Source organism: Coptis chinensis, chromosome 8, assembly GCF_015680905.1.
Source record: "Coptis chinensis isolate HL-2020 chromosome 8, ASM1568090v1, whole genome shotgun sequence".
In the NCBI taxonomy this organism is placed as follows: domain Eukaryota; kingdom Viridiplantae; phylum Streptophyta; class Magnoliopsida; order Ranunculales; family Ranunculaceae; genus Coptis; species Coptis chinensis.
Genome location: NC_141463.1, coordinates 16,492,643 through 16,636,821, shown reverse-complemented (window position 1 = coordinate 16,636,821; position 144,179 = coordinate 16,492,643). Strand labels below are relative to the sequence as shown.

At 37.4% G+C, this 144,179-nt stretch overlaps 8 protein-coding genes, 4 long non-coding RNA genes and 1 pseudogene across 25 annotated transcripts; 7 read left to right on the top strand and 6 right to left on the bottom strand.

Moving 5' to 3' along the window:
• Positions 1 to 13,948: 13,948 nt before the first annotated feature.
• LOC147480240 (ultraviolet-B receptor UVR8-like) lies at positions 13,949 to 18,118 on the top strand. 8 transcript variants are annotated; one of them, XM_086580892.1, is made up of 8 exons: positions 13,949 to 14,175; positions 15,158 to 15,386; positions 15,477 to 15,535; positions 16,119 to 16,292; positions 16,458 to 16,821; positions 16,948 to 17,066; positions 17,640 to 17,725; positions 17,833 to 18,118. In XM_086580892.1, exons 5-8 carry the CDS (start codon positions 16,672 to 16,674, stop codon positions 17,877 to 17,879), a joined length of 402 nt encoding a protein of 133 aa, XP_086437018.1. In that variant the 5' UTR covers positions 13,949 to 14,175; positions 15,158 to 15,386; positions 15,477 to 15,535; positions 16,119 to 16,292; positions 16,458 to 16,671; the 3' UTR covers positions 17,880 to 18,118. The 8 variants fall into 8 exon arrangements, 5 of the variants coding, with proteins under 5 accessions (XP_086437018.1, XP_086437019.1, XP_086437016.1 ...); XR_015206354.1 differs by lacking the exon at positions 13,949 to 14,175 and having other exon boundaries at positions 14,775 to 15,386; positions 16,458 to 16,529; positions 16,751 to 16,821; XR_015206353.1 differs by lacking the exon at positions 13,949 to 14,175 and having other exon boundaries at positions 14,775 to 15,386; positions 16,458 to 16,529; positions 16,751 to 16,821; positions 17,640 to 18,118.
• A 7,027-nt stretch (positions 18,119 to 25,145) lies between these two features.
• Positions 25,146 to 25,598, top strand: LOC147480239 (uncharacterized). The gene has a single exon (XM_086578594.1). It carries the CDS (start codon positions 25,146 to 25,148, stop codon positions 25,596 to 25,598), a length of 453 nt encoding a protein of 150 aa, XP_086434720.1.
• A 4,068-nt stretch (positions 25,599 to 29,666) lies between these two features.
• Positions 29,667 to 30,818, bottom strand: LOC147480238 (uncharacterized). Its single transcript, XR_015204232.1, has 2 exons — positions 30,532 to 30,818; positions 29,667 to 30,460 (listed from the first exon to the last, which is right to left on the bottom strand). It is a non-coding gene; the product is annotated as an uncharacterized LOC147480238 (long non-coding RNA).
• A 3,370-nt stretch (positions 30,819 to 34,188) lies between these two features.
• On the bottom strand, positions 34,189 to 35,335 carry LOC147480237 (uncharacterized). The gene is made up of 2 exons (XR_015204231.1): positions 34,989 to 35,335; positions 34,189 to 34,576 (listed from the first exon to the last, which is right to left on the bottom strand). It is a non-coding gene; the product is annotated as an uncharacterized LOC147480237 (long non-coding RNA).
• Positions 35,336 to 37,831: 2,496 nt separating this feature from the next.
• Positions 37,832 to 39,531, top strand: LOC147480236 (patatin-like protein 1). Its single transcript, XM_086576817.1, has 4 exons — positions 37,832 to 38,086; positions 38,210 to 38,374; positions 38,667 to 38,969; positions 39,073 to 39,531. The coding sequence occupies exons 1-4, from the start codon at positions 37,979 to 37,981 to the stop codon at positions 39,307 to 39,309; spliced, it is 813 nt and encodes a 270-aa protein (XP_086432943.1). The 5' UTR covers positions 37,832 to 37,978; the 3' UTR covers positions 39,310 to 39,531.
• A 4,116-nt stretch (positions 39,532 to 43,647) lies between these two features.
• LOC147480235 (secreted RxLR effector protein 161 pseudogene) lies at positions 43,648 to 44,373 on the bottom strand (annotated as a pseudogene).
• Positions 44,374 to 49,868: 5,495 nt separating this feature from the next.
• LOC147480234 (FACT complex subunit SPT16-like) lies at positions 49,869 to 53,775 on the bottom strand. 2 transcript variants are annotated; one of them, XM_086576724.1, is made up of 3 exons: positions 53,635 to 53,775; positions 52,853 to 53,402; positions 49,869 to 52,774 (listed from the first exon to the last, which is right to left on the bottom strand). In XM_086576724.1, exons 2-3 carry the CDS (start codon positions 53,346 to 53,348, stop codon positions 50,142 to 50,144), a joined length of 3,129 nt encoding a protein of 1,042 aa, XP_086432850.1. In that variant the 5' UTR covers positions 53,349 to 53,402; positions 53,635 to 53,775; the 3' UTR covers positions 49,869 to 50,141. The 2 variants fall into 2 exon arrangements, with proteins under 2 accessions (XP_086432850.1, XP_086432849.1); XM_086576723.1 differs by having other exon boundaries at positions 49,869 to 53,402.
• A 10,477-nt stretch (positions 53,776 to 64,252) lies between these two features.
• On the top strand, positions 64,253 to 65,937 carry LOC147480233 (histone acetyltransferase of the MYST family 2-like). Its single transcript, XM_086578592.1, has 5 exons — positions 64,253 to 64,584; positions 64,673 to 64,761; positions 64,835 to 64,900; positions 65,563 to 65,772; positions 65,875 to 65,937. The coding sequence occupies exons 1-5, from the start codon at positions 64,296 to 64,298 to the stop codon at positions 65,935 to 65,937; spliced, it is 717 nt and encodes a 238-aa protein (XP_086434718.1). The 5' UTR covers positions 64,253 to 64,295.
• Positions 65,938 to 73,485: 7,548 nt separating this feature from the next.
• On the top strand, positions 73,486 to 74,688 carry LOC147480232 (uncharacterized). Its single transcript, XM_086578591.1, has one exon. It carries the CDS (start codon positions 73,486 to 73,488, stop codon positions 74,686 to 74,688), a length of 1,203 nt encoding a protein of 400 aa, XP_086434717.1.
• Positions 74,689 to 84,424: 9,736 nt separating this feature from the next.
• LOC147480231 (uncharacterized) lies at positions 84,425 to 89,329 on the bottom strand. The gene is made up of 2 exons (XR_015206656.1): positions 88,217 to 89,329; positions 84,425 to 84,783 (listed from the first exon to the last, which is right to left on the bottom strand). It is a non-coding gene; the product is annotated as an uncharacterized LOC147480231 (long non-coding RNA).
• A 13,877-nt stretch (positions 89,330 to 103,206) lies between these two features.
• On the top strand, positions 103,207 to 122,105 carry LOC147480229 (uncharacterized). 6 transcript variants are annotated; one of them, XR_015204228.1, is made up of 18 exons: positions 103,207 to 103,346; positions 103,644 to 104,031; positions 104,127 to 104,262; positions 104,362 to 104,402; positions 105,502 to 105,595; positions 107,482 to 109,253; positions 109,726 to 109,857; positions 110,045 to 110,117; positions 110,438 to 110,477; positions 110,688 to 110,760; positions 112,220 to 112,288; positions 118,888 to 118,965; positions 119,055 to 119,227; positions 120,597 to 120,651; positions 120,783 to 120,824; positions 121,025 to 121,253; positions 121,345 to 121,485; positions 121,607 to 122,105. XR_015204228.1 is itself a non-coding variant. In XM_086576805.1 (17 exons), exons 3-17 carry the CDS (start codon positions 104,189 to 104,191, stop codon positions 121,900 to 121,902), a joined length of 3,327 nt encoding a protein of 1,108 aa, XP_086432931.1. In that variant the 5' UTR covers positions 103,207 to 103,346; positions 103,644 to 104,031; positions 104,127 to 104,188; the 3' UTR covers positions 121,903 to 122,105. The 6 variants fall into 6 exon arrangements, 3 of the variants coding, with proteins under 3 accessions (XP_086432931.1, XP_086432929.1, XP_086432930.1); XR_015204227.1 differs by having other exon boundaries at positions 120,778 to 120,824; XR_015204226.1 differs by lacking the exon at positions 120,597 to 120,651.
• LOC147480230 (uncharacterized) lies at positions 114,763 to 117,868 on the bottom strand. The gene is made up of 3 exons (XM_086576806.1): positions 115,570 to 117,868; positions 115,295 to 115,426; positions 114,763 to 115,199 (listed from the first exon to the last, which is right to left on the bottom strand). The coding sequence occupies exons 1-3, from the start codon at positions 117,444 to 117,446 to the stop codon at positions 114,791 to 114,793; spliced, it is 2,418 nt and encodes an 805-aa protein (XP_086432932.1). The 5' UTR covers positions 117,447 to 117,868; the 3' UTR covers positions 114,763 to 114,790.
• Positions 122,106 to 122,332: 227 nt separating the features above from the next.
• On the top strand, positions 122,333 to 122,603 carry LOC147480228 (uncharacterized). The gene is made up of 2 exons (XR_015204229.1): positions 122,333 to 122,466; positions 122,567 to 122,603. It is a non-coding gene; the product is annotated as an uncharacterized LOC147480228 (long non-coding RNA).
• Positions 122,604 to 144,179: the final 21,576 nt, after the last annotated feature.

Genomic DNA, 144,179 nt, shown 5'->3' with positions numbered 1-144,179 from the left:
AGACTTACTTGAATCAACTAATGTGCCAATAGTATCATACGAAATAAGATTCTTTCAATGGGGACTCTCCTTAGGCGAACGGGAGTCACTTAAGATTCTTCTATTTCACGATCCTGTGCTCCGTATTCTTTCCTTTAGTAGCAAGTTTCTGGGTAGGATAGATACCCTTATCTGCTCTTCCCATGCTTTCCCCCCCTTTTTTTAGTAGCTTTCTTCTCTGCAACACTCACAATCTACTATATCTCGTTTTATCATGGCTGATCAATCAACCATCCCCCCCACCCCTGTAGAACCCTCTCTTGGTTCTCACAGACATCACAACCCCTCTTGGAGTTCTCTTTTCCCAAATGAAGCGAGCTCTTCATCTAATCCTGATATGCTGTTGCGTAGATTTTCTTATGAACTGGTGGAGGGAGTTGCTGAGATCCCTAACAACATAGTGCATCAAGGTGTCGACTTTTGGAGCGAATATGTGGTGGGTTTCTTCATTGGAAAAAGACTGCCATTTCTATTTGTAAAGAACACACTGAGCAAAATTTGGAAGCTTAAAGGGGATTTCTCTATTTCCACTGACAAAGAACTATATTACTTCAAGTTCAACGTGGAAGAAGATAGGAGAAAGGTTCTAGATGCAGAGCCAATATTTCTCGCAGGTAAATTGTTTGTTATAGCACAGTGGACCCAGGAAGTTGAAGCTCAAAAGAATGAAATAAAATCCCTTCCTATTTGGGTAAAACTAATGGATCTACCAAAAGAGTTGTGGACTGATGATAGTCTGGGGTTTGTGGCAAGCCTGGTGGGTGAGCCTAAGAGAATGGATGAGCAAACTAAACGGAAACAAAGGCTTAACTATGCAAAGGTTTGCGTGGTAGTTCCCATAGACTTTGATTTTAGAACTGAAGTTAAAGTTAAAATGCTGGGAAAAGAGGTAACTATAAAGCTGGAATATCGGTGGGTTCCTATTTCATGTGCTCTATGTAAAAAATATGGTCACAATGAGAACAAATGTCCGAAGAAACCCACCCAAGTTTGGGTAAGAAAGAGTACACCACAAGAAGTAAATAGAGGTTTGAATGTAGGTTTTACATCTAAGGAAATACCAAGTCTAGTGGAGGAAACACAAGTAGATCTGGAGGTTGAAGAGGGACAGGGGATTTTTCAGGAACAAGATAGAGCTACAGAGAATAGTCAGGCTATAGTGGTATGGAATAACAATGCCGTAAGGGAGAATCTTGAAGGTACTTGTAAAGTACGCATAACAACAAGCCCTGGTGAATGCACAGTGAATCACAGTCTTGAATGGACAGTAGTAAATAGCTCACCAAAGGTACAGAGAAAGGTAAGGGAAGAAGAAAAAGGGAATAGGATTACTTCTCTTCCCCAACTACCCAATAGCCGAAAGAAATATGTCACGAAGGGTTAGTTGTTGAAAATGAGGAGGTAGATGATATGGATGACCTATCGATTATAAGGAAGAAATGTTTAATGACCACTTGCCTAAAAACAGTCGAGGCATGAAACGTCTTTAGAGGATTGGTCAACTCAAAAAGCAAAAAGAAGCAAAATAATCCAAGAACGTTCTTCGAGAGAAATTGAGCCTACTGTCGCAATGATGAAAAAGGTAAAGTCACTAACCAAAAACAAAAAGAGGTATCTTGAAGATTATACAAAAGAGTTTTGGGACGACACTATGGGACTCATATATGTGTGTTGTGCTTGTGGGTGTTTTTTCTGTGACTATGAGAAAACGCAACTTCATCTTAGGAAAGATCATCCTAAGATAGTAAAGCAATTGAAGGCTAAAAAGTAGGAGATCAAATGAGATGATTTCTATGAATACTTGCTTGTAGTATGTGTAATGTCATTTGTGTGAGGGCTTCATGCCTGTTGTAGTCTTTGTATGCTCCCTTTGTCTTTGATTGGGGTTTGTGGATTGAAGGCAGATGGTCCCTCAGGCTATGGTTGATGGGGTTGCTGGTTGTGGTTTTATGCCAGTGTAGGGAGAAATCCCAAGTGTTTTAGGTTTGATGCCTTAGGTTATGTGTACCTCCTTCTAATGACCATACTCTTAGGAAGGGTATGTAATGCTTCTCTATGTGCAATAAACAGGTGGGGGTCTGCCTTAACCCCAGCAAACTCTTCAAAAAAAAAAATGTGCCAATACACATACATTTCTCATGATTCGTGACCAAAAGTTGAGCAACCCAAACATGACAAAATTTGCACAACAAACTAATAACTAGCTTTCGAACCTGTCCTACGAACTGGGTGCTTTTATATTAATTTATTCTAAAAAAATATTAGCAACTATGTATAGCTATGAGATATGAAAATTATATTAATCACTCATTCATATTTCTTGCACTACTCTCTATAAAAAGGAAGCACCAAATCTTGATAAAACCCATTGATTTCTTTTTGTTGTTAGGTTTAATAATATAAGTTTGATTGAAGTTTTGTGAGAATGCCAAATATGACGAAAATAATATTGAAACTACTTTAATAGTAAGACATTCCCAATCATAATAAAAGAATTATGATAAACACAACTTAAAATACAAAACTATATTTGTCGAGACATTTATTCCCCCTACATATAATACAAACATGTTTTAGGGTTATTAGTTCAATGCATTTGCATCAAGTTTCTAATTTTTTATTAATTATTCTTTAAGGTTAGTTCAATGTAGTATGTTGCACTACTCTCTATAAAAAGGAAGCACCAAATCTTGATAAAACCCATTGATTTCTTTTTGTTGTTAGGTTTAATAATATAAGTTTGATTGAAGTTTTGTGAGAATGCCAAATATGACGAAAATAATATTGAAACTACTTTAATAGTAAGACATTCCCAATCATAATAAAAGAATTATGATAAACACAACTTAAAATACAAAACTATATTTGTCGAGACATTTATTCCCCCTACATATAATACAAACATGTTTTAGGGTTATTAGTTCAATGCATTTGCATCAAGTTTCTAATTTTTTTTATTAATTATTCTTTAAGGTTAGTTCAATGTAGTATGTTCCATCCAGCTTCCAATTTCTCATTAATTATTCTTTGAGGTTCGTTCAATGCAATAATTACATCAAGTTTCCGATTTCCCGTTAATTATTATTTGAGGTTAGTTCAGTGTAATTGCATCCACCTTATGATTTCCCATTTGTTATTCATTAAGGTTAATTCAGTATAGTTGCATCCAGTTTTCGATGTTTTGTTAATTAGTCTTTGAGATTAGTTCATTGCATTTGCATCCAGGTTCCAATCTCCTATTAATTACTCTTTGAGGTTAGTTCAATATATTTGCATCGAGTTTTTTATTTCCTGTTAATTATTTTTCTAGATTAGTTCGATAGTTTACAATTTCTAGTTATTTATACTTTGAGGTCAGTGTGATACAATTACATCCGGCTTCCGTTTTTATGTTAATTGTTCTCTAAGGTTAGTTCAATATTTTTTTGCATAAAGTTTCTGATTTTCTGTTAATTATTTTTTGAGATTAGTTCAATACAGTTACTTCAAATTTATAATTTTCCGTTAATTATTCATTTATGTTAGCTCAGTGCAGTTTCATCTATTTTTCAATATTTTGTTAGTTAGTCTTTGAGATTAGTTCATTACATTTGCATCCAGTTTCCAATTTCTCGTTAATAACTCTTTAAGGTTAGTTCAATACATCTGTATCTAGTTTCTGATTATTTATGTTTTGAGGTTAGTTTGCTGCAATTACATCCGGTTTCTAATTTCGTGTTAATTATTCTTTGAGGTTATTTCAATGCATTTGCATTTAGTTTTTGATTTCCCACCAATTATTCTATGAGGTTAGTTCAATGCAGTTGCATTCGGTTTTTTATTTTTTGTTAATTATTTTTTGAGTTTAGTTCAATGCATTTGCATCCAGTTTCTAGTTTCCCATTAGTTATTATTTGAGGTTTGTTTGATGTATTTGCATACTATTTCCAATTTTCCGTTAAATATTTTTTAAGGATTTGCATCCAATTTCTAATTTTCCGTTAATTATTCTCTGACGTTAGTTTAATGCAATTGCATCCAATTTCCGATTTCTAGTTAATTACTTTTTGAGTTTAGTTTATTGCATTTGCATAAAGTTTCCAATTTCCCGTTAATTACTCTTTAAGCTCAGTTATGTATTTGAATCCAGTTTTTGATTTTCTTTTAATTATCTAATATGGTGTGTATAGTAATACCAACTTCTACTGATCCATCTGTAGTGTCCTTGCAAACATGACATAAAAAATAAATTATGCTTGATTTATTATGTGGGATCATCGAAGATTATCTCGTTCCCGATTTTCCATTAATTATTCATTAAATTATGCATGACTCACTATGTGGAATCTTCAAAGATTATCTACGAATGGGTGTTGTTATATTAATTATTCTGAAAATTATTTGCAAATATGCAGAACTATTATATATTAATATTATATTGATCACTCATCCAAATTTTTTATAATGTGAAAATCTCACTCTCCATTAAAAAAAAAACTCACATTTGATAAAACCCTTTAGTTTAACTTCATTTTGTTGTTTAATAATAGAAATTTGATTGAAGTTTTGTGAGATTGGCTAATAAGGCGAAATTCATATATATTGAAACTACTTGAATAATAAAGAATTTTCAATCATACGGAAAAAGATAAGATAAACACCATTTTAAATGTAAAACTGTACTTATAGAGACATTCCCACAACATATAACCCAACTATATTTTGAGGTTAGTTTAATGTATTTGCATCCAGTTTCTGATTTTCCATTATTTATATTTTGAGGTTAGTTCAATGCAGTTACATCCGATTTTCGATTTCCGTTATTTATTTTTTGAAGTTAGTTTAATGCAGTTGCATCCAGTTTCCGATTCCTCGTTAATTATTATTTGCGGTTAGTTCAATATATTTGCATCCAATTTCCAATTTTATATTAATTATTTCTTTGAGGTCAGTTCAATGCATTTGCATCCAGTTTCTGATTTTCCGTTAATTATTATGTGATATTAGTTTAATGCATTTGCATCCAGTTTTTGATTTTCCGTTAATTATTATGTGAGATTAGTTTAATGTATTTGTATCCAGTTTCTGATTTTCAATTTCTCTCGTTAATTATTTGATAAGGTTGCATTTGCATCTAGTTCCCGATTCCCCGTTAACTATTGTTTGAGGTTAGTTCAATGAATTTACATTCACTTTCCGATTTCCCGTTAATTATTTTTTGAGATTAGTTCAATGTATTTCCATCCAGTTTATTTTTTGAGATTAGTTCAGTGCAGTTGCATCCGGTTTTTGATTTTCCGTTAATTATTCTTTAAGATTAGTTCCACGCATTTGCATTATGTTTCCAATTTACAATTAATTTTTCTTTGAGGTTAATTCAATGGAGTTGCATCCAATTTCTGTTTTCCCATTAATTAAATCTTTGATAGTTAGTTCAATGCATTTGTATCTAATTTCCGATTTCCAGACAATTATTTTTTTATGTTAGTTTGATGTATTTGCATCCAAGTTTTGATTTTCCATTAATTATTCTTTGAGGTTAGTTTAATACAGTTGTATCCATATTCCGATTTTCTATTAATTATTTTTTAAGATTAGTTTAATGCTTGCATTTGCATCCAATTTTTGATTTCCGTTAAATATTATTTAAGGTTAGTTCGATGCATTTGAATCCAGTTTTTAGTTCCCCATTAATTGTTCTTTGACGTTAGTTTCATTCAGTATTATATATATTTTAAAATATTTGTCATTATTGTTTTGCCGTTATTATTATTATTTATTTTATATTATATATTTTGTGATGTTATTTTTTGTATAATTTAATTTTCCACATGTAATTTGTTTTGGTTTGGTATATAATTTATTTAAGTCAAATGTCCACTTTAACTGAATCTCGTTATTCCACCGAATATATAGCATTATAGAGTTGAAAATTTATATTATAGTGTTAAAAAATTATAAATTCATAAATTTAATTGGAATATGTCATAATTATTGTGGCTAGAATTGTGATTTTTGGAATTCTTAACTATGAATAAATGTTTAAATCCCACAGTGGATGACACATCAAATCAAAAGGGTTTTAGGAAAATCGTTTTCGGTATAAACTATTGTTTTTAGCAATTTAGTTTTTTGTCTCATATTTTTTTTTTGTAATTAGCTATATTGTTTAGGAAAAGTTGGAGACTCTGTGAAACTCTAGATAAGATTGTTTTTCCGTATTTAGCTATAGTGTTTAGGAAAAGTTGGAGACTCTGTAAAACTCTAAATGGATTGTTTTCTTATTTATATCATATTTTTCTTTTTATAATTAGTAATAGAGTTTAGAAAAAACTGGAGTCTCTCCGAGTGCTCCAAAAAATAGATTGGTGAGGGTATAACTATAATATATACTAGTGTGTAGGTCCGTGCATACACACCGGTTCTTTTGAAAACATTTAGATTTTTTTTTAGAAAATTTGAACTACCATTTTGGTGTGCTAACCCATTTTAATTTTCTAACAAATTGTTTTAAATTAAGTTTTAATTAAGTTTTAAAAACCCATTTTTTCAATTGGGAGAGAGAATTTGTTTTAATAGGAGAATGATTCCCGTTTTAATTAGATACGCAAGATTTTCCTTAATTTTCAATAGGGGAGGAATTCTCATTTTAATAGGAGAAGGATTCTCGCTTTAATTAGAAGTGTTATAATTTGTTTTAATAGGAAAATAATTCCCATTACAATAGGAGAGAAATTTCTGTTTTAGTAGGAGATAATGTGGAATTTTAATAGAGTTTGAAAAATACCCCTTGTAGGAGCTTTAATATTAAGATATAGATTTAAGAAATTGGAATATTCATAATTATTGTGGTAAGAATTATGATTTTTGGAATCCTTAACTATGAATAAATGTCTAAATCCCACAGTGGATGACGCATCAAATCGAAAGGGTTTTAGGAAAATTGTATTCGATGGAAACTATTGTTTTTAGCAATTTAGTTTTTTTTCTCCTATTTTTTTCAGTAATTAGCTATATTGTTTAGGAAAAGTTGGAGACTCTACGAAACTTTAGATGAGGTTGTATTTTTGTAATTAGCTATAATGTTTAGGAAAAGTTAGAGACTCTGTGAAACTCTAGATGGGATTGTTTCTATAGCTATAATATATATCTAAGGATAAAAATAAATATTTGTTTCCTATTTTATCTCATACTTTTTCTTAATTAGCCATGACACGTGGACACCCTATAAATGCTTCTTCAATTGAAGAGAGTAGAGCTATAATATATACTAGATTTTGAACCCAGGCATACACTCGGGATCTTTTAGGTATCTTTCGTTATGTAAAAGAAATACTTTATTATGATAGTTTTTATATTAAAAAAATGTATGGTCTAATTCAAGCACAAAATGTATATGATTCTTTCGCATAATACTCCTAAGAGTATAAGCAACTAACCCAACCAATGAGGGGCAGTGACCCACTACTAATTTTACTATCATCACTTGATGTTTCCAAGTTGAAGTAGAGTTTACAAAAAAAACTTTCAAAACCATTATGCTTATTCTTGTGACTTGCATTGCTTGGAAAGATAGTCTGCAACCAAATATGTCATCCCTCCAAACCCGAAAAACATTGCATGTATATATTGTTCCAATTGCAGTTTTGTAGTACTGCCAACTTGTTTCATATGTTTGAATTGAGACTATTAAGAGTTATATCATATTCAACTTACATATAAACCGACTTTAATAGCTGGCACTTTAATGGGTTTTGGGATTGGCTATTGTAATTGGTCCAAACTTAGTTGTTATTAGAGTGAAGAGTACATGTCTCTTGAGTTAGAGCATGCATGTGTCCTGGTGTCTCCTATTTCAACTTTTTTTTCGTGAAACTCGTTTCTAATTTTTTAGTTGAAACTTGAAACTGAGAATGAAGTTATTACTTCATTTCTCTTTGGATTAATTTGAAGTTATTATATTCTTTTTGGATTTTTAAATTCCTTTTATGTTCATCATCAGTTGCATTCGTCTCCTTCAATGGTTCTTCTTCGTTCTTGACAGTGTTATTGCAGGTATTTATTTGATATATTTGTTTTTAAATACATTTTTTAGTGCAATGAGTAAATCCATTCTAGAGAATTGGTAATTGATTAAATATGTAGTAATGTATAGTATATTGTTGAATTGTTTATTGTTGAATTGGAAATATACTACTTCGTTGACCATCCCACCTCAGCACCTATTTAACATGTCCAGTATTTTAGTCCATAGTAATATGATATAGGTAACGGTTCGGTTGTTGAATTGTTTAAGTAACACTGATGCTATGGGATGTTCTGAGAAGCCCATTCTTTTTTTGTTGAGATTTTTAAACTAATAGGCCAGATAATTTGTTTCTGTTCCTGTGTGGGCCTATTATATCAGGGGCGGATCTATTGTTGGACCAGGTAGGGCCTAGGCCCCCCTTCAATTCTGGATTAAAAAAATAGTAGTGTACAAAAGAAAAAGTAAAATGGCATAACTGCTAGTGTCCAACTTTAATGCCCAACGCAGCGCACCATCCCATGTTGTTAATTTAGTAACCCACAACTCACAAATACCTCTCTGGCTCTCTCGGTCTCTCCTCTCTCTCTCTCTCCTTTCGTCCTTGGTGCTGAGTTGTGGGGTGTACTGACTGGTAGATGAAGGTGAGTAACTCTGGTTTTGTAAATTTTGGGCTTTTGCAATGTGGGGTTTCTTATCACAAAATGCAATTGATTTTTGTGTCGATATGGACAAATTCCTCATAAGAAAGCCTATTCTTGATCAGTTACCCGTGGCTATGGTAGTAGAAGATACTCTTCCTAATCAAGTGCAACCTACGTTAAAGCGAAACCGTGTGGAGAATGATCATACAAATCTTCCTGCTGATCCGGGGTTACGCCCTCGAATTTCAGATTATCCTCCTAATGAGCAAGAGTTTGTTGGTCGATCATATCTACTAAAGGGTCCTTTTCAGCCTCGTGAGCACAAGTTTCCATTACAATAAACTACGAAGATTCAATGCTTCATGGTTCAATCCTTCAACGCTTCCAAAAGATGGGTCGTTCAGTTTCAGGGCATCCTTTCAACTCGCCGATGGCAATTGTGAAAGTTATTATGTTATTAGAGTTATATGAACTAATAATTTTTCTACCAAGTTATGTTTCCCTTTTTTATGACCGATTGGTTTTTTTTGTTAATGTTGTATTTATTATATATTTTGTTCGTTTTCATATTAAAAAAGCTATTACGATGTACTTATCGTCAGTAGTCACATTCTGCGGTGCCCTACCTGGATGAATTTTCTGGCTCCGCCACTGTATTATATTAGATAAGGAAAATTTTGTTCTCCAATCTTTATTGTACTTGGTCATGTGTAATTGTGTATCACTGTATTAGTGTATATCATTGCATATTTACATATATGTTGCTTTGAGTACTCAGTAAATAAGCTCTAGTTTCTACATCCAAAATAAGGTCAAATCATTAATGAGGTCTTATTCTCACATTTTTATGATTCAACTACATTATGTACATAATTTAGATATATATCTCAATCCCTGTCTAGATGTTGTTCTTAAAACCGCCACATACAATTAATTGCCCATGTGTGAAAACTATAATAGATTCATATGAATTTCCAACCTGAATTTCCTAGTACCTTGGAAATCATGGTGGCGGGACTTTATGATTTTGGCAAGTCTCGTGCCATTATTGGTATTAGATTTTTTTTTTTTTCAAAAAGTTGGGAGAGCTTTTGGAAGTTTCAAGTGTCCTTGCTGTTGTCAATCAGGTGGAATGCCACCCAGCTTGGCAACAATCTCAGTTGCGTGCCTTTTGCCAATTTAATGGAGTACACCTATCCGTGAGTTATAAGTTTTAAGGAACTTAAGCTTCTAACTTTAATATTATACCCCTCTTTGCAAAGCTTTTTTCCATATCTCATGGCCTTCACTTTGCAGGGATATTAACAATTAGGTTCCCCTAATTCAGCATGGCTAAAGAGTATTGTGCGTAAGCATCTAAGATTAAGTATGGTGTCAGAGAAAATGTTGAAGACTCCTGCACAAATTGATCTTAGTTGGGGACTCCAAATGGGTAACAGTGTGCTGCCTAAGAGGCATGGATGATGATGAATCTTTACTGTTTTGATTGGTCGATTCCTGAGGACTCTTTTGTGAAGTTATATGAAATTGAACAGGCAATAATTTATCTATTGTAATACTTTTCTGGAATTGTAGGTAGATTTTGTTCTTTGCTTGCTCTGACTACACTTAATCAATCGTTGCATGTTGTCCACTTATGCATCTAAAGCCATTTATTATTTCTTATTATTCAGAAAATAGGATCCCAATATGTTAATTATTAACTTGTGCTTATTGACTCGTCTTCTACTTGTTTGGTTGTGTTTTTGGTGGTGTTGTTCATAAAATTAATCTATAATTTTTAGACATCAAAATTACGTATGTCGTAGTAAGTAGTACTATTTATGTCTTGATGTGGTGGTCAAACACTATATATTAACTTTTTTTTTTGTTTCGAAGTAACTATAAACTTACCAAATGGTTGCATGACAATATTTTGATGTATTGAGTGAGAAGGTGTTGCAAAAGATTGGTTTGGGAATTGATACGCAAAGTAATATCCATATGGAGTCCAATTCAACAACCGACTTTATAACTTAGTTATCATTAAAAATGATTAAAAATTTGGCTTTTCGTGAACGATCTACCACGATCCTCGGTTGACTCTTCTTTAGTTTCCAGTTCTTCAAAATCATCAACCAATTTGTATAACTACCAAGTCAGGTTTTCTCCTACCCATATTGAATAGAACATGCTGAGCAAAATCTTCTTCATTTCATATAAAATGAGTAAAATCCGTAGTCATCTGTCTCCCTTGTTTGATTTCTTTTCTATTTTATTGCATTTCATATATTAGAGAACCTATATTTGTATTTAGTCCACTCAAAAATGTCTCTATCATTGATGTATCCGCAATTCAATATGGATGGATATATACCATATATATATATGCCTTTCTTACTTTTATTTTTCCTTATAATTTAATTTTTTATTACTTGAACGGTTTTTTTTTTTTTTTTTTCTTTGAAGTGGAAATTTTATTAATAATGATAACGAGTTTTACAAATAATTAGGACAAGCATGTAACAAGCTGCGCCGCAAGTCCTTTCTGAATGACAAATTCTATCATCCTAAAAACTAACTCGTTAAAACCAACTGTCATTACGTTGCAGCCTATAACTTTATGCAATCTTTTAAGGAGCTCAACAGACTGTTGTGCCAAGAAACCAAAAGTGTCAAAACTTAAAGGAATGAAACAATGCTGGTTAGCTCTACAAGCCTCCTCGTGTTTCTCAATTTTCCCTGCCGCTGCTCTATTAGTTGCTTCTCCCACCTCAAAAAGACTCCATTCCCAAGCCCTACCAATGGAGAGGCTCCAGTTACATCAACACACGCATGCCTCCCCTCAGACCAATTGTAGATCAATACATCCGCAGGTCGAAGTGTCAATCTCCCCTCATTCGGATCAGTGAGAAAATTCACAGGAGACTCTTTCTTCATTTGTACCCTAGCCCTCCAAAATGCATCACATAAAATATCTCTGACATGATCATGTCGGTATTTGAAACCTGGGAAATATCTACAATGTGCTGCATGGTCCCCAAAAGCATCTAGTCTACTCTTTTTGCAAACAGGGCATAGACCACCATCAGAGTACAAAGGGATCATGAGATGGTGCGGAGAATATAGAACGATACTCTATCGGGCGACATACTGGCCCAAGTCCCTCCATCAGAATAACAAGTAGGAAATCATTTGCATGTTCTGACTGCAAGCATCCAATGACTGCTTTCTGATGAGCAGATAACACAAACTCCCTCTCAAGACCAGCAACAATCTTACCATAGAACGCTTCCGCCAAAACTTTTTGTGGTTTTGAGGGGAAGGTAGCATTCACAGCCATAGAACTAAGGTCAAAATTAGGTAGACAGAGCCTCAATGCACTGCTAGCAACATTAAGAATCTCATCCAAAGGTACTGGGCCACAACTCCTAAGAATGTGGTTTTGAAGCTCAGAAGTTTGACAGCGGGAGACCACAAAAGCAAAAGTAGAGACATCAGTGGCATAATAAACACCTAACCCACCAAGACGTAATAGGAGTATCGATAAACGTCACTGCAAATCATCGAAGTCAGGACCATCAGAAACTATAATACCTTGGAGAACACTGCGGAGATGCTGATCAAAAGTCTTAGCTGCCTCTCTAAACAGGGATGGTGGACAAGTATGAATCGTAAAGACCAACTTAGAGAACCCTGCACAAGCACGTAAGAGCGCTAACTCACACTGTGGATCATCCAATACAGCTAAATGGTCCATCAAAGTCATAACCTTTTGAACACGCTTGCGAGCAAGGCCCATGACAAAAGATGAATCAGTGCTGATCGCACCTCCAAGCAACCTGACCCCCTACTGAGGATGTGACAAAGCTGAAGGAAAGAGATCGGGAGTGGAGTGACGTGGATCCAGTGATGGCCAAAATATCTTAGTTGTTCTTTTTTTTTTTTTTTTTTTCTTTTTCCCTAAGGCTAATAAGATTTAAACTTTCCCTATAAATCGAGAGTTTCCTAATAGAAAATGTTTCATTTTGATAGATTTTAGAGGTAATAAAGGTTTTAGAGGCTCCTTATCCCTCTTTATAACGAAAAGTATATGCCACAAAACTATTTTAGTTAATGTGCTATATATATATATATATATATAATCGATATATATAAAACTTGAGAAGAAGATAAAACGAAGTTTTCTCATTCTTCCTTGTGGAAATAAGTGATCACGAATTGTTATACAGTACTGTTGTGAACTATTTATGCGCCTTCGTATATACCCAATGCTTACCTAAAATTTAAATAAAGCCAAGTTTTTCCATAATCCAATCATCTTAATTTATTTAAGTCTGATTTATTAAATATATAAATTGCAATGTGACTCATCAGAATTTTTTGCCAAGTACCACTGCTTTTAAGCTTATTATAGTGCATAAGATTGTAATTAACCAATAATTGCTCCTACAAAATACATAGGATGCTCTCTCAATTAGGATGTTCTGATCTTTTAGAGGTCCTATATGTTAAGGGTCAATTTCGATGAGGGCCGCAAATGTATGCACTACTTTGCCAAGTTTCACTAAAGAGCAGATGCCAGCTTGTGCAATTTTTCGTTTTCCTTTTTAAACTACTTTAGCTAAACAACAGTAAAAAAGAAGCATTGCAAATTTTTTGCTGCATTCCGTATTGCTTCATATTAATTGGTTTTAAAGTATTAACAAAAAAACCAATGCTGTAATGATGAATATAGAGTTTTTCTATTTTATTTTATTTCCTAAAGGGTAACTGATTGGTGATTGCGAAACAGATAGAAATAGCACATCTTGTGATAGCCTTGAGTAAACTTTTCCTCGATATATAGGAAGTAAACTTTTTGCTAATCCTATCTACCTAATCTACTTTAATACAAAAGTCAATGTTACATGCTTACGGCCCAGTAGGGTTAATACAAAAGTCAATGTTACACCCAATTTTTTCGAATTCGGATCCATGTGTTTCCGAATTTAGGCTGTGTTTGATAGCCCCATTTGTCATACAAAATGCAAATAAATGACTATTCACTTGTTTGCCACCACCAAACAGATGTGTTTTTGAGTCATGACAAATTTTTTTTGCTTAAGTTGTCGTTTGCCATGATTTTGGTGGCAAAAAATTTATTATTTGGGGGATATCGATTTTTAAAAATTTTACCACGACAAATTTGTACACAAATTTGCCACCGAAATAAGTGGATTTGCCACAAAAAAAAAGAGCCCGACCCAAAAAAAAAAAAAAGCAGCTCTTTTTTACTGGAGCCTGGTTTTGTTTGTGGAAACTGTGGTGATGCAAGGTTTGTTCCATGTTCGAGTTGTAGTGGAAGTCGAAAGGTGTTTCTCGAGGAAGACGGGCAGTTGACGAGATGCTTGGATTGCAATGAAAACGGATTGCTTCGTTGCCCGAGTTGCTGTTCTTGAGTGCTAGGCTACTTAGAAGTTGGCAAATGCAAGCAACCTTCGTAGTGTGAATGGAGTATTGCTACTAGTATGTGGTTCTTTATCTCTGTTTAGACGTTTTGTTTGTAGAACTCTTGTTAATCGTTAATCCCTTAATTGTGTAAATTGTTTTAAGAATTGGTTATTCTTGTTCATCAACTCTCTGAATTCAGAAAGAAATAAAAGAAATAATTTTATTGATTCTAGTCATTGTACAATTGATTGATACTTCATGTCTAGGTGGTTGTTTTCTTATCCTTATTAATATGCAATGTTTTGTGAGTTGCTAGTCAATCAGTAATCAGACCATTCATCTGGATTGAGTGGATTGTACTACAAATCTTCAATACATGGAAAACTGAAGCTGGAGATATTTTACAACCAGTACTTGTATAATGTGCTGAAATCTAGAGATGAGAAACTATATAAGGCTGAATTCTTTCGCTTGAAAGTTGAAACCAATCTAGTTCGGAACTTTGGCATCGCTGACAAACATAAGGTGCTCACTGCCATTGAATGGCCATAGGCCTTCAACTCATGTGAGATTTGACCGGTTGTTGTCACTTTATTTCATCTTCAACAGATTGATAAAAACATTATTAGGGCGACGAATCAACGATTATGAAGTTTCAATTTAGTGCAAAGGATTCGTTTAAGAAGTTTTAAGTTCTTTACATTAAAGGACAAATGTCCCTTACACAGCCAACTTTTGGACCCAAACACTAAAACTCGATCTTTAGAGTACAAGGTATATCAGAGAATGCTAGGCAATGGTTTAGTATGATCTCGAGAATACAACAGGTAGGGAGGGTAAAGTAAGTTTTCATTGTCACTAAGAAAAGAGGCAAAAAGGTGATGTGTGGAGGCATCTTCGCTGTGTGCTGGTGGTGTGGTGAGTGTGTGCTGGTGGTGGTAGTGTGGTGAGTGTAAATTTATGGTGTTGTGTGTGTGAGTGTGTGGTGGTAATGTGGTGAGTGCGTGCTGGTGGTGGCAGGTGGTGTAATGACTAGTGTGTGTGGACTGGTGTGCAGTGGTGTGACTGGTAGGCAGTGGACTGGTGGTGTGTATGGTGTGACTGGTAGTGCAGTGGATTGTTGTTGTTGCTGCTGCTGCTGCTGGTGATGATGGTTCCAGGTGCTTCTGCTGCTGCTGCTACGGCTGATCCAGATTTCTTGCAAGTACCCAGGAGGGGTATATCAGCTTCTTCCTCTGGCTCCAGCATAAACTGAGTGCAAGATAGCCCTGAAGAAGTTTAAGTTGGTTAGTCTGTTAGTCATATTTTGAACCTTATATTAATTTGCTTGACTACTTCATTTCCCTGTTTCCTATTCTAATATGCTGGGTTCGCAGGCCTCAAGACTGCTACTGATGCCATGAAGGATTCACGGGTTCTTGATTACGTTGAAAGGGTACTGACTGTAATGGCTGTTTGTCTATCCTTTTGGCTTATGGAAATGTCACACTGTAGAGCCCAAAGAAATGAGTAGCTGAATGCAAATTAAGGGGAAACTATTCCTGCTTAATTTAAAGAATCGCCTGAGCCAAGAAAATCCAACTTGTAGATTGGCAAATAATTTGACCAGTGATGGTTTATTGTTCTGTGCCAAGATGGAGAATAAGCCATGTATCAGACATTGACATGTGAATCATGTTTATCTAATTAATGTTTTAAGTTCACTACTATTCACAATGAAGTCGTAAGTTATTGTACAGATGAGGCTATTATGTTGAAATTTGAATTGGAAAACCTGCATTGTCTGAGTCCATCTCCTTACTTATTTGAAAATTAATTTCTTCACAATTTATTTTTTTTAGAAGCAATCCAGCTTACTTGATATTTGCCTCAAATATCCTTACTTATCATAATACATGGCTTATTCTCCATCTTGCAATATTTGAGCAGTGTATCTACATTCACTATTGTGCATGTGGATCCCTACATCTTGCTTGTTCTATTGCTAACTGTACCATTTTTTTTTTTTTCAATATCAGGGACAGAAGATGGTTCTTGTTGCATGTGGATGGAGACATACAATATGTGTTTCCTCTTCAGTGGTTATATACACTTACGGATGGAGCAAATATGGGCAGTTAGGACATGGGGACTTTGAAGACCACCTCATTCCTCATCAGTTGGATGCCCTGCGCCATTATTTCATATCTGAGGTCAACTCTTCTACTCTTCCTCTATTCTTTGAAGTTTTAACTTATCATTTTTGCTCAAACCTTTTTCACTTCCAAGAATATTATAGATTCACAGGATCAAAATGATGACGTGGACACTAGAAATAAAAAAGAGTTTTAACCAACTCGCTTAGCCACATGTTTCAGGTGTCAGGTGGTTGGAGACATACTATGGCAGTCACATCTGATGGGAAACTATATGGATGGGGTTGGAACAAGGATAGTTTCACTTAATTCTTTTATATTCCTTCCTTGTACTGCTATAACCAAAAAATTTGTCAAAAGTCAGCTGATACATGAACTGCTTATCAAAGGTTTTAGTTTTTAGTATAATCAAATTGGAACTAGATTTGATTTCTTTATGTTACACCAGCTTGCTCAAATTAAATCTAGCTCTGGCCATTTCATGCTTGTAATTTTTATCCCTTTTTTCATAACAGTTTGGAAGGTTGGTACTGGTCATAATGTTGATCACTGCTCTCCAGTGCAGGTTAAATTTCCACATGAGCAGGCATGCCCTTTACCCTGGATTTTCTAGGACAGTTTCAATTGCATAATTGAGAGAAGAATCTTTCTATTCTTAGTTACTCTTTTGCATAAAGATGTGTTTTGTCAATAATATTTGGTCCACTTGCAGAGAATAGTGCAGATCTCTTGTGGATGGAGACACACACTTGCTGCTACAGAAAGGAAGAACATATTTTCTTGGGGTAGGGGTACAAATGGCCAGCTTGGTGACGGAAGTTCCATCGACCAGTAATTTCATTTTCAACCCAGCCTATTTTAAAATAGACTCTGATTATTTTGGAAGTGTAGAGGCACATGTACTTTGATGTGTGTTGTACCAGTTATCATTGTACCTTTGGAACAGCTGCTCTGTGAATAGATTTCTAACTATTTTCTCAACTCCCTTGTTGCGAAAAACAGTGTCTAGAAAGCATGGACTGAAATGCGATAGTAATTTAGTGCATTATGCAAGTGGTCATGTTTTTCCGAGTTCTCTTTCAAACTTCTTTCGTTTACAGTGGAGAAGTTCCACACTATGCTTCTTTTGCTTTCATGCATTGCTACCATGAAATTCCAATAACCTACTCACATCAAGTAATTACAAGAGATTGATATTAGAAGGCTTAATTCTTGCAATCATATGAATTGGACAGCATTCCTAAGTTTTGTTCAGCTCTTATCGTTGTAACACGCGACCAGTCTACCTGACTGATACTGAGATCCTTTATAGCCGTTTATTGAGTCTGAAGTTCTGTTTAACCTAAGAACAGTAAGAAGCTCAAACCAATACTATATAATTTTATTTTACTTTTGGAACTGTAGAAACATTCCGGGAATGATAGACGCATTGAGCGTGGATGGATCTGGTTGCCAACAGATAGAATCATCGAAAGTCCAATCTTTATCAGGTGGGCTGTGATTAGTGATAACAAAACCTGGTTTGGATTTAGCTTTTGGCCGCGAGCTTATGCAAACTGAACAAAGGAAACAATATGAACTCGAATTCTGTGTGCAGCTCGAAGGGCAGACACCTGTTCCTGGGCAAGCAAGTGTTCCAGTTAAAGGTAAGGGCAATGATTTAAGTGTCCCAGAGAATGATGTCAAGCGGATTCGCGTCTAGATGCCTAGAGTTCTTGAAGATATCAGCTCCCTTTTGACACCTCCACTCTTCTCTTAGTTGTGGATGAAATGCAGCACTACCAAGTTGAGAGTTTGCATTATATCTGCCATTGTAAATCCATGTAACCTTTTGGACATGTATGCTTACTGTTATGCCTCTAAATGGATTCAATTTTCAAACATATGCTTTTTTATAAAAAAAAAAAAGGTTCTATGGCAAAGGTTGGAATTTCTGATTCTGGTCCGAGCTGCGTATTTTATTGTCCAATTCATCTCGATCTTATGAATGGATGTGATAGGCAGAAGCTAACCAGGATTTGTTCCTTCTCTGGTTAATTTTTTATGGATGAACTCTTTTTTCCTGAAAAAACTTCAAAGCAAACACAGTAATATATTCGGTTTCGCTCAAAACACCTATCCTTCCACCGTTTCATGAGCTATTTCAACTTGCATTTACTGAATACTAAGAAATAGCCGCGCCATTCCCGTCGAACAGAAACAGACTAGTCATTTATCACCAACTTAGGTATGCCTGTGGCCTTGGTTAGTAAGTCCTATGATGTAGGAGTAATGCAGCGTTAGCTCTCAAACACTCTAAAATAATCGATCTCTAACTGAGAATTGATAAAAGTTGATCTTTAACCAAGAGCTTATTGATTAATGAAAATTTGTTTAGAGAAGTGTTTTCTCTTGTTTATTTTTCATATCTTGGTATTATATTAGTATAATCATCAAGTCTTGGATGCCTTTCGATTTTCAAGCAAGTTCTTTGTGAATTTCAATTGATTCGAAGGAAGTTCATCGAGTTCCAGGTAACGTTAATTGTGACGTTCAATTGATTCGATTGAAAAGTTTAAGTTTCTCCACCACGCCCTGCATCAGTTGGTATCAGATTCAGCTTCGAACTGGATATGTATGACCGTGCACGAATGGCCGAACTTTCTAGGCAAGTAGCATCACTAACCCGCCGGGTCGCCGCCTTTACTCGGCAGTTTGACCAATCTTACGAGCGTCAGACACCAGCAGTGGAAGATGCATTGAAGGTAAAAAGTTCTAAAACTTCGAACTTTGTTGATGTGGTTGAAAAAAATTCAATTTTTATTTTTGAAGTTGAGAAAAAATTAAGTTTTGTTGATTGGGATTTAACCCCTATGTTTGATGAGGAGTCTGTTGACGAGGAGATGTATTATCCAGTTAGTGATCAAAAGGAGTTTATCGATTGGGATTTACCACCAGTTTATGATGTTTATCTTGACGATGAAGAAATATCTATTTTGTGTTTTATGGATCCGAGTTTGTCTAATTTGGAGGAAAGATCTGGTTGTGTTGGTTTGGTGCGTTTGTTTGAAAGTTTCGCAGATCCGCTCTTTGGCATCTTTGCAGATTTATTAATGGCGAAAAATCTATGCTTTCTTTTCAGAAGATATTTGTATGTGCACATTGTGACAACGAGTTGTTTTCATAAAGTTATGCAAATTAGTTAATATCGTGGCAAAGTTCGAGGACGACTTCAGTCTGTTTTGCTGTTCATCTTCTGTCGAGGACGCGAATGTCCTCCAAGACGGGGAGAATGATAGGGAATAAAGGGGTGCACACCCTTGGTTCAAACCTATCAGAGGGGGCGCATGCCTTTGGACTATTTTTAGTTAGGTCTTTTATTTTCGAAGGGTTTTAATCGGTGGACTTTAAGAGTCTTTTAGTCATTGTTTGTTTAAGTGTTTGGACGCCTATTTAAGGCTATGTTAGGGTTTGTAAAAGACATTTCTTGTTTATATTCAATTTATTTGATCGATTTTTGGTTAAAGATCAATTTTTATCAATTCTCAGTTAGAAATCGATTATTTTAGAGTGTTCGAGAGATAACTCTGTATTACTCCTACATCATCCTACCTGATGTAAATATAAGATCAGTCATAGCACAGCTTGACTTTGAAAGTATTTGAGGGTTTAAGTCGGCCACTGAGACATCTGATAAAACGCCTACAATAGGGTTGGAAAATCGTATCCTTTTGAAGAAGACTTGACACTGCAAGTCTGCAACCAAAAAACGTACAAACGTGCATAATAAAGAAAGAACGTGGAAAATGGGAAGGGCAAGGTTGTTGAATATATATTGAATAATATGCACAACTTTTAGTATTTGTCATCCTTCTCGTGATCAAACACCTAGATGAATGGCTCAAATAATATAACATGCAATGATGCCCACACTTGAATCCTCAACCTTTGCTTAGGGCATCTCTAATGGGGGTGTAATTTTACACTTCCACATAGGCTCATCCCTCTTCCCCCCCCCCACCCCCACCCCCACCCCCACTCTTATATGATATATTGAAGCAAAATATACACCCTAGGTAGTTTCCAATGGGGCAAAATGAGTGAAGTGTATTTTAAAGGACGGACGTTTGTCGGACTAACATTTGAGAGATTAATAGATTAAAACGTTACTTTAAGTAACGTCTCACTTTTGTTATGTTTCTTCAAGAAACGTCCCGCTTCTATTTTGATACCCCGGGATCTATTAAATATTTTGTGTGCTGAAAAGGCTTTACAAAATGTTTCACACAAATTTTCGAATCAGAATATATTTTTATTGAAAATAAACCGAAATACGTTAATGATCGAGCAACGATTATGATTCATAAGTACTTGGGAACTAGGGCTGTCAATGGGCCGGGACAAGCCCGAAACCCGATTGAATCCGAACCGATAAGATAAGGACTTAGACTTTAAATTTATCCCGATAAGATTATTGGGCTAGGTCTGGACATACCTATGTCCGATCCGATAATGGCCCGGCCCGAAATCTATAATAGTTTATGTATTTTATATTTAATATTATTAATATATCTATTATATTTATTGAAAGTTGACATAGAAAATTGGAAGCCATTTTGGTTAGTATTGTGTTTGCCACACAAGAGCTGTGGATATTAATCCATAATATTCGGTCTAGCTTGTATAATAATTTTATTAGATTTATGGTGATTTAGCGGCAAATTTTTGAATCAAAATATATTTTTATTGAAAATAAACCGAAATACGTTAATGAGCAGTGATTATGATACATAAGTACTTGGAAACTAAGATATCAAATTGAGATAGCCTTTTCACTTTGTGGTTTAGGATATTAATCCGTAATTTTCAAATAGAATTATCTTAAACTCAATCTAGCTTATATAACAATTTTCTTAAATTTATGGTGATTTAGCGGCAAATTTTCGATTAATTATTGTTTTAAACTTCAATCAAACTTCTTTTATTAAACAACAAAATGAAGTTGAAGGGTTTTATCAAAGGCGAGTTTTTTTTTAATGGAGAGTGAGGTTTTCACGTTATAAGAAATTTGGTTGAGTTATCAATATAATATTAATTAATATATAATAGATATGTATATTTGCAAATATTTTTCAGAATAATTAATATAACAAAACCTGTTCGTAGATAATCTTTGAAGATTCCACATAGTGAGTCATGCATAATTTAATGAATAATTAATGGAAAATCGGGAACGAGATAATCTTTGATGATCCCACATAATAAATCAAGCATAATTTACTTTTTATGTCATGTTTGCAGGGACACTACAGATGGATCAGTAGAAGTTGGTATTACACACCACATTGGATAATTAAAAAGAAATCGGAAACTGGATTCAAATACATAACTGAGCTCAAATAGTAATTAACGGGAAATCGAAAACTTTATGCAAATGCAATAAACTAAACTAAAAGAGTAATTAACTAGAAATCATAAACTAGATGCAATTGCATTAAACTAACGTCAGAGAATAACTGACGGGAAATTAGAAATTGGATGCAAATCCTTGAAAAATATTTAACGGAAAATCGGAAACGGTATGCAAATACATCAAACAAACCTCAAATAATAATTAATGGAAAACCGGAAACTTGATGCTAAACTCAAAAATTAATTAACAGAAAATAAAAAACCGAATGCAACTGCATTGAACTAACCTCATAGAATAATTGGTGGGAAATCGGAAACTAAATGCAAATGCATTGAAAAAACCTCAAAGAATAGTTAACGGGAAATCAGAAACCGGATATAATTGCATCAAACTAACCTCAAAGCATAAATAATAAAAAAACTAGATGCATATGTATTGAACTAACCTTAAAGAGTTATTAACGGAAAATCGGAAACTGGATCCAAATGCAATGAACCAATCTCAAAGACTAATTAACGAAACATTGAAAAATGGATGAAACTGCACTGAACTAACCTAAATGAATAATTAACGGGAAATTATAAATTTGATGTAACTGCATTGAACTAACCTCAAAAAATAATTAACGGGAAATTGAAAACTTGATGAAAATGCATTGAACTAACCTCAAAGAACAATTAACATAAAATCGGAAATTGGATACAACTGCATTGAACTAACCTAAAAAAATAATTAACGTAAAACCAAAAACTGGATGCAACTGCATTAAACTAAAATCAGAGATTAACTAACGGAAAATTAGAAATTGGATGCAAATGCATTGAAATAACCTCAAAAAATAATAGTTAACTAGAAATCGAAAGTCTAATGTAACTGTAGCGCACTGACCTCAAAGCATAAATGTCTACTGTTTTAGCCTTCTCACATGGTAATTACAAGTAATTAGGAACCCAAAATGAAAGCGAGTTTATAAAAACAAACTCTTACATGTATGCAAACTGTATAGAAATTGTAAACTATCGAACTAACCTAGAAAAACAATTAACGGGAAATCAAAAACTGGATGCAGATGTATTGAACTAACCTCAAAGAGTAATTAACGGAAAATTGGAATCTGGATGCAAATACAATGAATTAATCTCAAAGACTAATTAACAAAACATCGAAAACTGGATGCAACTGTACATAATTAACATTAATGAATAACTAACGGGAAATCATAAAGTGAATGCAATTGCACTGAACTAACCTCAAATAATAATTAACAGGAAATCAGAAACTTGATGGAACTACATTGAATTAATCTCAAAGAATAATTAATGAGAAATTGGAAATTGGATGTAATGTACTACATTAAACTAATCTCAAAGAATAATTAATGGGAAATCAGAAACTTAATGCAAATGCATTAAACTAATAACCCTAAAACATATGTGTATTACATGTAGGGGGAATAAATGTCTCGACAAATATAGTTTTGCATTTTAAGTAGTATTTATCATAATTCTTTTATTGTGATTGGGAATACCTTATGTAGCTGTGGTTACTAGTAGGGAAGGGGGGCCAGGGGTAGAGCGACCCGATCCACGCTATGAAGAGACTACCGCGGAATATGGGATAACTAACCTTCTGGCCCGAGGCAAGATATGCGGAAAACTCATGTGTACAGTATCAGACCGCGGTCGGGTAGGGCAAGGAATAAACCCTACACATGGAAGAAGGGAGAGCGGGAGATGAAGGAACAGGTGGACGGATGAGATAAGGGGAGGGGGAATATAAAAGGAACAGTGAAAGAGAAAAGAAGGGAGGCGAACACAAAGAGAGAGGCTATAGGAGGATCTAGAGAAAAGAGGAAAGAGTGAGGGTTAGAGTGACACACAACATTTGGTGCCATCTGTGGGGACGAGAGCTTGGATACTGAAGAAATGGTCACAAAAGTAAAGAGAGGAGTAGGGAGGCCGAGGAAGGTGGCGGTTGCAGAGGAGGATGGGGAATCGGTGAGGAACGATAGGGAAGAGCAAGGCGGAGAGGACACCACCGCGTCGGTGTTAGAAGGAACAAGACTGTTGCATGAAGAGATAGCAAGGTTGAGGGAGGAGAATGATGGACTGCGAAGGGGGAAAGAGACCCTAGAAGAGTTAGAGAGAGGGGCACCTGAGTCAGAGGGAGAGGAAGAGAGGAGGCCCAACTTCACGGACGACGTGGTACCTGGGCTCACAAGGGAGCAGGTGAGGGAAATGATAGCAAGTGACTTGAAAGCAAATCTAGAGCAAGCTAAGAGCATTGGTGGGGCGGCGAACCAGGTGGTGGCGGGGTTGAACCGCAATCCACTTGCTGATGCGATCTGGAAGGCTGAGGTGCCGAAATGGTTCAACCAGTCCCGATTTGAGAAGTATGATGGTACAGGAGATCCGGCGGACCATATCCACCACTTCTGACAACAGATGTCGTTATGGCAAGAACCTAGGTATGATGGACTGCGATGCATGATGTTTCCAGCAAGTTTGAAGGGGGGAGCTTCGGACTGGTATTACAGACTGCCGTCCAAGAGCATAAACAACTTTCAAGAGTTGGAGCAAGCGTTCGTGGACCACTTCATACACCAGAAAAAGCGGGTAGTGGATATCGCGGCCCCGTTCAATGTAAGACAGAGGACCGCGAAGTTAGTAAGGGAATTCTTATGCAGATTCAAGGCGGAAACACTAAAAGTGGAAAACTTGGATGAAAGAACTGCAGTGATTGCATTTGAGAGGGGATTGCGACCCGGGACCAGGGTACACGAGTTCGTGGCCAAAAATGAGATCGCGACGTTACAAGAGCTGTACCCAAGGGTGGAGAAATATATTAGATATGAAGACACTATGCAGAAAGAGACGAAAAGGCCAAGCAAAGCCGTGTTGTCATTAGAGAGGAGCGAAGACCGCGGAAGGTCTGAGGCATCAAACAAAGGAAGCGGTGGGAATCGGGGATACTATTTGCAGCTTGAAAGGGAGAGAAGCGAGGGCAAAAAAGAATATAGAGAAAGGAAACCATATCAGGAAACAGAGCAGACACCAGTGAATCGACCGTTGAGTGAAATATTGCCGCTGATTTGGAATGTGCCGGGATATGAGGGTCCACGAAACAAACCGGACGAGATACCATGAAAGCCTTATTGTGCCTACCATCAGGTACAGAACCATAAGACGAATGAATGCTACGCGCTTAAGTGGCTGGTACAGCGAATGATAGGGAAGGGTTTGCTTAAGGAGTTTACAACGGGGAAAGGGAAAAAGGAGCAAGAGCCCAACCAAGGGAGGATACTGGGGACTATCAACGTCATCTTTAGCGGGGAGACTTTGAGTCATAATGCTCACCGAGATAGAATCAGGCGAACTGCGAGCATACAACAAGTTAATGAAACATCAGGACAGTCGCGACCCGCCCCCACGATCAACAACTGAATGGGGAAGCATTAGGTTTACTAACACAGACTTAAAGCGGTTGACTCCCCGCATGAAGATACACTGGTAATCACCATGGCAATGGGCAATTACATAGTGAAAAGAGTGTTGGTTGATTGTGGCAGCGCAGTGGACTTGTTGTTCCGAAGGACAATGGAGGAGATGAAGATTGACAGGAAACAGTTGAGACCATCACAGACAAATTTGTACGAGTTCAGTGGGAGCATGACTGAGCCTTTGGGAGAACTCTTGCTCCCCGTAACAACTGGTCCGTTGACAGTGTTCTCTCGATTCAAAGTGGTGGACGCCGGGTCGCAGTATAATGCCATTCTGGGAAGGCGGTGGATTCACGAGATAAAGGCAGTGCCTTCCACCTACTACCAGGTGATCCAATTCCCTACTCCAGCAGGAATGTACGAGGTTCGCGGAGATCAGGTGATGGCCAGGAATAGTCATCAAGGGACGGTGAAGAGGATGATCCGAGGCAAGGAAGAAGAGACCCCGAACCCAAGGAAGAGGCAGACATAGCAATTACAGTGTGCCGTTGCCGAGGGGGAAAGGGAGCCGACGGCGGTACCAAAGACTCTGGATGAGATCGAGATAGTGAATGTGGGGATAGGAGAGGAAGAGAAGTTTACATCAAAAGGGTCTAGTTTGCCGGAAGAGTGGAAAAATAAGCTGATAATGTTTCTATCTGAAAATAAAGATGTCTTTGCGTGGACAATCGAAGACATCACCGGACTAGACCCAGATTTCGCATGCCATCGCTTACACATTAAAGAGGACGTAAAACCGGTGAGGCAAAAGATGAGAGGCGTTAGGCTGAAGTATGTAGAAGGAATTCGCAGGAGGTTGCAAGGTTGAGGGAAGTTGGGATAATACAGGAAGTTGAGTTCGCGGAGTGGTTATCAAATATTGTCGAGGTACCAAAAGAGAATGGTAAAGTCCGCATGTGCGTCGACTTCACAGATGTCAATGTGGTGTGCCCTAAAGATAATTATCCTATGCCGCGGGTGGACGAGCTAGTGGACAAGACGGCGGGGTTCAAGGTATTCTCCTTCATGGATGCGTCCATGGGGTACAACCAGGTCGCAATGTATGGACCCGATCAGGAGAAAACGGCATTCATAGTGGAAGAAGGTACCTATTGTTATACAATGATGCCATTTGGTTTGAAAAATGCTGAGGCCACTTTCTAGAGAGGAAAAAAAATCGAGAGAAAAAAGGAATGTTACATAGATGACAAGATTATGTCGGAGGAAGAGCAAAAGGAATTGAGATATACATATCCGATGACATGGTAGAGAAAATTATATATCCACCGAGGAAGAGCAATTTCATATAGGGATAATCGAGGGAGATAATTTATATCGGTTGAGTTTTAGCAAATCCCGCCGGATACAACCTAAATATCCGGTGATATATCGCAAGATATCCTTTGGGTGACCAGATATCCCGATATATATCTCGAAATTCTTGGTATACATTATCGAAATTTTGGGCCTTGCGCATCCTGGAATAAAAAGCCAACCCGCACCTCCTTTGGGGTGACCACAAATTCTTGGTATACATTGTGACTCATCGGGAATGGAGATGCCTTCACCTTAGAATGTTAAGGAAGTGCAGTGGCTGGCTGGGAGAGTCGCGACATTGAATGGATTCATTTTGAAATCCTCAGATAAATGTAGACCGCTTTATAGGCTGCTATGGAAGACTCCGGATTTCGTTTGGACGACCGAATGCGAAGAGGCCTTCCAAGAATTGAAAGGGTATTTGGGCAAAGCGCCCTTGCTGTCTCGACCAAAACTAGGAGAGAAGTTATACTTCTACTTGGGGGTTACTGAGTACGCGGTCAGCTCGGTCCTCGTCCGTGTGGTTGACAAAGTAGAAAAACCAGTGTACTTCCAGAGTAAAACCTTGTTGAATGCAGAAACAAGGTACAGTAGAGTGGATAAATACGCTTTGGCATTGATATTTTTGACACTGAAGTTGAAACCTTACTTTAAGACACATTCGGTGGTGGTAGTGACAAATCTGCCTCTAAAGCAAGCACTGAAAACAGAAAAATTTGGAAGGATGTTGAAATGGGCCGTGATGCTAAGTGCTTATGAAGTACAATATCAAATAAAGACTGCGGAAAAGGCACAGGCCGGGCCTAGTTTTTGGCAGAGTTCCCAGCAGAGGATCCTACGTGGGGAGAGGAGATGGTTATGGAACCTGAATGCGAGAGTGAGCCAGATTTGCTAGATCTATGGGATAAGAGGAATGGGTGGAGAGTGTTCGTGGACGGATCGGCCACTGATACATGCAGCGGGGTTGGCGCTGTAGTGGTTACGCCGGATAACGACATGATCGAGTTGTCTATGAAATTAGGGTTCGCGGCAACCAATAATGAGTCAGAATACGAAGCAGTGTTAGCAGGGTTAGGGATGGCAGAAGATCTGGGGGTGAGCGAGTTGACGGTGTACTCAGACTCAAATTTGGTGGTGTGTCAGGCAAATGGGGGGGGGGGGGGTTCATGGCTAGGTGCGACCGAATGTCGAGGTATTTGGAGGTAGTACACGAGAAAGCGGCAAAGTTTAAAAGGATCAGGTTCATACATCTAGGTCGCGGTGAGAACAGGCATGCCAACGCCCTAGCTTACGTCGCGGCTGCGATACCCGGGTCAGAAGAAAGAACCATAAGAGTAAGGAGGCTGGAGAAACCAAGTATTGAAAAGGGGGACGAGGTGCACCAGACTGCGGAGGATATTGAAGGATGGATGAACCCCATCAAGCACTTTCTACCAGGAGGGGAGGTGAATGATCCCAAAGAAAGGAGAAGATGGGAGCAGACTTCACGGAGGTACACGTTGATAGAGGGGGAGATGTACAAAAAGAATTTCGACGGACCGCTGTTGAGATGTCTGGGGCCAGCCCGGGTGCAGGAGGTGTAGGTAGAGTTGCATGTCGGGGACTGTGGAAGTCACTCCGCGGGAAGGACAACAGCTCATCGGTTGCTGACACAAGGGTATTTCTAGCCTCATATGAAAAGGGATGCAGTAGAGTTTGCGAAGAGGTGCGGAAAATGTCAGAGGTTCTCCCAGTTAATATTTGCTCCAGCGGAGCCACTGCACAACGTGTCTAGTCCGTGGCCATTTTCTATGTAGGCTATGGACATCGTGGGTCCATTGCCTATGGCCAGTGGGAAAAGAAGGTTCATGCTCGCCGCCACAGATTATTTTACCAAATGGATAGAGGCGGTGGCACTGCAGCAGGTTGAGGAGGAGCAGGTGGTTAAGTTTCTATGGGAAAACATCATATGCCGGTTCGGGTTACCTCACTCCATCATAGCAGATAATGGAACACAATTCACGGGATCGAAAGTGAAAGAGTTCTTGCAGATGTACCATGTGAAACAGGGGTTCTCTGCTCCTTACAACCCCGAGGGGAATGGACAGGCTAAATCATCTAATAAGACCATAATGAACAATTTCAAGAGAAAGTTAGAGGATAGAAAAGGGGCGTGGGCCGACGAGTTGAGCAAGGTACTTTGGGCCTATTGAACTACACCGCGGACTTCAACCAGAGAGACCCCGTTCTCATTGGCATACGGCATAGAGGCCGTGATTCCATTAGAGATGGTGGCATCCACGACCCGCACCATGGCCGTGGAAAAGGGTTTGAACTGGGGTATACTGGCTAGAGACTTGAACTTGGCAGAGGAGAGGAGGGACACTGCGCGCATCAGACTAGAGGAATATCCTCGACGCCTACAAAGACAGTACAACAAGCGATTGAAGTCGCAGAAATTTCAAGTGGGAGATTGGGTGCTTCAAAGGGTGACTCCAAGCACTAAGAAAGCAAATGACGGAAAGCTGGGGCATAATTGGGAAGGGCCCTATATTGTAGTGGAAGTCGGAGGGGCTGACACGTATAAACTGCAGACCATGGAAGGAAAGCTGATAGAGAGACCTTGGAATGTAAGAATATTGAAAAAAAAAATTATGTTTGAATGTACTACCAGTCCGGGGCAAAAGACTTGGGCTATTTGCACATATATAATAAAAATGACACTTTTGGGAAATGAATATGATGAATTAACAAAGACCAGTCAAACTTAGGGGCAAGGTGGTGCCCCTACAGGCTCATCAGCCTCAGAGAGACAGCGGGGGGGAGGAGCCCTTCGTGGACATCACGTCCGAATCAAACTTAGGGGCAAGGCGGCACCCCTACAGGCTCATCAGTCTCAGAGAGACAGCGGGGGGGAGGAGCCCTTCGCGGACATCACGTCTGAATCAAACTTAGGGGCAATGTGGCGCCCCTACAAGCTCATCAACCTTATAGAGACAGCGGGGGAGGAGGGGAGGGGGGAAGGAGCCCTTCGCGGACGCCACGACCGAATCAAACTTAGGGGCAAGGTGATGCCCCAGTAGGCTCCCCACCTCAGAGAGACAGTCGGGGCAGTACTCAAGAGAAAGAGTTAGTCTAAGGGGCATGCCAGGAAAGAAAAAGCATATCAAATTACGAAATAAAGCATTGCAGGAAGTCAATATTCGGAGAGTGAAAGAGTAAACAGATTCCAAAATGGAGCCACAGGTAGTTGCACAAGACCAGAGACAACAAAGAGCACATTTAAACATAGCATAGGGAAAGAAAACGCCCACAATATCAGTTATACATCAATAGCAATGTCACATAAAACATCAGAACTCCTGCTGAGAGGAGGAAAACTAGAATTACAAGAGACACTCAACACTCAAACTGAGAGCACACATAGTCGGGGGGAAAAGTTCACAATGACTAGTTCAGAGGGTGTCCAAGGGGGTCTCCAGAGAGGTATTAGTAGGGTCCTCGGCATCAATGTCTTCCGCAGGAGTGTCAGCGGCCTCAGGGACGATGTCTTCCGCAGCCTCTCTAGCAGGCTCCTCCACTTTGGTCGGTCCCGTAGACCGAGAAGTATCTTCAGTATGCATCTCTGCGGGGTCCTCAACAATGGTTAGCGGCTCCTCCGAAAGGAGACGACCCTCCTTGAGAAGCCGAGCGTACTCTTCCTGAATCTTTTTGGCCACCCTCTTATCAGCTAATGACCTAAAATGGGTCTGAAGGGCGGCCATGTCCGCCTTATGTTGATCTAAAAGGGCGCAGTTTGTCCGATGTCGCCGGGCGGAGGGAGGTAAGTTGCTAGCCTGCCGCGTTAGCTGATCAATCCATGTATACCGGTGGTTGTTCTCCGCGGTCCTCAGTTCATCTTGGGCCTGGGTTTTCGCTAGGTCTGCGGTTTCGAGTTCTTGCTGGAGTCGGGAGCAAGTAGCTCTTAAGCTGTCAGGACCGCTTACCTCTTTATCCAGGGAGTCCACTGGACCGAGCACTGAGTAGACTGCGGATCATGAATGATATGTCAAGACTCACCTAAGTACAAAAAGAACAACTAAGTCAGAAATGAAAAATGAGATAACAGAAGCAGAGTTAAGAGAGGGTACCTTCTCCCAATTGGTATACAGGGAGGTGCAATTATGTTTAAAGGCGCCCCCTTCGGCATAGGCTAGGTCCTTTGGCAGATGTGAGCCGTAGAAGATGGAGGAGGCCACCGCGGGATTCTCTAGAGCCGAGTCAGCGATGTTGACTTTGTGGTGGCACACCTTGAAAGTAGGGGCAAACTCAGCGGGGGTGTTATCTGGGCCGGTGGTGAGAGCAGTCTCTTTGCCCGGACGATGGACATGGGCAGAAGAGGCTTCATCTTCCACTGTCCGAGTGATGGGAGCTGTTTCCTCAGACACCACGGTCCTATGTCGCTTACTGGGCGGCCCATCAGCAAGAGCGATCACCGCAGAGGGAGAAACTTCCATCACTTCATCATCATCACTATCAAACAACTTCATCTTTGAAAGGTCCATATCTACGGAGGGAGAGAGTGGAGGGGAGTATTGGTCTTTCCATGTGGAGATAGATCTAAAGGAAGGCAAAGGTTCTGGAGCCGAAGGGGGAAGAGGGATACTGGGGCATCAGAGGAGGGTGAATAATCTCGGTTGGGTTGGCGGCGGTGAGAGTGTGGACGGGAACGTTTCTTGAGAGGAGGAGAAGCTCGGGGTCTTCGTTCCTTAAGAGGCGGTGGACGGTAAAAAGGAGCATAGAGGCCTCGGATGTGTTGGAGTAGGGGAGTTTCAAGCAAAGGAGTGCCGGTGGTGGGGTGGGTGGATGTTTAAAAGTTCTGCTTGAGCGGGGCCTAGGCTGCGAAGCCTTGCAAAAATGGGACAGATGGTTCCTGAGTATATACGCAATTTGGAGTCAGATCGCCAACTTGCAAAAAAGTACAAACAGAAGAACATTAGTAGCGCGGATCGGAGGCAAGAAAAGACATAGGCCGTTGGGAAACTCACCACTGGACAGGAAGGCGAGGTGGTTAAGTGTCAGCCCGGAGGGTAGGTCCGCAGGCAAGAAATTCCCGGATACGTACAGTGGATAGTGATGCCACTGTTTATCAGAGCTGGTGACGCGGATTACAAAAGATTGCTTTTGAGGGCAGACACAAAAGGATTGATAGTCCACACTTACGTCTTCGGTACTGGTTTTGAGGAAGTATTGGGAGACTATATCACGGTAGGTCAATTTGGGGTCACCGGATCTATTGTAATAGTTTGCGGCGTACATCAGCTGCCAGAAGTTGCCGATACCTTGGCAGGGAGGGATGTTGAAGTGATTACACACCTCAACGTCCAACAAGGTAAGAGGAAGCCACAGCCCAACAACTATCTGACCAACAATGACTACAAGAGACCCCGGTCTCCGGGGTACCAGGTGCGGATAGTGAGTGATAGAGGACACGTGATTTATGGTGATGTCAATAGGGATTCCATAGGCAGCCCTAATCGCAGTCAGATTAGGTCTGTGACTGCGAGGAAGGGGTGGCAGGGGGAGAAGCACCCTTCCAGAGGTGGATGGGACTGCTACCGATATCACCGGAGGTGGGGAGGCCACCTCCATGGATCGGGAAGATGAGGAGGCCCCAGATGCAGACACCGACATCGAAAGAATAAGAGGAACAGTTTTGAAAAAGGGGAAAATATGAATAGTTGTTCAAAAGAGAAGAGAATGTAGAAATAAACTCTAAATCAACAAAAAAGAGGAGAGGACAAACCTGAATCTGCCTCCTAGTATAGGAAGGAGAGGCCGGAGCAACCACCGGAGAGGCAAGGAAAATCGGAGAGCAAAGAAAGAGGGGGAGACACTGGAGCAAGAAAAAAGAGAGAGGAAAGAAAACAAAGTGGGATGAAGGGAGAAGAAAGAATGAACGCGGGGCTTTAAATAGAAGAGGGGCAAAAGGGTAAAATCCTTAGGGGGAGAAATCGAGGAGTCGGCGAGCAGACCAGCAGATGAGTGACACGTGGGGGCTCGGAATACGAAGGGGCAGCGAAAAGACGCGCGTGATGGGTGATCACTACAACGCACGCTGATCGATGGTGAGTTAGAAAAAGGGGCGGCTAGGTACTGTGAAGGTGTGGAGGACAGTATTCTCGACCTCGAGCCAACGAGTGGCTGCGGTGTCGAGTAGGGGCATCTGTAGCAGTGGTTACTAGTAGGGAAAGGGGCCAGGGGTAAAGCGACCCGATGCACACTATGAAGGGACTACAGCGGAATATGGGATAACTAACCTTCTGGGCCCGAGGCAAAATATGCGGAAAACTCATGTGTACAGTATCAGACCGCGGTTGGGTAGGGCAAGGAATAAACCCTACACGTGGAAGAAGGGAGAGCGAGAGATGAAGGAACAGGTGGACGAATGAGATGGGGGGAGGGGGAGTATAAAAGGAACAGTACGTGAAAGAGAAAAGAAGAGAGGCGAACACAAAGAGAGAGGCTAGAGGAGGATCTAGAGAAAATAGGAAAGAGTGAAGGTTAGAGTGACACACAACACCTTGCTATTCAAGTAGCTTCAATATGTAGGGGGAATAAATGTCTTGACAAATATAGTTTTACATTTTAAGTAGTGTTTATCATAATTCTTTTATTGTGATTGGGAATACCTTGTTATTCAAGTAATTTCAATATTATCTTCGTCACATTAAGCATTCTCACAAAACTTCAATCAAACTTCTATTATTAAACTTAATAATAAAAAGAAGTCGATGAGTTTTATCAAGGTTTGATGTTTTCTTTTTATAGAGAGTGGTGCAAGAAATTTAAATGAGTAATTAATATAATTTTTATATCTCATAACTATGCATAGTTGCTAATATTTTTTAGAATAATTTAATATAACAACACCCGTTCGTAGGACACGTTCATGTGATAAATCTTTTCAAGTAGGAGTAGTGTATTCTTTGAGTATATAGAAACAATCAATCTATTTTAGTGATTTATACACATTAATACGTAAGCCAAACGGTGATGATTTACCGCTAAATTACCATAAATCTAATAAAACTATTATATAAGCTAGATCGAGTTTAAGATAATTCTATTTGAAAATTACGGATTAATATTCAAAACCACAAAGTGAAGAGGCTATCTCAATTTGATCCCTTAACCTTAGTTTCCAAATACTTATGCACCATAATTGCTGCTCATTAATATATTTCGGTTTATTTTCAATAAAAATATATTATGATTTGAAAATTTGCTGCTAAATCACCATAAATCTAAGAAAACTATTATAACTCTAGATCGAGTTTAAGATAATTCTATTTGAAAATTACAGATTAATATCCTAAACCACAAAGTGAATAGGCTATCTCAATTTGATCCCTTAGTTTCCAAGTACTTATGCACCATAATCGCTGCTCATTAACGTATTTCGGTTTATTTTCGATAAAAATATATTCTGATTTGAAAATTTGTGTGAGACATTTTGTAAAGTCTTTTCAGTACACAAAATATTTAATAGATCCGGGCATATGCCCGGGTCCAAAATCTAGTAGGAAACTATGATTGGAGTGTGGTTCCAAGCTTGCTTTGCATTGTCTCATATAGAAATGCACAGTTTGACACTATCTATTTAATGGCGATTGAAAATGAGAGGATATGTCTCACTTATGTAGTGTCATCAGCTGTGTGTGTCCCCTATGTTTTTATATTTTGTAACAACCATGAACTCTTACATATAATACATTAGCAAAAAAACATGCATATTTTACATATAATTTTATGTCCTTCGATTCAACACTGAAATTTATATATTTCGGGAAGTATTTACAACCGTAAAAGCAAAACCAACATATTTTCAATGCAACTGCTATTATTCGAGTACAAACACGGCGTATATACACTACACCATGAGTTTATTTATATAAAACTAGGGATGCATACATTAGTGTTTCTAGGGGTTTGGTTTCGGATACAACGTAATTGCAACAACGGCAACAACCATAACGGCACCCACCACGCACGGCCTCCTCCACCGTTGTAACCAACCCCCTCCACTGTTTTATCAACCATGTCGACCGCGGTGTCCACCGCCTCCACCGTGGTGTTTACCACCTCCACCGTGGTGTCGACCATACTTAGCATCCTCAAAACTCTCCTTGTTCTCTGCCAACAAAATAGCATAGGACTTGTTAATGAGAATGATTAATGCATTACTTAATTAATATAAAATATTAAAGAGATAATGTATGTACTGTAATGAAATTACGAGAATGAACATATAACTTAATTAGGCATTACCACATATACTACTAGAAGGTGGCATTTCAGGTATGCTAAGATCTAGGCAATGCTAATAGGCCTCAAGCACTGTCCTTCAGTGTGGTATGGTATGTACTGTGTTACTGTGTCACAACTCGAGTCACTACTGTTTTGCAAACATATGTATCTCACAACTAGATTATTGCTAGCATTCCTCGTAGACATATTTTAACATCATAGAAATTTCAAAAACTAGGTACAAGAAAGAAGGTAATTAGGTTTATTAATACATCACATATATAATAATTAGACTCACTAGCTTCAGCAGTTTGACTCTCGGCTGCTACTACTTCAGAAGAAGTAACCAGAAGAACAGCAGTTAGGAGGAATCCCATAACAAAAAAGGCTTTTAAATGAGACATTTTTCTTGAAATGTTGAAGAGAACAGACACTTCAGAGGATGAGAAGTTTATGTGTACTGTGCTCCTAATTTATAGAGGATTGAATATGGGATGAATGACACACCATGTGATGATGTGGGGATGTTGGAATTAATCTATCATCAATATAATTTATATCTTGTGGGTCTCCCTTGCCAATAACTACATGCAAAGCCAATCCGTACTAAGTACTCAAGACCATACGGCCAAGTCCAATGGTGTGTTATCCCACCAAATATGACGAAATTTGTGATCTAATAGTGCATCAAAACACCAACCCGTCAACATTATTGCTATTAATTTACTTACATATAGAGCGAGTTTTAGGTATGCTCTATACGCACTGACAATGGCGGGCAGAAAATAAGGCCCCACATAATTGATTTTCAATAATCTAATTTTGTCAAATTTACTTTTCTATCCATGAGGATGAGAGAGAGTGAGGTAAGAGAGAGGGGCAAAATGGAGAGTTGGGAATTTAATTTAGTCAAAAAATATCATGCTGATGGTGGCTAGGAAGTTGTCAAATATAAAGTTTTTTTGATAGCATATGGAGAAAAACCATTGGGTTGAAAAATGCAAACCCGCTAATTGCATCCACTATTCTATTGTGATTTGGTGCACCAAACCATGGTGTGTGTGATAATCTTGACATGCATAATTAGGTAGGGAAGTTGGATCAGATAGATTGAAAATAGATTCTTATTGAATACTTGTCAGTAGACGCCTTGGGTTGACCTCAGCCCTCCAGCATGAATGCATTATTATCCAAAACAAAGACGTGGTCCTCAACTCCACTTCATGGCTTGTGTATGTGAGAAAATGGGATACTTATCTAACATGTGAGAATTCCAACTTCTCTCTCTGTGAGAAAAGAAACACTGCTCACCCAAAATTCCAATTTATTTTTTTTGTTAGGCTATCCAATCTCAAATTATCAAAATTTATAAATTGAATTACCAAAATTTATAAAGAGAAAAAGAGTTTCTTCTTCATCGGTTTATAAATAATTGTCAATGTTTTCAACAATATATTTAAGGTGTATAATATGTTTTAGAGAGTAGTTTGGTAGGTAGCGTGAATTAGGCTAAGTCCAATGGTTTGGTGCGTCATCCCGCCAAACCACAATAGCATAGTGTATATAGTTAGCGGGTTAGCGTTCCCAAGCCAATGATTTTTTTTCACAACCGCCAGTATCTAAGGTGTATAGGATTTTTTTTTTGGGGACTCTCCCGCCGCCATTCTCATAGGCGTGTGGGAAAAAAAAAAAAAAAAAAAAAAAACTCTTCAGCCGCCATTGTCACAGGCGTGTGGGGGGAAAAAAATTCTAGCCGCCACATAGTGTGGCGTGTGGTTTAGATTTCTTCTACTCACTACTCATATTGGCGTGTAGACTTGACGCTATCTCGTTAAAACTGACGCTATATATAGGTAAATTTATGTCGATAGCGTTGTGGGTTGGCGGGTTAGCGTTTTGACGCACCATTGGATCAAAATTTCCGTAATATTTGGTATTTTGCCGCACTATTGGATTTAGCCTTAGAAATGAACCCAACTGCTCCTATAATCTAATCCAGAAAAGCCGTAGCAGGCATGTTTTTTTCTACTTCATTAGTTTTGTCTATTTGTGAATTGTTTTTTAGCCGAGATCTAGTAGTGAGTCTATAACCAAATTACATAGCTTACTTTTTTTTTAGGGTAATCAATTACATAGCTCACATGAGAGTGGCAGTTTCTTTATTTCTATTTATATATGGCTATTATTTTTTTTGGTAACATTTTAATATCATATCTGTCCTATTTAGTCCTTCTTAAGATGTAGATTGTAGACCATACATTGAAAATTAGAGTACTAATTGTTAGTGAAATTGATTTTCTAAATTATTATACGTGTTTTAATAATTATTTAGTGGGGATGGTTATATGCATAGTACAAAATATCAAGATATGGGTGTTTATCGATATTTAATTTCTTTGATATGTATTATGGATATATTCCCTTTTTTGAGGACATTTTACATTATTTGATATGCAAATATCGTGGATATATCTAAAATATTGACAAATATTGTGGATATTTCTTGATATATCACGATATATAATTTATATTTATTTGAAATATAATGATAAATATTAAATTAAATTGTTATCTAAACAAAATATCGCCAAATATCCCCAAATATCGCAATATATCCTAAAATATTGAAAATATCATAAATATCGTTAAAATATCACCGACATTTGTAGTTGTATATATCTCTAAACTTATCGCAATATTTATGTATTTTTTGCTGAAATCTCGATATTTATCGCGATATTTTGTAGTATGGTTATATGAACTCTACTTAAAGTGACTCCAAAAAAACTCCACTCCTAAAATAGAAGACGGTTTTTGGTGGAGATGTTACTTACGCAATAAATATCATCCTCGAAAAAAATTATCACATTTGAAGATGTATAACCTCTTCAAAAATTGTTTAGAATGTTATGGATTTATCCAACGGCCCAATTTTTTTCAATTCCGAAACAACTTTTATTTGACAACGCTAAATTGATTCAATTGTGCTGATTTTTTTTGTCGGGTCTTCTCTGTTAGGAAAAAGAACATCTCTACAAAAAAAAATCATCCCCCAATTTATCTTGTAAGTCCAATATTTAATGGTGGACTTTATTGGAGTCACTATAAGGTGGAGTTGAGCTCATATATTCCCATTGAAGGCTGGGTATAATTATGATTCTGAAATTTGACTCGATTTAATATTTCTATGGTAAAAAATACAGCAAGGCCTGGATTTTCGGCACGATAACAAGGGTGCTTGGAGCAATAGCTGGACCTAAATATAATGGTAAGTATTTGCGCTCAAAAATGCAAGAGATTCTTGGTGAAACAAGGCTCAACCAGACCCTAACAAACGTTCTAATTCCTGCATTTGATATCAAGCTTCTTCAGCCTCATATGTTCACTACCCATGAGGTATGTCCAAGTCTTGTATATATATTTAAGGTATCGACATTCTTTGAACTGATCGTACTGGTTACTTAATGTATGTATGTATATATGAGTACTGCATTTGAATTTTCAATTGTTCACATGCAGGCTAGAGTGGACGTGTTGAGAAACCTTTTGCTATCGGACGTCTGCATCAGCACTTCGGCTGCTCCCACTTATCTCCCAGCTCATTACTTCGAAACAAAAAACAACTCTGATGGAAAATCTCGACGATTTGATCTAATTGATGGAGGTGTTGCTGCAAATAATCCTGTAAGTCGTCAACATATCACTGAACATATTTCCGGCCATCTCTTGATCCTTTCTTAACATTGGTTTCATATATGAAGAATGGTCTAAAGCTACATTTTCAATATAGTACAACCTCATCACAAGACTAGAAAAAAAAATTTAAAATCACCAAAATGTCTATCACAACCGACTCCAAGGTAGTATTAATTACCAAATTGGTGGACTTGTAGCTTGTAAGCAGCTAGCTATTCCTATGTATTCTGTTTTCGTGACTTAGTGACTTACTATAGTGTCATGTACATTATGTATGCAGACACACTTGGCCATGACCCATATCTCAAAGGAAATTAAACTGACGAACCCAGAATTTTACCCAATCAAGCCAATGGATTGTAGCAAGTTCTTGGTAATTTCTTTAGGCACAGGAACACCTAAGTTGGAAGAGAAATTCACTGCAACAGCAGCAGCCAAGTGGGGTGTGATTCAATGGTTGTACTATAGTGGCTCAAACCCATTGATTTATAGTTTCACCCATGCTAGCTCTGATATTGTGGACATTGTTACGTCCATTATCTTCCAGTCTCTGGATGGTGACAAAAACTATCTCCGGATTCAGGTCTGTTTCTCTATATAAAAGATTCATTTATATATGCATATGATTCACAATTACATTACATTATTATTTGTTGGCTCGTTACAATTTTGGGAAACTAAAACAGGACGACACATTGACGGGGGATGCCTCATCAGTTGATGTTACAACAAAAGAAAATTTGCAAAACTTGGTTCGGATTGGAAATGATCTATTGAAGAAACCAGTTTCAAGGTTGAATTTGGAGACAGGAAAGCAAGAAGAGGTTGAGGGGGAAGGTACCAATGAGGAAGAACTCTCTCGATTTGCTAAGAAGCTTTGTAATGAACGTAGGCAACGACAAGGAAAACCACTTGTGTCTTGATGGCCTGCCAGAATGAATAAAACATTGATTTCAAGTTGCTGCTGTTGCTCCAGGTGCCTAAAGATCAGCTTTGTTGCCTTTTGAAGGCTTTTTTGCAGCACTTGTTTTCGTTCTTTTCCACCATGGTCTTATCTTCCCGGAAAACTCGTGTACACGTTTCAATATGAGTCCTATTATTGACGGGGATTGGGCATACTCCAAAAAAAAAAAAAAAAAAAACAATTATTATTACAAGTGTGCTATTAGTCCTACAAAGTCAAAAAAAAAAACAAATATTACAAATGTGTTATTGGTCTCAAAAAATTGAATTCGAAAACCCCCGAGCCTTAAACGCCCAATTTGGGTTGTTCATTGTCTGAAACCCAACGATGTGGCACACCGTTTGGACAAAGTCCCAAATGACTTGGCATCGTTTAAGACTTTAATCCAAAACGGTTGTGGCACACCGTCGAGTTGAAAAAAAAAGAACTTTATGTTTTTTCAAGTTCAATCCTCCCAAGCGGTGTGGCGCGCGTTTTGAATAAGTCTAAAAGCGATATGGCTACACCGTTTTGGACTAAGTCTCAAACGGTGTGGCCATTATCGTTGACTTCGTCCAAATGGTGTAGTCATATCGTTGGAGACTTAATCCAAACGGTATGGCCACACCGCCGTTTTTGAACTTTGAAAAATATAAAGTTTCTTTTTTCGCCTTCTTGACCGGCCACACCGCTTGACTAAGTCTCAAACGCCAAAAACAGAATTTTATATTTTTTCAAAGTTCAAATCTCACACCGTTTGGACTAAGTCTCAAACAATGTGGCCAAGTCGTTGGGGACTCAGTCCAAACGGTGTGGCCACATCGTTGGGTTTGCACAATAAACGGCTTAGCCAGGTCGTTTAAGCTTGGGGTTTTCGAATTCAATTTTTTGGGACCAATAGCACACTTGTAATATTTGTTTTTTTTTTGGATTTTTTAGAACCAATGACACACTTGTAATAATTGTTTTTTTTTGTTGGAGTCTGCCCAACACAATATGGGGTCTGTCAATAACAAATACCTTCTTTAATGTTGTTCCTGTATTTGTGACCTGTTTCACAATTTTCTGTTGCCAATTTCCTTTTTCAGTTTCCTTTTCTTTTAAGACTTTCCCCTGCAAGGCGAGAAAACGGATATTTTCTTTTACAATAAGTTTCTGCTCTGGAATTGTTTTAAGAAGTAACAGTGGCGTGGGAATTTTCTTATAAGAAATTATTAACAATATTGTCATACCAACTTCGAAGAGAACTCATCTTCATCATCATCTTCATCATCTTCGGCATCATTTTCCCCTAAATTTTGCATGTTCAACAAATCATCCTTCGAGTACATTTTCATTCCAGGAGCTCCCGGCATTCTGTACGTGTTATTTATAGAGATTATTGGTTACAAATGTATTATAAATTGACATTAATGAATCCTCTCAACTCACTTTGAGTTAGAGTTCTCAAAACACTGTTAATAGACTCCTGCTCACGCTACCTCATCCGACTTTGTTGTTGCTATCGTTTCAGAGTGTTGACTGAACCGATTAGTCGGACACTCTCGGACATTTAGGTAACGCACTTTCCCCTGTCACATTTTCTCGCAGTCATTAGGGATCAGTTAGCTATATGGTTTAGTTAATGTGATGTTTTAGTTAAACCCTTCAATATACAAAAGGTTTTAACCACACATTTGGTAGCAACTCCTAACACCACATGTGAACACCCGAACTAATACATCACAATTAATCTATGTAGGTATAAACTGTAGCAAACACTTATAGTAGTAAGAACTTTTAAGTTATAAATTATAAGTACAAAATATTCAAGTCTTTTATCTCTCCCAGTCCCCTTAATATTAAACTTGATAGCTTAATTTGGTATTTTTTTGCCATCTCAACAATTAAGAGTCTCCTTGTGTATTTGCCATACTCAATTTATCTTCTTCTTTATTTCATTCTTATAGATTTTGAATAAATTATGGTATTTTTTCAAGTTACAGTTGGTCGATCTCATCTCTAGCGGTATTCTGGCCACCTGTAAATATTTCAAAATAGGTATTTATTTGGACCAAGTGTGTTCTATGCTCCAATGCGTCTATCATCAGTCTACCCCATATGTCCCATTCCCCAACCCCCTTTGAAGTCCAAGCAAAAGTCTCATTTCCGGTCAAAGTTTTTATGATGTTATGTCAAATGGATTCTATGTTAAAATGGAATCTAGACACGTACAGAACATAGTTTCTAGATTTTTTTCATGATTTTTTGACAAACACACAATTTCTCTAAGTCAATTAGAGAAATTATATAATAGGAAAACACAAAACGGGACTCAATTATACACTAGGCAACAGAACTTTGTTTGCTTAATTTTTGGTTCCGATCAAAATGTTACTTAACTGGCAATGAGGTTACTTGGCCACAACATTAATGATCTTCTTTTCTTTAATTCCAACATGAAAGATCAAAATTTATTCACAGGGGCAGATGGAGATGTTTTGGTGCCAAGTCTTGCTTAATTCAATGCAATGGTCATTCTTTTACAACTTTGAATTTAATGAGTGTGTTTCATTTCAAGTCCCATTATGCACATTTATTTTGGTTGTGTCAATGCCTACAATTTTATGATGACATCCTCTTTGCTTGTTAAACATAATTATTTTTGCGGAATTTGTGGGGTAATTTCTTTTCTATTTTTGAGAAAATAATAGCTAGTTAAAAATAATTATGTTTTAGAAAATAATTGTACATACTAATTTGAATTGCACTTAAGTTGAGAGAGTTGTACTAAAATAGTACGTCTTGTTAAATGGCTGATGTTGATATTTAATTCCAACATTGTACATAATTTGGGGGGTAATAAGATTATGTTTCCTATTTTTTAGGAAATAATTTATATATTCTTTATACGTGCGGAATTTGTGTGGTAATTTCTTTCCTATTTTTGAGGAAATAATTGTTAGTTAAACATAATTATGTTTGCGGAATTTGTGGGGACTAATTTGAATTGCATTTAAGTTGGAAGAGTTGTACTAAAATTAAACATAATTATGTTTTGGAAATTTGTAGGGACTAATTTGAATTGCACTTAAGTTGGGAGAGTTATACTAAAATAGGAAATCATGTGGCAGAGCTATATTAATCGTAAGACACTCTTTTGGAAAGTGGAAATTGAATCAAACTCTCTTAAGAGTCCACGTGGCATGGTAGAAAACATTGTAAAAAACCACGTAGGAGAGAGAAAAATGTATTTCTCTCATATTAGAGTGACACCTAGGAGAGAGAAAAATCTTTTTTAGAAATCTCTGCTTTAGTATATAGATAGTAGATAGTAGATAGTAGATATATAAGGGCTAGTTTGGACTTTGGATACCCACATTTATACGCAATACAAAATGCAAATAAAATATTTTTTTGCATATAATAAAACAAACAACATCCAAAAGTTTACCAGAAAGTACCTACCATATAATGTCTGAAAGCAGGAACCGATACTCCAATTGAAGCATAAGCAAATAAAGCCTACCCAACTCTCACAACCAATCCACTATCCATTCACTATTCCTCGTATGTGGGGATTTGTTGAAGATTCCAAAAGGAATACCTATTTGAGTAATGAAGAATCTCCGTGTATATGGGGATTGTTAGTCGGCAATTAAATTGATAGCAAAGATAACAAACCGAGAGATCATATTGAGGGATGCCAATATGTTCCATCATTTCAAGGATGGTTTGTGCTCATGCAACGACTATTGCTTAGGGGTCTAATGAAGGTACCAACAATAGTTCGTTACAGCTAGCTAGTACTCAACTACTCATCAAGGTGTTGGGTAATAGCAAAGTTATGAAAAAGCTTTCCCAAGGAATTTAGGAGGATGAAAATGCAAGCTTCTTTTAGAGGGTACGAGGCTTCTTTTCTTGTTAAATGCGTTGGTTAAATTTCCTGTTTACTGTACGTATATGCTACTTATTCCAGTTTATCAATGCCAAGAGATCGGATAGAACAAAAGGAAAGATACTTTGTGGGGATCGTCCAAGGAGAAAAGAAGATATTATCTTGTTAAGTTGCTGAGAAAATGGTGAGATGAAGGTCTTCTGGCCATTGGTGGTTGTTAGAATATGGAATGGTTACATATATGATGATGTATTCTTCTTCTCCAAGATGGAGGCAATACATAAAGGGATTACATCCTATACAGGAGGAAACAATCTTATAAAGAATGAAACTAAATCTAATATTATGAAACAGGAAACTAAATCATCCTATATTCTAGGATCACTAATAAGATCAATCTACTATTTACATCCCATATACAGCTCATGCTAACACTCCCCCTCAAGTTGAGGCATAGATGTCTATCATGCCCAACTTGTCGATTATAACATGGAACACCTTTCCTGAAACTGCTTTCGTAAGCACATCAGCTAACTGGTTCTCGGACTTGACAAATGGAAATTGTATAACATTTTGATCAAGGTTTTCCTTGATGAAATGACGATCAACTTCAACATGTTTGGTGCGGTCATGTTGTACATGATTCTGGGCAATCTCAATGGCTGCCTTATTACCACAATGAAGATTCATAGGTTTTTCATATGCAATACCTAAATCTTTTAGGACACTCCTAATCAATAACAATTCGCATACACCCTGAGCCATACCTCTGAATTCGGCTTCTGCACTTGATCTCGCCACGACCTTCTGCTTCTTGCTTCTCCAAGTGACAATATTGCCTTCCACGAAAGTAAAATAACCAGATGTGGACCTTCTGGTTGTTGGATCACCTACCCAATCAGAGTCCGTGTATCCTTCAATGTTCGAGGTACCATTTTTTGAGAACAACAACCCTTTGCCCCAAGCATTCTTCAAGTATCTCAAGATATGATATACCGCATTCATATGTAGTTCACTTGGTGCATGCATAAACTGACTGACGACACTCACTGCATAAGATATATCCGGCCTCATGTGTGACAGATATATTAATCTCCCAACTAACCGCTGATAACGACCCTTGTCTGTTGGAGCTTGATCTGGAAAAAGTCCTAGCTGATGATTCATTTCCATGGGCGTTTCTGCTAGTTTGCAAGCAAGCATTCCAGTTTCGGTTAAAAGATTTATCACATATTTCCATTGTGAAAGAGAAATCCCATGTTTTGATCTTGCAACCTCGATCCCCAAGAAATAGTTAAGCTACCCCAGATCCTTCATTTCGAATTTATTAGTAGCCAATGAGTTCATAACATTGCTGTTTCGAATGACATGTTTCCCCACAGTGAGCACATACTAGGTTGCCATACTTTCCAGTTGATTGAGTGTTTCGGTTTTTAGACGAAGGTCCAAATCGAGTTTGGTCAGCCAACATAGCTGAGCTCTCAGAGATTAGAGGAGAGCCTCCCATTGTCTGTCTCTGTTGATATTCTCTTCTGACATATGCATACGTATGTTCCAAATCGAGTTTTGGATCTATTCGTAAGATTTCTCCACGAACCTGAGCAAATTCGGAGTCGAGTCCACTTAGAAAAATATGAACTCAAAACCTAGCCATTGCATAATGCAACTGGACCACCCCTGCAACTATTCCTTCCTGAGAGATAGTCCTGTGATCGATTTCCTGAAAAATATCAACCAGTTCATTATAGTATGTGGAGAATGGTTGACTATTTTGCTAGGTAGAAAAAGATATCTGATTCAATTCAAAAGTACAGGTTTCGTCTGATCCATCATAGAAGGTGTTCGATACAGGTCCCATATATCCTTGGCTGTGGGGAGACAGATAAATCTCTGCATCAGGGATTGACTCATTGAATCAATAAGCCAACTTTTGACTTTGTCATCTCTATAATCCATGTCCCAAGATTGGAGTCTTCGAGGTCAGGTTTTCTTGCTTCTCCGGTGAGATATCCAGCCTTGTTGTAAGCGCCAATACGCATCTCCATGAGTTGAGACCATAATGAATAATTGGTCTCATCTAAAGTGATACCAGTGGGAAATGCAGAATTGTCTTAGTGGATAATAATCTGCAGGTTTGGGGTACGTTCGGTTGATTCAACTGTAGTGATGGCCATGAGTTATGGTGGTTGATTCGATTGATTCGAAAAAAAAAAAAAAAAAGGTTATATGATTCGGCTGGTGGTGGATGGTGGTTGATTCGGCTGGTTTACTGATACCATGTTATAATATGATACCAATAGTTACATATATGATGATGTATTCTTCTCCAAGATGGAGGCAATATATAGAGGGATTATAGGCAATATATAGAGGGATTACATCCTATGTATGAGGAAACAATCTTATAAAGAAGGAAACTAAATGTCGGGGCAAAAACTGATCTACCCAGACACTCTTAAAATAAAAACTAACCTTCTGAATATCACCACCTTCTACAAAACAATTTCAGAACTCGCGCACCTTGTTGAACTTGTTGCATAAGAAAATATGTTTTAGTTGTTGAGACTGAACCACTTTTTAGTTTAGTGGCTGCCTACATTGCTGACCTCCTTGAGCAACACCCTGAGTTTTCTGACAAGGTCTCGAATGCTTTCTCCTTTCTCCATGTGGAGGTTGAAAAGAGTTCCAGAACCTTTTATGGTCTCCCGGTTGTAGCGATAATGTTTTGAGAACTTGTCGGCGAGGTGGAAATGTATGGATTGAACGCGGATGGAGCTCGTTAAATTAACTATGTCAAAGCTTCTCCGCTAAGGGTAGCTTAGAACATTATGCACATCAACGCATCATTGTTATTAAAAAGAGCCATAGACGATCTGTACTTCATCAAGTGCTCATCTGGACAACCATCTACATCATCGTAGGTTGGGACTGAAGGTTGTTTGAAAGAACCAGGGGAAATGTAATCTCTGATTTCATCTATAAAAGGAGATTCTTTAGGTCCTTTTCCCGAGTAGCTTTGGAATCCATGGCAATTCTAATGAGCTCTTGGACTCGCTGCTTATTCAAGTTGTCACTATTTTCCTATAGAGTGACATTGTTCGTGTCAACTCTATCGGTACAGTTTCTCCTTTCAGGGCTCCAGCCTGGCTCAACAGAGTCTTGCCTATGTTGCCTGAAATTTGCTTCAGCCCTACGTGGGCTTAGCTCTCTGGTTCGAGCGTAACCACCCACAGAATTGTGGAGGGCTCCGGTTTTGTGGTTTCTGGCCCACTGTTGGCTACTGCTTCTATCTCCAACCATCTGATAACCTCCATTAGTCCTCCAGCGAGTGTTCCTCGAACCATTGTATCCGGATTCTGAGGAATCTGAACCTCCAGGGATACGATCAAATCTTATGTTACCTCAAGCTGGTCTGTATTGTCCTCTTTGTAGTACCAGACTGCGAGAGCGTTGCATGTCATGCTCCAGATCGATTTGAGCCGCAGAGGAATATCCGGGAACTGACAGTGATTGTTCCTTGGGGTACTGGGAATGTCTTGACACTGATCTGCTTCGGTGACGTTGTGGGCTACGAACCCATCCTAGTACAACGTCAGCACCACCTAAACGCTCCACAATTGGAGTTTTGTGGTTTTGGGTGCTGTTGGAGGCGTGGCTCCTTGGATGATGCCTCCTCTTTTGAGACCTGCTCTCCCTTGGTACGGAAGATTCTTGTTGAGAGTTTTCTTCCCTAGGCCTTTTGTCGTCAGTTCTCCTAAGCTGATTGTTTTCTCTGGTCAGCTTAAGCAACATAGACATTAAAGTTTCTTCATCAAATGGGTGAGCATTGTGGCTTAGATCCTGAGGGCCCGATCCAGGCCCAAGGCGGCCTTGCAAACGCCTAGGCAATATGGATGGTACAGATTGGGTGGAAATAGCACCCGACCTAGGCCCAAGGCGTTGCTGCAGACGCTGAGGCAGCATTGATGGTCTTGCCCCAACAGATGCAAATCCGTCTCTGTGTGTGACGACTCGAGTATCCCTAGTTGCATCTTGTTCCCCTGCTAGAACAGTAATTCGCAAGGTTTCCACCAAATCTTCTTCTTCATGCTGGGCGTCCAGATTTTGTGAGGGAATTTGACGCGCATACTTCTTCTTCTGAGCATGAACCTCGTCAGCAACTATGTGTTGTGCTGTCTCAGCATTAGGAGGCAGATTTTGTGCAATTTCTGTAGCTTGACTAGTGTCAGCCACCTTTTGATTTCTTTTGGGTCTACCAGCAGCCATTGATCGTGATATTCAATATAATAAAAGAGAAGAACGTAGTCGTGGGTTGATTCCCCACAGACGGCGCCAAAAGATGTCGGGGCAAAAACTGATCTACCCAGACACTTTTAAAATAAAAACTAACCTTCTGAATATCACCACCTTCTGCAAAACAATTTCAGAACTCGCGCACCTTGTTGAACTTGTTGCATAAGAAAAAAATGTTTTAGTTGTTGAGACTGAACCACTTTTTAGTTCAGTGGCTGCCTACATACCCCAGAGGGATCAAGTCTCTGAAAAAATCTTCGGAGTGTGGAGTTTTTCAATGTAGTTCTGTTGGTGAAAACTCCTCATTATGTAACAGTCGGAAAACTAGAGAATCCCTGGATATGGATCCTTATCCTAGTTTTCAGTTAAATTGGATAGAGAATCTCTAGATATAGATTCTTATCCTTAATTTTCAGTTACATTGGATAGAGTCCAATCTCCAGATTCTGCCAGGTCTGGCTGGGACTTGTTTTCATCTGATTACGGGCTTATAGTGAGGCTTGGCCCACATGCTATGTTGGGCCCTGGCTACGAACCAGGGCTAGGCCTGTAAATATGTAGGGTCCAGTCTGGGTGTCATGTCCAGAGATCATGCCCAACTGGTCCCTAGCGGCATTGTGTTGCTGAGCATTCCGTCGAGTTGGATGTCTCATTGCACAAGTCGATCCAACGAGGCCACAAAAGAAGAGGATCGGGTAATGCCTTGTGGACCATTTATGAGGGTCCACACACTAAATCTAATCTTATGAAATAGGAAACTAAATCTAATCTTATGAAACAAGAAACTAAATCATCCTATATTCTAGGATCACTAATAAGATCAATCTACTATTTACATCCCATATACGGCTCATGCTGACAGTGGTGAAGCTAATTATATGGAGGAGGATGAGTGTTTCAAATGGTGCGGCTCGTCCTACTTATTTATGGCCTGCCAATCACCAATGTCACACAATATCGTGGTTGCAGTATTAGGAAAGTGTGTTAGCTTCGGTTGTTCTCGCCATTTTCAGATATGATACCATTGATGCAGCGGCCAATGGTGCCGACATTTGTTTTTTGGTAGGAATCATGGAGTATTGATCGCAAAAGAGCGATTAATGACTGCGAGCTATAACAATATTACAATCTCTGATGATCCGGGAAGGGTATTTTTTCAGTGCTCTTTTTATGATGTACGAACACTGGGTGAACAAACATTAGGGAGGACATAGGCAACCTGTCAGATTTTCCCTGCTAAACTGTCAATGAAGGTCCCTATTCCAACTCAAGGTTCATTTCTTATATGTCTGCATTGCTTGGACGCACTCTTATAGCTCATGCTCATCCATCCATATAGGCAATCTTATGTCCCACCTATCTGTCCTTTGTTTGATGTGCTTAAAAAATCGACCATAACCATAAACTTACACCTTGCTCTTGCGGTGTGATTGTGGTGTATGAGTGTATCTTCATGCTACCTGCTTAAAGCTTCTTTTTCCATGTGTTGCAAGAGTAGATTCGCTGGAGAAATGGTTAATGGCCAGAATTAGAGGCAGGGATTTTGTGCTAAGATGTGGTCTTTGACTTCGTAAGCATAGAGTTGAAAGCTTGTTTCTTTGGTATTAGCTAATCTACTTCAGCTGAAAGGAGTTATCGGTTTCTTGACTTGGTTCTCAATTGGCAAGACTTGCTTTTGGTCGGGATAATTGACTTCAGCTCTCCTAAGGGCCCACCGTTACTGCTTCTGTGTGACAGTGGTAGTTGAGGACCTCCCTCAATACATTGTCCTCTCTTGTAACTCCCTCGTGTACATTTGCCCACCACAATGAAGCTCAAATATTTATTTTTTTAAGAAGGACCTGTAGTTTCTTCTTCTTCTTCTTCTTTTTTTTTTTTTTTTTTTTTTTGAGAACCTTGGGAAATGCTTCTGTAGGTCTTGATTACATGTTGAAAATGCTGGAAATCGCTGGGTTTCGGCGCCTGACAGACACAGTACGTCCAAGTGTACTGGGAAAAATAATGACTTAAAATGCCCACTGTTGGTTACTGTTTTCATGCAAAATGTCTTGGTACATTGAAAATGGACCATATCATCACTAGTCTCGACTTGGATCATAAAAAACATGACATGCTACAGATACATTTAAGCATTCATTTCAAACCACTCTGTACAAAGAACATCATGCTCGAAATAGAAAATCAAGACCACATTCCCCGCCAATTACAGTGAAAATACCAACAGAAATAGAGATGAATAGTAGAAGCTTGTACACTATATGTGCACTGAGCTTCTCTACCCACGTAAATGTAACTTTTAAAGTAATACAAATTCCATCATATCTAGCGAAAAAAAAAAAAAAAAAAAAAAACACAGAAACATGTAGAGGTTGACAAGAGCAAGACAAATACTTTTCCATTATCCAACAAAAATTAATGCCCAAATTACATGGTAGAAAGCGTCATCCATATTTCTATTTAGTGTTCAAACTCAACATCCCCAGAACAACAACAAAAAAGAGAGTAAAACATGAAATCTGCCACACGTTTTCTTTACAGATATATATATCACAATCGAGGAAGATTAATCTACTTAATTATCGCCTTACTGATCATATTTACCTACAAATCACTGGACGTGAGGATGACGTACCCATCACACTTTACCTCAGCTTAGCCCTCTTGGGAGGGCCACCCCTGGGATCCCTCTTATCAGGGACGCGTGACTTTCCAAATGCTTTCATTTTTCTTCTTTGTCTCTCCTCCTCACTGTCTGACTCGGCACCTTTCTCCCTGTCTGCATTAGTAGCCTCCCTCTCCAACTCATCCCACGTCTTCCCCTCCTCTTCTTCTGACATTTCGTCGCTCTCTTCTTCATCTTCCTCAGATTCCACCAGTGACTCACTGTCATCATTCTCTTCATCTGAGACTGAATCAGACTGAACATCTGACGGCTCATAACCTTGGTCAGATTCCTCTGTGTTATCAGACTCACTGTCACTTGCTTCCATGTTAAGAAACTCCCACCCTCCGTCCTCTATGAACTTCTCTGGGTCATCCGTGATTGTCTTCAGTATGAGCCTCCAGTTTAGATTCAGTCTGCTCTCATAGTACTTGAGGTCGGTTGTGTTAAGCCACTCCTTGATACCATCAAGTGCTGTGGACGGAATGGAATCAATGCGAAGTACATCCCTTTTAAAATCCTTGAACACAATTGTCATATCAAAATTCTTCTGCCCAAGCCCCACCCTCTCCAGGTTCACTATCTCAATCTCGCTCAAAGTGATGACTAGGAAGGGTGTCTCTACAAGCTCGACCAGGCAACTCGAAGTAGGGACAATGAAGGCTGACGCCTTGTAAGGCACTCCATGGAAGCCAAGCTCTCTCAGAGGTTGATCAAACTCTAGGTCCAGCGCTCTGAACTGAGGTTGCCCCCAAAGATCATTGACCTTGTTTACGAAGACCTGGAAGTCCATGTTTATTCTATTCTTCCTGTCTCTCTCCCGTTGTTCTTCCTCAATTTCGTCAGGATCATTTGTCGATCTTCTTGCACCTCCCAAAGTTTGGACCACGTCCATCACCTCCACATAGAACTGGACATCCTTTGTCTTCTTGTTCCCCACCATGATGTGATTGTGCAAGTGGAAGTGCAAGAGAGTAATCATCTCCTTTTCTGCTGGCTGGAAGAATGCGTGCTTTACATTAGCATACATTACATCCACACGCTCGTCTGGCCTAGACGTAGAATACCTGAACCCATTCACATGGGCTTCAAGAGTACCAGTCAGCTTCCTCCCTCTCCCGCCAAATACAGGACGGATCCACAGATCAGGCAGCCGTATTGACTTAAATTTGGTCCCTGCAAACTGCAGCTTTTCCTGAGAGACTAAGGTGGCCCTTTCCGCTCTCTCCGATTCCCGTGATGCAACCTGTCGGCGAAGGGTCTTGATATGCTGCACAATTTCACTGATATGTCTCGGATCCTTAGAGCGAAAGGAAACCTCTTTCAGATAAATAGACCCTTGGAACTTCAAGGAGTTCGTATCATGGGTGTTAAAGGCTGCCCCAGGTACATTAAAGATAATTCGAATGTAACACGTTCGACTACTATCCTGCTGACTGCTCACACTCTTGACAGTAGCAACATGGAAAGGTACCATGCTCCCATAAATGGGCAGAAGGATGGCCTCATTCTTCTGATCAATTTGAATCATTAAATCCCTTGGAGTAGGGATGTCATTGACATTCTTATATGCAAGTAAATCACTTGAAGACCTTGCAGCACCACGACCATCTCCTGAACTAGAACCACCCCCTGCCAACCTCCTAGCTGTTTCCTCATTTTTCTGGCGAGCAAGTTCAGCCTGATGTTGCCTACGCAGCTCCTCTTTCGACATCTCCTGGTTGTCTGACCTGAGTGTTGCCTTCGACAAAAAGGCATCAGTGGCATTGGACTCAGCTTTCACTTTGGGCTTTACTTCTTCCTCGTCATCCTCATTGAACGAGTAAGCTACATCTTTGACAGCTTTTGAGCTGATCGCAGTCACAACTTCTGGAAGCTTTTCATTGACAATTACAGTGTCTGCAATCAAGAGGGAGAATTTCTCGGTTTTTGGATCTTTTGTCGGCGTTTGCAAGTTCTGAAACCCAAGTGACACATTGAAAACCATCCCTACTTTCAAGACACGATCATTCTTGGCATTCAGGTTCAGCCCTGATTCACGAAACTCAAGACCAATGCCTGTTCCTGCAGATCTGGTGAGGTTTGGTGCAAATTCAGGAGCATCCCTCACAACTACTGACAACGCCGCCCCATAAGCAGCACTAACCTTGTTCCCTGGCTTCAATGCAGCAATTGCTGCTTCGTGGGCCCTGAGGAGAACCTCATATGCCTTGCTCTGTATTGGAATGGCATCAATCAGAAAAGATCTGGCTACATTAGAGCAGTAGCTATTGTAGCGAGACCCAATGGCACAAATAATCACACTCGTAGAATCATAGTACAGATTTTCATCATTGCTCGATGCACTTGGCTTGAGATCAAACTCACCCCCACTCTGGAAAATGGGAGGATAACAGATATCAATATTCTCAGCTTTCAGCTTCACCTTAACTCTTGCCGGTTCCACTATAGACTTCTCTGTGTCTTCCATTAACATTGAATGAGAAACCTTCCTCTCCTCATCAATAATCTTTTCCAGCTTCGGTACCACATGATGCTTCATGACCGAAGACGTTAAAAATGCTGCCTTCTTTACATTCGTAAGCTCCGTGCTGTCCTTAACAGCAAACAGTTCTGAAAACCCATTTGTCACATCAGCAAGTTGTAAATTAGAATTCTTCAATTTCTCAGCCCAAGTCTCGAGAAGATTACCTTCAGGTTCCTCTTTTGCAATATACCCGACAATAGGGTTATCATGACCAGCAGATTTTGACTGAGAACGAATAACACGGAATATATCATCCATCAATCCAGTCCCACTTTCATTCCTCCCCTTTACATGCATGGATATCTCAGCCCCAACAGTTTCCTTAGCCGGTTTTCTAAGACATTCTAGTAAAGAAATTTTCTTCTGAGTACACAAGAAATGTATTTGTTTATTCATGAAAACCATAATCGTCTCCGAGAACTCTAACCCAAGTAACCATATATTCAAAGCAGAAGATTTCAAGTACCGTAGATCTTCGGACACAGGTGGGGTCGCAATAACAATCGCATCTGAAGATTCCCAATACTCAGTTTTATTCTCCCTCCAATGACTATACAACACTTTCAATCTCTTGGCAAAGTTTTCAAGATTAATTGTATAAACTACAGCACTTTTACCTCCTTTAACTGGTGCAGCATTTCCATTTCTATGGTCTGCCATTGGATATATCGAAAACTCAACAGCAGCCCACGAAGTTTTATTTCTCAAATTGATCTGAAATAACAAAGTGGCAAATTAGAATTATTAAATCTTTATCATTTCCTAAGTTTACCTATCCAATTAAGAAAAAAACATGTTTTAATTTGACTATTTACTTATTTTGCTACAATTCAAAGTTCAAATTTGCGGAATTTGAATATAAACATAGCATTACTCTAGATCTAAGATCAAATTATTATAATATCGGAATTTTAAGGACGGTAGAGATAGAGAAAAGAGGTGTTACCTAGGAATAGATAGGAGCAGCAAGTAAAAACAAGCTCATCAAGGTGTATCATTTTTCAACGGGTTCTTCTACTGGTTCTTCTATTGGAAGGAAGAAGAAGAGAATTTGAGGTCCTCACATTTTATAGGAACAGAAGATGGCTTTTACCCCGGGCCGGGCTGGGATGGGCTGGATTGTGTGGAAGGCTATTGGGCATTGCAAATTTTGTGCGGATTAAAATACCAATTGTTTAGAAAAATAAAACTGTTATTTATATTGGGGCGTTATTATTTGATTTTAAAAGTTATTAAATGTACAAAAAGAAATATTATCACACCTTCACTTCCTCCCACATAAATATAATCATCAAATATAAAATGTTATTTCCTAATCTGGAATGAGCCCACAAATTCTACTGTCAGTAACCCAACATTCTGAAATTTATTACATGGAATCAAGATTTTCAAGACTACCCATTTGTAACTATGGTTTACTCCAATATCTTAATAACTTATACATTAGTTTAAGGATATTATTCTTTTACACCTAAAAATGTAAATGGAAGAAAATTGGTAGTTAAGTATATATAACATTGATCTGAGTTAAAATTAGGTTGTGAAAATGAATCAAATATATACAAAGGAGTAAGAGTGTTAACACGAGTTATGAATGTGAACTTTAGAGATAAGAGGAGATTTTTGTCACACGAATTATATGTTACACTGAAGTTTCAGGCTCTGTATATATGCCGTTTCATGTGATTGGGCTACTAACACTAATTCTCACTACTATTTTATTTTTATTTATTTTTGAGTGAACAGTTACCATTGTGTTTTTGGGTTTTGAGCAAAGTTAAGGGGCTACAGCCCAGGTCAACCAACTCACAAATCCGCCCCTGCGCTCCAGCCCAAACACCCACTAGTAAGTAGTAACTACCAAGTGTGTACCAAGTACCAACATACTATTTTCCACTTATTTTCAAGACCCTAGTAAGCCGTAAGCAAGGAACTAAATTTCGGAATTTTTTGTGATATTTTCACAAAAATTTCATTTTCGGTGGGCATAAAAACATTTCAAACCCTTCATTTTTTGTTTGCAAGTTTTCGACATAATTTTACAAAAATTTCAACCATTTTTTCGATTTGGTTCATTTTGTACACTAATATGCAGTTTTTCACGAAATTTACATAAAAGTTCAAACGGTAGCAAGTGTAATAAATAATTTAAATAGTGGTTAAATTATTTTTGTCAATTTAACATTTAGCATTTACTAGTTAGACCTAATCTTTCTCAAACAAACATTTAGCATTTAGTATTCACCTTGTCATCGTTATTGATTTTCCCTTTTCTCTTTTTATTTTTTTATGGGGCACATTTGATTATTGAGATATATCATATATGTCTATTTGAGAGGATTGTTAATTTTGATAAAGTGACTTGTTTATTTTGGTCATTTTTTGTATATAGACATTTAAATTTGAAAGAATAGTTGCTACGCCATATATATATACTAGGTAATGCCCGTGCCTTTGGCACAGATTGTTTTTGAATTTCTTGATTTGCATTGATTTTTTTAATATTATTTATTTATTTATTATTATTTTTTCTTGTTTAGATTCACTAATATTTTCTCCTAGCCACAGTTTTAACAAACATCATCTCTATGTTCGTCTCTTATTTAAATAATAATTATTGATTCATTATTTTATTTTTTGGTACAGTTTTTTGTCTTGAACATATATATTTTAATTCATGTATTTTTCACAATTTCAAGAAATAAAACAAAAACAAAAAGTATTTGTGAAAAATTCATCCAACCGAAACAATTTTGACTAATATGATACATTAAACGTGCTTGTCCACAAACTTTATACATCACACATGTTTTGGCAATATGTATCCCTAGCATGTATATACACCTTCCTAATGATTTAGTTTTCGATATTAAAAAATAAAATAAACTACAAAAAAAATAATAATAATAATTAAAATATATATATATATATATATATGTGTGTGTGTGTGTGTGTGTGTGTGTGTGTGTGTGTGTGTGTGATTACAAAATATGAATATGATATACGCTCCAGCTAGCCATGAAGGCACAAATTATGTTGTCGTCTTTTATCTTTGGTGCTATCTCTACACGTCTATGAACACCATGTCGCAAAGAATTTTGGCAAAACTTTCTTTGTGTTTGTTACTTTGGGATATTGAAGCAACACAACCACTGTTGACATTGAAAATGTAAACAAAAAACCTATGCAAATTGCAAATATACCAAAGTTACCGGGCAGGTAATTAAACCATACTATACAATTGAGAATATTCACTACAACAGTTAACTACACTTTGAGCAATCCTTTGCACATTGTAAGGTATATCAACAAATGTTAATTTGCTCTTGTTCGACTCATGACGGCACACCTGACTCATCTCTTACTTCAGCGTAACCGGTAAAGTATAGCACATGAAATAAAAAATAGAAAAAGATTTGTGTCAAATTCACTCTACAAAAATTATTTTGAACATACTTCAACGGACTGAACATGAAATTTTGTAGTTCAAAAGAAACTTAATTCAGATATATATATATATATATATATATATAAACGGTGACTACATGCACCGGAGGTACGTACTTTTCCTAAATTTCATAATTTGATTTCATTTTATGGTTTTGAATTGTTTTTTGTTTATTTCATTTTCGTTAACTCATAGTTTTTCTATAATTCCAACTGTTCATCGAGACGATGTAAACCAACTATCCATTTTAAAGTGTTGCATAATGGTTTTGTCGTCCTCAACGTCTCGCATGTTATTGGATGAGATTGAAATCCAACTATTTTAGAGTATATCTCATCCTATATTTTAACCGATTAACTCTCTGTAGTAATATCCAATTCATACTTGTCATAACTTTCCGATCCGTTTTAAATTCTTGTAAGCTATCAATTAAGAAATTAAAATACCCATGAAAAACCCTCATTGAACTGATGATCATTGAATAAACTTGAGGGTGATCATCTCTATAAGAACTTCTCAATAAACTTGTTATTTTTTTTTTTTGATTTTTGAGATCCGAGACTTGTCTTTTAATAAATTGCTTTTGGAAAAATGGTAGAAACCTTAAATAATTTGCTAATTTTATTTTAGTATTTTAGATAGTCTAAAAAAAAAATCTTTGGCATATAGTGTAATACCCCACTTCTCCTCCTTAACTCCCTCTCTCAATTATTCTACTAAAAAGTTTCTACTCTTCTTGTTTCTTGGGAAACTATAAGACTTACATTATTTAGTTTCATCGCTTCTTTTTTATCTTTTTGCCCTATACCATATTATTTAATGGCAAGCTTGAGGTTGAAACAGGTTTGCAACTTGGAAAGGTGCCTATTTTAAGCCTATTTCTCGGTTGGGGTTTTTTAGGGTAGTCATTGTGTTCATGTATGAATTCTAGCATCTATGAAGTTGTTTGAGATCGAGACATGAAGATTGAAGATGTTCCAACCCATGCTAGGGTGTTGGAATTCATCCTTATGCTTTTGGTCAAATCCCAACATAGAGATTTTTTTTCGGTTTATGGATTCATGGAAACTATGTAGTGAAAATGTTTGCTCATGTAGGAGTAGCCATAGGATGGGTGGCCTCCCAAAACTTGTTGTTGTCTCGGGCTGTCAAAAACCTCATTTGTGGTGACTATGTGGGAACAATCGATGTGTAGGATTTTTGATTCCTTAAATATCAACTTTGATAATAAAAAAAAATGAAAATTTTGATTGAACTGAAGTTCTTTATTTTAATTTTGAAATATTGCTAAAAGCATTAATTAATTTGATATTATTGGAAAATTATTTTTTAATTGCCTAATTAAACCATTATTTATTGATTTGCAAAATTAATAAAAAAAAACAATTTAACTATCATTATTTATTGATTTAATAAATTAATGAAAAGTTTTAATTACCAATTAAACCATTATTTATTGATTTGCTTAATTAATAACAAATTTTAACTATCATTATTTATTGATTTAATAAATAGAAGTCTTAATTACTATTATTTGATTTGGTAATAAATTAATGGGAAGTCTTAATTACCATCAAACTCCAACACGGTGGAATCAAACTCCAACAAGTGGCCCCCTCGATTTATACCACTCATATTGAATCCCAGCCGTAGGTCATAAAACTTCCCTCCCTTGTTATATTAGATATATATATATATATATATATATATATATATATATATATATATATATATATATATATATATATATATATACTAGCCTCATGCCACGTGCCTATCACGTGGAACAATCTCAAGTCCCACTATTATTATTTTTTCTAATTTTAAATTTACAATAGAAGTGAATTATTATTTTATCTCTATATGTGCAATCATTTTTCTCACCCCGGAGCCCACCAAGTCTACACTTTTTGCTAGAAAACAAATTTGATAATTATGAAAATACAATTTCACCCCCAAAAAAATAGAAAAAAACAAAAATAATTATAAAATTACCAAAATACCCCTACGTCCATACCAATCACTATTCACTCAACCCCTCATTTTTTTTTTTTATTATATTATATTTTTTTTTTTTTTTTTTTTTTCTCTCACTTTTTGCGAAAATTTCTCGAAAATTTATATATTTTTGTTTTTTGTGATCACCGAAACATTAACCAAAAACTAAATTTAATTCCTTGGTCGTAAGCGTATCAACACAAAACTGTTGTTTGTTCACTTTGTTGCATCCTGCATCTTAAGGACCAAACCCAAGAAAATAAAATGGGTAACTCATTTAAAAAAACATATAAAACTATTTATCTAGTGTTAAAGTTTACCATGTAGTACATGTTTGATGTACGGTTTAATAAATGTACAACCATACTGAAATTCAACCTCTATGGCTCTACCAGTAGTGTGGGCTAATCTATAAGGCGACTTAGGCGGGCTGCCTAAGGCCTCAGATTTAGAAGGCCTCAAAATTTCTTTATTTCTCTTTATATAAATTTGATATTACCATATTTTATAAAGGAAAAAAAAATAAAAAATGATACACGAGTCTATTTGTTTTCTCCCCACGTATTAAATCTCAGGAGTGAATTGGTTTGAAGAAAATTTAATCCAATAGACCACTACAAAATTTGCATCTCAAAATTCTATGATAAATCTAATGGTTACTAGTGCGTAGTTATCTTAATTTTGGTGGGAGTGTATTCATTTAGTTAGATACCTTAATTAGAAAGAATCAAATAAAATATAAAATCCCACCATATATGCTAGAATCTCCACATTCTATAGCATCTTTTCCACTTATTCAGTTATTTTTAACTTAATTAATTAAAGACATATATTAAAGACATATTAACCAACGTCTCTCCTTATCAACGTCTTTCACACACACACAATACTTTCAATTTTTCAATGAATTTTTAAAGGAAACAAGGCCTCACTTGGATTGGTTGCCTAAGGCCACATCTAAGCTTGAGTCGGCCATGTCTACCAGTAAAGTTAATATCAATTGTTTACAGTTATCAAAGAAAATTATCAATAACACTCCATATAATATTGTCTCCTATCAACATCCCCAAAAACTAACAGCAACACTCCATGAAAATGATCACATACTACTCTCTCTCTCTCTCTCCTATCCACATTCGCGAACACTAATAGAAGCACTCCATGTCTGCAATTTGAGTAAAAATAGACAATCAGTATCCAAAAGAACCATTTAAAACACTACAGATAAAATTTATGAAGGCAAACCATTCAGACCCTAAGAAAAATAAAACATTCAAACCAAATCCCAACACCTATACGACATCTGCAGATAATAAACCATGCATGTTAGGTGTGATGCTGGAATAGTGTGAAGCTCAGTTGCGTATCTCTTGACAAGTATTTTAAGACCACCTCCAATGGGGGGTGTATAGACTATTAGTTGATAGAGGGGGTGGGGAATTCTCCATCTCGCTATCAGTTGATAAATAGCCCGGGCGACACTTGAACACACGTCTGAACAAAAGAATCGTTCGGGACGTCACTTGGACGAAACTTTTTTAAACTCGGATGAAATTTGAAGTGACGTCTTTATCTATTTCTAAAGTCACAATTTGAAAATTTTAAACTCGGACGAAACTTGAAGTGACATCCCTCTTTAAATTAAAGAAGGATATCACTTCAAGTGTTATCTGAGTTTAAAATCAAACTTTTTTACACTTCTCCTTTGGGAACAATAGAGAGTGAATATTATTGGACTATACAATAATTTGCAATTGGAGTTGTAAAATCCTAATGGCACCTAGGTGGAGCCTATGTGGAGGTGTAATTTTACACCCCCTATTGGAGATGCCCTATCTAAGAACGAGCTGATGGGTATTTCAACTCTCACAATGAGTTTCCTACAGACAAGAGTCGCCCAAACTCATTTGCCTACACCATCACTTATTACTTTATTTATTTTTCCCGAGTTTTGTCCTACACCCACCCACTCATGATTTTAGAGCCGTGGGATGACACTTAACAGTGAAACTCCTACGGTCGCTAAATTGGTTTGGAGTAGGGGACAAGCATGGCCACTAGAATCATCGCTTCTACACATAAGTACACTACTTTGCCAATGCTAATCTTTCCAAACTTCCACTAACTACAAGAATGCCCAACTTCCGGTTTACACACAAGTGAAGTTTAAATCATCTATACTCGATAATCGATAATAAAGATACTATATATCTTTCACTAAAGCATCTAATTCTATATCTAAAATATTTTAAAATCCGCGCCCTCAACTACAGTCCCGCAATAGTATTTTAATATTTTTTTATGTATCTCTCAATCACTTCTCCACATTTTATGACGTTTTTGCCCCTATACTTTCTGGTTATTTACCTAATGTAACCCTACTCTATTCTAAGACTTAGTCAACAATAGTTGTCTACACAGTTGTAAACGTGCGTAGCATGTGCCTTTTGCTAGTTTTATTAATTCTTGATATCAAAGAAAATTGTAAAACTTACTTTTCAATATTTGGATGATGATGATGCCACCTCGGGTTTGATATGCCAGCGTCGGTAATGTTTCTTTCTCTGGCTTTCCTCTTTGAACAAATAGAAACAGGTCTTGTAGTTACAAACAATGTCATATCATCGATGGCAGCCCACATGCTTTTCAATCCTCTTCGATATAGCAAAGGTTGTATCGCATTGGTTGCAAAGACGAAGCCAGGATTCTAAGCAAGGGGGGTGCGAGATTATGTTCACACAACCCCCCTCCCGCCCTAAAAAAATTATGCATTTATTTCAATTCACAAAAACTATAGTGCGTTGACTACTAAGAATTTAATATGGACTAACGAAGTTAACTACTTAAGCACTTAAGTCATTAATTGATACTCTCTGTCTTCCACTTTTACTATATATGTCTATATATCATCTACATATTCTAGTCCACAAGCTAAGTCTACAACAATTTATCAAATTGTTAACTTTCTATAATGTTATAAGTCTATAACTCTACTATCACGTGGAAAAAACTATAAAAAATTAACATTGAAAGTAACAAGTTATTATATTTTTTTTAAGTGAAAATTTTATTGATAATGATAACAAGTTTTACAAATAATTAGGACAAGCGTGCAACAAGCTGCGCCGCAAGTCCTTTTTGAGTTTTTTTTTTTTTTTTTTTTTTTTTTTTTGGGTTGAGGTCTGACGTCTGTTCAAGAATTGAGAGCGAAAGAAAGGAAAGAGAGCTTACATGTTTATTATGGGTGACTAAAATTATACAAATTGATTGGTTGGGCTTTGGGCCTTTGACTATTTGTTTTAGTCTCATAAACCCATCAAACATTCAAAGACACATTTGTCCATCTTTAATGATTTTAGACTCAAAATAAATGATAAATGATAATTTTGTAAGGGCAAAAGGAGAAGTAAAAAAATATGTTGGTTTATTGGAATGTTTTTTATTAGTTTTTTTTTTCATACTATTTTTTTTTGTTGATTATAATCTCACTATAGTTGTGAAAATTTTAGGGGTGCAATAGTGGAAGTTTGCAAAAAAAAATGGGGGTGGGGGGTGCGAGTCTTTAGTTTGAAGATTTTTGTAGGCAATTAATTATGTGGCAGTGGAGATTTTCTAATCTCAGGAGGTGCGACCGCCTCCACACGCACCCTCCTATATCCATCTATGGTCGGTTGTTTGAAGTCACCAGGTCGAGCTCCCCATCATCCCCAATCACGGCGGAGACGCAATTCTCTTCTTGCTTATCCTTCTTCTTCACTTCTACTGTCTCCTCCGCCTCCTCCGGTGTAGTTTTCCCTTCTTCATCTTCAGTTGGTTTCGATAAATTAAGCTTCAATTTATTTTTCGGAATATTTTTCTTTAGAATCTTCTGAATTGTTTCTTTCTTTCACTCTTCGAGTCGATTCCTCTTTTTTCGTTTCATGACTATTCCAAAGAATTTATGCCTTTTTAGTTTTATATAGAACTCACCCTATCCCGCCACGTGTCCCCTTCTCAAACTAACTAACTAACCGGTCCATCATGTGTTTTTTCATGTTGTTATGGGTAGGGCCTATAACCCATTCCATGTAGGTGGGTTAAAGTGTAATTGGGTGTTGGATTGGACTCTCTGGAATCATCTCCTCTGTTGTCTCTAGTCTAGCAGGAAAAAAACTTCCTATTTTGGACTATGAGAAACCTATTTGATGATGGTTTGGGGGTTTAGCAGAGAATTTATTAGTGGTGTGTTGTTCGTACTTTTTCTCTTCTTCATGCGAAGTGTAAACAAGGAACCACCTCAAAGAGGAGGCCTCCTTTTATGGGACATACAAAAAGTCCATTGAACCAAAAGTAGGGGATGCTATTATGCCAACCTTGTCTTACATCTTTCTTGGATTCAACTTGTCGCTCAATAAGAGTTGCTCTTTCTATGACAGGCTGCTTATCGCCTTTTGTAATTTCTTATACATGTTGGGTTATCTTCTTTATTGTTGCTCTAATGTCAGTCTCCAATTTTAAAATCTGTGAGTTTATTTAGTTAAACTCTTTGTATAACTCTATACGTGCAGTCTACTAATAGTCTGATATATTATCATTGCATAACTGAATTCATATTTTCTTTTAGAAAATACACATTATCTGGAAAGTAGACAGATGATCAAATTAAATAGTTTTTGCTTTCGCTTGGGAATTATGTTTAGTAAATATTTTTATGTGAGTCTGCTCAACTGGTCTGTCCTTGGGTTTGCTCCCCAATGGTTACTAGTTCAATTCCGCTCAAGGCCACTAGCAAGTAAGTACCCACTACCCGATCGAATTTCCAACTAAGGCCCTCGGCATTAGTTAAGGTGTGGCGTGTAAGTTTGCCTGGACACCCGGTTAGCAAAAAAAAATGTGAGTTTACTCAACCGGCGACATTATGGCAATCTTTTTTCAAAATCACTCACAAGGACAAATGAAAATGAAAATAACCCAATAAACCTATTTTTTGTGAAAATAACCTATAAAGACAAATATCCCAGATTTGAAATAAATACTTTCCGATTTTACCATTTCTATCATTTGAGTATGAATAATGATTGTTTATATCTTATGTTGATGTATGAACAATGATTGTACATAGCTCATGTTGATGTATGATACCCCAAATAGGTATGAACAATGATTGTTAATCTCCAATAGGTGTTCTTAATGATCATACATACATTATATTGAGGTACGAACAATGATTATTCATAGCTCATGTTGACGTATGAACACTGATTGTTCATACTATATATACTAGGGCGTTTCAGTTGGGTCAGGCCGTTTATTATTTCGCATTAGGAGTATACTTGATATTTTATCTACTCGGTCCTTGCGAGTGATTAAAAAAAAGGTGGTGTTGAGAGTGATTTTTTTGTCCGTTTGGTCTTTGAGAGTTACATACTCTAGGATGTGCAAATTAGAGACAACAACAATTCATCTATTCCTCAACTCCCAACTGCCATCGAATTTTCATATGATTGAAATCTTGTACCACCATATGCAAGTTGGTTTATCCAAATTTTGCTCCATAAGTCCATATCTTCAAGCTAGAGAACAACATTATATTTTACAATTCAGAGATTATGGCCCAAAGACAAAGCCCAATAATAATTTCGTCATAAGTCAACTTCAATTTTAATTTCACTATAAATCCAAAACCGGGCTGACGTCATCATACGTAATCATTTTTTATTTATAATTTCGGCTCAAGGACACATTTTCGTTAATAATTTCGGCTCAAAGACAAACCGGGCTGACACCATCATTTGAAAATTTAAATTTATATAATTTTCTTTACCTAGTGTATTAAATTTACATATGTAAAATTAAAAAAATATAAATTTACATAGTATTTTACATATGAAAATTTGACATCACAGCATAGCCTATCTTTTTGGACTTGGGGCAAAATTAAAATTCAATTCAAGTGGATTTAGGGCGATATTTTTTTTGAATATTGGGCTCTCAGCCCAATTAATAAACAAAGCCCAAGAGCGTCGGCCCATAAGCCCAAGAACGCAGACTTAAGTCGGTGAACTAAAGAGATAAAAAGGGTCCTTTAAGACATTTCTCTCGTATTCAAACTTCACTTGCTTAAAAAGGTTTGCTTGTTCATCTCCCTCCCTTTCTATCTTCTTCAAAACCCAAAGAAAAAAATGGGTTCACCTCAAACACCACCCCAAACTCCTCCAAAACGAAATCGTGGCCGTCCATTGGGTTCTAAAAATACCCCCAACTCATCTAAACCGTCCTCGATATACACAACAGAAAATGATCCATCAAGAAAGAGAAGTAATCGTCATGCTATGAAACCTATACAAGTAGGGGCACGAATTATGTGTCAGTGGAGAGATGAAAAGTACCACCCAGCTGAAATCATCGAGTGCCGTAAAATTAAAGACGGTGGGCCCCATTGTTATGAGTACTATGTCCATTATACAGAATGTGAGTTTTTCTTCATTCTTGATTTTATAATCGTTAGGGTTTTGGAGTTTATTGTTTCTTTATGTTTTGGGGCATTTTTTTTATTTAGATAAAAGGAGGCTTGATGAGTGGGTTAAGGCTGAACGAATTGATATTGGTTCTTTAGAGAAAGGTGTTGACCAAGAGGTGAAAGGACAGGTAATTTAAATTAGTTTTACATTATTTTTGTTTTGGACAGATTTGAAGGAAATTTTGTTTATGATCTTTATAGGCAATAAGTGGGAAAAGGGGACGTGGTCGTAGGCGCAAGATTGAGGAATCAGAACCAGAACCAGAGGTATAATGGTCTATCCTGTTGTTTGATTCTTGTGTGTATTTTCTTCATTTATGTCCTGCATTCATTTGAGTTATTGTCAGCTACTTCATTCCTTTTGTTGGAGCACCGGATTTGTTACATCGTGTTGGAAACATGATAATACATATAAATAGGATTTGTGTATTAGATTGTCGGTGTTTATCTCTGTAACATCTTGTACCTGTGTCAATTACTCAATTGTACCTGTGTTCAGCATACAAATGTGCGTCTGTGTCAATTGTTTCGCAGGTGATAGGTAAGGGTCGATTTTAAAGATTTACTCACTACATTGAGACTTTCAACACTTCTTCATGCTCTTGATGTATGTGTAGTATGGTACGAAAATATCTGCTTAACTGTCTTAATCTCATGTTTCACATTATTTCTCACTGGTGTTTTCGAACTACATTAGCATGATAACACCCCTCTCTCTTCCTCTTATTTTTAGTCTTTGTTCATTTAGTTACTGAAGATTTAGCATGCACTATTTCTTTTCGGGATATTTTTACATGGCAGTAGATCATGAGTATGTCATGGCGATCAGAATGTTTTTTGTGATATCTTGTTATTTTCTACTTATTGCATGGGTGGTCATCCTAGTCCTTTAGGAAAAAGTATGAAGTAATGAATTTCTTTATCTTCAGGAACATGAGGGGCTTGATCCTGCCACTTTGCGCGAACATGGAAAACTTACAAAAGTAAAAAATATTGAATTCATAGAACTTGGAAGATATGAGATTGAGACATGGTATTTCTCCCCTTTTCCTGAAGAATTTGACAACTCTCCCAAGCTGTACTTTTGTGAGTTTTGCCTCAATTATGTGCAACACAAAGAGCAACTACAGAGGCATATGGTGAGCTTTGTTTTTTATTTTCATTTTTCTCTTGATTTTGAACATAAAAGCAATATAATAATTGTGGATTCTGTTTACATATAATGATTGTTTGTGTTTTAGTCTCGCCCGGAAATGAAGACTTTCTTGCTCTCATTTTATGGGAAGATTCTTTTGTTTAGTTAAAATGGTTTGTCATGTTAGGTGTCAGAAAGGCAGATTTCTATCTACTATGGGAACACTCCAGTTAAAATTTCAAATGTAGGGCAAATGTCACAGCCCGAATTTCTAAATAATTAAAAAAAATGAATATTTGAAATATAAATATCTCAAACATCACTATGTTCAATTATCTAAAAACTCAGGCTATGATGGGGTGGATACAACACATGTCAAAACCTAAAACCCACATCATAAAAATCTTAACAACAAAAAATTTCCAAAATTCTCTTTATTACTTTATGAAAGTCTATCTTCCATCCAAAAATCATCAATATAACATTCTAAGAGTAATAGGTCCTCAACATCGTATTCTCATTCCATATGAAAAGAAAACTACGTTATTTCATACTTCTAAAAGATCAGACCTAATAAAATAATCTCCCGGACTGCTCCAGGCAAGAATCCAAATCACACGCTGCGGTTCCACTGTCTTCCATCTATGTTCCCAAGAACACACCCACGTTACCAAAACAAAGCAAACATGGGTCAGTAAAATGGAATCTGCTGATATGAGTAGACTAACAACATAAAACCATTATCATACTTTAATTATCCAAACAATCACTTTATATTTTCCAATAACTTAATCATTCTCATCTTGGAAGACAGATAGTTCCGTCATTTCAACCGATATAGTTTCTTCCCAAGCAAAACTTCCATTATATTAACTCATTCTAATAACTCGTTTTAATATCTAAATCATTGAATTAAAACTTACCGATATCCACTGCTATAAGGGTAGGATCGCGTCCCTACACAAAATGTTATTAAGTCCTACCTTCCTGCAAAAGAAAGTTAGAATTTCTATATAACATATGTAGATATTATCTTAGGTATTCAAAAGTAACCCAAACACTCGCATAATCAAATCAATTTCTCTTATCAATTAATCAATTGCTTTTCTTATACACTTACCATTTAGTACCTATGTACCTTAGGTCATTCCCGCCACATTCAAGGAATACCCAACCCTACATTCCCGTATACTCAAGGAATACAACTAACCCGCAAGGCTAATACCTTAGTTCCTTTCTAGGCGGCCAAAAATCAAAAAATTCATGGCACATTCAATGAATGCATTCAATGAATAATACCCAATATATAACGCTAACGGGCCATTTATGGCACATTCAATAAATGCCCACCTAACATATGACATCAATAGTCATAAAACTCAATTTCCAAAACTTGAGGCATGGAGAGTTCTAAAAGAGTGCAGTAAATTTGTTTACGCATTATTAAAATTTATTACATATATTATTTTAGAGAACGAAGGAGTATCTTGATTCATGTATTTTTGGTTACACGTTATTAATATACCGATGTCTAAGTGTCATAACGTTGTGTATAAAACTGAAATATTACATAGTAGTTAATACACGTACACACGTATATAGAAATGTCTTAGCCTAAAGACAAGCTTGCTAATAGCCCTAGACCTATCCTAATAGCCCAAATCATAATCCGAGTTAAAATGTCAAATTGGGTCAACTGGTCAAAGTCAACCCTGGTCAAAGTCAAAGTCGACCTGCCAAGGGTCAACAGCAGTCAACCAGTCTCAAATTCTTCTAACCCAAAAGCCCAAAGTCTAAGGCCCAAAGTCTAAAACAAAAATCCAAATTTGAAAATCTAAAATAAAACACATTAGCCCACATAACAAATTTTGGCCCAAGCCCAACACAAAATGAATCGCACTGTTCATCTTCCTCTCTCACTTTCCAGCACCTCCATTGCCACAGCAGCCACCACCAACTACTAATCCGCCACCCTCACTCCAGCGGTTTGGTTACTCGCGACAACCCCTAAATATCCATACCAACAAATCGCGATTTCCAACACTTGTTAGGTCATCTCTTCCACCGATCTTCCTCCACTGCAGAGCTACCACTGACCTCCCAACAGTTCGGTTTCGCTCCCTAGCAAAACCCAAACCCAATGATACAACAAAATCCACCAACCAAAGGTTCAATCCACACCAAAAATCAGGACGGTTTGATTTTGTTTGGACGCCATTACTTCTCCTCCGGAGCTTCAACAGCCCCATCTCGCGACACCAACAACCAATCATCACCAATAAACCACCAACAATCAATCATCACCAATAAAATAAATTAAAACACATAATTTCAACACAACAAATAATAGGACAATTTGGTGTTGAATGGTGACGCAAGTAACGACCGGTGTCAAGGTGTCAAGGCTTCGACAGTTTAAATTTTCAAACTTATCAGAGTTTTACATACTATAGTATTGGAAAATTTTGTATCTATCAGTCGGCAACATTACAGAGTTTACCAAATCTCAAATATGTAAAAGTATTATTGATAGGTTTAGTAGAAACAAAAATTAACCAAAATAAACATGTTCAGACTACTCACATTTAGCGCGCTCCGACTATTAACCAGCTACCAAAAAAACCTTTTTTTTCCTCTTTCAGTAAAATCTCGTTTTTTTGTATAAAACTCTCGCTGTGTTTTTACCCAAAAACTCTACGTGAGAAAACTCACCGAAAAACAAGGACAACACTTATCTATTACTTACGGGACTTTTATCCTTAACTGATAGTTATTATTTATCTATTTTATCTATTTTCATTATTATTATTATTATTATTATTTATTATACTAGGAAAACAAAAGAAAAAGCGGGCTGTTATAGCAAATCTCGTGGATATTTGTTTAGATCCATTAATAACTGTTTAGATTACCTTTGTAATTACATTTAGCAGATGACTTGCCAGATAATAACAGGATTGTAGATTCTTATGCTGGTTTAAATCTCATCCTTTGAGAGACCAAGAGCTTCATCTGTTATTTTTCATTGTGTTCGTTTAGAAAGGAAGTGGTTGACACAAAATCTAGAAACTTCTCTCGTTTCATCTTCAGTTGTGGATCGTGTCGTTACATCTGATTTGTTCTTTTGAGTTTTGATATTTTACTTTTTAGCAAAGTGCAAACTGAGAACATGCGGTTGAATGTATCCTCTAAAGTATGTTGTACTGTTGCATCACTACCCAAGTGGCCGAACATCTCCCTTTTCTCACTGGTTCTTCTATTGGAAGGAAGAAGAAGAGAATTTGAGGTCCTCACCTTTTATAAGAACAGACGATGGATTTTACCACGGGCCGGGCTGGGCTGGGTGGAATCCAGGCTATTGGGCAGTGCAAATTTTGTGCGGACTAAAATACCAATTTTTTTATAGGAACAGACCATGGGCCTTTTAACACGGGATGGGCTGGGCTGGGCTGGGTGGAAGCCATTTTTGTGGATTAGACAAACTTCCCGGAATGTAGAAAAATAAACCGAATAAGTTTGTGGACCATACCACTATTTGCTGTCTACAATACCTCATGTCCTGATTGGTGGAGAGGCTGCCTAGGAAAACCGTTTACCTGTCCGAAAAAACTGTTTATTTGGTCCACAAAGTGTTTGGACCAATGAGAAGCTGCTGTTTGTGGAAAAGTGGACTTGTCCACAAATTTACCCTCAAAAATAAAATTGTTATTTATTGGGGCCGTTATCATTTGATTAAAAAATGATTAAATATACAAAAATAAATATTATCCCACACCTAGTGTCGTGGGCAAATATCGTCAAACCGATATTCCAGCCCAAATATCGTGAGTAATTAGAAAATATCAACATAACTGTCGATATTTCAGACACTAATTTGTATGTTGCAGGTTTAGGACGGAAAAAAGGAGAAAGAAGAAGAGAATGGACACGTGGCATTAAATGATTGGATGAAGCTATAATCGCAGCAATATATAAAGACTAGGAGGAGGAAGAAAGACATTCATTCGGATTATTCTAAGAAATATCTACAAAACCAAAGCAGAGAGAGAGAGAGAAAGGGAAAAATTTGTAACCACTATTATTACTATGCAATAAAACTCAACTTCAATTCAATTCGATCTTTGTTTCTGATTCTTGATTAGTTCTTGGGTGTTGATCTTTGATAAACTTCTTTGCAAACTACATTGGCGTTGTCCGTGTTTCAAGGATCAAGAAAGAACACTTTTTCTTGTTTTCTTTAGAGTTTCGAATCTACTGTTAAGGGGGTTGAAGGAGTTTCAATAGGATCAGTGAAGAATAGTGAATTTGTTTAGAGAGATATTTGGTTTCTTATCAAGATGCCTCCCAAACGAGCGACAACAAGTAAAACATTAATGGTTAATGAAGCAAGCACGTCTCAAGCAGCATCTAAGAATGCAGAGCGAAGAACGTACTAGACGATCAGTGAGTAGACTGGTGGAAGAAGTGGATGAGATACGAGAAGAAGAAGTGTCTTTGAAAGATTTGTTGAGAAGGATGGCTGAATTGGAAAAACAAAATCAGATGTTAATGGCTGAAAATAAAGCTGTGAGGGAAGAAAATGATAAGCGTGTTGAAGACGCTATGTATGATAAGGATGGCGAGGAGTCGAGCTCAGGTACCCCAGTGGTGAGAAAGAGTCACCTCGAGGAGGTGAGAAGAAGCCATCCTGAAGAAGTACAATCTGTAGCGAGAGCGACACCAAAGGTGGTGCAAGTTGAAGAAGTTAAGGCACCAATCACAAAGGAAATTGTGCAAGAAATGATGCAGAAGCAGTTTGGAGATCAGTTGCTGGAAAAGGTCTCAGCCTCGATACGAAAGCTGACAGATGATGTGAGTAGAAATCCATTGAAAAAGGAGATAGAGAGGGCCCCTTTACCTCCAAAGTTAAAGAATCCAAAATTCCATCAGTATGAAGGGGGCACTAATCCCATGGATCATCTTTTTAGTTATCGACATCAGTTCTCGATATATCAGGGTACCGAGAATTGGGATACTGTATTATGTCGATCGTTTTCTTCAAGCTTAATAGGCAAAGCACTAAAATGGTTTTACACAATTTCGGAGGGATCCATTTCATGCTTTCGTGAAATTGAAGAAAGGTTCCTCACCAATTACGGTCACCAGAGGGTGAAGCCAAAGCAGGTGTCAACCTTATTTCAATTAAAGCAAGCAAAGAAGGAATCATTGAAAGATTTCTTGGCAAGGTTCAAGGCCGAAACCCAGTCGGTAGAAAGGTTGGATGAATCAGAAATGACACCTGTCATAGCCTTCCAAGCAAGTGTAATACCAAGATCTTTTATGCACAAGTATCTGTTGAGAAAAGAGGTTAAAAATCTGCAAGAATTGTATGATAAAGCTGATAGAGATATCAGAGTCAAGGAAGGATTGAAGACAGCCACCACTCAAGCAGTGTTACAAGTCACTAATGCAGGGAGAAGAGATAAAGATAGTACTGATCGATATGAAAGTCGAGATTCCTCGAGGTCAGATAATAAAAGACCTCAGGAGCAGTACATAAACAGAGATAATCAGTCGCAACAAAGAAGAAAGTATGAGAGAACACTGAAGGAGGAATTGGATCCTAGTAATTTCATTGCTCTCAATTCCATGCCGGAAGATATATTGAGGAGGATAGCGAAAGAAGATTTCGTGATTTGGTTGAAATACACTGTCAGGGAGATGAAAGGCAAACCTTACTGTCAATTTCATAAGGTTGAGAACCATGAAACTAATAGGTGTTTACAACTGGTAAAAGTGATTGACAGGCTCATGAAAAAGGGGAAGTTGAGAGAATTTCGGGCTGATGTTAGACCTGAAGAAATGGCAACCATACGTGAGAAGCCACTGGGGGTAATAAACATGATTTACAAAGGAGAAATTCCCCAGAAAAAAATCCTTCGAGATAAGATAAGAAAGATATCGATGGTGAAAGAGGTGCTCGAGGTCAATGTCGAGCCAAGTTCGGTGAATCAGCAGTTGGTGTCGGCTAGCATTCCTGGCGTAATTATGTTCGTACCAGAGGACCTGTCCAAGGTAATGTTACCATATGACAATACTTCGTTAATCACTTTGCGTATTTCGGGATATGATGTACAGAAGATATTAGTGGACTACGGTAGTTCAGTTAATATTTTATTTTAGAGAGTCTTCAAAGGAATTGGTCTCGATGATTCTCATTTAAAACCACCGAAGTTTAGTTTATATGGTTTTAATGGAACTTCTGCCAAGCCCGCTGGAGAGATAAAATTGCCAGTTCGAGCTGGGCCTCAAACGGTGATGACGACATTCGTGGTCATCAAGCACCATTCTGATCACAATGCCATATTGGGAAGGAAGTGGATACACAAAATGCGGGCTGTGCCTAGTGTATTCTATCAAGTCATCCGATTCCCGACTGTATAATGGATTGCATGAAATTAGGGGCGATCAGTCCGAGTCAGAAAAATATAATTTTGTCACAGTAAAGGGAATGATGAAGGGGAAAAGCCAAGACACTGGGGGCGTCTTGGAAAACTCTAACTAGCAGTTACAGCAAGCTTTGCTTGTCGACACCAATATGCAGATACATGAGCAGGTAAAGTTCACTCAAGAGATGAAGCAACATGAAGAACCCCTCTGGAAAAGAAAGACCATAGAAACGGTGGAGAAAGTTAATATTAGTACAGGAGAAAGTGAGCGTCATACGTTAATTGGTACAGAGATGGAGGAAAACATAAGAAATGAGTTGATGGTCTTTTTGAAAGAGAATCAGGATGTTTTCACATGGTCGATGTTGGACCTCACCGGTATCAATCCAGATGTTTGTTCACACAAGCTGAATATGGAAGAAAATGTAATTCCGATGCATAAAAACATTGGAAGGTGAGACCAATGTATGAAGAAGTGGTGCAAGTTGAAATACAGAAGATGTTAAAAAATGGCATAATCAGAGAGGTGGAGCATTCTTAATGGGTAGCAAACATCGTGGTAGTACCTAAGAAAGATGGTAGAGTTCGAATTTGTGTCGACTTTACTGATGCAAATAAAAATTGTCTAAAGGATCATTATCCCATGCTTAGAATTGATGAGTTGGTTGATTGAACTGCTGGTTTTGAGTTGATCAATTTTTGTGATGGGTATTCGGGATTTTTTTAGATTCTAATGGCTATTGTGGACCAACTAAAAATGGCGTTCGTCGTTAATGGAGGGATATACTATTTTATCATAATGTCATTCGGGTTGAAGAATGCGGAGGAGCTACTTATCAAAGACTAATAGAGAAGATGTTTAAAAAACTTATCAAACGAATTGTCGAGGTCTATATAGATGATATGGTCATCAAATCTATGAAAGTTGTAGATCATGTAAAGGACGTCGACACCGTATTCAAAATATTGCGAGAGTTTAATATGAAGCTTAATCCTGAAAAATGTACCTTCGGGGTTAACTCTGGCAAACTTTTGGGGTACATCGTTACAAAGCGAGGTATCGATGCTAATCTTGATCAAATATGAGCGCTTCAGCAAATGCCATCACCTATAACTAGAAAGCAGATATAAAGGTTGACGAGGGAAGAATAGTTGCGCTCAATAGATTCATCTCTAGAACTTCGAATCGATGTAAGCAGCTTTTTAAGTTGCTTAAAAAGAATGTTAAATTCTGTTGGAATGAGGAATGTGAAGAAGCATTTTTTGAATTAAAGAAATATTTGCAAGAAATGCCAACACTTACAAAACCAGATGAGGGAGAAAGTTTGCTCTTTTATTTGGCTGTATCAGATTTTGCTATAAATTCTGTCCTCGTGAAAGTAGAAAATGGGTTGGAAAGGCCGGTATATTTTCAGAGCAAAACAATGCTCGAGGCGGAGACTCGGTACTCTATTATGGAGAAATATGTTTTGGCACTTTTATTTTTATCTCAGAGATTGAAGCCATATTTTCAAGTACATTCTGTGATAGTGATGACAAATCTACCATTAAAGCAAACTCTAGCAAAAACTGCTAAGTCAGGAAGGATGTCTAAATGGTCGGTACTAATAAACGAATTTGGAGTAGAGTATCGAAACCGAGTATCAAAGAAAAGTCAGGTATTGGCTGACTTCCTGGTAGATTTTCCATCTGAGGATGCTAGTTGGGGCATGGAAGAAGAGGAATTCTCAATGCTGCAAGAGGCTGAAGATGTTATCGATACAGATGATCCATGGGCGGGAACTAATGGTTGGAGATTATTTGTCGATGGATCATATGGAGGTAAGGGGTGTGGCATCGGAGTGATGCTGGTCACTCCTGAAAATCAAAGACTCAAAATGGCAATAAAATTGGGTTTCCATGCATCTAATAATGAGGCTGAGTATAAAGCTTTAATAGCTGGTCTCGAAATGGCTAAATCTCTCAGCATAAAAGAGTTGTCAATCTTCAGTGACTCGATGCTCATGGTCAACCAAATCAATGGAGAATATTCGGCAAAATATGAAAACATGGTGGATTATTTGAGCTTCATAAAGTCCAAATTGAGGGACTTTAATAAGATAAAGCCTCAGCATCTCAATAGAAATGAGAACAGGCATGCTGATGCCCTGACATATGTTGCAGCGATGCTGGAAAACACAGAAGGTCACACTCTACATATCGGAGTTCAACAGAGGCCAAGCATCAATATCGACGACTTAGAAATTATGGAGATTGATACACTGGGTGTATTGATGAACGAGTCTGGATTGAAAGGTGGGGTACTCATTGTTGTATCGACAGCTTCAACAGTAAGGGTAGCAGAGTCCACAACATCTTTTTCTAGATCAGGGGCAACAATGTCGGAAGGCATCTCGCTCTCGTCATTAGAATCAAGATTGTATTCAGTGATAACATCAGTAAGAAGATATGGTCTGAAACTCCTCATCGTTGTAACACAATATTTCATATGATTTTCAGCTACAACCAGATCAAGCTTAACTTTTTGAAGTTCTGCCTCAAGACCAGTTATCTTTGTTTCGAGATTAGCTGTTTTTGTTTTTTCTCATTCGAGGCTCGCTTCATTTTCAGCATAAGATTTCTTCAACTTCGAAAGAAACTCGGTATTCTCATCAATGAATTTCTTCATCTCGGCGTTCGCAGAATTGAGTTGGGAGCAAGTGGAAGCATGTTTTTTCTTTTCTTCTTCCAAATAATGTTGTATTCTTTCCTTATCTTGTTTCAGTTTGTCATTATCTTCCCAAAGAAGGTGGAAGGTACTCATATCATGCTTAAACTGGCCAACAGCGACAACTTTAGCCTGGAATCAAGATATGGTTAATGAGTACATTATATATAATGAGCAAACTGGGATAGGAGTACGATCAAAGCTATTTTCTTACCTTTTTGAGGGAGGAGCACAATATTTGAAAGCGTTTGGTTGTGCAAATTTCAACCATTGCTGATCTATCTCGAGGGAGAATAGTATTCATGACAATAGCTTCTCCGAGTCCAGGTGTCGGAGGATCAGAGAATAAAGAAGCGGATTTAATAACCTTTTGTTTGTTTCGAAGGACAAAATCAGCGATGAAAACTTTAGGATGAGAAGAGGAACCTGAAGCTGTGGATGGAACAGTGGGTTTGAAAGTGGCTGGTATAATTGATGATTTGGCAGGCACAGGGATAGCTGTCTCAGTTGTGGTAGTTTTTGTAGCCTTCGGTACCCTTGAGGTTGGTGGGGCTTTAGTGGAACCAGGTTCTTTTCTTTTCTTTTTGTGAAGACCGGTATCGACAGGTTCTTCTTGAGAAAAGGTAGGAGCCTGGGAGGAGCTACCATGTGTTGATTTTTGCAAAAACCTGTTCAGGTGTTTGGTTGATTTGTCTTGGACATAAGGAATGCGAGAGCCCATATCTGTGTACAATAAGCAGTAGTGATCAAACACATCTTGCAAAAGTGGATAATTATAGAAATCGGAAATCTCTTGTTTGATTTTGGGAAAAAAATCTACAATCATTTTAAAACCATTTAGCATATAATCAAAATAACATCGAGGATGTTAGTAGGCAATTTAGTGGAATCAAAAGTTTTTCTCAATACTTTTTTAGATGAACAAGGTTGTAAGGAACATGGATTAGTTTTGCATGGCATAACAGATTGGGGAGGTAAAGGATCTTGACCTCGAAGGACATTATTTTTTAGGAAATATAAAGGAGCAACATAATTATCGATATCTGAAAGATCAATATTCGATTTTGAATTGCCATATTTATCAGCACTAGTTCGAGTAGTTATTTCTTCATCAGTGCATCTTAGAAGATCCGATACTCTAGTAGATTCGCCACGACTGGGCGGTGTGGTCGGTTTTAATACTGAAACAAGGTCACAATTTTAGATCAATCAGATAATAGATCAGTGATAAAAGCTGGGTTCAAGAAAGGGGGTCTTGAGCAACATACCTCTAAGGTTAAAAACATGATGTGCCAGGGAAGGGACCGTGATTGGAGCAGCTGACTCCCATTGACTAGATACCATGATAGGATAGAGTGGCCATTTAAAATCACTATCTCGGTTTACTCTAATGATACCTTGTCGGTGGCTTCGTTTCTTGGGATAGAAATAACCACTAGGCTCCAATCGACCGTTCTTGTCTTTTTCGATACTTTCGACAAAGTTATAATGATTTATAATGTCGGTAAGCCAGATTTTTTGTGATCTCCGCACATCGGGTTCCAGATGAGAATTATAATTAATAGTTGCAAATATGTAATAGTCTACAAAAATTGCTAGTGCCTTGACCATGAGAGATAGTCAAGTAGTTTAATACCTCTCGATCAAGGTCAGTTAAGGGGAGTTGCAAACCAGCAGCTAGTTACCCCACAGTGATGATGATTGTTCGGGCATCGCCATTTTGGCATTTGGTCCCTTTCCTACATCCAGCATAGTGTTGGAGGGTGACCGTATCTGGTATTTGATATGCAGTTCTAATTATTTCTAGGTTGGGTCTTTTTGGAAAGTAAGCATTTAAACCACCGCTCCACATGTTGTTGTCATCCATTATGTCCCATTCTGACTTCGAGGTCACAGTCTCAAAAGGATGGCATGCTAAACCATCAGCAATATACGATGGGCGCCAGACGGGTTCATCGGTCTTAATATGTTGTGAGGGTGACGCTGAGGAAGAAGAGTTTATTTGAGTTGCAGACTCGTTGCCTTCATTTGACATAGTGGTATTACTAGAAACAATAAATTTTTTATTAGAATTATATCCCTTATCTGAGCTACTATCGATATACTCTGTATAATTGTATAATATATTATTTGTCAACATATCGAGTTTTCGAGATGACAGTGTCGGGTTTCGAGGTAAGGATGTGTGACTTAAAAGCATGCGTTCTTGACGTCGAAGCCAGGATTATTTCGAGAGGGTGCGCCTAAAGTTAACACAAGTTTTTTCCTAACCATACTGTCAAAAATTATAATTCAAAGTCTAATTAGTATAGAGATACACAGATAATATGTGAATACTCAAAGCCTAAACCCTAAGTATAGTAATTTAGAAAGAGAAACATGCGAAATTATTCAAGATATCTAAAGACAACGATAAAGTTTGGCCAGTATGACCATACACATAGGAAGGTTTTGTCAAGATGACCTTATTTGGGAAACAACATGTACTTTCTTAGTCTTTGAGCAGTTCCTAAACAATGATGTGTTTCCTTAAAACTGTGTATGGAATTTCAGAAATAAAGGAAGCAAGAAAGGAAGGTTTTTCAATCTACAATAGAATTCAAGATAAAGAAAGAGCTACAAAGGTTGGGTCGATTTTCAAGTATATAAGTGCTCTAGAGTTTCTAAATCAACGGATGGTTACTTAAACTGATGGTTATGCTACGGGTTTAGGAGGTGCTCTAGACTTTCTAAAGTGAGATTTGGGGGCAGTGAAGCATGCTCATTGTTTCGACCAAATATGATCAAAACACCAAGTGTTGATAAAAAGACGAAGAACGTAGAAAAGTAATTAGAGAAATGATGGTGATCGGGGGAATGATGAGACTGTACCTTGCGGTTGCCTACGTACCCAAATTATCAGTGAGATCAAGTCTCAAGAACGTAGTTCTGTATGAAAAATAGTTTGGTATTTATATAGGTAGAGTAGAGAATCATTGTAGCTCAAGTATTCTTGTAGCTTGAGTCATTGTGATAAAATATAATTCTCAATTGATAATTATCTCTTTGATAAGAAATGAATCTGGACATAAATCAATGTACATTAGTGGCAAGCCATGTGGCTAAGGTTCAACCTTAGACACATGAGTTAATGGGCTTGTACATTGATCCATGGTACTGCAAATTAGGGTTTTAGCCCTGTCGATTAAATGAATAAAGTGGAGATCCCTACCAATGGACGTTCGCCACGTAGGTGGGGGTCGAAACACTCATCATATATGAAGAGATCAACAATAGGGACAGTAGCTCATCAAACTGATAGTGTCTTTTGATTCATGCTTATGAAGATGAAGCATTAGTGTACTTGTACTATATGACTTGGTGACTGATTTTTTTTCTACTCGTGGTGTTGATGTGCCAGTTGCGTGTAGGAATACTAGAGAAAGCAAAATGTACTAATAGTTATTCAGAATACATCTTTTGGGGCAAGCAGCAGGGTTCACAGAAACAATAATAGGCTATCTTAGTGGTGCCTAGGACTGAAAGTGAGTGTCTTGTCGAGCTAAGGCTAGGACCTAGTAAATGACATGTTAAGAATGAAGGTTAATTGAATGAAAATTTGCTTATGATTGTGTATTAATAAAAAGATGGGAAATTACTATTACAACACAAAAAAAAAAGTCACAAATTTTTTTTGTATTTAGTGATTGTTTCCCATCATCTAGTGGGAAATTAATTGGACATCTAGATCTACACTAGTTCACCCCTAAAATTTACTTTCTCAAGGAAATCACCCAATTGACATGATTATTGTCTGCAACTAAAGTATCATCTTTTGGATAATTTGGGGAAGTACCGGGTACAATCAAATTTCATCTTTTGGATAACCTAAGATTAAACCTAAGATTACTACACGGGCTATAAAAGTGAATGCAAATGGTTCTTTTATGGCTGATAAATATGGTTTTGAGGTATGATCATAGATGACCAAGGGAGTGTCATGCTTAAGGCTATTGATGCAGGTCTTGCAGACTACATAATGTTAGATTCTAAAAGGTAGAAGTCAGTTCATATCATAAACAACGTCACCTCTCTTCCATGGTCATGTCAGAAGGACATAATATGTTTCGGCTATTAAAAGGAACTCTTGAGATTCCGCAGATTAAGGCAAGTTTCCAAAGAACCAAGAATATAATATTCATTTGGTTAAAAGAAACTGAAGTTAAATATATGCTACAAAGGATCTCCCATTGTCGTGAGTTATAAGATAACTACTCTGTCAGTAACTGCAAAAGGAAACTGAACACCTTTACCTCTTGAGAAATACATTGAGAGATCACCACAACTTGACTTGTTTTGCACAAAAGAGAATGAAACTAAGCATCTAGTATTTTGTTAGGAGTTCATTTCAAACCGATCATTATTCTTCTTCTTTTTTTAGCTTAGGGTTCCCATTTGATTAGTTGGGGGCACTTATCTACTGTATGTTTTCGGTGTGTTTGCAATTGCACACTTGGCCCATTCCATCCCACTATATTATATTGTCCAATATATTGAATAAGTATTTAATCATCCGTGAGCGGTTACAATGTTCAACATTGATGTGACACTTAAATTCTTTGGTAAGTTCAAGGTTGTAAGGAACAACCCACCGATTGTCAATTTCAACCGGATTTTGACGTACCACCATTGCAGTTCTTTTATTATCTTGCCTTCAATAAATTGCAAAACCTTTCTCATCAAATGTCGTTTCACTGTAGAAATCCTTCGAAAATTTCCTTGTACATTTGTTCTCTTTAATGTCCATACATGGAGAACCCTTTTTCTTCTCACCACACGGATAGAGGTTCACTGGCTTTGTCTGGCAATTCAGCTGATATCATCTTGTCTATATCCGAAACACTTTTAGCTTTATCTTCCGAATGTAAAAACAATAAAATGTGAGCATGTGGCAGTCCTCGTTTTTGAAATTCAATAACGTACAATACTGCACACAAAAAAGGAAAATTTATTTAGTAGCAGTCTTTAAATAATTATAAAGGTATATGATCTTATCAATAAGTAAGAAATATATCTTCCTATTAAGAAGTGAAATAGATGGATCACTCAGAAAATGAGACAAACCGTAAGCATCAATCTTAACAAACTGAATTTAAAAGGGTATTAAAGTACATTAACAAAGTAAATGACACCTGGACACAACACAAAACTGGGTAGTTTTCTGTTAATATTGGGGGTGGGAGAGAAAATTGCTTTGACTTTTTCAAAAATTCCACAAAACACCTCCTTTTTTCCACCCATCTCCTATTCATTACGTCTCTGGTTTCTAACATCACGGCCCCTGGTTTTCTTCTTCAACTTTGACTATATATTATCTTAGCCACAATGCACTGTTTTCCATAAAAAACACACAGCTCAACTGCTTCTAAATAGAGAAAAGTTTGAGTGCAGATCTATTGGACCATATATAGAAGAAAATCTGTAAGTGTTCTCCCCTATTTAAATATAGGATGTTTAAACACATAAATTTACATTTTACAGTTAATAGCAAACATGAATTCCACATTTATGAATAAATTATTGACTATTGTTTCACATTTTGCAGGTTTTTGCTCTACGTCAATTTATAGTCTTACTAGACATTATCTATTCTATATAAAAAAAAAAAAAAAAGGTATGTGATTATAACCTGCAATGACTCTGCCGAAATGATTTCCATAATGCAATCTTTTCATGATGCACTCCAACTTCATTTTGAATACTCGACACACAACATCAGGAACATCATTAGGCAATAGTCCAAGGTCTTTTTGTAGATAACTAAGAATTTCATTCCAATTTGGATTGCAAGTCACAATAATAAAAAGATCAGGTGGTCCTGCCCATCTACATATGGCAATATCATCTTGGTAAGTCTGTATCATGTATCTAGGGCCTCCTGTAAATGTTGATGGAAGGATCAAACGTTTACCAATTGATGCTGTTGTAGTATCACCTGTGTTTATTTTAAAACGGGTTATTGATACATTAAAACAAATCATAAGCTAATGGAAATAAAATTTAAAATTTAAATAATATTACTTATATACCTACGACCACTGCATCCATCACATTGATATATAAATCAGCCCTAATTTCTTCTTGGTGTATCTAATACCAATACATTCTTTGATCTTCTATACATGTATAACCATCAACAATGACTGTTTGACGTAAACGTCCACCTATCCAGAGTAATCAACTTTCTAGTGTCCTTCTTTGTAGTCTAAAAGCCCAATATTGTCTCATACTATCCGTATCTCTTTTATGATCATCTATATTAAAAACTCTTTCATTTTCCTCACTATTAGGAAATTTTCTATAAGGAATCCCAGGTCTATAACCATCTTCACCACGGGGAAACATTAAAGGATATTGCAAAGCCATGAATTTAGGATGCAATTCATTTATTCTCTCCAAACCTCCTCTAGTTTCAACAATTATGTACCTAAAATCATTAACATTAAATCGATCCCCTTCAATTAAAGCTGCAACTTCATTGCCAGTTGGCAGATTGTATTGTCTTCCATCACTCTGTCGAGAATTAATAAGTCTTAGGCGGACATCAATCATTTAATCTTCTTTAAATCTGTGTCTCTAGCCATCCTAAAAGACTGTACAACTTTATTGTGTTGATCAAACATTTTGATCAATCCATCAACAATTGCAGGATCAGGAAGTTCATTATATTCATTGAATATTTGTATCCTATTCTTCAATTCATTTTGAGTATCCTATACATATAACTAGGCAAATTGAGGAGACTTATTTTCGAATGGAAGAAGAGACCCAATTTTATGATGATTTTGCCCACTTATTTTGAAAACGCAAGGACCTCCTCCATCATTGATAGTTTTATCTATCTTCCTTCCTGCAGAAGTAAATTGAAACATGGAGTTGTATGTCTATATATATCTTCTAAATTTAGTAGATCTTATTCCTCCTTTCAAATCTAAGAGTTTATTAAGAAACTCAGGAGCCGCCTCAAATAGTGGAAGTTGAACTTTTCCTTCTCCACAACATATAGAGAATGTTAGAACATATGATTTTCCTTTGTTGTTTCTTTCTTCTTCCCAAAGAATTATTCCACAGTACATACACTCTTCAGTTGGTGGTCCAAAGTTATGAACTCCTAAAATATAAAAATTAGTAGTGAATTTGGCAAACATTCTGAATAAAATATCAAAATTGAAGAAGAAAACACATACTATCACTGTTAGTATACTTGCTTAGATTACGATGTTTTTTTTTTTGCTTTTGCAAACGTTTATTCCTTTCACTGATATTTGTGATTTGAGATATTGAAGTCATTATACGATGCATAGCATCTGTAAGATTCAAAGTACCTATTTAGCCTGTGTAATAAAACATATCAAATTTCAAAAACTTTAATTAATCCTCAACCGAATATAAAATACAATTTTACCTTTATTTGAACGCAAGTTGTGTTCCTTGGATGCCAACAAACGATTACATTTCTTTAAAGCCAATAAACGACTTCAATTAAGGCGAGCTATTTTAGCAGTCTATTCCTTTGTAGATTCAACATTGACTATTTGAGCATTATACCAAAAAAAGGTCAACTTTAGCCATTTCTTGTGGAAAGGATATTAAAATTGTTGTGTCATTATAAAATCAGTAAGTTCATACCAGTACTATTGGTTAAATGATTACTTTGTTGCTCATTTAATTCCTGTGTGTGTATCAATTCCTCTGTAATATAGGCATAAAGAAAAATATAGATATCAATTACTTACACCTATACAATATCTTAAAATCAAATGAGAGTATAAAACAGTATTTTTTTATTTTGCAAGTTACATACCAGTGTGACTTTGATATTTCATTAGCTGTGGATGTTTTCTTCTATGCTCTTTTAGCACTTTTTCTCTATGGTTGCTCTTTGTATTTGCAGACATCATAATTCTTCTATGACGCATAAGGTTAGAACCTTCAATATATTTGCATAAGGTTAGACCCTTCAATATATTATTTTGTTAGAATATTTATCAAGTGTGTAAAATAAAAATTAACACTTCGTACCATTATTCTTTTTCAGTGCAAGAATACATCGTCTATTGTACCGAGCAATTCTGGAGGTATATATTTTTTCGTCATCCATAAGGTAAACCTGAACAACTTTTCCTCTCTTTGGCTAAAGCTTTAACTCCTCTTATAGCTGCTGCTCTTATTCACTGCAGCTGATAATGATTTAGAAATTGTCTTCTTGGGCAGCACTTACTTGACTGTATCACCAACCTTTGGGGCGTATAGGGAGTGCATTTGCAGCGGAGTTGGGAAAATGCAGGTTTTGGAGCAAACTGATCGATACATTGAGAGTTCTTGGTACTGACCCAGTGGATTACCTTGTGACGCCGAGAGTGATTGCTTGTTGTGTTGCTTTGCCGATTTTGACGCTGATTTGTTTCACGTTTGGGTTGGCTTCGGTGCCTTTCTTGGCGATGGGGTTTATGGTGTTAGTATAAATATTATAATCGAAGCCTTAGGATATAATCGGTGTTATGATTAAGTTGCGGATGTTTGGGGAATTATTTCTATTGTCACCGTGGCAGGGGTGTTACAACTCTTGGAGGTGCTAAGGGTTGGGGGAGTTTACTACTTTCGCAGTTTGTTTACCGTAAGATATGTGACACTGAAGAGGATCTTGAGCGACAGAAAAAACAGTTTGCTTACAGCTTTTGTTAGTGTTGTGTTACCTTTAGACTTTTAATTGTATAAGATTTGTAATTGTGTAAGAACTGAGTTAGCTTTAGAGTTTTAATTGTATAAGACTTCTTAAATTTATCCTTGGACATTTGAGTTGAATTTCTATGCAAGTAAGATAACGCTATTTAATTTGTGTGTTTTGGATAGTAAAAAAGGTTATCTAAATAAGATCGTTTCCAATTTCATTCATATAGAACAAAAATACAACAAGAAATCTATGATAAACCATTTCATTCAGTATCGTGACATAAAAGATAAACAAAAATAACACAATGATCCCAAAACTTATCGTGACATAAAATACGCTCGTTGACAGCAAAAATACACCATTATGCAACAGATAATCAAGCTGACCTAAGTATTTTCGCACAGAGACCTCATTAAAGCTAATAGCCTAATCCCAAATCCTATTTCACTTATTCAATGATCTCACCTAATCCCAAATCCTGTTTTACTTGATGAAAGAGCTAACATAAATAGATCATATATAATAGGAAACAACAACTGATGGTTGCTGGGCTATCTGCTGCATAGCGGGGACAACTGGTGCATTGTGACTTCCATATGACAACTAAGGCTTCCTAGCTGAAGGAATAGCAAGTGTATGCATTTGTGATATTGATTGGTAGTGAGTTGAAGCATTGATCTAAATTGGAACTCACCATAAGAAGATGGTGCAAATTAGATGAGTCTAATGACAATAAATAAAAGATTATAATTCATCCAACACTCTTTAAGTAAACAACATCTGATACATACACATTAACACAAACTCATACAGTAAATTATTCCAGCATTTGGTATAGAAAAAAATAGCATTTGGTATGTAATAAATTTCATGAGACGCTGCTGGTCAATCTTTTTGCGTTGCTCCGTTTTGTGATCGACTACTAATGTAGTTAGCTTCTAATACATCGACCACCTCTCCAGATGATTCCTTGACTGGAACCTCTCCATGTATGTATCACTATGTCCTTATTCAAACCCACGTCAGATGGCTTGATTTGTCCTGTCATACATACCTTTGTCCACTCAACACGAAGCCGCCGGTCCTGTCTTCCAAATTCCACCCTGTCAAGTCCTCGAATTGCATCCTCGGCATCTCGCTCATCATCCATATAGACAAAAGAAAATCCTATAACAGCAACAAAAGGAAATAAAATTGGTAGATACCACACAACTACCAAAGAGGAATTAAAAAAAACCAGGATCTCTATGTAAGGATCCCATTATCAGACGATATTGGCTGCAAACTGTACCAATAAATGAGTCACAACTGACTAATACTGCAAAATCTAAAATCTAAGTGACCATAAAAAACAGGAACAAAGTCATTTGCAAATACTGCAGAATAAAAATTGAAACAATAAATTCTGGAAACACATTAAAGAATATTTGGTTTAAATTCCCCTACAGTTAAGGAGAAAAAAAATGAAGGTCCAGAGTCCAGACCAACTAACCATCTGCTGCTTGTAGCAACAGAAAGGATAGCTCGTAGCTAGTTTATGGACCATGACAAACTAACTCGAGGATCCTTTTAAGCGTTAAAATAAGCAGTGTGATGTAACAACAATCGTTAAATGATCAATGAGTTAGTCATAGTCCAGAAGGCCTATTCCTTTTGTGTCAACAAAAATTTCAAGGCCTTTGATTTTTTATGTCCATTTGAATTTAAGTAGGCTTGAACGCAGCACGTCTCAAATCAGCATCTTGTTCGGCAATAGCAGCGATTTCCATCAATGTCATTGCAGAATTGTATTGGACTTCATAACTACCTTTCTCGAGAAGAACAACAAAACACAAAAGTGCCCTCGACTCCGTAATGCTTTTGCAAATTGTCGAATTCCCTTTAGCTAAATGCCATAAGGCTCTTGCTGCCATCGCCTTCATCATAGTTTTAGTTGCAGGGTCTTCAGATTCTCTCCCTTTAATACTATTCCCATACATAGAAGACATGCTTGACCGATGATTCCGGTATCTTTGGTTATTCTGCTTCACACTCCCACCATTGCTTTTCTCATTGTTCACATTATTCTACTGCTGCTGCTGTTGTTGTTGTTGTGGTGGTGGCCTCGAATTGGTCTTGGGCATGTTGGTTGCCATGGTAGTGCCAAATACTCAACTTCACAGCGGTGGAGGAACATCATTCTGGTGTCGTTGTCACCGTGTTACATAGTTATCTTCAGTCATTGAATTGAGTTTTATACATAGTATTTCCAATGTATATTCATGTATATTCGTAATATTACGTGAACTTCTCAGACCTCATACATTTGTATACACAGCATCCACGTTGAAGAACTTGAACAATTAGTGTACTTTCTTACTCTTCTACAGGTAAACAATATAATGCTCCTCAAAGAATTTAATAGTAGCAATCGTTTTTGTACATCATGATGCTGATAATCAGAATATCCTCTTTAAATGTTGACCTGCTCATGCCCTATCAGAAGTCCGAAGTCCGAACACCAATCCTCTATAAACCAGACTTCTTACTTCCTCTAATTCCTGTTAATTCTGATTCAATAGATCTCGTTTCCTAAATTGATAGCCAGCTACAAATTCATCATTTCATTTCAACCTCTTTGTACACCGCAATCAATGTTACACCTGTCTTATTTTAATGTCAAACTGCCTAAAGTTGGAATAATTAGTGATGGATATTCTGTTTGTGGATTTGTGGTTCTTATTTTAACGATTCCAGTAATGGAAATCAGCATCCCATCACACCTAAGCTACCATAGCAGTAGGAATGGCACCTACAGGTTTATGGGCAACAAAAAGATTCAACACATCAGCATGGTTACAGATATAACTTGGAGGCTTTGAAAAGCAATTATGTGCCTCGTTATGCCTCCCAACCTTAAAAAATACTTCAATCATAAGGACAACTACAATAGTAGATGGAAACTTCCTATCCGTCACTGCTTTCAGAAAACTGATAGCATCATCCCCAGTCCCAGACTTGGAGATACGATCGATAAATGGTTCAAGAAAAGGTGGGAAACCATGACCTTTCCTCAATCCAAGAAGACTCAGTGCTTCATTGAAACCTCCCTGAACCAATAAGCTCTAAATCAACATTTTGTATGCTAAATGGTGAGGTCGTAATTGGCGTTGACCAACCATCTCGGAAAGAAAGTTGTATGCATCTGTGGCTTTCCTCTTCCGGCAAAACCCCTTCAACACTTCTTCAAAAGCATGACCAGCATCTGTGACCCCAACCTCTTCTACCATTGTTCGAAGGAATATGACGCTTTTGGCATTACCAGCTAAGCATTTCCCATGAATCAAAGAAGTCCATGTTTTGGAATCGGGCAGTTCGAAGCTTTCATCTCACTTATCATCGAACGGCTTCACCTCTATCAACACTACCAAGATGAAAGATAATTTTATTGTAAACTTCATTGGTAAGTACAAATCCACCTTTTTCCATGGCCTTAAGGATCGTACCACATTCCTTCAATCTGTTAACACTGATCAGTGACTTAACAACCATGTCAAGAATAGACGTTGTCAAGCTATTTCCGCCATTAGTGAAAGTCTCCACAACTCTAGAAACAACTGCATGTTCAACTCTTTACTCCACATAACAGCCTTTCGCAAGAGGAAAATGTCGTCCTGAACGGGAGGCTTATATGCACTACCCATCTTGTACTCATACAACTCCACAGCATCCTCAATAAGTCTCCTCTTACAAAACAGCCCCATGACAAAAAAATATGTATTCATCTCCATTTCATAACCAAATCCCTGCATTTCCTCAACGATTGTTACTCTGTCCTGTAACTCACTTTTGCCTTCTTTAATTCAGTTTATTTTTCCACTTCTGTTTCCTTAGTAGCGACTCATATACTTACACGAATAAGGAAGCCATCTTGATAGCGTCTTAGTCTCAGACTCTCAGTAAGGCTATAGAAGGATTGGCTAATAGTTTTTCGTGTCTTACGTTTGCTCATGTCTGTGCAGAGACATATAAAGAAGCAGACACCTAGCTAGTCTTGACTTGAATCAAGACCATAATTACTTCTTACCTCCTCATGATGGGCAACTTCGCAACTTTGTAAAAGGGACAAAGAAGGTAAAGTCTACCTCTAATTTTAAAGCAGTTGGCCTTCCTAACCCTAACAAACTTGTAGCACTAAAAAGGAAAAGAAATAATTCCTGTCCAAAATTTCCAAAGGATTTGGCTCTTGGTGTAGGATTTTACATGCAGAACAGGTTTGCCAATCAGAGATGCACTTGATTATCATATAGTATCCAATTTATTTCTAGTAACTAAATAAAAATTGATGCAACAGTTAGTAAACAAACAAAAATCATAATTGTTTACTAATTAGAAACAAAATCATACCTTTCTTCTATCTTCCTTGAAGAACAAAATATAGAGACTTAATTACCCCACACTAAGCAACATCTAGTACTCTGGTTTAAAGACAAAGCTGGAAATGGTTTCAATAACTGAGCCTAAAGGCTACAACTAAAGTATCATTACTGATTTTTCACTTATCAAATGTGTATCAGCAATCAGCAAGCATGTATCTCCAATCAAAACAGATTGAACATACCTCACCACTAACAGCAAGTGCAGAACCATCAGTGCTAAAAGTTATTGCTAACTGTTGTCCAACATCTTCCAACTAGGTCAACATCTTCTCATAAGACTCCAGGTCCACTTGATGTTTTTCAAAAGACTCTAGGATGTCCCACTCAAACCATTTATATGAAAATCACATAATAAAAGTGTTGAAAACCTTGGTCAAAGTAAAGAATCATTGTAGATACTAATCATAATAGCTAGTGACTTATTCAACTGTAGTAAAACCGATTCACATAAATATCCTAAGTTCAGAATTACATATTCAACAAAGTATTTCATATAAACTATCCTAACTTCACTTCTGAGTTTTTGCAAAAACCTTTTACACCCGTCACAGAAGAATATGCGGATAAATATACGTCATTTGGATCTCAGAATATATCTTTGCTTTTTCTATGTTGTAAATGGAAAATAGAAGAAGGAGTACCTGCAACTTTTAGGAAATGAACAGATAACACCATCTCCCCCAGGATGGATGGACTGCCATTCTATATGGTATATGGATAAAGAAACGGAGCTAAAAAACATCCCACGATCATAATTCAATTATTAATCACATTACACACACATTGGATTCAAAACATCAAGCAATTTGAACAAAAGATTCATCCAATTTTGCAAGTTAAAACGGTAAAACCACACGTGAGGCGCAAATTCATCATAAATAACTTATCAGATTTGGGGAGAGAGAATTGGAATCGAACTGAGCTAGCAAGAGCGAATTTGGAATTCCACTTCGACCTTCTCCACCACCCCCACAGAAAACTAACCACGAACTACGACTCAACTCCGAATCTTGTTCATCGTTCTCCATCGGTTTCTGCTTGCCGAATATGTTGTTTGTTGGAACCCAAGCAGTGCCGTAACTTGGAACCCCATATTTCTGGCTACAGGCTGAATCTTCCCCATTCTTTTTCTTTGCCATACTCTCTGTATTGGTAGCTTCCTTCAGTTGAGAGAAGAACAGAGAGTTTGGACGGTTTGTTCGGTTTTCCACCTTCATGTTTTCTCTTTCTACTTTTACTCTAGACAAAAATTCAACTTGCTTACGCTTTGTGATATTCCCCTTTTACTACTTTAGAGATTTGAATCTCTTCTTTGTCAAAAGTGTGAATTCAAAGTTATCCTTACTCACGATCTTCGTGTTCATAAAGTTGGAATAAAGATTCGAACCAACCTAAAGTCTAGGAAAAACTATAACTTGGTTTTTACTTTTAGAGAACTAGTGAGTAAGTTTAAATATGATTATATTAATTCTAAATATTTGGTTTAGATTTTTACTACACAAAAATTAAAAACATTAAATTTCAAAGTCATGTACAATACAATTTTACTAAAAGCAAAGGTGGGGAGTTAATCCTCCTCATGTGAAGATAACTTTTGTTGTTTGATTTTAATAAGTTCATTTTATTCTTCCTAGAACTCATAGACAAGTCCTAATAAAGGAAAACTTGATCCCTAACATGTATGGCTCATCTCTAAGCTCATACATGCTAGAATGTGGAACCAAAGCAATGACTTATCTCTAAGCTCATCACTTTGATTCCTAACTAGACACTACACCACTATCATTTTGGGATAGGATGTAGGTCTAGTTGTTCTTCCTAAACAACTTACCAAACCAATAACAAAGATTTTCCCTCACATGAGTTTTATTAATTCCCCAAAAGGGAAGTTAGCTCATGATCCTTGGGATAAAGGATTACAAGTGTAGAAAGTAACAAAAAGAGAAAGAAGAGAAGAAGAAAAAACTAACTATCTAAACTCACTTGCTTTTGATTTATTTTCCACTTAGAAGAAAACCAAAGTTTCCTCCATTAAAACTATTACAAGCTATTTCTTACCAAAACTAAAAACTAAAAAATAATAAGACTAAGGAACTAAAATAATACAAGGTAAAGAAAAGAAGTCAATGGAGTAAATGGAGTGTCCCCCTTGTTTTGTTTTCTTCTCCATTTGAGAGAAATCTCATTTCCTCCCACGTTAAACATCAAATCACATTTACTTCATTTTTATCCACCACATTAAAACAAAGTGACACCTTGCCTTTTTTCACTATTAACACTTAATCTAATTAATTACATACAAGGTGTCAACTTTGCACCAATAATTTGTCATTTTTGTCTTGACATGCTCCATGATTGATGACTTATCCAATTCTTGCGGTCCCGCATAGTGGGTCCATGTGCAGTCCAGTGGCGGTTCGGTCTTTGGGCAATTTTACAACTTCCCGCCTATGCGTAGAGTTCATCGCCCTGATTGTCTGAGTAGCTCACTTGTTGCATTCGAGTCCTGGTTCAAGAGGTAGGAGCTTCGGAAGTTTGATACTTCTATGCGGATTTGGAAGAATTCATATATACGTCGTTCCTCATGCTTTATCGCAGTTTAACCAATATTTTCATGTTTATACTTGAATACACGCAAAAAAGTATGAAAACATATTTATTTCATGATTATTAAACACATAATTAACCAAATTTATATGTCTCAATGGGGTTTCATAATACACTTTTGGGTGCTTATCACACTACCCCCAAACAGCACTTTGCTTGTCCTCAAGCAAAGAAGAGACATTAAAATAGATAAGTGGCCAAAAATGTGTAGTCCTAACCAATTCTCGTTTCATAGAGTGTGGTTGCATTGACCATATACAACAAGACCATAAACCACTAGGAATTCCCTAGTGGACGAGTTATAGCCTCGTAAGAGTTTTCTAGAGAAGATACTCACAAACTTCATTTATACTACAATGACTCAGTGACAGAAACTCGGTTCCTAAATTAATCTCAGATATCCATACATCTCCTTAGCAGGAAACGAGGATTGATTTCTTTGAAACTCAAGTTAATATGTATTCAATAATTAAAACATCTACATATGATCATGCATGTAGTGAACTTTTCATTGAAATGTACTAGCAGGGTTGTTTCTAGATCCTTTGAAGAGCGTACCTAAATGGGTTCTCACAGGTATGTGTCGAAACACAATTCCACTCAAAATTTTACCAGTCAGGTTTTGTTAACTCCAGTGTGCAGTGGGCACACGTTTCCTCACATCTCAATGATAGTTAGAGGAGCCGATGTTGATTAATCACGTCTACTAATTATTATCACACCACCCTACTCCTAATTGAGCTAGAGGTCTTTATTAGGTATTGTGGGGCTTAGGTGATAGTGTACAAGAAAATGGAAATGGATAATCAAAATTTACGAGTATGAGAGAATAGGGTCTTTAAATATTTATACTAGAGAATTCCTTGTTTTCTTTCCTTCTTCTAACTGAGTTTTCCAACCTTGTTCTTAAGCCTCTAATGATTTTTTTTTTCTTAAGAACATGGTTATATTTTTCTTTCCTGAAGCAAGTAACTGATTTTTATTTAGGACAAGTCTTTCTCTTTATTTTTCCACATTTCATCCTATTTCTCATACTCATCACTTAGGTAGGTTCTTTTATTTGGTTTAATAGATGGGTAAAGAATTTTTGGTGAAAGTGAAAGGCTTGATGAAAGGTTCAGTGGAGTGACTAGCGGTAAAATTTGTAACAGGTAAGAATTTTTAGCTATGTCGATCCAAAGAATGCCTAAATTCTCGCCTAGGGTTCGGGTGGTGATCAAATAAGTAGACGCATGATTTTCTCTAATCAGAAAAACTACTCCTCTGTGTCATCACACACAAATCACTCATGTCAAGGCTTTTGGTTAGATTCTCACAGGATTTATAGTTTAAGTAACTAACCGTTGGTTCCAGAAACTTACTGCTATGTACAATCGATGATACTCAGTGCATGAATGTTCATGAAAAGATGTATAAACTATTGCATACGTATTATCTTAAGTTTCTTAAAAACAAATCCTAATTTGGATACTAATGTGAGATTTCTAAACAATTTTCATCATTGAAAAGGAAACAAGACTTTGTCACTAAGTACCATTATTAACAAGAAAATAAAAACTATATACAGGCTACAATTTGCCTAATATTTGCTACAAGGTTAAAGCACCCCCAAACAGAATGATGCTTAGTCCTCGAAGTATCAATAAATAAAGAGAGAAAGTACCTGAGAACCGTGAGCAAAATTAGGGCTAGATTGCTGGAACAGAAAGGTTGGAGAACATAATATATTATTCAGAAAGAAACGATAAAATGTTCAATAGCACACTAAACATAGCACACGAAACATGAAAAACAATAGCACACGAAACATAAGTTTTAGCAAGATATATGTACAATGGTAAGCTCAAATTTACCATCCAGTAGGATGTGAAGGTCTGGCGTCCTCTTTAAGGAAATGCATTTCCTTAGCATCGCGCCAAAAGATAATAGTCTGTCAAATTTCTGCCCATTCTTCATCTCCGGATTTCCTCAAATGTTTCTTCATATTTTCATCCTTCGGGTAACAACGAACATGCCTCAGGTACCAAGCGGGATGCTTCCATTGCCGAAACCTCAATGAATGAATGATTATGTTTGCTGGGCACATAGAATCTACCTTGACCCAATCATGAAAAGTAGCTGCAAACTCTGGGAAATGTGTCTTCATGATTCGGCAAGCGGTTACCGGTAAAAGTATATACTGATCTTGAAAAGTGCGGGCTCATTTCAGGTTGGAGATAACACAACCTAAGATGTTAAATAATGAATGACCTTGAGCCAGTGCACTAAATATGATGCAGGCAGCCTCATTGGCAGTAGAAAAATGCCAATCTCCCATAATGTTCAGGAGTATAAACAACATCGCAGTCCCCATGTTCATGGTCATGCTTGCTAAGGGAATGGTGATGTCGCGCAATGGCACATGGCCATTTTCTTCTCGTTTAATCTCAAGACCATCACCATAAGATTTGCAAAACGCTTTCCATTGAAAGGAACGATAAGAATTATGATAGATGTAATGCCATGATGCAGCAGGTTCGTGATATGGAAGATCCAAACTTAGGGCAAGTTGTTGTTCAGAAAAGATATGATGTGTGTCACCAACTAGGATTGTGAACCCGTCTAAGTAGAAACCATGCGCATGGTTGAATGCTGGTGTGTCTTCCATATTAGCATAAAAGTATGCAGCCAAACTTGGAGAATAAGTTTGGTCAGGTTGAAGAATTAGGGAAGACCACCCAATGTTTGTGATGTAGTCACGGAAGAGATGGCCATAGGCATTGGAATCCATCATAGACTGAAAAGATTGCTCAGGAATGAGTTTGGGAGGTACCATGGTTGATGAAGATGCAATGTTTGATGGAGATGCCATGATGGATGAAATAAATAAATGGGTAACGATAAAGGCAAACTAGATGGATAAATGAGTATGTAAGAAAATAGACCCTCCTGTAAGCACATATTAAAATTATATTAGTCACAACATAAATGATGACAATCATAGTAAGCATTTCTTACAAAAGAAAACACAAAGATAAGATAAAATTAATAATACGACGAAAAACGTAATAATATATACGATTATTTATTTATCGACTTAGTATTATTAGAAAATCATGGATTATTATGTTGATTTTTGTGACGCATATCGTGCACCAGACTGTTTAGTTCTTCCATTTGTTGGGCGAGCTGCATCTGAATGTCTCCTTGGCTGGCAGAGAGTGTAGTTTGATTCTCCATAAAGAGAGCGTGATTTTGCAAGGACTGAGAATGATTTTCCAAGATGTCCTCCTGTTCAACATCATGCATTGCTTGACGTTCTTTGAAATCCTTAAGAGTTGTAATGATGATATTCTGACGAGCGTGTAGTTCCCGCATGCCGTGACGTAGAAAATGAATGCCTTCCATGGGATTAAAAAAATTTAGCATGGCATTTTCATCAAAGAAATGTTCAGGGTTTGAGCTTGGGTTGTTCCGTTCATCTGTCAGAGTATCAGGAGTCCAAGAACCAATGGAGTAGTCTATTTGGAGTACACTAATATGTGCTTTTTGAAGTGGTGTTTCTAGATAAATGACTGGATAACCCCAACGCATCATAATTTGCGTGACTAAAGTAGGTAGAGGTAGAGGTGGTGTTAGATTAGACAAAAATCATCTCTTTGAGTCTTCAAAATCCAAAGCAGGTGAAGTTGAGTCTTTGTGACTTCTGATTGGTGAGATGTACCTATCACATTGTGTCCCAACCAGTGGAGCACAACTCATTGATTCTGTTTCAAAGAGCGTTGAAGAACAACGTGATTTCTATTTCCCACTTCGCCATGAGATACGGTAGCTTTTAGTAAAGTTTTGACGGAATCAAATGATGACTCTGGAAAAAGGAACTCCTGGGTATTCATTGGTATTTGAAGTATATGTCGGAGATAATTTTCCGAGTCAATTCCAACTGTCGTCCATAAGCATTGAAGTAGAATTTTCCATTTTCAGGTCCTATAAATTGGTAGAACATCAAAACCAATTCTCGGGAATAACAAGCTGCTAAATGATATAGAAGAGGCGTCCATCCCCGACGTATTATTTCGGTGTCAAAATAAGGAGAAAACAGGCCATCTTCCAAAACTTTTAGGTAGTCTTTCTCAGGCACTATTTTTCTTGGTTGATCCATTTGGTAGTATTACCTAAGGAAGGATAGTGAAAATTGTTTGAATGAGAATGGCTGAAAAGGAAGAGATTTATAGCCAATCTATGAGTCTGTACCAATCTGGATTCCAAGTATAGTTAATGACCCATGTGATTATGAACAGCAACAATGGGGATCCATAGTAAGTCTTGTCATGTCAGATTTCCAAAAACAATTAATGAGATGTTTCAATGTTAGAAAATACGGAGGAAAGTTTCACAGGGTAGTTAGAGTTACACGTAATTTCAGAAATGATGATCATACCTCAGTAATAGAATATGGATAGAATAATCGAGCTGCATGTGTGACAAGTGTTATGCGTACCTTGTAGCGTGCGATCTTCTCTGAACACCATGAGTATCAATTAATTATTTTGGTGAGTTTTGGATGGTGTTTCTTTGTTTTGGTTTGTTTATTTTTATTTTATTTTATTTTATTTTATTTTTTAAAGAAAATACAACTAATATACACAAATACTTAATACGAAACTTTCCATTTAATATGTAACCCATACAAATGTGTGAGAATTATTTAACACACCATACTAATATACAAAACGACAGACGGAAAGAGAGATGGTTATATATATCTAGATGTTCTGGATCATGTTATGCATGAGTGACAACAGAATAATGATAAACACTGTTATCACGAATACTGTGATAGCCCATTCACGTTGTTCCTTTTCCCATCGCTCGATTGGATTCATTATGTTCAAGAAAATGAGAATTTTTGAAGAGAATTTTTGAAGAGTGAGAGAAGGAGATGAGTGAAAGTGAAAAAAAAAAAAATTTGTATTTATAATTAGATTTCTGACCGTTGGGCATCTGACCGTTTGGATCAGTTCGTTGTTCTAACCGTTGGGCTTTGAGAGTAGGCCCAATGCATCAAGGAACAAACTAATATATTAGGAAGTACAATAATTGCATAACATAAATAATTTCTCATTCAAACCGTTTGGAGATACAAAATTATGAAAAATCAACCGATATATAATTTTTTATCACTAGAAAAATAAAAATGCAATGCATAAGGGAAATAAATGACATAGTCATTTCTAAGCCAAGTACGGCACAAATACGCGCACCTTCGGCGCCCTTGACGCACATCCGCCCCCAGTACGGCACATATACGTGTGCCTTCGGCTTCAGCGCCCCCGACGCACATCCACCCCTACTCATGTTTCCAGAGTATGACACAGATATCGCGGCGCTACGGTACGATACACATCCGCCTCCCCCCCTCATGCAAAACACATATACCGTGCCTTCGGTGCATCCAACCCCCAGTGCCTTTCGGCTTCAAATACCCCGACGCACATCCACCACCTACTCATGTTTCCGTGAGTATGACATGCGGATATCTGGCACCCCGATACACATCCGCCCCACAGTACGGCACATATACGCGCGCCTTTGGCGCATCCAAGCCCCCCCTCTACTCATGTTTCCAGAACCAAATAGCCCATAAAAGTTCAACCCAAAAAACTGTCCACACTTTTTTTGGGTGGGGTGGGTGAGGTGATTTTTTTTTAAACTCATCCCAAAAAACTTATTAACTTACCCCAGGAAAACAATCTAGTGGCTATGGTGAGGGGGTGGCACAACCAAATATCACCTTATGAGGTGGAATTTGTCATCCCACTCCTCCCTTCTTTGTTATATAGATAAGCCCACAACCCACCTAAATACTACACTTCAGCAATTTGTTTTGTCGTTTTTTCCTTATGTTTTTTTTCCCCTTAAATCGTGCGTAGCACGTGCAGAAATCTAGTGATTATAAAGTGTTGTAACCTGTACGGCTGTACAGGACAAGTGATCAGATTTGTTGGTTGTCGTGTCTGCCCCAGATGCTTTCTATTCAAGGCCAAGAAAAATGAGTAGCCCCAACTCCCAACGAACTAAACAAAGTGCAAGGTACAATGGGTCCAATCTTCCAAGCCCATGTAGAAGATTTGTTGGCTGAAGTATGAAAGCCCAACGATTTCTAGTTGTTGGTTAATTATAGGCATCCAGTTCCAGGCATCCAATAGGCCCTGTTTGGTAGCCCGTATATCCCAACCTATTAATGGATTAGGGTGCACTATTCCGGTTATTCTGTTTGGTTCCTATATTTTGGGGCCAAGTCTGTAGACCGTATGCCATTAGTTGGTTGGCCCAACCCCAAAAATGCAGATAATGGTATCCATTGGAAGGCAATGGATTTCGCTCTACATTAGAGCATACACAGAAAATAAAAGAAAGACACGAAAAGAAAACACAAGTGAAGGGAAAAAAAAAATGACCGCGAAGAACTGAAGAACAGTACCATCCACCTAGCCTCCCACAATTGTTCTTCATTGATCTTTCAACTTCGGTGTCTCTCGATTTCTTCTCGCTACCATCTCTTTCTGCTATTGGTAATGGAAGTGTTAATTTAAAGTTTCAAAATTTAAGGAAACTTTTTCATATTTGTGCTACCATCTTTGTTATGATATTCTATTTGAGCTTTTCCATACATCTTAAAGTAGCATGAACTAGGGTCCGGAGTCTGTAAAGTTTAGTTTGTGGGTCGTTTGTTCGATATGATAAATGGAATAATGATGGTGTTGTTGCAGACTTGCAGAGAGTCCTGACTTAAAAGTTAAAACACACATCAATGTTACTGGATGGATATCAAAACTGTTTTCTTTGCTCCCAAACTTAAGACATGGAGAGCTGTGAAATAAAGGTTTATGCAGAGAGTCTAGTAACATTTGACTTGATTCATTTGATAGTGGTTGTTGGATCACCCTTGAATGAGCGACGTGATTTAGATAGTTGATAAACATACTCTGTCACTTGCCTAATATTGAAGTTTTTCACTTTACAAACGTAATTTCTGAACTCTAGTACATTTTATATTGAGGTCAAGTGGTTAGTGAATTTATCAGGTCCTTGTTTATCAAAAGTGCTGATATTGTTTCAGGTTCTATTGGATTGACATGGTTTGTTAGCTTTGGTGTTAGTACCATTGAACTGTACATTTGTTAGCTTTGGTGTTACTACTGATGAATTGTTTGTGTTATTATTTTAGTGCTATTTGACTGTTATAGATGTCATATTTGAACATGATAGGTTCTATTATGGTAGGTAACGTACTTGCTAAAGTCTTAGGTTGATTGATAGTTTGATTCATGCGATTGATTTAGAAAAGTATATTTGTGAAACTGGGTATGTAGTTTTATTCAAGTAAGGATGGATTAACATGTCTCTGTCTGTTTGATCATTCAGGTTGATATTGTATCCATTTCAATGATGTCCGAACTATTTTTTTTTTCTTATTTATCTGTGTGATATTGTAGAGAATTGAGAACTCGCACCTTTATATATTTTTTCAACTAATTTGGTTGTTTAACATTCTCATACATAAAGTTCTCGACTTCTCGACAGTTGTTCACCTCGTCATAAGAAAATAAACCAAGTGATTTTATATAACAAAATGATACATTCATGACATTGCAACATCAGAAGAACGAAGAACAGGGTTACAATACTAAATACTTACAAATTTACAATGTTACATACTTGTAGTTGTTAGACTTGCATGTAACAACTAAGTGACTAACATTGTTAGTTGTATACTTGTATGTTAGTTGTTACATGCAAGTATGCAACACAGCTCAAAAGTAAAGGGAGCGAAGACTAACATAATTCATAATTGTCTCCCCACTCTTCTCCTTTCAAAAACAATAAACTAAAACTATCCAGATTCTAGAATGACTAACCACTTGACCGGTGTTTGCAATATGGTGTTTCAAAGAAGAAAACCAAAAAGGATAAAACCGCCTTCTTCAAAAAAAGATACATATCAACTTATCAAGCCTTCAACGCCAACATGTAAGATACGGACTGACTCTGCATCATCAAAAACAAAATAAACATTAGCAAAATTATCACCAAAAGAATCCATAAAAGCTGCCATTATATGATAAAATCATAAAACATTAAGTAACTTACTTGATAAGTTCATGGTTTAAACCTTCAAATGTGTTGTTCTGCCTCTCCTTCTTCAAAGGATGAGGGGTCCAAGTCTTCATCATCTAAGTACAACTCTGCATCTTGTAAAACAGGGTCCATCAAGCATCAAGTTCTCGACCCAATGAATCCCACAACTTGGATGGTCCCTGTCTTGTACTCATCACCGCTTCTTGATAATAGTCGCAAATTGGAATGCACAAAAACTAAGCTATCCACTCTTTTCGAGAATCCATCCATTTAAGGTTTCAATGTATGAATGTGATAAAAGGTACTCCAATTCGTTGAACACGAAGATGAAGATGGGTCGGGAAAGAAGCCCGGGTCCAAAGCTTGCGGCATGGGAGTGCTCGACCCATTTGTTGACCACCACACTAAAGGATTCTCTCAACTTCTTTGGGTCATAACCTCCCACTTTCCATAGTCTCCTAGCCCGTGAAAACTTTCCAAACTCGCTACGAGCAACAATTCTTTGGGCCATTTGGAAAAAGTCTTGAAAAACATTCTTCCGCGATTAATCGAAACCTCTCTATCCACATGAGGAGGTTCTCTACCAACACCCGCAATCGACCATTCATCATCAGAATACTTTGGATTGAGGCTATGAGCCATACAATGCAATGGGGTGTTACTTTTGTCCACCGCTAATCAACACCTCCTCCACGACATTATAAAATTTACTTTTATCTTTTATCACATCTTTTGTTCATGTCGGAAAATTGCTTTTTTCACCTTCTCAATCATCGAATCCCACATCTCGCATTACCACGAGATGCAAAGTAGGGCGGTGCATGTGTCACATTCTCTTAACATTGAAACTATGGGATTAGTGAACTCAAGAATGTAATCAATTTTATCCCACCACCGATCACTCAATATATTTTCCTTTATCTTGCTTGACTTCTCGGCATTTGGACCACCCTCAGATCCTTTCCAAAACTCGACATAACTAGTTGCTCTAACCCATCTTTGACCTTCGGAATCTTGCTAACATCCGGATTGTTGATGCAAATCGTGTTTCAAATACACGCCAACAACTTTAGCTTTGCAAATTTTTGTAAATGGAGAGAGCTAGTGTATGGTTATTGATGAATTGTCGAATCGTCCTCACCGCTGTTCATCAATCTCTAGAATCCACTTACATAATTCAAACACACGGTGATTTTCTGCGCGTTGTTAGTCGGCGCACATATATTCTTGAGTGCCAAGTTCAAAGTGTGAACCACACATGGCGTCCAAAATATACTTGGATGTTGTGCTTCAACAACTAATCCAAAGAACTCTACAAACAGTGCATTATCGGTAATGATTTGAACCACCTTCTCAACCCCAATTCCAAAGTAATTTCTTTCATAAACAAAGCACCCATATATGTTTGTATCTTTATACTCCCCACTTGCATCTTCACTTTTTAAAACATAGGACCACTTGGAGAAACTGCCACAAAATTTATAAGTGGCCTTCTTTGCACATCATCCGACCATCGAAAACAAGACTAACCCCAGTCTTACTCCATAAAGTTTTGATGCTGCTCATCATCCTTTCAATATTTTCTTTCTCTCTAGTAAGATGTGTTGTTCGAAGACTATCATATGAAGGGGGAGTGTAACCTTTCAGGTTGTGTGAGCATGCATACATTATCACATCTCTAAAATATGGAGAATGGGCGAGATTGAATGGTAGACCTGAAGCATAGAACATTCTAGCAATCATACAATCCAAAATGTCCCTTTCAGTGAGATTGAATGACTTCCCTATTGAAGTGTCACACATTCTTGTTTTTTTCATACCCGTTCCATCGTGAACTTGCGGTAATGGAACCGAAGCCGATTTAGTTTGCATTCGACATATAGCCTTGCGTTTAAGAGCATTTTCATGCTCGCTTTGAAGATCTTCGGTGTTTGTGGATCGCCAGTGCATTCTTTAACCCCAAAACCTCCTTCTCCAAGAAAATGTTTTTTCACTCTTGAATATGAACCACTCCATATTTTCGAACAGAACTTGCATCTAACCTTGTAATTTCCTCCTCCACTTGGAGCCTTGCTTATCTTCTCAACGTGATTCCAAAGAGGAGAAAGTATAAGTTTATCATCTCCTGCTCCTCCTTCAGCTGCTGGTGCTCTTAAGCTTGACATTTATTTGAGTTTAGTTATTAAATACCTTAAGAACTACTCAAGCTTTGTTAGTGGTAGGGTCGGTTTGCAATTGAAAATTGAAGAGGGCATTAACTTTAACTTTGGTTGTTGTTTTTAGTCTCCATTTTTGGTGGCTTCAAATAGAAAGATCAAATACTATTTGTTGTTTCTTACTTTGGCTTTTACGGCTTTTATGGGGCAAAACAAAAGAGGTCGGATTTAGGGCAAAACAAGATAAGATTTAGGGCAAAACAAAATGGGCTTTGGGCAGCCATTGGATCATAATTCATCTAAGGCTAAAAATTAGTTGTTTACTTACTTACAAGTGGAGATATCCTATGCTCCCACCTTCTAGTACTAATTTCATCTTTGTGTACACCCAATAACAAATGATTGTGTTTGGTTTTTCTAAGTCATTGATTTTTTATATTGGTTTTTCTTATATAGGAAAATAATATGTTTATTGCTTAATTAGAAGTGTCCCAACTAAGAGTGGAATTCGAGCTAAACGAGCCGAAGTTTTACCATGCTCAAGCTCGCTCGTTAATTACACCTAACTTTCAATTTAGCTCTAATTCGCTCATATAGTTAAATGAGCAAGCTCGAGCTGAGCTTAAACGAGTTGAGCCCTAGCCAAGCCTGAGTGGCTTGGTCATTTTACTCTACAAATATACTATTTGAGTTAAACAAGTCGAGCTTCATCAAGTTCATTTGTTACACGGGCTTTAATTTGAGCTCGAGCTCGACTCATATAGTTAAACAAACGAGCTGAGCCCGAGCCGCTCGGCTCAAATTCCACCCTTAGTCCCAACTGTCCAAAAACTTACAAGAACTCGACATATAGTATTAAAGTGATCATGGATCATGGACCATAGATTATATAGGAACAACTTATAGCAACTCTAACACGTAGTATTAAGTGATTATGGATCATGGACCATAGATTATATAGGAAAATAGTCATTTTACAATATCTATCGGCTTACAATATAACTCTAACACGGATCTAAATTGATAGCAAAAATATAATATCGATCGTTCTTGGTTGTGCTACAACTTATATCTGAGTCAAGCTTGAACATACTATAATTTAACTTGATTATGTCTTTAATTGAACTCCGCTATCAAAGGTTACTTACTTAAATTAATTGAGGGTTGATTTGGGAGCTAGTCATTCCATAATTGAGTATGTCTAACTTTGCCAACACCTATTTCAAATTTTAAGAATCTCAAAGTGTGGATAATTCCATAGTTTACTAAATATTTTTTAACGATATTAGACATCTTCAAATGAATTGAATTCTTGTGAGGTTGATCTCTATGATGTGGAGAACATCTACACCAAAACTTCTAACTAATCATTTTTAGTTTTTTTGGAGTTCGTTTTCGTGTAGTTCTTATAACAATTCCCTAATGAAAAAAGTGAAATATTATTATAGTTAATCAAGAAGAAAATTGAGGGAGAAAATAGGACGACTTATTAGTTAGGTTTCAGCCCTTCCTCACACTTTTCTTATATAGGTGAGGAGGGGTTCCATACCCCTTTTGTGATTGCTTACAAGAACTCTAACAAAAAAAAAAAAGATTAATGGTTCAGAGAAACGAGACAATTGGTAAAATAGAAATTCGAAACTATACTGACCTTCACTTGAATTTTACTAAATATCTCAGTGGATTTGAATGATATCAACTTTCGCTTAAAATTTTATAGTTATGTCAAATTTCCATAAAGAATATATACATTATATATTTTCATACAATTTCTATAATTTTTTTTTTTATAATTACATCAAATTTCTTTAATGAAAATATTGTCATAAACCTTACATCAATTTTTGATACTTACAAGCAGCTAAATATATTCAAGTCATATTACCCCTTAAACGCTTAAATCTTTGGTCAAGTCAAAATAGTTTCTTAAAAAAAAAGTATATCAAAATGTTAGCTAATACGTGGCTGATTTGCCTCCAAAAAACGTGGATTGGTTTGCCCTTAAATGCTTAAATCTTTTGGTCAAGTCAAAATAGTTTCTTTAAAAAAAAAAGCAAAATATATCAAAATGTTAGCTTAAAACGTGGCTGATTTGCGTCCAAAAAAACGTGGATTGGTTTGCATCCACAAAAATGTGGGGTATTGGCAACAACAAAAACCCATAGTTGGGCCACTGTAGTCTGGCCCAGCCGGCCAGCCTTAAATTAGATAATTGAAAAAACTCGGTGTTAGATGAATTGTTTGTGTTATTATTTTAGTGCTATTTGACTGTTATAGATGTCAAAATTGATGTGCTTTGGCACAACAGAAAGTTTTTGTTTAAAGTCAAAACCCTTCTTCTTCATCCGATAGATCTCAAAACCAGGTGCTTGAACCTTGAAGTCATTAATGGAAACCTGAAGAGAAAGAACAGATTATTAAAATAAAGGTATGTAAACAATTTCTAACTTTCCTCCTAATTTGACTATGAAAAAAGCTGTTTTTTTTTTCTCAAATCCCTCCGACCACTCCGACCACGTATCTGTGTCGTGTCGGTGTCGGTACGACACGACACGGGACACGGCGGAAGGAGAGGCGTACCCATGCAACACAGCCGGTGATACTTGTTTCTAATTAAATATTTTGTGGAACTTTTTTTTTTGGTGAGAATATAGACATTTTGTATTTAAGTTATTATTTCTTTTTTGATTTATAATGTTCTATTATCTTTTCAAATATGTAACAGGTTATCAGTGTGAACCAAACAGTGGGCACGCTGAACTTGTGACAGAACGAGTGGCAGCCAAACAACGTGTCCCCAACCCATCACACTATAAAATCGAATTTAAGCCCAGTCCAATTTCCAAACCCATCCTCTCTCCCTCCTCCGTTCCATTTTTTTTCTCTCTCTATAAATATATATATCATTCTTAACGTGTCAGGGTTTAGAAAATTACCAAAATGAATGAACCAAATTCTGGAATAACAGTTTTACCATTCGATTATTCCGTCGAGAATCATTTCAAAGCAATGAACACAATTCATAAACTCTGTCTAACAAACGAGACAGAACAAGAAAATGATGACGGAACTCAAATATTACAACACTTTAATTCCCACGTCACCTTTTTAAGGTAATATTCTTTTAAAAAAAAAAAATTATTCCAGTTTTATCCCTTTTCTTGATTTTATTTACTTAATGAATGAATAAATAAAATGTGTTTTATAGGGAATGGATGCAGTATAATAATTATTACAAGCCAAGGGTAGTAAAGTTTAGTTGTCAAGTTAATGGGAAGAGAGGAAATGAGGTTGTTACTAATGAAGTTGACTTACCTCAATTCTCTTCTGCTACTGTTCCTAAGGTGAGTACTGAGTTGTAATAATAAACTGTACATTTTTTGTTTCTTATGTTAAGTTGTTTGTTCTTGTTTATGACTGTTTTGTTGTTGTTGTTGTTAAAGATTGAGAGTTCGTCAGGTGAGACAAGTTTTCCAGCAACTAGGTATGTTTTGTTGCATTGATTTGTTTTACGCTTATGATTATAGTTTTGAAGTATTGTAATAAGGATATGTATGAATGTATACTATGTCATTTTTCTCGTGATTGTATGTGAAAACCCCCACTATCTACTCGTCAATGTTGTCTGCATAATCATTGTATTCTTCAGAGAAACTAAATATCTAATGATCGTCCTCCTGGTCTTCATTGCCAGAGTCCTCAAACACTTAATTGATTGAATGCATCTATTAGTGAGTTTGCATTAGAATGAATGCAAAATACTTGATTGATTGAATGCATCTACAAGTGAGATTGCATTAGAATGAATGCAAAACACTTTGATTGGTTGATTTAATGCATCTACAAATTTCAGTCAGTGGGGGTGCCCTGACCTTTTTCTTCCTCATCCTAGTTTAAATGCACTTATGACAAAATCATAGAAAGACTTGTGCCCAAGTGTTATATAATATAAGTGTAAACAGGTGCTATATTGATGATATACTGAACACTGAAGCTGGTGAAGTTTGGAAACTGAAATAATAATGTGAATGGTGCTTTGTCACTGATGTGTTAAATTGTTTGAGGATGGAGTACTTGCCATGGAAATGAATGGGCAAGTCTTGCCTTTACCATAATCACAACCTCTTTCTGATCTAAATAATAATAAAAAAAAAACTATCATGTAGTTTAATCTTATTTTCAACCAGTTAGGTTGAATGTATGTTATTGAGTATGAGAAAAAGAAAGAAACACGGAGATATTGAGAAGAAAAGAGAAGAGAGTATACAACCTTAGTGAATTAAGGTGCTCTATATCCGTTATATATATGTATGTAGAAAAATAGTAAGCCTTTTAGACGCCCTCGAGGAATTGCCTCATATTAGAAAAGCACTTTAGCAATAACAATATGAATCATGGCGGAAATCAGTGGATATGATGTACTTCAAAGTAAAAGTCACCCCTTTTCTTTAAGATGGATAGTGGTTTACCACATGATTTTATGACTTGTATCTAGATTTTATTTAGTGTTATTAGTCTCCATGTAAAAAATTATCTACTGGATTTTATTTGTATGAGTTGGATAAGGCTCTACTTTTCTGCAGGAAAGATTTTGTGCTTTATGTTGGAGGACATGTTTGGGCATTGGATTGGTGTGGTAGCGTATATCAACAGTCCGACTCTCATATAAAATGTGAGGTACTTGGGTGTACATTTAATTAGTTTATTTTCAATTGCAGCTAATCTGTAATGGTAAAATTATGTTATTGCTAATGAAAAAGAAAGTTTAGAGAGAAAGGATAGAGAAAAGAGAGTACGTCTGAATTAGTTTCGGCTTTCTCTCATGCTTCTTATATAGGAATATAGTTTGCTTACAATATGGAAAACCTCAAAAACAAACCCGGTTGTGGGGCCCCTTAATTCCCAATACCCCACGACCAATGGCACACTTCCCTACTATTCGGGTGAGCAAAGTGTCCTACCTATCTAATGACTCACGCAAAACTCTAACAATAATATTTTTTGCATCATAATAATCTGGTATTCAATTTCGTTCTTTGCATGTGCTTTTTGAGTTTGTTGATCTTTAAATAACTTTGCTCATCTTTCTTTGTATTTTTGAAAATCGTATGCTCTTGCTTATTCTATTTTATTGTGTTTGAAAGCCCCAAGATGAATTTAGTCTTGCAGTAAAAACCCTTTCTAGCTGGGTTGGTCGAGTAATTACATAGTTCTTTTCCTTTTATTGGGTATAACGATTTCATCCAATTAGATGCGTGTGTAGTTTTCAGTTACAATTTCATCACAAAAGTATGAGCTTTTGCAAAATGCAAAGACGCTTTAATATCCGGTGTGTTAGTTGCAAGGTTTTTGAGTCCAATTAAAGTTTGAAGTTGTATAACCCTAGCCTTCTAAGTGTGCAATTCCCAGCTGTCCAATCAAATAAGACCTGTTTTAACTCCAATCACCATAAGACTTGTTACATACTTTATGCTTGCAAACAGTATTCATCGATTGGGTAAACAATTTATGATTGCAAATGTGTACAAAATGATCTTCCTTGGACTTACTTTATGCTCTTTCATATTTTCTTAAACATTGGGTAAACAATAAGAGAGAGAGGGAGGGAGGGAGAGTGATCCATTTAGAAGTACCTGGTAGGACAAAGCAAATAAAAGAATTGGAGGGAAAATATAAGAGGCAGAGCATCTTTCACTGTGTAACAATGAAGGCCAAAAATAGCGACCATCTTAAATGTGGTCCCCTTCACGTGCTGCCACTGCCCATAACAAAGTCGAACAATTACCTTGATGAATAGAATTACCTGAGGAAAAACCTGCAACTATGACATAAAATTCATTTGTTTCGCTCTTTGCTACTTGACATTTCACAGGACCCACAAACCCAGACTTCTTGCCTTAGACATGAAGTTAGTGTGATCAAACTTTGAATGAAACTCTGCTGCAGTATTTTTGTAGTTTTGAGTGAGTAATAATTTTGTTTGACTTTTGTTGTTGTATGGCGTACTGTACCACGTTCTGGCTTTTGACAGAAAGTGAAAAAGTGGGACATGTGTTTTCGCTTGTTTGATTATGTGGTAAAACAAAACATGTAATTGGTTTACCATATATAGTTTAAAACAGACAACATGTTAGATTCAATTGGGGTTGCCCTTGTTGGTTTACAACTTTCAGGTTTGACCCTCACCCAATCAAAAAGAAGTTATTTATCCTACTTTTTCAGAAAGAAGTTACTTAACCACCTTTTTACCAAATCCTCCTCCTTTTTCCTATTATTCTCCAGATTTACATCAACAATCTACTTTCTCATTATCCTTGTGAAACGGTTGGTAAACAATTTTGGTGAAAACTGTTGCAATGAAAACGCATTACAATGGAAACTGTTTACAATGAAATTAAAGTTCAACCTAACCAACACGGCCTATATTCGTTGTTTTCAACTTTGTGGATGTAGATTGCATGGGTACTAGACTCGAATAAAATATTGGAACTTCTCTCAAATTTTAAACATAGTGCGTCTAAATGTATCTAACTACCGTTTTCTGGCTTTCAAATATCTTTCAGTATCTTGCAGTTGCTGCTCATCCTCCTGAAACTTCTTCTGAATCTTCTTATCACAAGATAGGTATGCCTTTGACAGGAAGAGGTGTTGTTCAGATATGGTGCCTATTACATGAAGTGAAAGAGGAGGTTTTACCACCTATACCAAAAAAGCAATGTGGGAGACCAAGAATGCAGGTTAGAAAAGTGGAACCCTTGGGTACTTTAGAAGCTGAAAACCAGGATCAAGCACTTTCTGTTCAATTAGATGATGCAAAAGCGAAAGATATGCTTCCATTAAAGAGGCCAAGAGGGAGGCCCAGAAAGCATGATAGAAAGGAATCTATTGACGACTCAAATGGAGAAAACCAAATGGTTCAGGCAACTGGTGGTCAATTTGATATTGCAAAAGAAGAGTCAGTTCCACTGAGGAAGACAAGAGGGAGACCTCGTAAGCAAAAGAAAATAGAGGAATCGTTTGCTAATTTAGGTAAGGAATGCCATTTTGTTCCACCACTTGCTGTTGACGTCTCTCTAGAATCGCTATGTTCTTTAGGGAGTGAGAACCTGGGTCAAGCACTTGCTGTTCAATTAGATAATGCAGAGGAGAAAGATGTAGTTACTTTCAGGAGGTCAAGAGGGAGAACTAGAATAAAATCTTTAGATGATTCCAACAGAGAGAACCAAATGTTTCAAGCAACTGGTCAAATTGATCATCCAAAAGACAAAGAGTCACTTCCATTGAGGAAGGCGAGCGAGAGAATTAGAAAGAAAAGGGAAATAAAGGAATTTTTACTTCGTTTAGACACAGAAAGCCAATTTGTTCCACCACTCGCTTTTGACATCTGTCAAGACCCATTAGGTGCTTTAGGAGGTGAGAGTCAGGGTCAAGCACCAGCTGCTCAATTAGTTAATGCAAATGAGAAAGATACACATCCATTCAGGAGGCCAAGAGGGAGACCTGGAAAGAAAACTAGATGCAAAAGTAAAAGTGTTCAAGGAGCTGATGGCCAGTTAGATAATGTGAAAGAGAAAGACTCACTTCCGCTTAACAAGGCAAAAGGGAGACTTAGAAAGCAAAAGGATATAAAGGAAGGTTTGTTAGTAGACACAGAAAGCCAGGTTGTTCCACCCCTTGCTGTTGACATCTCTCAAGAAGCATTAGATAATATGAAAGAGAAAGATTCACTTCCACTGAAGAAGGCAGAAGGGGGACTTAGAAAGAAAAAGGACATAAAGGGTGGTTTGTTAGTAGACACAGAAAGCCAGTTTGTTCCACCCCTTGCTGTTGGCATCTCTCAAGAAGCATCTGGCTTTCTTGCTTTAACTGAAGCGACCAGGAGTACAGAGGAGCAAGCCATGGTAGAAAGCTGGGACACAGATGTTGGGTTAGAAACACAAGCACTTGATCAATGCAGATACAAATTAACCAAGCTGAAGAGGAAAAAGAAAGATAAGACATTGAGAGTTACTCATCATGTTACTACTTCATCGCTCACATTAGCTCAAGATAAGGATATGGATACTTCTTTTGATGTTCTGCATGGGAATAAAGGCTTTGATCAAGATGCAATAGCATCGAGTCTGAAAGTGGCGAACAATGGATCCTTGGAAATCAGTTCCAATAGCTTTAATCCTCCCAAGGATGTTGCTTTACCTAGAGTTGTATTATGTCTAGCTCACAATGGAAAGGTTGCATGGGACGTCAAATGGCGGCCTCCTAACGTGTGTGATGTAGAAAACAAGCATCGCATGGGCTATCTTGCTGTCGCGTTAGGAAATGGTTCTCTAGAAGTGTATGCTCTCATCCTTTCAATTTTGAAATTCTGTTTTGCATCTATTTGTTGCCAAATCAATTGATATAACAAAATGATAAAAAGATCCTTATTGATTTGCTAAAGAATTCATAAAACAGGTGGAAGGGTAGTGACGTCTACACTATCTAAGTTGTCCTGCCGTCCCCTTAAAACACTCATCGTTTGCTTTCACCTAACAAGATACATAACCCTCGACAACTGTTTTCCTGCCCCGTAAACGTTTTAGCAAGAAACAATAAGCCTTAGATCCCTAATTTTTTTAACTATTGAACAGATCTAATATTGGGTACTAACTTTAACAAAAGAAATAAAATATTCAATATGGGTATGAGTGTCTGACCCTAATTGTGTGCATATACTTCTTTTGAGATTCATGGGCTAGGAAAATTCAATTGTACTTTGTTTCTTTACTGTCCTGATTGTTGCTCACAATTCAACCTCTTATGTGCAGTTGGGAAGTTCCTTTGCCAAGAGCTATAGAAGTTTTATTTTCTTCTTGTAAGAAAGAAGGTACAGATCCTCGTTTTGTGAAATTGGAGCCTGTTTTTAGATGCTCAAAGTTGATATCTGGAGATAGACACAGGTACATCTTTCTTGTTTTGCTGGGGCCTATTTGTGGTCACATTTGTTGCTCCAAATTGTGATAGTAATTTCTAAAAGACAGAAAATAGAGGAGCATCACCATAAAACTACCTGTTAGTCTGTTACTTTAGTGAATTTGTTATGTGGTTTTATAGTACTTTCTTACTTGCTTTCTTTTCTTCAAACAGCATTCCTCTTACGGTCGAGTGGTCAACTTCATCCCCTCATGATTTATTACTAGCTGGATGCCATGATGGAACAGTAATATCTGCAGCTCATCTCAGTCTATTTTATATTTTTTTTCGTTTTCTTCACAAATTAATAGAAGGGTGTTTTAAATTGGAGAGTGATATATCAATTCATCGACTTCCAAAGCTGCTTTGAAAAAAGAACTATTATTATATTTATTTTATTTTTTGATTTTTTGATAAATGATATTACTTTGCTGTTGTTCTTATATTCTTTTATGTACCATTTACCGTGTATGATTTCTGAGTAGTGTTTTTCATATCTTATGTATCTAATGGACATGCTGTACTTAGTTTACTGGGATGAAAGTTGATACATTTCTGTTCACTCAGGTTGGCTTGTGGAAGTTCTCTGCAAGTGGTTCCTCTCAAGGTATTTTCTAACAGTGCCAGTGACTCAGTTATGTAGAATATGGTTTGGATAGTCGTTCTCATTATGTTTATTTTAGAAAACAACGAAAAAAAGAAAAAGTAGAGAAACATCTCCTTCAGCTAAACTTTCGTTTATCAATTTTTTTATGTGGAAGACGAGGAGGGAGATCAGGGCCATCCTTAATTATCTTTTCTTGAATTCTGTTTGCAGATACGAGGCCTTTGCTTTGCTTCAGTGCAGATACCTTTCCTATTAGAGCACTTGCTTGGGCGCCTAATGAAAGGTAAGTAATGTCCACTTATTGAGTTTTTGACCGATAAAAAATAATTCGTTAATTCTGGAACTAAGATCCTCGCCAAGATCCATAACCAAAATCTGTTCTTGGTGGAGGGGCCATATAATAATCTTTTTTTCTGCTCGGTGAACTTCTTAAGTTTCATCAAAAGTCAAAGTAGTATGTCGATTTGTCAAGAATTCTTATGACAAAAGGGAAAGCATAGCCAAGTAGATCAGAACAAAATAAAATCTATTGTCCAAATGAAGCAGTTGGTACTCGGTCCCATCTCCCATTCAAATACTAGAACGGGTGATTATCTGGTTTCTAGACCACTCGATCAAAATAGAAACATGAAATTCGTAAAAATCCTTAAAAAATAGATATTTTGTAACTAACGTAAAAATACTAAAGTCACATTGACACGGGTAAGCGTGTCGGACGACGATCTGTATGAAAGTAGGATGCTGGGACACATCTGATTAAAAAGAAAACTATTACTATGCTTTAGTTACCAACTAATTCATGGGCTCAAGCGTCAAGACCTTCCAAACCTTTTATCACTTTGCAAATGGGAGGAGGAAAGTATTGATCGTATTCTTGTCAGTTGGCCACTTGAAAACGATGTTTGGAATGCTTTCTTATTCTCGTTCCATAAACCTTGGACTCTAGCATCAAATGTTAGAGAAGCCTTGGTGAAGGAATTGATTGTGGGTCTTTTGTCTACCAAGTCAAAGTGGCTAGTGGATTGTTGGGACGGAGATAAACTTGAGGATCTTCGAGCACAAGGAGAAAGAAATACACATGATTTTGAAAGAGGTCAAAAAAGTCTTGTTCCGTTGGGCTAGTGGGTGTCCAAGCTTCTGGGGAGCGGGTTATATATATTTTACTTGTAATTTGGACGCTCTTGTAGCTGAATGTAATGAGTGGTAAGATCGTGTCGCTTCTTGCTACTCAAATCACTACATGTAACTTTTTGAAATTGAATAAATTTGAGTTTTATTGAACAAAAAAAATGATATTTTTACCATTAGTGTAATGTGTGTATGACATGCTCATTACACTTGGATATGCAAAAGGGTTAATCTACCGTTATTCCATTAATGAAAAATAGGTGTTGTTGCATAGTTGTTGTCCGTTACATTTAGCATAACTTTTGACTATTAAAACAGTAGGGCCACCAAACATTGTCTGGAACCACGCCAGCCATGTACCTGAATGCAACCCTAACCCATAAGAAATTTGTATCGCTGAAGATGCAGGATAGGCTAACATTGTCCTTTCCCTGTGATCTTTATGTATGTTTTGTTTATGCCCCTTAATTTGAAATATGTGAAAAACAGTTTTGTTCTTTTCAGTGATAAGTTTGTCAATATAATAGACTACATCAATCTTTTCTTTCCTAAAGCTACACATCTTTTGTTTATGCCCCTTCTGAAAGATCTGTAAGGCAATATTGTTTTTTCAGTGATGAAGAGAGTGCAAATATAGTAGTCACTGCTGGACATGGAGGAGGCTTAAGATTTTGGGACATCCGGTAAGGGCCACTTTTTCTTACTCCCAGTTATCTTAGAGACAAGGTTTTCACACTTACATTATACCTGTTCATCTTGCACTCACGGTTGCTATCTAATCAGTTCTCTCATGACTCTTAGCTTGCTTAGTTAAAAGTTAAAACTCTAACTGAATGTGTGATGCGAGACATATTCAATTGTGCTGATTTCTTGTGAGGATGATCTTTATGGGAGGTAGATTATCTCCATAAAATATCAGACCTAATTCATTTTAGGTATGCTTTTTATCTAGGAGTGTGTGTTTTTATATAAATTTTTTAATGAGCCGATTTTCTGTGGAGGATAATCAGTATGGGGATGAAATCTTATCCACAAAAATTTAGTTGGTGATGTAAGCTTTATCTTTCTCAATGGGAGAGATAAAGGATAGTTAGTAGCTATGCAGTCATAGGCACCACAACGCCCAAGGCGGCAATTTCTAGTAAAAAATTGCAGGCTGTTGTCTATGGCGCCAAGGCGGCCCAACGCTCTTGGGAAACCTTGCCTTGCCTCTGAAGACATAGGTTAGTATCCTAATGGCCCATTTCCCTTTCAAGAAAGATATTTGAATTGGAAAATTCAGTTGTTTGTATTGTATATCTTTATAGGGGGAGTGAAGGTGGGAACAAGCAGGGGTAAAATTCAGGCTATACTGGATACCAGAAGGGAAAAAGTGCATCAGTAACGGGTACAAGTGTACAACAGGCAAGGGCGGAGGAAACGTATGAATCCGAGGAAGAAGACTTTGATGACTTATTCGATTGTGAGGACGGGATGCAGGATTTATAAATGTCGGATGAGTACTATAGCAGGGAAGTGGTTGGAGAAGACTAGGAGTGGGAATTGGAGACAGAGGGGAGGAAGGCGAAGTTTAGGTTGGAGGGGAATGGTGGTGGTTGAACACAAGAACAGTGAGGGGTGTAGTGCCACTCCCGGATCTGGCTATATCCTTGCCCAGATCCATATTTTTAATACAAAACCAGATCCGGATCCATACCCGAATGGATCCAAAATGTCATACCATGTGTGAACCATTTTTTAAAATGGTATAATCAGATCTTACCTGACCGACCCGAATTACAAACCATAAGTTCTCAATCACCCTACGTTTGATAACAAGATGAGTTAACTAGTATTACCCCCCCACTAGAGATGAGCCAATTTGGATTTCCCCCCCACTAGATAGGAAATTAGGGTCTCCCCTCCAAATACACAAAAAAAAAAAGTCAAATTGGGTTGACCGTGTATTTTTTTGTGTCTTTGGGGGGGGGAGACTAGTATTCTTTCTGCGGATGAATGAGAACAGAGATTAGTATTCTTTCTGCGGATGATGTGTAGCACTTTTTTTATCGTTGATGAAAGACTGGATGCTATCCCTCCGACCCTTTTAGGAATTAGGTAGTGACAGCCGAATCTGGGTTCATAGCTAAGTTACATTGGCATGGATACGTGTGTCCGTATCCATCCGAAGTGCTAGACTTGGCAAAATACCAAAATTTGAGGTATATCACATTTGCATACAATATGTGCGTGTAGTGTGCCTCGAAACCATTCGTGGGCCACGTATCCAAAGATGGTTTGTTTTAAAAATTTGGTGTGTCCATGTAAGATAGGTTCATAGCAAGTACAACACATTTTCCACCCACTCCTTTGTCAACTTCTCCATCCCAGGTCTTTTATCAAAACTGTCCTCCCATTCCTAACTAGCAGATATGGTGATAAAAAAAGGTGTTTTCTTCACTTGGTATGTGGACTTGGTGCGCGCTCACAATTGATAACCATTTTAAAAGAAATGAGGACATTGTTACTATCTTCTTTCTTATTTTTCCTAAAAGGTATATATTTGTTTTGCGACTCAGGGTTAGTTTGTGCAATGTTCTAAAAAACGCTAGGCGGTAGTCGGACGGTAGGGGAGCGTGCCTAGCGCCTAGGCCTTCTAGGTGGCCGTCTAGGCGCTAGGCGGTTTTATTTATTTAATTATTTATATATATATATATATATAATTAATTTTTTTTTCTCTGGATAAAACAAGTTATTTGATACGTGGCAAGACCGCAAGACTTAGCTTGATATCAAAGTTGTTGTAATTGTATTGTATTGTAAACTGCATGAATTTATTGTAATGGGATGAACTACTTTTAATGAAATCAATATTTTCCTTTTGCTAGTTGAATTCCACATGAATGCCTCATCTGTATTCACAAAACACACAAATTCCCCTGAAATACATAGAGTCTACCAGCTGAAACTAACAAACATCATAAATTGAATACTTCATTCAAATTGTACATAGACTCATAGAGTCTACCATCTGAAATACTCAAATAATCAAATAAACTTGGCAAAACAGAGTAACAGACCAAATTAACAAAAAATACACTTAGCAAAAGTGCAAAACAAATGCTGTTTTTGATCTAGTATCTTTCGTGGACTTGCAGCAAGTAGTGCTTTAACAAAAGGGTGGAAATATTCCACTATTTGTCTAACTACTCTTCCTCTCCATATCTCTCTAACACGATCTCTTCATCGGATTCAAACTCATAGTCCTGTTCTCCTTCATCCTCGGTGTCCTCATTTGATACAAAATCCTCTTTATGGAGCTCTCTAACTTCAACATTTCTAGCACTTCTTCGAGGCTCTAAGACATCATCCGCTCCGGATGCTTCTCCAACCATTCCCCAAGTAATCCCCAAACCGGGTGCAATTTCTTCATCATCATCATCCCCACCATTAACAATCCATCCTTGTGCAGTACTAGCTTCACTAGCTAGTAGTACATCTACCTCTTTTTCCTTTTGCCTTCTATTCTTGTTGATGATCCTAGCATTGAATTGGACATAGACTAGATTGTTCAATCTCTCTGTATCTAGTCTATTCCTTTTTATTTGTATGTATCTACATAAAAGAGAAGTTTGAAAAAATGTTAGTACACTTTTAAGTGATCCAATTAGTTAACCACACGTCCACACTATATATGTCATAGTCAGTACACAGTACATACCCCCTCAAAAGTGCTCCAATTTCTCTCACATCCCGATGAACTAGTAGTCAATGAGAGTATCTTTGAAGCCATTTTTTGCAAGTTGGGTGTAAGAGTGCCATAGTTGGACCACCATCCAACTAGTCAGTAGATAAGCACACACAATGTCACAATATATATATAGCACAACTTAGTATTAATTAATAATTTAATAACACATAATGCAAATGAATAACTAGGCAATACTATTTATCTAATAACATATAGTCTTACACTCTTACAGTCTTACCCGGATCATAATTAGCATCATTCTTGGCACATCCCGCCGCAGCTAAGGCTCTTCCAAACCCACCCTCTTTCTTCTTATACTTCATCAACTCGACATTGGAGACACGATCTTGCATATCAAAGTCATCGGCGAAGAACTTCTCAACACATGTGAAAAAGGCATCATTGACAAATGGATCATCTTTAATGTCTGAATTTTTGAAGAAGTAAGGATTTAAAAAGTAGGCCGTCAAATGTAACGGACCATCAAGCCGACCATCGCCTTTGTCCTTAATAATATTAAGAATGGGTTTGTAGTTATCCTCCACATTCTTGAATGCCTCTTTAATCTCCTCCTTTGCTTGTAACAATTCACCATGTAAAAAGGGCATTGATGGCTTTCGATCCCCATCAACAAGGTGAAGTACCTTCTCTAAAGGAGCAAACACTTTCAAGCAAAGTGTTACTCCATTCCAAAATGCCATACTTAGAACAGTGGAATACGCCGTTTTCCCCTTCACAGTCTTGGACCATTTGGACTTCTCCCAATCATCACTAGTAAACATTTTCCTCAACTTTTCTTTTTTGTCCATCAAACTTTGCAAAGTTAGGAATGCAGTTGCAAATCTAGTGACTCCTGGCCTCACTATGTCTCTTTTCTTCGTAGCTCTCCTCATCATTGACAAAGTGTTATGATGTGAATAAATAAATATAGTGAAGGCCTTTGCTTTATCAATCACTCCTTTGAACCTAGGCAACTTACCGATTCCTTCAAGCATAAGGTTCAACGTGTGAGTGGCACATGAACTCCAAAATATGTGAGGTCTCTTTATCAACATCAAATTTGCCGCAGCCATATTGTTTGAGGCATTGTCCGTCACAACTTGTACTACACATTGTGGCCCAATATCTTCAATACACTTGTCAACATATTTAAAGATGAAATCTCCGGTGTGTGCATCATCCGAAGCTTCATATGAAGAAAGAAAAGCCGTACCTTCCTTGCAATTGACACATAAGTTCATGATGCTTCTTCTTTTCCGATCAGCCCAAGCGTCGGTCATAACAGAACAACCATTCTTAGCCCACTCCTCCTTTTGCTTCTTGAGTGTGTCTGTAGTTTGCTCATATTCTTCTTTCAACAATGGCTCCCTCAATTGGTATTGGCTTGGAGGCTGATATCTCGGACCAAATTGACCAACTGCTTCAACAAACCTTCTGAAGCTATCATTATCCGTAGCATGAAATGCAACACCATTTTCATACACCCATCGAGCCAAATATCGATGAACATCATGTGTCCTTTCTTTCCAAAGTGCATCATTGATATTTTGTTGTCGCATCTTCTTATTTGCATCAATTGAAGATCCGGGATTGATAGTAGAAGCAAACTTATCCATAGGCCCAAGATAGTGTGGCCTTTTCCTTGACACTACCTCTTCATCTGCTTCATCAGTAATGTGAACTTCTTCTCTCACTTCTTGTTGTTGCTTCTCTTTATTACTTTTCTTCTTTTTCACTTCATCCAATGCGGCTTTACACTTAGCTTTATCTTCATCAGTAGACTTTGAGCATGGGGTTATTTGTCCTCTAATGTTCGCTATGTGTAGCTTTATTCTATAAACACCTCCACTGAACTCTTTTCCACACAACTTACACTTCCATTTATCTAGGCTATCTTTCTTGAACAACTTTCCATACTCCCAACCAACATCATTGGAATCCCGTTTCAAAAGATTATCGGGATCGGACACGGTGGCATTGGACGCCGCGGAAGAAGCCACATTTCCCGTATTTCCCGCCATTGAACTGTATAAAATAGGTATGTATAAAATAAATGAATCAAATAGGTATGTATAAAATAAATGAAGTCTACAAGTTGACATCAATGGCATTTATCCGTCACTACAGCCATTCCATCAATTCACACCATCCATAGACTGAGGTCAATTTTTTGCAAAGAGCAGCTATCGTAAACTAAAGAAGATTTTTACTGAGCTTCATGCCATCATAATTTCATATTAGCCGAACTCAGTTTTTTTTCTACCAAACTTAGTGAATTGACTCAGTCAAGACGAATTAGACCAGTCAATATACCCTGACAGCCAAGAAGAGTCTTAAAAATTTTATCTTCATTTCTCATTTTCTCTGCAACAAAAAAAGACCCTCATTTAAGACTTGATGATTCACAATTTTTTGAAATTCCCATTATAATATTAAAGATGGATTCTTTCACACTCACTACAACTTAATTTATTTTGGTTGCTGGAGAGAAGAAAAAAAAAAAAAAAAAAAAAAAGAGAGCAGAATTGGAGAGAAGAAATACATACCGAGAAGAAGAAGAAGAGAGACCGATTGTTTGTTGAAGAGAGACAGAGAAGAAGAGAGACCGATTGTTTGTTGAAGAAGAGAGACCAGAGAGACCGATTGTTTCTAAGCCCTATCGGGCTTTTTTTTAACTAAATTTAAATTGGGCTTGTGGGATTTTAAATTTAATTGGGCTTGTAACAAATTGGGCCCAAAAAACAAACTAGACCTTATAAACCGTCCAGCCCCACCTAGACCGCCTAGGCCGATTAATCCGCCGCCTAGTCCCGATTAATCGGTCCACCATTTTATCGACCGTTTAGGGTGAAAATCAGTACGGCTAGGCACCGCCTAGACGGCCGCCTAGGCCGTTTTTTAGAACACTGAGTTTGTGTAACTGCTTATGGACTGCCTGTTTACGTTTATGTGGGGAGATTTTGATGGAGAGAAGGTTTTGAGCTTTGCTGACATAATCATGTCTATAAAAGAGCTACTACTCTATAAAACGTGTTATATATTTAGAAATTTAGAAAACATAATATGACAGAGGGAGTCACACTATGAACCATGTACAATACGATTACATCAATCCAGGATAATTTCCTCCAATCTCACTATAAGATCTTCAAATCTAAGTCCCATTTCGGTGGTTTTATGAGAAACATAATGCCTGAAGAGATGCTTTCAAAGATTCTCCTGTTTCTTTCGATTCAAACATTCCAAACTATAGCACGAAATATCACTCTCGGTGTTTTTTTTACCCTTTTTATAGTTATAACTTTTCTTTCCTAACTTCTTAAGTTCCATTTTCCTGGTGGAGGTGGGAATCAAACCCAAGACCTTTGGCCCAACCTCCGAATGCTTGACCAGTAAGCCACTGAAAGTTGAGATGTAAAATTATATTATGTTGGCTTAAACAAAGATATAATTGACTCATGGTAGGTAACAATCAACTAAGTAAATACTTGGACCTGCTAAGATTGCCTTTGCAAAGTTAAGCAAGAAGAGTTTCATTCTTTTCATCTGCAGGGATCCATACCGTCCTTTGTGGGACTTAAGTTCAGTACACAGGTTCATATACAGCCTGGATTGGCTCCCAGATCCAAGGTATAGTTTCCCTCTATTTGGAGTATATACTGCATATTTTACACTTGATGAAGTCCCTTTTTATCTTTCAACCTTGCTTGTGTTTCCAGATGTGTCATAATAGCATTTGACGATGGTGCACTGAGGATCCTTAGCTTTTCAGAGGCTGCATATGACGTTGCTGTGACTGGAAAACCCTTTGGTGGTACACCGCATCAAGGGTTGCACAGTTATTTTTGTTCATCATTTCCAATCTGGAGCGTTCAAGTATCAAGACTAACTGGTAGATCTTCTGCTTGGCGTACATATGTTAATTGAGAGGAATTGCACTTGTACAATGTATCTAGGTGTGTTAATATCATTAATGTTGTGGTATCAACTTGAAACCATAGTATGAAGTTAGACTATACCGTATAAGAGATAAAGAGAAACATAACTACCATTGATGTTTCGGTCGGAAGGCTTGGACTTCACCCGAAACTTTGATTGGAGAAGAAGAATAAAGAAAGAAGAGAGAGAGAGAGAGAGAGAGAGAGAGAGAGAGAGAGAGAGAGAGAGACCTGCATAGGCCAATTCAGTACAGGAATTGTTTTAAAAATCAAGAAAAAAAGAGAGCTAGAATCTGGTTTCCTCCACCGTTTCACCTCTCATTTGCTACTCCTTGGTTAGGGTCTGAGACTTTAAATAAGAGTGTGCAACTGTTCATAATGTGAAGAGAATAAGAAGTTACTCGTGCGTTAAGTAGACGACGAATAGAAAGTGGAGCATGGACAACTGAACCGCCCATATCACATGCGGTGAAATTATGTGGTGGTGTAAAGTCTTGGGTAAGACATGTATACTTTGTTTTGATTTTCTTTGACAAATACGATTCAGTTGGAGAAAAGCATTGAGTTTGAGCTGTATTCTGAAACTAGCTCATACCAAACCTCATTTCACTGACTCGGTACCCAATATCTTGTACATAATATTGTTTTATGCTTGAAACTGCCTTAAGTGGGGTTGTTATTTTATTTTGAGAGGTGGTCTTGTCACTATTTTTTTTTTGTTCCTTCTGTTTCTGTTTCTGTCTCTGTTCATTTTAAAATCTTGAATCTGTATACATTTTACAGACAAACATATTGAATAACCTTTTGGGTCACGCAGATGTCTAAATAGTTTTACTTAAAGATTTTTTCTTAGCATTAAAGTCCCCGTGTATCCAACATGCAGTAGTCCATGGTGTTTTGATGCAAGACTCATACTTGAATGAACTGATTTGATATGCCCATGCCCATGTATCTGATGCTTTAGGGAAAAACTGAGAAATCAGGTCTTAGGTTTCATGTTGATGGTTATAGCATGCTTTGTGACATGGAAGGTGTCCAGTGGCCTACTGGTCAAGCCTGGGAGGTTGGGCTCAATGTCTGGGGATCAAATCCCACCTTCATCTGGGAAAGAGGGATTGAAGGGTTTAGGTGAATAAAATTTTATCTACCAAAAGAAAATAGGAATGCTTACTTCCGTATTTTGAGCGACAAAACGTTGCAACTTCATCACATATTTAATTTAAAGAAGGTACAGGGAAAGAAAGGGTTCAGACATGTGATGTAGAGAATGGTTAAGTAAGGAGTAGGATATATGCATTAACGTCATCTGTCTTTTTGATAAAGGGGCACTGGAATGTAGAAATGGTTGACAAATTGAATCTAACATTCTCAAGAATGGGTAATTTCTTATAGAACAACACGTCACAGATATTTCAAATTATTAGTCTAATATTGATTGTCATAAATTAATTTGTTTATTGTCTAACTACCATTGTTGTTTGTTTCGACTGATACTACAATTTAGGTCAGGTTGCGTACTGCAGTTCAGATGGTTTGGCTATCCGTTTTCAGGTGGGATCATATTCCAGTTTTCTGCCTGACCTTTTCTTTAATGGTTTGATTAACTTACATGTCTTCCTATCGTTATCTTGCAACTTTTTTGAGTTGTACAATATTATTTAATCTCTTGATCATAATCTGAATGTATCCCAGTCATACTAAGCTTTTTCTGACTAATCTTTATCCCCAAATCCATTTACTTATACATCTAGCTTACAAGCAAAGCGGTGAATAAATATCGTTCAAGCAATCGAGCCCCACATTTCTTGTGTGGTTCACTGACCGAAGAGGATGCAGCTCTCATTGTCAACACCCCCTTGCTGAATATTCACTTCCCAACAAAGAAGTCTGTTCCAATGAATAAATCCGTGAACAAATGCGGGCCAATTTCAAAGCAAGCGAAAGGAGCGAAGGATCAGGCACCTGACAATGAACCCCTTGGTAAATATAATTTTTTGATAATATCAGACTGTGCTTTCTGAATCTGTCGTGTGTTTTCAGACGTGATAACTAATTCTATGTTTTGTATCAGATCTATGCTTTGATGATGATACCTCGGAATTTGGTGTGGAGGACACAGTGTCTTCTTCAAAAGGTAAAAATACAACAAAGAAAAGCAAGAAGATGATGAAGAGCAATGAGGAGGAAGCACAGACTGATAATGAATCCCCTGGTAATTGTTTTTTTTTTGTTTTTCTCTATTATCTCAGACACGCCTTTCTGAATCCTGTATGTTTTTCGACTCGTAATTCCATGTCGTGTATGTGATCCATTTTTCAATGATGATCCTGTAGATATGGGTTTGGAGGACTGTGTGACTGGAGAAGGAAAAGTTACATCAAAGATGAGCAAGAAGAATACATGGAAGAATGAGGAGGGAGCCCAAACTGAAATTGAAGTCTTTCCTCCCAAGATTGTTGCAATGCACAGAGTTAGATGGAATATGAACAAGGGCAGTGAAAGATGGCTGTGTTATGGGGGAGCCGCTGGAGTAGTACGATGTCAGGAGATATTTGCTTCTTCAACTAGAGAGTGTTCACTGGTAAAAGCTTTTCTTTCAAAGAAAGGTGTCGACATATCAGTTGGGTAACAGGAAGGTGGCGCTTTGCTCGGGAAATGACCGGTTCAGGTTTTAGTTTGTTAACTCAGTGTAAAGTTTTGTATCAGAAGGACATAAACATTAACATTGTAAAGCCATAGTCGACGCTGGCCATGCGCTTGAGGATTGTTAGAGTAATTAATATGTAATATATTAATTCTACTTGGTTGAATATATGAAGGAAATTAAATGTTCATCGTTTGTGAATGAATGTACAGCTGGGCAAAATGGATCTCAGAAGTTCGTTTTGGAAGTATGTTTCTTTGTCTGGGCTCTGGTATGGCGTATAATTTCATTGCTGTTAATCTGAGGAAGTCGCGAAAGATAACAGAGACCAGATGCGTAGTGTGTGTGCTAAAGTGGAGGAATCATTCAGCAAGCGTTTCTTGGCTGTATGGTTGTATGAGCTTTTAACAAAGCTATCAAGAAAAGAGCAATAAAATCGTGGTGGAATAAGAGCATCTCATGGGAAATACACCAGATTACAAAGCATAATGGCCAGCTTGGAAACTCTTGCATTGCAAAATCCATGTAGATTATATAGTGCAGCCGCAGGTGTGCAGTGTGCATGACATTTTTACTCTTAAAACACCTTTTATGGGCCTGTGGTCTAGCACATGATCTTTGACAATGGCTATGTGTGAATTTTGTTCAGCTTCAATGACCTCCAAGGAGCAGTTTACAAGGTCAAACAGTTAATGCTTACTATTACAAAACTATGGACTGTTACTGTTGTATCTCTAACGGATGGTTGAGGTCTAGAAGGAAAGGAACATATGTTAGTTATTTTGATGATATAGTCTTGAGCGTCAACAAATGCAAGTTTAGAATCCATGGTATGAAGATCATCTAAATCAACCCTCAACTCATTGTGAAACTTCCTATTTTGAGTAAGGTATTGACGTAGGTGTCTAAATAAGATGTCTATACTCCATATATCTGTTCCAGTAAAAATATTCCTGCCACACAATTCTTTTTGCAACAATATTTTCGTATAATAGTTTTGGATGTAGTAATAACAATTTAGACCGCATACTAGAGCCTAGAAAAAGTTATTTATTTTTTTGAGTCGAGGATAATTAATTGATGAATGGATCAAACGGAGCAAATGGAAATGAAAAATTGATTGTTAGACGATAGGTCGGATAGTAATGGTGTACTTGGAGCAGTTCATAGGAATTTTTTTTACTATGGATGCCAAGAAATCAGTCTGCAATGGTCTGACGTTTTACCAATTGATTTTCAAAATCTTTCAAAATTTGTGCACAAAAAATGAAGTTTTTTACTTCAAGCAAAATATTTTAAATATCTTGGGTGTATGCCTGGGTCCAAAATCTAGTAACAAAACTAAAGGGATAGCTCCTTCTCACGCACCACTATCCAAGTGTCCAGCCCATGGTTTTTAGAACTGGTTTTTTTAACCGAATCGGGCCAGACCCGAGTACTCAGGTTCTTTCGCTATCTGTTTTGCATTTTTGTCCAGTTTAATCATCTCTACACATTTAGTCTGATAAGGGGTGACAAAGTTACATATAAGTAGTCTGATAAGTGGCGAGGATTCTATCCCATGGAGATTACATGAAGATAGGAAATAAGATACATCAAATAGAGCAGGTCGCTCTAAACTTTTCATGTTTTGTTTCTTAGGCAGATGATATTCACATTTTTGCGTACTTTAGAGATTTGACTCTAATATTGAACAAAAGTGCGAATTCAAGAATTACCTTACTCACGATCTTCGTGTTCGTATAGTTGGAGTAAAGATTCGAACTAACCTAAAGTCTAGGACAAACTACAATTTGGTTTTTACTCTTAGGGAACTAGTGAGTAAGTTTAAATATGATTATATTAATTCTAAATAATTGGTTTAGATTTTTACTACACAAAAATTAAAATAAACATTAAGTTTCAAAATCATGTAACTAAGACAAAATACAATTTACTAAAAGAAAAGGCGGAGAGTTAATCCTCCTCATGTGAAGATAACTTTTGTTGTTGATTTTAATAAGTTCATTTTATTCTTCCTAGAACTCATAGACAAGTCTAATAGAAGAAAACTTGATCCCTAACATGTATGGCTCATCTCTAAGCTCATACATGCTAGCAAGTGAAACCAAAGCAATGACTTATCTCTAAGCTCATCACTTTGATCCCTAACTAGACACTACACCGACTATCATTTTGGGATTGGATGTAGGTCTAGTTGTTCTTCCTAAACAACTTACCAAACCAACAACAAAGATTTTCCCTCACATGAGTTTTATTAACTCCCCAAAAGGGAAGTTAGCTCATGATCCTTGGGATAAAGGATTACAAGTTAGAAAGTAACAAAAAGAGAGAGAAAAAAAGGAAGAAGAAAGCTAACTATCTAAACTCACTTGCTTTTGATTTATTTTCCACTAGAAGAAAACCAAGGTTTCCTCCATTAAAACTATTACAAGCTATTTCTTACAAAACTAAAAACTAAAATAACAACTCATGCTAAGGAACTAAAATAATACATTGTAAGGAAAAGAAGTCAAAGGTGTAAGGAAAAGAAGTCAAAGGAGTAAATGGAGTGTCCCCCCCTTGTTTTGTTTTCTTCTCCATTTGAGAGAAATCTCATTTCCTCCCACGTGAGACATCAAACCACATTTACTTCATTTTTATCCACCACATTAAAACAAAGTGACACCTTGCCTTTTTTTCACTATTAACACCTAATCTAATTAATTACATGCAAGGTGTCAACTTTGTACCAATAATTTGTCATTTTTGTCTTGACATGCTCCATGATTGATGACTCATCCAATCTTGCGGGCCCACATAGTGGGTCCATGTGCAGTCCAGTGGCGGTCCGATCTTTGGGCAATTTTACAACTTCCCGCGTATGCGTAGAGTTCATCGCCCTGATTGTCTGAGCAGCTCACTTGTCGCATTCGGAGTCCTGGTTCAAGAGGTAGGAGTTTCGGAAGTTTGATGCTTCTATGCAGATTTGGAAGAATTCATATATACGTCGTTCCTCGTGCTTTATCGCAGGTTTAACCAATATTTCCATGTTTACTGCGAATACCTGCAAAAGTATGGAAACATATTTATTTCATGATTATTAAACACATCATTAACCAAATTTATATGTCCCAATGGGGTTTCATAATACACTTTTAGGTGCTTATCACATTACCCCCAAACAGCACTTTGCTTGTCCTCAAGCAAAGAAGAGACATTAAAACAGATAAGTGGCCAAAAATGTGTAGTCCTAACTAATTCTCGTTTCGCAGAGTGCGGTTGCATTGACCATATGCAACAAGGCCTTAAACCACTAGGAATTCCCTAGTGGACGAGTTATAGCCTCGTGAGAGTTTTCCAGGGAAGATACTCACAAACTTCATTTATAATACAACGACTCAGTGACAGAACTCGTTTCCTAAATTAATCTCAGATATCCATACATCTCCGTAGCAGAGAACGAGGATTGATTTCTTTGAAACTCAAGTTAATATGTATTCAATAATTAAAACATCTACATATGATCATGCATGTAGTGAACTTTTCATTGAAATGTACTAGTAGGGTCGTTTCTGGATCCTTTGGAGAGCGTACCTAAATGGGTTCTCATAGGTATGTGTCGAAACACAATTCCACTCAAAATTTTACCACTCAGGTTTTGTTAACTCCAGTGTGCAGTGGGCACACGTTTTCTCACATCTCAATGACAGTCAGAGGAGCCGATGTCGATCAATCACGTCTACTACTTATTATCACACCACCCTACTCCTAATTGAGCTAGAGGTCTTTATTAGGTATTGTGGGGCTTAGGTGATAGTGTACAAGAAAATGGAAATGGATAATCAAAATTTACAAGTATGAGAGAATAGGGTCTTTAAATATTTATACTAGAGAATTCCTTGTTTTCTTTCCTTCTTCTAACTGAGTTTTCCAACCTTGTTCTTAAGCCTCTGATGATTTATTTATTTTTTTTTATTATTCAAGTGGAAATTTTATTGATACTGATAAGGAATTTTACAAATAATTAGGACAAACATGCAACAAGCTGCGCCGCAAGTCCTTTCTGAATAACAAATCCTATTCTTCTAAAAACAAACTCGTTAGAACCAAATTTGTCATAACATTATCGTCCATAACTTTCTGAAGTCTCTTGAGAAGCTCAACAGACTGTTGTTCCAAGAAATCGAAAGTGTCGAAACTAAACGGAATGAAACAATGCTGGTTAGCCATGCAAGCTTCCTCATGCTTCTCCATCTTCCCTGTCGCTGCTCTCTTAGCTGCTTCCCCCACCTCAAAGACTCTATTCCCAAGCCCTACCAACGGAGAGGCTCCAGTTACATCAACACATGCATGTCTCCCTTCAGACCAACTGTATATCAATACATCCGCAGGTCGAAGTGTAGATCTTCCCTCATTCGGATCAATGAGAAAATTCACAGGAGCCTCCTTCTTCACTTGTACCCCAGCCCTCCAAAATGCATCACATAAAATATCTCTGACATGATCATGTCGGTATTTTTTTTATTTTTTTATTGCTTAAGAACATGATTATATTTTTCTTTCCTGAATCAAGTAACTGATTTTTATTTGGGACAAGTCTTTCTCTTTATTTTTCCACATTTCATCATATTTCTCATACTCATCACTTAGGTAGGTTCTTTTATTTGGTTTAATAGATGGGTAAGGAATTTTTGGTGAAAGGTTCATCAGTGGAGTGACTAGCGGTAAAATTTGTAACAGGTAAGAATTTTTAGCTATGTCGATCCAAAGAAGGCCTAAATTCTCGCCTAGGGTTCGGATGGTGATCAAGTAAGTAGACGCATGATTTTCTCTATTCGGAAAAACTACTCCTCTATGCCATCACACACATATCACTCATGTCGAGGCTTTTGGTTAGATTTTCACAGGATTGATAGTTTAAGTAACTAACCGTTGGTTCCAGAAACTCACTGCTATGTACAATCGATGATACTCAGTGCATGAATGTTCATGAAAAGATGTATAAACTATTGCATATGTATTATCTTAAGTTTCTTAAAAACAAATCCTAATTCGGATACTAATGTGAGATTTCTAGACAATTCTCATCATTGAAAAGGAAACAAGACTTTGTTACTAAGTACAATTATTAACAAAAAAATAAAAACTATATACATGCTACAATTTGCCTAATTTTTGCTACAGGTTAAAAGCACCCCCAAACTGAATGATGCTTAGTCCTCGAAGTATCAATAAATAAGGAGAGAAATTACCTGAGAACCGTGAGCAAAATTAGATTGTTGGAACCGAAAGATTGGAGAACATAATATATTATTCAGAAAGAAACAATAAAATGTTCAATAGCACACGAAACATAGCACACGAAACAATGAAAAACAATAGCACACAAAACATAATTTTTTAGCTAGATATATGTACAATGGCAAGCTCAAATTTACCATCCAGCCGGATGTGTAGGTCTGGCGTCCTCAATAAGGAAATGCATTTCCTTAGCATCGCGCCAAAAGTTAATAGTCTGCCAAATTTCTGCCCATTCTTTGTCTCCGCATTTCCTCAAATGTTTCTTCATATTTTCATCCTTCGGGTAACAACGAATATGCCTCAGTACCGAGCGGGATGCTTCCATTGCCTAAACCTTAATGAACGAATGATTCTGTTTGCTGGGCACATAGAATCTACATTGACCCAGTCATGAAAAGTAGCTGCAAACTGTGGAAAATGTGTCTTCATGATTCGGCAAGCGGTTACCGATAAAAGTATATACTGACCCTGAAAAGTGCGAGCTCGTTTCAGGTTGGAGATAACACAACCTAAGATGTTAAATAATGTATGACCTTGAGCCAGTGCACTGAATAAGACGCAGGCATCCTCATTGGCAATAGAAAAATGCCAATCTCCCATAATGTTCAGGAGTATAAACAACATCGCAGTCCCCATGTTCATGGTCATGCTTGCTAAGGGAATGGTGATGTCGCGCCATGGCACATGGCCATTTCCTTCTCGTTTAATCTCAAGACCATCACCATAAGATTCGCGAAACGCTTGCCACTGAAAAGAACGGTAAGAATTATGATAGATGTAATGCCATGATGCAGCCGGTTGGTGATATGGAAGATCCAAAGTTAGGGTAAGCTGTTGTTCAGAAAAGATATGATGTGTGTCACCAACTAGGATTGTGAACCCGTCTAAGTAGAAACCATGCGCATGGTTGAATGCTGGTGTGTCTTCCATATTAACATAAAAGTATGCAGCCAAACTCGGAGAATAAGTTTGGTCAGGTTGAAGAATTAGGGAAGACCACCCAATGTTTGTGATGTAGTCACGGAAGAGATGGCCATAGGTATTGGAATCCATCATAGACTGAAAGAATTGTTCAGGAATGAGTTTGGGAGGTATCATGTTTGATGAAGATGCCATGGTAGATGAAGTAAAGAAATGGGTAACGATAAAGGCAAACTAGATGGATAAATGAATATGTAAGAAAATAGACCCTCCTGTAGCCACATGTTAAAAGTATATCAGTCACAACGTAAATGATGACAATCCTAGGAAGCATTTCTTACAAAAGAAGACACAAAGATAAGAACAAAATTCATAATACGACGAAAAACGTAATAATATATACGATTATTTATTTATTGACTTAGTAATTATTAGAAAATCATGGATTATTATGTTGATTTTGGAGACACATGTCTTGCACCAGACTGTTTAGTTCTTCCATTTGTTGGCCGAGCTGCATCTGAATGTCCCCTTGGCTGACAGATAGTGTAGTTTGATTTTCCATTAGGAGAGCATGATTTTGCAAGGACTTAAAATGATTTTCCAAGATTTCCTCCTGTTCAACATCATGCATTGCTTGACGTTCTTGGAAATCCTTAAGAGTTGTAATGATGATATTCTGACAAGCGTGTAGTTCCCGCATGCCTTGATGAAGAAATTGAATGCCTTCCATGGTATTAAAAATATTTAGCATAGCATTTTCATCAAAGAAATGGTCAGGGTTTGAGCTTGGGTCGTTCTGTTCATTTGTCAGAGTATCAGGAGTCCAAAAACCAGTGGAGTAGTCTGTTTGGAGTACACTAATATGTGCTCTTTGAAGTGGTGTTTCTGGAGAAATGATTGGATAACCCCAACGCATCATAATTTGTGTGACTAAAGTAGGTAGAGGTGTTGACTTTCTTGTTTTCCTGGTGATCACGTTCCAGAGGTGTTGGATTAGACAAAATTCATCCCTTTGAGTTTGCAAAATCTAAAGTAGATGAAGTTGAGACTTTGTGACTTCTGATTGGTGAGATGTACCTATCACATTGTGTCCCAACCAGTGGAGCACAACTCGTTGATTCTGTTTCAAAGAGCGTTGAAGAACAACGTGATGTCTATTTCCCACTTCGCCATAAGATACGGTAGCTCTTAGTAAAGTTTTGACGGAATCAAATGATGACTCTGGAAAAAGGAACTCCTGGGTATTCATTGGGATTTGAAGTATGTCGGAGATAATTTCCCTAGTCAATTCCAATCGTCGTCCATAGGCATTGAAGTAGAATTTTCCATTCTCAGGTCCTATAAATTGGTAGAACATCAAAACCAAATCTCGGGAATAACCAGCTGCTGAATGATATAGAAGAGGCATCCATTCTCGACGTACAATTTTCGTGTCAAAATAAGGAGAAAATCGGCCATCTTCATAAACTTTTAGGTAGTCTTTCTCAGGCATTATTTTTCTTGGTTGATCCATTTGGTAGTATTACGGAGGGAAGGATAGTGAAGAATGCTTGAAATGAGAATGGCTGAAAAGAAGAAATTTATAGCCAATATATGAGTCTGTACCAATCTGGATTCCAAGTGTAGTTAATGACGCATGTGCTTATGAACAGCAACAATGGGGATCCATAGTAAGTCTTTTCATGTCAGAATTCCAAGAACAATTAATGAGATGTTTCAATGTTAGAAAATACGGAGGAAAGTTTCACAGGGTAGTTAGACTTACACGTAATTTCAAAAGTGATGATCATACCTTAGTAATAGAATATGGAAAAATATGGATAGAATAATCGAGCTGCGTGTGTGACAAGTGTTATGCTTACCGTGTAGCGTGTGCGATCTTCTCTGAATACCATGAGTAGCAATTTAATTATTTTGGTGAGTTTTGGATGGTGTTTTTTTTTTTTTTTTTTTTAAAAAACAACTAATATACACAAATATTTAATACAGAACTTCTCTATTTAATATGTAACCTGTACAAATGTGTGAGAATTATTTAACACACCATACTAATATACAAAACGACGGAGGGAAATATATAGATATTGAGATTACATAGATCTAGAGATTCTAGATCATGTTATGCATAAGAAACAGTAGAACGATGGTAAACACTTTTATCACGAATACTGTGATAGCCCATTCGCGTTGCTCCTTTTCCAATCGCTCGATTGGATCCATTTGAAGAAAATGAGAATTTGTGAAGAGTGAGAGAAGTGGATGAGTGCAAGTGGAAGAGGAGAGTTGGATTTATAATTAGATTTCTGACCGTTGGGCATCTGACCGTTTGGATCAGTCCATTAGGCTTTGAGAGTAGGCCCAATGCATCAAGGAACAAACTAATATATTAGGAAGTACAATACTTGCATAACATAAATAATTTCTCATTCAAACTGTTTGGAGATACAAAATTATGAGAAATCAACCGATATATAATTTTTTTTTTTTTTTTTCACTAGAAAAATAAAAATGCAATGCATAAGGGAAATAAATGACAGTCATTTCTAAACCAAGGGAAATAAACAGCCACGGAATCCCTCCGGGTTAGCGTAAGATGAACCCGGTTTCTTCGTCGTTACCCCTGACGAACTTAACTTCGGCCGAAATGACCGGTCCGAATGTGGCCTATAGATCAGCAATTGATCTTGAATTGCCGCTGATTTGCCATCATCATTCTCTCGAAACGGCCTTGGCGATTGCGCATTTCTTCTTGAAGTCATTTTGGGAAGTAAGCATCTCTTCCCCGACGAAGAAACATCCTGCGCCATACTAGTGTTCATGTGTCTTAAGGCTTCCATGGGAGTCTTGATTTGCGCGATGACAGCCTCATTAAAACAAATCGGGGTGAAGGAGGAGGAGGAGGTACGTTCTCACGCTCAATATCATCTCTAGCTACTGGGTCCCAGTGGTCCAGAATACAAGTCTCGAAAATTCCAAAATTCTCAGAAGACGTTTGTGGAATGAAAGGAGTAGCAGACTGGAATCCTAAGTTAAGCATAAGCCGAAAGTAACAAGTACGACAAAGAGGAGCCGACTGCTTGACGCGAAGTCGAAGAACATGGCCCAGGAAATGGGCCATACAGAAAGTGTTCTTCCTCTCCTGGAGTATCCACAGCAAGTGCAAGAATGTCTTGTTCACATCAGACGTCTTTGAAGTTCCAATGATGTTGTACGCCAGCCATTGTGTGACGGCTAGTTGGTTTCGTCTGAGTGAGTGCTGGTACACGCAGTTCGAGCCAATATTGTACTCTCCCTCGAGAAGCGTGTCAAACATTAAGTCCCTCGTAGTCGGATACTCTGGCAACAGCAGTGTCGGACTATCAGAGTTTATCGGAATCTGTGCTGTATTCGATATTAACTCTAGCGTGAGTTCACGTTCCAACCCATCCGCCGTAATCCAAAATTCATCACCCCGGAAACCTCCATTGTTGTAAAATTTCAACACTAAATCTTTGGAATAATGAGTTGGAATTCGATGCAAGAGATATTCCCACTCTCTACTAGCAATTTCCTCATCGAAAAATGGATGAAACATCCCGGAATTATAGAGATTTTCAAAATTTCTCTCAACTGTGATTCTCCTTCATGCTGCCATAGAGAGGTCTAAATGATTTTCTAAAGGTGGAAATTGCTAGGAGTGATGGAGGAGATGGTGCTAGAGGAAAAAATTTGATGAAACGGAGTTTAGCCCGCAGCGCGCAGGGTTGAAAATTGGTCTTTGCTATCGTCGTCTGCGCGAGATGAATTTGAGGGAGACCAAGATCCGGATTTTAGGGGGGAAGAAATGTGATGGTTGGACGCGTGGGTGCCCCGCGTGTGGGTTTTTGTAACCGGGTCCGTGATTTTGGGTCAGGTCCAATTTTTGGCCCAAGCCCAAATGATTTCCAGAAATTCCCCTTATGTCCCGAAATGTTCCAAAATTTCAACCGTGGAATTTCGATTCGTTTTAACTCCAAATTGAACCAATGAGATATCAAAACGATCGGCATTAAAAATGCCATCCACTGGAATATGACATAATCACATTCAAACCCTTTTATTTATTTATTTATTTATTTATTATTATTATTATTATTTATTTATCTATTTATTTATTTATTTTTTTTACTTTTTATTTATTTACAAATGTACAAGTCGAGAGGAATGTGTTAACAACACCGGCAATCCAAAAATAACAAAACACCACAAACAACTTAACTCAGGCAACTTTCGTGTCGGGTCTAGGGCGAACCCAATCCAGCCAGACTGTGGCTTAACCTTTATGCTTTGGGGGACTAGGGTTCAGGACGGTACCATCCCTGACCAATGTGCAATGGTCTAATAATAATATTACCCTTAATACATATGGTATAGCCTCAAATCGCCCCGAAATACAGTCACATAGAAAACTGCTCGGGGTTGGCTTGGGTGGAATCCATTGCCTGTACGATCGAGGTACTGTCCGATGTTGCATAGCACGACTCTCTTTGGGCACCATGCGTAGTGCTAAGGGAAAGAAAAAAAATAACGAGTATATACATGTTGAGTCTTTTAACGTTAGATCCTCAAGACGAATGTGAGTCTTTTTACGTCAGATCCTCAAGACGAATATGAGTATTTTAACGTCAGATCCTCAAGACGAATGTGAGTTTTTTACGTTAGATCCTCAAGACAAATGTGAGTCTTTTTAACGTCAGATCCTCAAGATGAATCCCAACCTGTGGGGACAATGGGGCGACGATGAAGTTTATCCTGCTGTTCCGGTGTCAGACAATAATATACCTTATACCGGCTCATCTCGGATAATAGATCAAGACCTGGACAGAAAGGTGTTTGACAATTCATACACCACCCCATCCTTCGCGCACGTCGCTTTCGAGCAAAAGTACTACGACCATTACCTATTCGAGATGGGTGAGATTTATGCCAAATGATGAGTTGGAGTTCGCAAGGAAGAGAATAGAAAAGGGAGGAGGAGGAAGGAGTTGAAATCTTTGGTACCCATTGTTTACCAGAAGGCACGTTTGCTTGATTAACAGAAGACATTTATACTCAGTTTTGAATAGAGTTTTTGTGGACTAAGGTTTCGGCGCTTGCAACCACACACTCTAGGAGATTTGAGAGAAGAAAAATAGAAGAGGGCCCGGCTACCCTAATGGCGTACTTTCCCTGTTTATATCACATGGAAAGAAGTACACCAGTGAATCTATTAGTCTGTGTAGACTGGATCGTTGAGAAGAGTCTCTTCGACATCTGGAGAGCGCAACTCATGATAATGTTTAACTCGCTGGCCATTTACTTGAAATTCGGTATCATCGTTTAAATTTTTCAAAGATATAGCCCCATAAGGGGTGACAGCACTGACAATGAAAGGACCAGACCATCGAGTTTTTAATTTTCCTGGAAAAATGTGTAATCGTGAATTGTACAACAAAACTTTTTGACCAACTTTGAAATCTTTTCTCAATATGTGCTTGTCATGCACTCTTTTCATGTTAGCTTTATAGGACTTCGAGAGATCATAGGCATCACTCCGAATTTCCTCAAGCTCATTTAACTACAATTTTCTCTTTGCGGCTGCCGCATTTGTATTATAATTGAGGCTTTTGATGGCCCATAGAGCACGGTGCTCAAGTTCAACCGGCAGATGACAAGGTTTTTCAAAAACTGAGGCGATAAGGAGACATCCCTATAGGTGTCTTAAAAGCTGTTCTTTATGCCCACAAGGCATCAAATAATTGTAGAGACCAGTCTTTTCTAGATGGATTAACAATTTTTTCCAAAATGGATTTAATCTCTCTATTAGAGACTTCTACTTGGCCACTGGTTTGAGGATGATACGGAGTTGCCACTTTGACCGTGACTCCATATTTCTTTACTAATGATTCAAAAATTTTATTACAGAAATGTTTTCCCCTATCACTAATTATAGCTTTTGGAACACCAAACCGAGAGAAAATATTTTCCTTTACGAACAAAACGACCGTTTTATGATCATTAGCACGACATGCCAATGCCTCAATCCATTTTGACACGTAGTCAACTGCTACTAGTATGTATAGGAAGCCATGAGAATTTGGAAAGGGACCCATGAAGTCGATGCCCCATACATCAAAGATTTCCACAATTAAAATGGGATTTAAGGGCATCATATTGCGTTGAGTAATGCGTCCTAGCTGTTGGCAGCGGTTGCATGCTTTGCAATGCTCATGTGCATCTCTAAATAGTGTTGGCCAATAAAATCCATATTGTAGAACCTTGGCTGTAGTTTTCTTACCACTAAAATGACCACCACAAGATTGTTCATGGCAAAAGGATAACACGTCATTGTGTTCCCAGTCGGGAATGCAACGGCGGATTAGTTGGTCGGAACAATACTTGAAGAGGTAGGGATCATCCCAGAAATAAAATTTCACAGTGGATAAGAACCTTTTTCGGTCATTACGAGACCAAGATGAATGGACTTCCTCAGTAACTAAGTAATTTACTATGTCAGCAACCAAGGGGACGAAAAAATGGAGTACAAGTGTTTATCTGGAAAGGAATCACAGATAGGTTCTGTATCAGTATCAACATCACTGACAAGTCTTGATAAATGGTCGGCAACCACATTTTTGCAACCTTTTTTATCTCTAATTTCTAGAGTAAACTCTTGCAAAAGGAGAATCCATCGGATCAATCTTTGTTTTGCATCTTTTTTCACTAATAGGTAACGAAGCGCCGCATGGTCAGTGTAGACAATTGTGGAAGAACCCACTAGGTAAGGATGAAACTTATCCAAGGCATATACAATGGCGAGAAACTCTTTCTCAGTGGTGGTATAGTTACGTTGAGCTTCATTAAGGGTTTTACTCGCGTAGTAAATGACAATTGGCTTATCTTCTTGGCGTTGCCCTAGTACAGCTCCAATAGCATAGTCGCTTGCGTCACACATTAATTCGAAAGGTTTAGACCAATCTGGTGGTTGAATTATGGGGGCAGTAGTTAAGGTTGATTTTAAAGTCTCAAAATCTTGTTTGCAATTGAAAGTGAAGTAAAAAACGGCATCTTTAAGTAGGAGATTGGTTAAAGGTCGAGCAACCTTTGAGAAATCTCGAATAAATCTCCTATAGAACCCTGCGTGTCCTAAAAATGCTCGAATGTCGCGAACTGTTTTTGGTATAGGAAGTGAAGCAATTTTTTCTATCTTAGCTTTGTCGACTTCTATTCCGTTCTTTGAAACGATATGTCCTAAGACTATTCCCTTTGTAACCATGAAATGACATTTTTCCCAATTAAGAACAAGGTTTTTCTCTTCACAACGTGTAAAGACCTTTTCAAGATTTGATAGACAGCTATCGAAAGAATCTCCATATATTGAGAAGTCGTCCATGAATACTTCCATAAAACGTTCAACCATATCACTGAAAATATGAAGCATGCAGCGTTGGAAAGTACCAGGTGCATTGCAAAGGCCGAAAGGCATTCGTTTATATGCAAATGTACCAAATGGACAGGTGAACGTGGTCTTTTCTTGATCAGCAGGATCTATGACTATTTGAAAATAACCTGAATAACCATCAAGAAAACAGTAATATTCATGACCGGCTAAGCGTTCGAGCATCTGATCGATGAATGGAAGTGGAAAATGATCCTTACGAGTGACCGCATTAAGTTTTCGATAGTCAATGCATATTCGCCACTTCACTGGAATACGAGCGGATATGCATTCATCTTTATCATTTCGCACAACTGTAATGCCAGACTTCTTTGGAACAACATGTACGGGACTCACCCAAACACTATCAGAGATAGGGTAAATAATACCCGCATCGAGTAATCTTAAAATTTCTTCCCGTACCACATCCTTCATGGTGGGATTTAGACGACGTTGAGGTTCACGTGATGTCTTGGCATTTTCTTCAAGATGTATGCGATGGGTGCATACATTAGGGTCAATGCCTTTAATGTCATCGAGAGACCATCCAATAGCAGAACGGTGTTCTTGAATGACCTCAATTAAACGTGATTCCTGATCGGCTATCAATTGTGATGATATGATAACTGGGTGACGGCCATCTGGATCAAGATGAACGTATTTTAAATCCGGAGGAAGAGGTTTTAAGTCAGGGGTGGGTGGAGTGGGTATTAAAAATTCTTGAGGAAAGTCATCATCCATGCAGTAAACAGATTGATGTTCATCCAAGTTACTGGACATCACAGTCGTAGGGGTCAAATAATGGTATTAACTCTAATAACTCATTTACTTCCTGTGTATAATCATCGTCCTCAAACTCGGAATCGCTAAAGGAAAGAAATTGGTATACTTCATCTTCAGGAAAAAAAGTTTGTTAAATACTCTTGCGCAATGCTGTCAACCCTGTTCACCTCACCATCAATGTCAGGCTCTGGAATTTGTTTCATCAACTTGAACACATTCACCTTGACCGATAGATTTCTGAAGGACATGGTCATTGAACCATCCCTACAGTTAATAAGAGCATTAGCAGTTGCTAGGAACGGACGTCCTAAGATGATAGGAATGGAATCACATGCAACTTCTGTATCCAAAATAACAAAGTCTACAGGATAGTAAAAGTCTTGGACTTTTACAAGGACGTTTTCCACAATTCCTTTTGGATACTTAATGGAACGATCGGCTAACTATAGAGTCATGGTGGTAGGTTTCAGCTCATGAAGACCTAGTTGTTTAAATAAGTAATATGGAAGTAAGTTCACACTAGCTCCTAGGTCAAGTAGCCCTTGATGTCGTGATATTTGTCACCTAAGGTGCATGGAACCGCTGGTCTACCGTGGTCCTTATATTTGACTATACCATTGTGTTCGATGATGGATGGAAACCGCTCGTGAGGAACGCTTGTTGAGGGACATTAGTTCTCCTTTTTGTGGTACACATATCTATCAGAAATTTTGCATGTTTTGGCAATAGCTTTAAGGCATCGAGAAAAGGTAAGTTGATTGTCAAATTTTGAAAAGTCTCTCGAATTTCAGCAAAATTCTAAAAAGGTTTTTTCTTTGCCAAACGTGCAGGAAACGGTGCCTTAGGGCGGAATTTGGCAAAGGGGTCTACTTGCTTGTTTCCTACATCGGAGTTGTTGACTTTGTTGGATCTAGGGAATCCTCCGTAGGTTCATTATTAGAAATAGATTCATTGGAACCTTCGGATTCCTTTGGTTGATCATCTGGCATACGTATTTGATTGTCTACAGTTTTTCCAGATCGTAGAGTAGTAATTGCATGCACCTCACCTTGGTTGGGTGTGCTTGTACCAGGTGCATTGGTGAGTTCAAAGGCTGTGTTTGCTGATTTAGGGTTTGGAACTGCTTGTGCAGGAAACACGCCTTTCTGACTCTTTTCTTGCGCCAATTGTTGAAGTGATTGTTGGATAGACGTTAAAATTTGAGACTGTTGGTTCATGTATGCCAAGAAAGTCTCGTTTGTCCTATCTGTAACGGGTGGCGCAGGTTGTGCAACAGGTACCAAGTCACGATTATTGCTTAGGAGTTGTTGATTATAGTTGGGATCTGGATTAGCTGGAACAAGGCTGCGGTTGGTTTGATAATTAGCATTGGAATTATTTTGAAATTGACCTTATTGGTATTGTTGATTATTTCCTTGACGGTATGGAATAAAGTTGTTGGTAGGTCAAACAGGTGGATTAGCGAAACCTGGAGGAGCCCCCATCTGTTGGTTATTTTGGCTCCAAGCGAAATTCGGATGTTGTCTCCAAGGTGCATTAGGGATGTTGAATACACATGCCTCTTCCGATTGTTGAGAAGGGGAGGAATATAACAAGGGACAATAAGCATCAGGATGGTCAGGACTGAGACAAAGAACACATGGGGATGTGTCAACGTTCATGACCTGTTTTGGAAGTTGATCATTTACTTGAACTGCAAGGGCATCTACTTTTTTAGTTAGGGATTCTATCAAATTTTTTAATTCGGGATCGGGTTTTACCTCAAAAATAGATGTAGCTTTTGTAACAGTATCTTTTGATGACCTAGAGGACTCAGTGTTACCCAAGTGTGTACCTTTTTTCGCTTGTTTTTCAAGGAAAGTATAAGCTTCAGTAGCTCCTTTGTCCATGAAGCAACCTCCGTTCATTATATCAAGAGTTTCTTTTTGATGATCAGACAGACCATTAAAAATGAACGAATTGAACAAGGACAGCTTTGTCGATCTAGTTGGTGGCGAGGACATTCTAACAGAAGATTAGTGAAACGACTCCATGCTTCCGTAAAGGATTCATGAGGATTTTGACGAAAGAATTGAATTTTTTGAAGCATTTCAGTCGTTTTCTTCTGAGTGTAAAATTGAAGCATGAAAGCTTGAACAAGTTTATTCCATGTGTCAATGGATTGTGGCTGTTGTCCTGCTAGCCAAATTGACGCTTTCTCCGCTCCGCTAAAGTGAATGGAAACAACCGAAGCAAGAGTTGTTCCTTAGAGACGGCTGGATGGTGAAATGTCGTGGCCACTTGTTGAATCCTACGGAGGTGATTATATGGTTTCTCATGATCTAAACCATGATAAATAGGTAACAATCCAAAAACATTAGGTGGGATCCTAAAATCGCCGTTAATATCCTCTAGTTTGATGCAGGAAGATGGTCCTTCCTGTAATGCAGTATAGAAGTCCGAAAGGGGCTTCTCAGCTGGTGGAGGATCGTCGGCCATAACGACAAAAGGTAATGGCAACGAAGGATCTTGATGAAGATAATTAACAGAAGAAGAACAAGTTTTAGGTGAGAACTTGCGCAAATGCTTATCGTATTTTTTTTGACGATAGGTATGCTCAATTTCTTTAGTGGAACCAGACCTTAATCTCATGCAAGCATAAACTTAGATCTAATTGACAGAAGGAGCTTATTATTACTTGAATTTTATTATTATCTTTAAGCATTAGAGTTGAACAACGTAGGCCTAAACTGCTGCTAACGTAGCAGTTAAGCTAGGAATACGTGTGCATAAACCAACAGCCAGGTCACAAGAAAGATATGAGGGAGGCTTTTTGTGCAAGCACGGTTCTAATTAAGTAACCTCAATCTTTCAAGTTTCCTAGACACCGTTGGAATATGATAATGATTAAGATTTATGGAATTTAAAATTTATGCAAGGGCTTAGTTATTTTATTTTATTTTTTATTTTTTATTATTTATTTATTTATTTTTTTAAGATCTATGCAAGGGTGAAAATACAAACATGCAAATACTATCTACTCATATAATACCAGATGCAGTAGCATGTGAAGATACTCTACTCATACGTATATCAATACGAATAGGCAAGGATGTATCGTCGATAAATACTTCTATACGCATTGGCAAAATACATCGCGAATAATGATATATGTACGCTAATTTGTAAATATATATTACGTGAGACGATATCCACATGAATAACAAAAATTTGAATCACTCATAATGCATCTAAATACATAAGCATGTGAATATAGTATACGTACGCAGTTAAATACGATAATGCTAAAACTAAACATGCAACGTATTATACTAAAATACGACTCTTGTATCGCATAATAATTCAATTTTGACAATACTCATTGAGATTGAGAGTGTCATATAGAGAGCAGCTTCACCCCGTAGGGTTTAGAAACAACTTACCCAACTCAGATTTTAACCCTCGTTGGAATGTTCTCCTCTTTCTTGACAAAATCGACTTATTAGACAATACCGTATACTTATACGTAGAGAAATACTAAACATGCAATAATAGACACTTATACATATAAGTATAGATAACCATGCAAAACAGTACCATTGGTATGTACATATACATTAATATGCAATTCATACCCACTTAATCGCATATAAATATTTACAGGCGTATTAACATAATTCATGCATATTTCTAGCCTAAGACGTAAATAATAATCCATAAACTAGTACATAATAACTACGTACATGACATTCATGCAAAAAAACTAAAAATAAAAATAACACTAAAAATTTGAACCTCAGAGCTTCCCCGCTAGTCCGCCCAAAGAAATGAAATGTGACGCGTTTCAATCCGTCGACGTGATCAATCCCAAAAGATATTCGAATTTTCAGTTACAGGTCCAGAGAGTTAGGCCTGGATATGGATCAGGATTTATCAGTGGATGCTGGAGGTAGAACAGGAGCAGCAAAAGAAACAATACACCCGCGGACGCGGGTTACACCTGCAGACGCGGGTTACACCTGCGGACGCGAGTCCAGTACCGCGCACGCGTGTGATTATCCCATAGTGGGCTCAAATTTTTAGAGCAACCTTATATTTTGATATAGGTTACTGTCCCGGTCCTAACTTTTTGGTACCTGGAATTATAGAAAAAAAAAAATCGAGACAGGTCAGGTTGTTTGTTTGGCGACGATGAAGAAATAAAGAAAAAACGGAAAAACAGCAAAAATTAAGGGAGGATGAGAGGGGGGTTTCCCCTTGGAGTAAAGTCCAATCTGTAGCACAAGTCCTATGCCTTTAGAACAGCAGCGACACCATTTGATATTCACCTTTTTGCGTACTTTAGAGATTTGACTCTAATATTGAACAAAAGTGCGAATTCAAGAATTACCTTACTCACGATCTTCGTGTTCGTATAGTTGGAGTAAAGATTCGAACTAACCTAAAGTCTAGGACAAACTACAATTTGGTTTTTACTCTTAGGGAACTAGTTAGTAAGTTTAAATATGATTATATTAATTCTAAATAATTGGTTTAGATTTTTACTACACAAAAATTAAAATAAACATTAAGTTTCAAAATCATGCAACTAAGACAAAATACAATTTACTAAAAGAAAAGGCGGAGAGTTAATCCTCCTCATGTGAAGATAACTTTTGTTGTTGATTTTAATAAGTTCATTTTATTCTTCCTAGAACTCATAGACAAGTCTAATAGAAGAAAACTTGATCCCTAACATGTATGGCTCATCTCTAAGCTCATATATTCTAGCAAGTGAAACCAAAGCAATGACTTATCTCTAAGCTCATCACTTTGATCCCTAACTAGACACTACACCAACTATCATTTTGGAATTGGATGTAGGTCTAGTTGTTCTTCCTAAACAACTTACCAAACCAACAACAAAGATTTTCCCTCACATGAGTTTTATTAACTCCCCAAAAGGGAAGTTAGCTCATGATCCTTGGGATAAAGGATTACAAGTTAGAAAGTAACAAAAAGAGAGAGAAAAAAAGGAAGAAGAAAGCTAACTATCTAAACTCACTTGCTTTTGATTTATTTTCCACTAGAAGAAAACCAAGGTTTCCTCCATTAAAACTATTACAAGCTATTTCTTACAAAACTAAAAACTAAAATAACAATTCATGCTAAGGAACTAAAATAATACATTGTAAGGAAAAGAAGTCAAAGGTGTAAGGAAAAGAAGTCAAAGGAGTAAATGGAGTGTCCCCCCCTTGTTTTGTTTTCTTCTCCATTTGAGAGAAATCTCATTTCCTCCCACGTGAGACATCAAACCACATTTACTTCATTTTTATCCACCACATTAAAACAAAGTGACACCTTGCCTTTTTTTTCACTATTAACACCTAATCTAATTAATTACATGCAAGGTGTCAACTTTGCACCAATAATTTGTCATTTTGTCTTGACATGCTCCATGATTGATGACTCATCCAATCTTGTGGGCCCCTCATAGTGGGTCCATGTAATGTCCATCAATGGGTCCCGATCTTTAGGCAATTTTACAACTTCCCGCCTATGCTTAGAGTTCATCACCCTGATTGTCTGAGCAGCTCACTTGTCGCATTCGGAGTCCTGGTTCAAGAGGTAGGAGCTTCGGAAGTTTGATGCTTCTATGCAGATTTGGAAGAATTCATATATACGTCGTTCCTCGTTCTTTATCGTAGGTTTAACCAATATTTCCATGTTTACTGCGAATACCTGCAAAAGTATGAAAACATATTTATTTTATGATTATTAAACACATCATTAACCAAATTTATATGTCCCAATGGGGTTTCATAATACACTTTTGGGTGCTTATCAGCAGACTACAACTTATGTTCGAAAGAAAGACGACTTTAGTATGCTAATCATGATACATCACACATCTTTCCAAACAATACAAGTCACAAGTATATCATTTCCAAACAATGTGGCAACCATTTTGTAGTAGCCATATTTTGGGATGTATCCCATAGGTACTGGGCCGAGAGATAAGGCCCAGACCACAGTATGTATTGAGCCAAGAGATTGGCCCAAGACCATACCAGGCCCCATGAGGTAAACCTAAGATAGGGATATAAAGAGGAAGAGAGAGGAGAGTAAGGGGGGGGGGCTAACAATGGAGGCATAGAGAGGTGAGGAGAGAGGTGAACTATGGCGGCTTGATCCCGAGATGGGTACATAGGCAACCGAATTGGTGCAGCCGATCCAAAATAGAGGGGAGATGAGTAAATTTAGGGTTCTCAGGATTATGATGCAACAAATGGCGCCGTCTGTGGGGACCGAAGATGACCTCGTCTGTGTTCTCTACCGCATCAAAGAGTAGGAAGCTCTCTGAATCACCTGTCTTCCACCTCAAAACAAAGAAATCGCCCAGTCTATGATTTGAAATGTGTTATTGGAATCTTGATGTTGTTTATTATGTTTTGATTTTGGTTGGATGATGTTTGGTGGTATTGGGGGTGGCTGTCGAAGCTTTGAATCAGGCATTAATGGCGTCGCCGGTCCTGATTTTGTTGTTATAAATTCTTGTTGTTGTGATTTGAATTGGTTGGTTTGATGTGGGTTGTTGATGGTTGTTTGGGTGCTGGAGAGTGGTGCGATTGAAACTTTGACAAATGTTAGTGGCGGTCGAGATCTAGATTGGGGAGAGATCTCGACAGTTGTTAAAAGGGTGTGGTGGGTTAATTAAAGATGTTTGGTTTTCGATGAGGAGTGAAACCGTGGGTATGAGGAAGTGAGGAGTGGCTGATCCGGTGGTGGAGGGAGCTGGTGAGGGAGACGACCCTTAGTTGGACTTTGGGCCAAAGTTTTTAGATTTTTGTTTCTTTGGGTCGGTTTCTAATTTTATGTGGGCTGGTCTTAGGTTTCCAAGTGGGTTAGGTTATAAGCTCTTGGGCTTAAGGTTGTTTAGTTGCTGTTGGGCCGAATAATTGGATATAAAGGAAAAATTAGTTTTATGATAGATAAGTCTGTTTGTAACTACAATTCGTGGGAAGAGGGACCTGTTATTACATTTGTTCTATTTCCTTTTGTTAGTGAGAAACCTCAGTCAGTCCTTGTAGGAGAAACTGCTTCAGATTCGATCACGATCAACAATACGACTCCTGAACCGATTGATTTGTGGGCAGTTAAGATCTTCATTGGTTTGTGGATCGGGTTTATGGTGTTTTTAATGGATAGGTGCTATGACCTTATACAATTTATGGTGCCAAATTTGGTGTAAATTAGATCTGATTTGATTAAGGAAGTGGGTGCAAGAGGTGATGATATGGGTCGGTTTGGTTTCAGTGTGTACTCTACTTTAGCATCCAGTTATATTTATATGAGATATGGGCCTTCTTTGAATTCTTCAAAATGGTTGGATTTGTTTTCTTTATGGGTTGATTTCATGTATGGGGCTATATATGGGTCATTTTCTCTTAGTTGAAGTTTGGCCGAATTTAGTTGTTGTGTGTCCTTGTTTTGATTCTTGATATTTTGTTGGCCGGCTTCACATGCATACAACGGTGCTATGTAATCTTCCTCTCCTTTGAAAGTGTCAAGTTTTATAAGAACATATAATTTGTTGTTTGGTGGTGATTGAGGAAGATGAGATTAATCATTGTTGGGCCTGTACTGCTTATGACGATGGTGCTCTTGCTTGGTGTGTGGTGTTTGTTTGATTGGTGTTGCAGTATAGTATCGGTGGTGGAGGTTAATTGCTCATCACGGGGGAGGCTTGTAGTTAATGCTCAGGCCAGTTTCGATGGTGAATATGAGTGGTGTGACTGACTGGTAGTGCTGACTGAGGAAGAGTGGGGCGCTTGACTGGTTTTCTATGAATTAGGGTGCGGTCCATTGTTGTGGTGGT

Excerpts from the sequence above, each read along its gene's own strand:
- LOC147480240 (XM_086580893.1), top strand. The coding sequence starts at position 16,672 with ATGTTACACCAGCTTGCTCAAATTAAATCTAGCTCTGGCCATTTCATG. Across the intron at positions 16,822-16,947 it reads TTAAATTTCCACATGAGCAG|AGAATAGTGCAGATCTCTTG; the intron begins GCATGCCCTTTA and ends GTCCACTTGCAG. Across the intron at positions 17,726-17,832 it reads GAAAGTCCAATCTTTATCAG|CTCGAAGGGCAGACACCTGT; the intron begins GTGGGCTGTGAT and ends TTCTGTGTGCAG.
- LOC147480230 (XM_086576806.1), bottom strand. The coding sequence starts at position 117,446 with ATGCCATTGATGTCAACTTGTAGACTTCATTTATTTTATACATACCTA. Across the intron at positions 115,427-115,569 it reads GCTAATTATGATCCGGGTAA|AGTTGGATGGTGGTCCAACT; the intron begins GACTGTAAGAGT and ends TATCTACTGACT. Across the intron at positions 115,200-115,294 it reads TTTGAGGGGGTATGTACTGT|ATACATACAAATAAAAAGGA; the intron begins GTACTGACTATG and ends TCTTTTATGTAG.
- LOC147480234 (XM_086576723.1), bottom strand. The coding sequence starts at position 53,348 with ATGGCAGACCATAGAAATGGAAATGCTGCACCAGTTAAAGGAGGTAAA.
- LOC147480239 (XM_086578594.1), top strand. The coding sequence starts at position 25,146 with ATGGCAATGGGCAATTACATAGTGAAAAGAGTGTTGGTTGATTGTGGC.
- LOC147480236 (XM_086576817.1), top strand. The coding sequence starts at position 37,979 with ATGCAAGAGATTCTTGGTGAAACAAGGCTCAACCAGACCCTAACAAAC. Across the intron at positions 38,087-38,209 it reads ATATGTTCACTACCCATGAG|GCTAGAGTGGACGTGTTGAG; the intron begins GTATGTCCAAGT and ends GTTCACATGCAG. Across the intron at positions 38,375-38,666 it reads GTGTTGCTGCAAATAATCCT|ACACACTTGGCCATGACCCA; the intron begins GTAAGTCGTCAA and ends TTATGTATGCAG.
- LOC147480229 (XM_086576803.1), top strand. The coding sequence starts at position 103,859 with ATGAATGAACCAAATTCTGGAATAACAGTTTTACCATTCGATTATTCC. Across the intron at positions 104,032-104,126 it reads TCCCACGTCACCTTTTTAAG|GGAATGGATGCAGTATAATA; the intron begins GTAATATTCTTT and ends TGTGTTTTATAG. Across the intron at positions 119,228-120,777 it reads TCAAGTATCAAGACTAACTG|GTCAGGTTGCGTACTGCAGT; the intron begins GTAGATCTTCTG and ends ACTACAATTTAG.
- LOC147480232 (XM_086578591.1), top strand. The coding sequence starts at position 73,486 with ATGCCAACACTTACAAAACCAGATGAGGGAGAAAGTTTGCTCTTTTAT.
- LOC147480233 (XM_086578592.1), top strand. The coding sequence starts at position 64,296 with ATGGGTTCACCTCAAACACCACCCCAAACTCCTCCAAAACGAAATCGT. Across the intron at positions 64,762-64,834 it reads ACCAAGAGGTGAAAGGACAG|GCAATAAGTGGGAAAAGGGG; the intron begins GTAATTTAAATT and ends TGATCTTTATAG. Across the intron at positions 65,773-65,874 it reads AGCAACTACAGAGGCATATG|TCTCGCCCGGAAATGAAGAC; the intron begins GTGAGCTTTGTT and ends TTTGTGTTTTAG.